The sequence below is a fragment of the Saccopteryx leptura genome, chromosome 6 (assembly GCF_036850995.1).
Source record: "Saccopteryx leptura isolate mSacLep1 chromosome 6, mSacLep1_pri_phased_curated, whole genome shotgun sequence".
Classification (NCBI taxonomy): domain Eukaryota; kingdom Metazoa; phylum Chordata; class Mammalia; order Chiroptera; family Emballonuridae; genus Saccopteryx; species Saccopteryx leptura.
In genome coordinates, this window is record NC_089508.1 from 187434022 (window position 1) to 187574596 (window position 140575).

Below are 140575 nucleotides of genomic sequence, written 5' to 3' on the forward strand. Positions count from 1 at the left end.
GATCTAGGCGTTCTGTCACTCACGCACTTCTTCGGTTATCCAGTGGTCCAAAAAAAAATGTTTACTGAGCACCTCAGATGACTTGGGCACCTCACTAGAAACCAGGGAGATGGCGATGGACAAGCTAGTATGAAGATACTGGCCCTCGTGGAGCTTATAGTTGGGGAGATCAGGGAGGTCTAGCACTCAACAAGGGAACTCCCAGTAATCTCTCTAGTTGGGCTCAGGTGCTAGGCAGGAGGAGGAAGAACAGGTGTTACTGGAGTCCCGGAAGCGGCCCGAGACTGAGGCATGCTGGGAAGCCAGGCTGGGGGAGCCACGTGGGAGCCGCGTGGGAGCCGCGTGGGAGCTGCCTGGTGGGCTGGGGAGCGGGGGGCTGAATGGAGAGAGGAGGCGAAGAGGCGCCCGGCCGGAGGCAGCGTATCTCTGAAGGTTCAAGGTAGGAGAACAGGTGGCAGAAGGGACACTGCGACAAGGAGAGAAGGGAGGAAGGTGTGGCTGGGGGAGTGATCGCCGGCGATGAAGCCAAGTCACGGCTTGGGGACTGCAGCCCGGAGCAGCGCTGCTCAAACTCGCGGGGTGGGAAGGGGAAGCGGGAGCTCTGCTTCCATTTCTGGGCTCCCTGACACACCAACGCTTTTGTAAAAAGCAATACGAATAAAAATCGAAAAGTTATACCAAGTAATAGCACCAACTTACTGCTGGGTTCAACAGTCATAAAACCACTCGGTCCAATTGCTCTTTTTATACTTATTTCGTGATGGACCAGTAACAGTTTGCCACCTGGCACCTGCCAGGGGCCACGGCTTAGCGCCTGGGGGGGGGGGGGGAAATCATCTCAGCTTCCGGAAGGAAGTCCTAAGTAACAGTCAGCCAGGGGACAATGAGAAAACAAGAGAAGAGGGCATGGAGGGCCAAGGCGGAGCCACGTCGAGCAACCTGCGATGTTTGAGGAGTGGCAGATTGTTGGGGAGACGGCTGGAGAGCAGAGAGGCGGGCTGGCAGGCAGGCGCAGGTCTTGGGGGGCTTTCCTGGCTCTCGAGAAGAACTGAGCTGCAGGAGCTGCACAGAGCGGACCCGGACTCGCGGAAGCACTGGCCGGGCTCACGGCTTTCTTCTGAGTGTTGTGAGGGAGCCAGGGCAGCTCCACGTGGACTCAGGGTCCTGCACTATTTTGCTCATCTGGCTGCCAACCTCAGCGTAGTCCCCTCCAAAAACGAAAAATAAAAAATAAAAAATTAGCCTCTGATTAGATCAATACTTCAGTTAAAGGCCACCATCTATAATTTGATTAGAAAGCCCAGAAATGCAATCACTGAAGAACTTGAATCAGCAGGAGTGCCCCATGTTGCTGTTAACTACTAGACCCCATCACGGGTATTTTAGAAACACGCATTTTATCATCCCAAGCATGTTAGAAGTTCCTCCAGGGCAAAGAGTAACATCTTAAATATCCTAGAAACTCCTTCCATATCCAAGCCCTGGGTCCAAATGTTTTTCACAGTATTTTCACAAGTAAGGAAACTGAGGCTCAGGGCAGTTCTACAGGGCACCTGAATTCACACAACTAAGGACAGAACACGTGCAGAGTTCCCACAGAGACCTGTCTGGGCCCAGAGCCTGAACTTCTGTCCGTTAATTCACACATTCCGGGGCTCCAGCCATGCTGCGCGCTGGTGACGGGGCCACCAGAGACCTGGTGGGGGAGGTGGAGTGGGTGAAGAGCCCAGGACAGGATGGGAGGGCCGGTGGGGAAATATTTCATATTACTAACGACTTGACCTCGGCTGGTCCTCCAGGGCATCTAAAAGCAATGACAAGGGAGCCTTTAACATTTCTGGTTAGAGTAAAAATAAAAATAAAAATAAAACAATCAAGTTGGGTAGTTTGAGGAGGGCTTATTAAAGAGACAGTTGACAAAGCTGTGGGCAAGACTGGATGAAGAAGAAAATTATGAGGCCGAACCCCCACGGCTAAAAGCAGAGGGCCACTGTTTCTAACCCTGGTCTGATGGGGTGGGGGGTCGTGGGGGGGGGCTGTTCCCAGGCCCTAGACCAGGGTTCCCCAAACTTTTTACACAGGGGGCCAGTTCACTGTCCCTCAGACCATTGGAGGGCTGGACTATAAAAAAACTATGAACAAATCCCTATGCACACTGCACATATCTTATTTTAAAGTAAAAAAACAAAACAGGAACAAATACAATATTTAAAATAAAGAACAAGTAAATTTAAATCAACAAACTGACCAGTATTTCAATGGGAAGTATGGGCCTGCTTTTGGCTAATGAGATGGTCAATGTCCGGTTCCATATTTGTCACTGCTAGCCGTAACAAGTGATATGACGCGCTTTCGGAGCCGTGACGCATGCGTCCCGCCTCACCAGAAGTAGTATTGTATGTAAGTGATGCCGCGCTTTGGTCTTGAGACTTGTTTGGAGGTTCTAGCAGGGGAGCACAGCTACTCGTATACCCTTGACCGAAGAATGATCCTCTCCTCTAGCGGGGAAGGTCGTCCTCTTCGACTGAGCGCGCAGCTTCGGGAGGGACGCACATGGAGCGGTGAGGGAGGAAGGGGACACCCGCCTAGCCAGCCAGATCAGCCGAATCAACCCTGGTGATCAATGGGGTGACAGATGTCACAGCCAGATTGCCCTCACATCTGCCGCGCTTTGGTCTTTCACTGACCACCAATGAAAGAGGTGCCCCTTCCAGAAGTGCGGCAGGGGCTGGATAAATGGCCTCAGGGGGCCGCATGTGGCCCGGGGGCCGTAGTTTGAGGACCCCTGCCCTAGACCAAGAGGTCAGCAGAAAGCCTGACAGCACCAAGCTCAGGAGCCCAGTGCTGCAGAGCAGGGGTAAGAAATGGACCTCGACGTCAGAAATGTCGTTCAGAGAAGCCCCATGAGGCTTCTAGGATGCGGTTCCCTGGCTGTAAGGCTTGACAAAGCCAGGTTAGGGAGAAGAGAGGCCGGGAACAGAGCAGAGGGGACCCAGGACACCATTGTAAGCCCACAATAAACACACCCCCTTCAGGTGAGGTTGCTTTGCAGACACGCTGAGACTCAGCCCAGTGAGGAGGAGCTGTTTGCGTGCCAGACCCGTGTAGAGCGGATGAGATCCCTTCCACCTTCCTGGTCGGGCTGGTGGGGGGTACTCCCTGGACCGTGAGTTAAGCCCCTTAGCGTTTCCAGGCCTCTGTCTCCTCACTTGTACAAAGAGGGCATTGTACTCAGCGGTGTTCAGGCACCAGGCGAGGCTGCGTAGAAGCCTACACAGGCCTTGAAGCCAGGCAGCCGCGAGTTCAAATCCTTCCAGATGACAATCGACTGGACTGCCGTGGGCCCACCACGTCTCTGGAGCTCAGTTTCCCTGGTAAGTGGGGATGGCGAGGTCTACCCAGGCCAATCGTGACATTTAAACAATATATGTCAAATCAGTAGCAGAGTGTGCTCCCTGCATGTCTGTTCCTGTCCTCCAGAGCATTCCACGATAAGGGTCACGAGAACAGGCTGTGAAGTAGACGCAGCCTGAGTTGGAAACCAGCTCTACCACTTTCTGGGTAGGAACCTCGGGCGCGTCACTGAATCTCCAAACTTCTGCTTCCTTATCGATAAAAAGATAAAACAGGAAAGGAAAAATAAATGCTGCCTGTCCCTATAGGAATCCTGTCAGAATGAAATGGAATGAAGCACAGTAAGCACTTCGAATGGCTTCTCACACCTCCAACCCTCATCGCTTCTGCTATAATATTCTGCAGCTGTATGTAACATGACAAAGCTTTCCAGAATGTTCTCTGTGAGATTTTTCTCAGTACTTTGAGTTCAAAAAAAGTCACATGGAGTTGGTTAAATAAGGTAGTGTTAAATTGTCACTCTATAGGATTATACCCCTTAAGCCTGAACCCTACCCTTGCTTTGCCCTGGATGATTTGCACCCGAGATGGTAAACCCCCGTGTGCCCAGCCAAGACAGCACCGGAAGACAGGAACCTGCACCTACCTCAGATCCCCAGGAAACCACCAACCGAAGCCCCCAGCCCTCAGCATCTCAGTTTATTGCCCCAACTGCTTTTTTAGCCCCCTGGTGAGTCTGGGTAGGAAGCAAAAGGAATTGAAAGTGAGCTGCTAATTTAAATGAATAGCTTTGGCGGGGATGAGCCCCCCCACGGAGCTCTGGGACAGATAATGGCCGCTCCTGCTTGGAGGTTGGAGTCAGGATGGTTGTTTATTGCACTCTGGGGCCAAGCGTTACCATAACAACAAATGACTTAGTGACAGTTTTCAACAGTCTGCTTGAGTTTACATAACAGGGATTACTTGGGTACTTTCGGGAAGGGTTCGGGTAAGAACTTTTTTTTTCCTCCCCTTTTCTCAAACATAAGGATATTTGGAGGAATAATCCTGTGTGGAAAGCTGCATTAGGGGGGTTGTAGGGGAGAGACTGGAGGGCTTTGTGCACAAATGTGAGATTCCCCGTGGGGAGGGGACAGGTGATCACTGGTTGTTTTTGTTCGGGGGCTTTTCTGAGTCTTCCATGATGGTTCTAGCTTTGGAACTAGGACAAATGTGTTAGAAATAATAAGTCAAATATGATAAGCTAGAAGGCTTGGAAATGTTAGAAAGCACAGGATGGAAATTGCAGAGGGTGCCTGGCCTCAAGGAAGGTTGGGCCTGACCCCGGGGAGGAAGGGCCAATAGGGGCTTTGCAATGCCACTGTCCCCTGGCACCTGCTGACTTTGCTGTGGGCAAGCAGCACCCACAGGTTAGTGAGTGACGCATGGCTGGGGGGAGCCTTCAAATCTGCTGTCTGTCCTTGGGGTGAAGTCAGGGGATGCCCCCCCACCCCTAAACCCCCACCCCTGCCGCTCCCGCTCGTTCCCTCTTCCCATCACCACTCCACTCTGCAGCACACGGCGGGGGGGGGGGGGGCGCATCTGCTGATGTCACAGCCATAGTTCTTTGTGCAAAATAGCCACTGGGCAACAACAAAAATGTCAGCAGGTTAATGTGTGATGTGAGGGTCCCCCCCCCCGGGGACCTCATGACTTTGGAGGGAATTAGAGTGAGAGATGGCCCTGTGCAGTGCAAACATTTGCTTTTCTATCCTGAATTTGATCATTCGTGAAGGTCTTAGGATCTATTTCTCTAAGATGCTTTTCCCAGTGATCGATGTATTTGTTTGTAGGGCGGGAGTCGGGGTTATAAGATGAGGCGGGGAATTTCAGGAGGGAAAAAAAAATAAAATCTAAGACAGCAAAATGTGCAGCATGCCATCTATTGAGCTCCTTCTGTATACTAGGCATTCGTTTTAAGGATCTCATAGTTGTGCAGTAAATATTTCAGCAATATGCCATGCTATCTATGTTCATAAACAATATAGTGGTGAAAGGTAACAGAATATGCCATCCAAAATAAGCCTTTTTGACCCAAGTATTATATTGAGCTGATTATTTCTGAGAAAGTGCAGACACGGGGGAAGCTATGAAAAGTGAGCAGAAGTGAGCCTTTTGTAAGGAGCTTTTCCGTGTCTAATGGAAGTCCCCATTTGGAAGCACCTCCCTCTGAAGGGCTCACTGCCCTAATCTGGGTACAGACCTTCTCCTTGTTTCCTGTGCTTTTCCTGGCCTCCTCTCACCTCCCCTGCTGCCCCTCGATCCCCTGGCTGCAAGGCTCATGAAGACCTTAGGAGTTCGGAGTTTGGGAGATACACGCCCCCCCCCCCCCGTAGGGGAAGAAGAGGGGAGGGGGGAAAGGAAAGGAACAGGCATGTTCCTGGAGGAGGGAGAGCGTGCTGGGTCCTCTGTCCTGCGGTCCCTTTAGAGTGGAGATCTCAGGGGAGGTCCCAGGGCAGGATCTCAATAGAATATTCAGTATCTTCTGACTGGTCGGTGCCAGGGGCTGCCCAGGCAGGGGTCATCAGTCAGTGCCGCGGGTCCTGAGTCAGCAGCGGCATCTTCGTCTGGTTTGGCTGCTTTCCTGGGCCTGGAGCCGAAACACAACCGAGGCCTAGATGTCACCCCTAGGGGTGAATGCTTGAGGGCTATTCTCTGGCCCCCTTGTTGACGCCCCTGCTAAGGGGGTCTAACCCACATGACTAGCAACATGCCAGGGGAAGAAAGCGGCCCACATGACCAGCGAGATGAAATCGGGGGCCTAAACCGCATTACCAACCATTTACTGGAGAAAGAAAGGTCACCCTGGGGGCAAGACGCCTGTCCTCCCGGTTTTGCCCTACGCACTCGGGCTTTCTGTCTTGGTGACCTTCTGGGCCCTAGCACTCGGGCTTTCTGCCTTGCTGACCTTCTGTGCCCTAGCACTCGGGCTTTCTGCCTTGCTGACCTTCTGTGCCCTAGCACTCGGGCTTTCTGCCTTGGTGACCTTCTGGGCCCTAGCACTCAGGCTTTCTGCCTTGGTGACCTTCTGGGCCTGGCCTGCAGGCCTTGCTCTGCCCATGTCTGTCTAACTGCCCACCACAGAAGGAAAGAGCTGGTGTTTTCTGGGTCCTCAGGTGCCCCTGCTCCTTCTGGGCGTCTGTCTGGCTCGGCCCTGTGTGCCCCAGAACCCAGGCTGCAGGACACTGTTCACTCAGGCTGACCTACCTGCCTCCATCTTTCATTTTGTCAGAGCCGTGAATTGAGCAGGAACCAGATTCCATTCATTCATTCCATTCCTACTCCACAGGCATGCCAGGGGCTTGGAGGCACACATCGTACATCACAAAGAATAATTAATAATAATAATAATAACAATAAGCTCTCTGTTGAAAGCTGCCCCTAGGGAACATCTGTCAACTTGTCAGGGACCTCCAGAAAGCCAACTTCCTCCTCCGTCATTCCAGAATAACCACAGGAGAAGAGGAGTCAGTGGCAGGAACGTTGAGACCACGTGGAGAGAAGTTCCCTGCCTCATCCACGTTCTCGCCTAGCCACGAACCATGGCCCCTTCTTTTCCACCCAGACAGGGAATTGATATACTAACGTGCCAGGCCCTTTGCCCAGATGATCGGATGCAGTCTCCACACCATTCCTAGGAAGTAAAAACTGAAGTTATCCTCATTTCACACCAGAGACACTGAATACTCAGGGAGGACGTGTAATGTTAAGACGCTCGGCCGAGAAACCAAGGAGCTAGGATTTCAATCCAGAGCCACAGGGTTCCAAAGCCCAGATAGATTTTAATTCTACTAGGCTGCTGGAAACTTCTAGATCCTTTTTGAAAGTTCTTTTTGAGCTTTCCAGCAAAAAAATCCCCAAAAACTGTGGTCCTGGGACAAGGGACAATTAGGCCAGTGAGGTTGTTGTTTAAAACAGACTTCACCCTGTGGCGGGCTCCCTGCTGTAGATGACTGGTGAAGATTTCTTCTTCACTCAACAAATGCTCCCTGGTTCCCACTCTGAGCCAGGCCCTGGACTAAGGATGGACAACACAAGCTCACAGTCTGGCAGGAAAGAAAGGCAAGGAAACAACACAAATGCTCAAATGCTTTGGGTGATTTCAAGAATGTAGGGGAGCCCTGGCCCCACAGATCGGTGGTTTCAGAACATCATCCCGATACACAAAGGTTGCCAGTTCAATCCCATCAGGGGGCACATACAGGAACAGATCTGTTTGCCAGTTCAATCCCATCAGGGGGCACATACAGGAACAGATCTGTGTCTGTCTGTCTCTCGCTCTCCCTTCCTCTTTCTCTAAAAGTCAACAAATAAGAATTAATTTTTAAGAGAGAGAGAATGTAGGAGATACACTGAGAGGATATAGGGAGGTCCAGGTGGCCTTAGAGACCCTATAGGAGATTAGTAGGCTTATGGCCTGGCCACTTCCGGCTGAATGATCTCAAGCCCAACACTCAGCGTCTCTGAGCCTCAACCTCCTCGTGCATAGAATGGGGATAATGCGATTACACAGGACTCACAACTGAATGAGATGGTGTCGGCCTGGCTAACATCCCATCCTTCCATCACCGAGCATCCCCCCTCACCGAGGCTCTGCTGACTCTGCCTATAAATACTTTCCAATCTCAGTGCGTCCTCTTCTGCCGCCATTTCAAACAAGGCACCTGCCACCTCTCACATGGGTTATTGCGTGAGCCCCCTGACTAGACTGCCTGTGTCGATCCATTTCCTCTTCCAGCCTGATCTCCACCAGGAGGCCGGGGCACCTTTCCAAACCACCAGTATGATCATCTCAGCCACTGCCATTCCCACCCCCTCCTGCTTAAGAGCCCTTAGTGGCTTCCCACAGGCGTCGGGAGAGACCAGAGGCCTCCACACGGTCTCCATGGCCTTGGCATGGTCCAGCCCTTCCCGTCCTCTTCAGCCTCCTCTTGCCCTAGGCTCCCCCTCACTCCCTGCGCTCGGCCTGGCCGGACCCTCCTTCTCGTCCTCCCATCTGCCAGGTGCTCCTGGTCGCAGGGCCCTTGGACGTGCTGTTCCCTCTGCCTGGGTGGGGAAGGCTCTTCTCTCCTGATCTCAGTCTGAGTGGCCCTTTCTCAAGGAAGCCCTCCCCTAAAAGTGGCCCCACCAACTCGCATGTCCCACCATGACATGTCTCCTTCCTAGCCGGTGCCTAATGAAGTTGTGACTCAATATGCATTTGTGCCATGGATGGGTTCCAAGCACTTCTTCCCCCAGACCACCGTCTCCGTGATGGCGAGAGACCCGTCAGATTGGGCCCCCTCTATATGCCTAAAAGTGGTGTTGACGGAAGAGGAAAATCAAGAAAGGTTGGTCGCATGAATAAATGCACGGACTTGGTGTGTTTTTAAGAAAGGGGGGGGGGGGTTCCATTTTTCTTGCCTAGGGCTTATACATGCAAGTGTAAAAAAAAGAAAAAAAGCTTTTGTTTTCTGGTTGTTTCAATGAAATACATGATATGTCTGGGTCCTCAGTAGTGCAGACTTTTAGAATTTTCCCCTATACAAGAAATGGTCGGCAGAGGGCCCCACAGGAGCAATTATTGAAGTCAGGTCCCCGTAAACAGTAGTTGCTGAGAGACGGCGTGCAGCAGGCCTGTCCCCACATCTGTCTGTCCTTGAGCCCCTCAAGAGGGAATACCACCAGCAGACTGCAAAATACAGTGAGGCTCCGGCCAGCCGCGTCCGAAATCCTTTCTATCTGGCCTTCAAGAAACCCGGGCATTCACAGGGCAGGAGAACAGAGCCCTGTGTAGATCATTAGAACACAAATCCACTGCTTGCCCCTTGATTTATTCGTTTCACGCTGAAGAATTTGTAATCAAACGCAGGTGCCAATGTAGGAGAATCATGCACAGTGTTTGGGGAGATCTGCTTTCTTCGGGGGCCACTTTTCACTTGCCAGCCAGTAGTTTTATTTCCATTTTCATTTCCAGAGCATCTGCCCCTCAAGCCATTCTAAGCCTGTGCTTTGGAAATCCGCAGCTCTGTGGTGTGTTTACGCACTGTGCTCCCTTGTAATTGACAAATTTAAATTCTAGTCGTATTTCATTTATTACACAGACCCGGGGAGAAAAAATCCTTGGTGAAAACCTAATTACAGCGCAAGTGCCACAAGGTAATTGCTGAGAAAGGACTCCGGCAGTGGCAGGGCGGAATATTTCATCCACCCATAAAATGATTATGCTGACAAGATTCTGAAAAATAACGAAATCTGTTTAATAAAAAAGAAGCAAAGTATCTGTGTTTTTACACGCAAAGTATTAAAACATCCTTCATCTTGGACAGATCCTAAGTCATTTGATTTTTATTCAAATGGTGATCCACAGCCAAGTTAGTTTTTGTTGTTGTTGTTGTTTTTAAATCAGGGGCCGGAGTTTCATAGTCTTGCCCACACCACACACACAGGCTGCTGTGGAGGCGTTCAGGCTTGTTGCTGCCTTCTAGAACACCTACCTGCCCACTTCTGGGACCGTGGGTCTGTGTTTCAGAGTCAGAAAGCAGAGAGCGCGAAGGGGGAAACACCCGTGTTCAGACTGGTGGTTTGGCCGCACTCCCCTTAGACAGCAGGGGGCTGTCCCTCCTTCGGAGAGCTGAGAAGCCGTGAAGGCCTGACTCCTGCTGTCAGAGCGTGGCCTGGAGCCCAGCAGAGTGGCAGGTGCTAATCGCACCGACCTCAGTGTCTCTGACTCTCCAGGAGGCCGCTATCACAGGCCAACCATTCCATGGAGGATTGTATTGAGCGCTTACTGTGTGCAAACTAGACAGCGAGGAAACAGAGGCAACAAAGACCTAAATTAGGAAGAACTTGAAGCTGGAAGGTCCAACTCCATCCTCCTACCTCCGAGAATCAAGCAGATATTGAGTCTGTGCGCTTGTTGCCGTGCCAGGGGGTGTGGGGAGGGGACCCTTTTCTCTCTTAAATGAAAATTAAGTGGCTCTGACTTATGCTTGAAAATGATATATAATATGGCATAGTATAAGGAATACATATATATGTATATAATTTTTTTTTAAAAAGAGACTAAATTCTGGTACCAGTAGCCATTAAGTTCCCACCACGGACACACAGTGGAGCCTTGTAGAAGCTAAGTCAGCACCGTATTCCTCCAAGGATGGCCCACAGTCCCTGGAGGCTGAAACGGAAGGAGGAGGAGTTTAAAATGCAGATTCAAGGAGACCCGCATTAGATGCACTAAGTCAGAGTCATTGTGCTGGGCCCCAGAGCCTGCATTCTCACACACCCCTACGATATTGTGCGTTGTCAAGTGTGAGAAGCTCTGCTTTAGAGCGATTGGTGTGTACCACCCTGGGAAAGGCCCTGGAGAGTTTAAAACACAGAGCAGAGGGATGGGACTAAAGTTACAGCCAGGCTACATGAGTAAACGCAAAGAAACGAAATCACCCATCAGCCTCACTGCACAGAGATAATCACTGGTAACATTTCGGTGACTGTGTTTCCAAACTTGCTTTTAGGCACATACACATTTTCTTTTTTCATTACAAAAGGTGAGTACACACTTATGTTCCGTTGTAATTGACTTGCAAACATACTCGTTTGTCATCGCATGGCTGGCTGAGGAGGGTGAGGAGGAGAGGGGGTCAGGAGCGATGTTCAGAGGGAGGAACATCTGATCAGGATCTATGTCTTTAATAAAGAGGGAAGTACTGTTGGGGGATGGAGGGCTGACATGTTAGAATTAGAACCGTATTTTATATGGGGACAGGAAGTTGTCTCTGATTGGTGGATCTCTGGAAAGAAACACAACTTGTATCATGAATATATGCCTGGCTGGGCGAAGGCATTTTCTAAAGAGCCAGGCACAAACGCTTTTCAGACAAGCGGGCGTAGCGAGCAGCCATCCAAGACAGCACCGTGTTGAATGTCGTCAGCTTTCGTCCATCTGTTCTCCCAAAGACTTAGCTTCTCTCTTGCGTTACAGAAATGTTGAAGGAAGAAGGGAGCCCCATGCTGGCGCAGTAAGTGGATGTATTTTATTACTTTGGACACTGAGTTGGGAAACATCAGTATTCTCTTGGCTTCTGTACCTACTGAATCTACAAGCCTTCAGATGGCTTCTCTTTTCACAGTTGAAGTGTTTTACGCACAGGGTTGCCAGCGTTAGCAAATCTGTGCAACAGGGTTCCCAGTTCAATTTGAATCTTAGATAAAAGAATAAACTCGGTATATGTATGTGCCATTCACTATTCAGGACATACTTGTAGTAAAAAAAAAAAAAATTATCTCTTGTTTACCTGAAATTCAAATTTAACTAGATGTTCTGTATTTTATCTGGCAACTCTATTTGCATAGCTTCCTATTTTAAAGGAAAGTGTAGGTCTAGAACTGTAATCCATCCACCCTTCCCCCCCAGCTTTATTGAGATATAATTTATTTATAAGCTTGGGTAAGTTTAAGGTACATAATGTGACCATGTGATATGTGTATACATTGTGACATGTGAAGCAAAATAAGTTTAATTAACACATCCCTGACGTCACACTATTACCATTCTGTTGTTATTATGGAGAGAACATCAAAGCCCTACTCTCAAAGCAACTTCCAAGCATACAACACAGTATTAAACTGTAGTCACCATGCCGTACATTAGATCTCTGGAACTTACTCATCTTACAGTTGAACGTGCGTCCGCCTTGACCAACATGGAAGTGAGCTCATTCAGTATTTGTTTCTCTCTGACTCATGGCCTCAAGGTCCATCCATGTCGTCACAAAGGGCAGGATTTTCATCTTTTACGTATTTTCTTAATTAGAAGTGAAAACATTTTGGTTAACGCAGCAAGTGACTTGGCTTTTCAGTAATAACATCTTCCTATAGTTCAGAAGGGTTTCTTCGGAGAAAAAGAAAATGACTCTGCCCAACGTGACATCAGCTACTTGAAGACAACGGGCAGTGAATCCAACTTTCAGTTTAGACCACGTGCCTTCTCGCTTCCTGTATATGATGAGCTGTGGGGAAAACATGGCTCTGACACATGGGAATTTCCTTGATCTTCCAACACTGGCCATGCTCTCTAGGCAACGATCCGAGCCTGGGCTCATTACCCTCTATATCTGAGTACACAGTGGTTGTACAGAGCAATATTCAGGGCTGTTGACAGCAAGTCCGCCCCTAGGCGCAGGGACCAGTGCTTTTCATTGATGAGGAGCAGGGAGATGACGAGAATGGGAGCTCTGAGAGCAAGGGGGAGAAGTGAGGTAATTTATTCAGTTGGTTTTCCTGGAAACTAAGACTTTATGTCAAGAATTTGTGATAAAACTAACTGAGGCACTCACACCCGGTTTCATAAAATGTTGAATCACCTCGTTGTTTTGTAACAGCTTTTCTCTTTATGGGGGAATTTATCAGCTTTTTAATTTCCTTTATTTGATTAACATTTGAATCAACAGCTACGGCCTGTGGTGGGCTTCGGCAAAATGTTGTACGGAATTTGCAAACTTATTAAGGGAGACAGATTTCTTTTTTTAAGGGCCTCATCTGTAACAGTCCCAAGTAGCAGATCATGATTTAAAGTTTTATTTTCTTAGAGGGAGAAAAAAGGAACCTAATTACTTAAGGAGGGAAAACACCACAATGAGGAATCATCATGCTCCCAAGACATTCTAAGAAGGAAAAAAAAACCAGTTACAATCTATGTTTTTCTGAATTCGTATCTCTTTCCCACCCCCTACCCCTGCCACCCCCACTTAACAGTTACTTAAAATGAACACAACGTTGATTCTTCTCTTTGAACGATTCTTCTCTTTTAAAAAGTTGAACGATCTTTCCCAAGTCACAGTGATTTGAATCTACTCATAAGAAGTAATCAGCACTCCGAGCTGGTGAAAGGTCTTTAGATTCTATCTGAAGTCCTGTGAGCAGAATCCCAGAGGCAGGCAGTTGAGCCGAAGCGTCCCTGCAAACACTCACTGGCCCCCGTGAATGCGTTAAATGCAGTGGGGACAATGAGGCTCCAGAGACACCACCTCCTACTCAGCCCAGCCCCCATCATCCCCGAGTTCCGGGATTCTCAGTCTTAATGACATCTCCGCCTACCTGTTTTTTTACCCTACTTCTCTTAAACACTTTGTTTCCCTCTGCTGTTATCTGTGGGGTTTCCAACCACACACCTAGAATCCTGCAGATCCGAGGTGAACTTTTAACTACTCTGCATCAGTATAAGGGGATAAAAAAAAAGAACATCCAGAAAGATTTCTGTTAAGCTTATTTTATTCTAAAATTATTATGATCTTCCTCCTTTTTCCTTCTCTCTTCCTTTTTGATGTTAAATTATCTCTGTTTTTATACAACAGTGAGGGCAGTGATTTTTGTTTTGTTAATATCCTTAATTTAGAAAACAAATGTTGCTCACCCTATGTAGGTCACTCCGTGTTTGTATGCTGGTGAGTGCCCTAGGACCTCTGTGTTTAAGGCTAGTGACCTGTGAAGCACCAACATTAGGAAGCCATAATGCCCTTGTTTACCATCTGAAGAGATTGTATCTGGGTCTGGGAGAAAGCTTGGCACCAAGAAAAGAAGGAAGGTTCTGGAGTCACACAGACAGGATCCGGTTCCATCTTTTGTGCCCCTGAGCAGCCACTAAGCTTTCTGAGCTTAAGCTTCATTTTCCGTATAACTTGGGTGGTAACAGCTGCTTGGGAGAGTTGTCAGAAGACGAAAGCGTCTCACGTGTATGATATACGGGGAGCGCTCAAAGAATGTGGGTTTTCTGACCTACCATGCCTCTTTTTTCTCCCTTACTTAGCATGTGAAGAATGTCATGAAAAATGCTCAGTGTACAGGTCAGAAATAAGAAGATGCAAGAGTCTGACACTAGCAAGAGCCCACAAGTAAAATGTCGAGTGAGGGAAGAGTTGGCAGAGACTGGTATGGAACTGCAGAGTTGGGGAGAGATGATTCAGGAAGACTCCCTCCACGATTGAGGTGAGTTCTGAAAGGCATCCATAGCACATGGAGAATGAAGGCATCTTAGACAGGGACAGGATATTGGGGAGCATCTGACCTTAGGTTCTGCAGAGTGTGGGACCTATCCCACTAGGGACATGAGTTTTGTTTTTATATGACACACAGACACCAAAAATCATGTAGTTACACAGTGAGAATTATTCCTCTTCCAACTCTTGTAATCTTGATCACATCAAGAAGAAATTCTTAGTTTGTGCGAGACTACCTTTAACATTTCTCTAGCATGGAATAAGAACCCTTTTGTGTGTGTGTGTGGCAGAGACAGAGTCAGAGAGAGGGACAGATAGGGACAGACAGACAGGAAGGGAGAGAGATGAGAAACATCAGTTCTTCATTGTGGCACCTTAGTTGTCCATTGATTGATTTCTCATATGTGCCTTGACGGGGGGGGGGGGGGGCTCCAGCAGACCAAGTGACCCCTTGCTCTATCCACTGTGCCACCGCCTGGTCAGGCAATAAGAACCCATTTTATCAAAGAAGATTGGGCTGCAGGATCATAGCCATCAGGAGGCAAGACTATCTAGATGATTAAAAGCAGTGTTTTATTTTCATTGTCTTTATTTTTCTTATTACCTTCTGTTTATATTTTCTTTCATTTACATTGGCAATGTAAAGCTTTTCAGGTATACAAATTTTAAAGGGAAGTAAATTTAAAATATTAAGGTAATAATGAAACAGGTGGTACACAGCAGCCCTTTAATGAGTGAAATTTAGGAAACACTGATCTAGCCCATCCCTTTCATAAAAAACAGATGAGGAAACTGAGGCTTAGAGAAGGAGAGGTCCTCTTTCCCAAGATGACAGTGCTGGCTACCCTGAGACTGAAGCTCAGCTCTCCTGAACCCCTCCTCATCTGTCTAACTGCACCAGACAACAGATTCTAGTACTACACTGACGGTAATTGGGGAAAAAAAAAAAATACAAAACAGACTGTGCGCTGTGGGTTATCAGGGAGGGGCCAGGTCACGAGGCTGGTGAGGCTTAGAGAAGACCAGGATTTGTCTAGAACCTGATACTGGAGGTCTGTGCTCATCATCACTTGGAAGGCTTGTCCTAAGGTCACCAAAACGAGTCTCTAAGTCAGCCCCTAAGGTGGTATTGGCAGCAACTCCTCTTGGAATCCAGCAAAGATGGCTGGAATCCCAAAGTCTCTACTTGGCCAGAAACCAGTGAGTATCTCTGGGCTCAGCTACACTCTTTACTCATCTGCAGAAATGTGTAGGGATGATAATAGCTCGTGTTTATTGGGCACATCATCTGCGAAGCCCCTTCGATGAATTCTCTCAACCCTCAAAGGAACACTAGAAGGCAGTTATTATCTGCATATGACAGATGAGGACATTTGGACCCTGAATGATTAGAGCACTTACCAGCCTCTCTAGAGCTAAACGAGGGCTAAAGTAGGACACAAACCCCAGCACTTTTAGTCCTGAGTCTGGCCTTAAACACACTCCTATACTGAACAAATTAAATGTAGACAAGGCCTGTGAAGCATCTAGCACAGCACCTGACATACGGGAGGCAGGAAATGCCTGCCACTTTTCTCCCGCCACCCTTACACACGACATCCTGGCATCTAGAACCTTCTCCCTGGGGGCCTTGCCTGGGACTACAACTCCCAGGATGCACCAAGCAGAGAAGCTGGCCAATCAGGAAGCCCGGTCTGCCTTGGGCCCCTTGCCTTGCCGGTCAGAGCTTTGCTGAGCGTTGGCGTGGTGGGTCTCGCAGGGTCCGGGTTGCGGACAGACCGGGTACCCGGTGTTAAGTTATCCTACTCCGGCCTGGGGGTCAGGACATGGTGAAGACTTGACATTTCCAGGCTACCTCGGGGTCTGTCTTCAGCTGCCGAACTAGTGGGCGTCGTGGAGGACGGAGCTCCTCGTGGGGGTGGAGTGGCCCCGGCCTTGGGCAGGGCCGGCGGTGCCCATTGTCCCCGTGGGCTTGGGGGCGTGAGGAGGAGGAGACGAGGAGGCTGCCCAGGGCTCCGTTTTCAGGCCCCCCATGACCTGGGGCTGCTGGCGGGTGTCGGCTAGGCAGAGAAGGAGGGGTTGGCCATTAGAGCGCAGGCTGCGGGACAATGATGGCTGCCGGGTGCTGGCCCGAGGGTGCCCCCTGCCTCCTGGCTGCGGGCTTAGTGCCTCCAGTGTCGGTCTTCGGGCCTCGGACCCCACGCTTCCCTCGGCCCGGAGCCCCCGAAGTGCGAAGCCGGGTCTGCACTTCCAGCTCCTGGGGACGAGCTCTAGCCCCGCCTCTCCTGTCTGATTGACGCCAGACCACACTGCGGGGAGGCTGATGCAGCCCTGGCCTCTCTACAGTAACGCGGGGTTTTGTCGCCTCTCTGCCAGCCGACCCCACCCACTCACCCACCCACCCAGCCGTGGGTGCCCAAGAGCCCTGGGCAACCAACCGCGGAGTGGGAAAGTCAACTTGGGCATGTCTCTATCCATTTAGTTTTCATTGCCTTCTTATGTTTTTTTTTTTTCGTAAATATATTTACATTTACCCATTTTTAAAGTTAACACCTCCATCTGCACCCAGCCCCTTTATTTTTTTATCCTTTTTTCTGTCCCCTCAGACTCGAATCTTTGAGTTCACCGTCCCTACCTCCACCATTTCCTTCTTAGCGCCCAGGGGCTTATAGGTGGATGCAGTGTATTTTCACTGTGGTCCTGAAAACGACCTTGTTTCCACTCTGAAGGGCGTGGGAGAAATAGGATAAATCCCTCTGACTCAGGAAAAGGTGGAGGCAAGGAAATAGTTGAAAGGTTAGTTTGTTTTCATTATTTTGGGCAAGTCTCATTACTGCCTCCTGACTGCCCACCTTGCACGTGTCTGGTGGAGTGTGTGCTCACTGTGGTTTACTTTTAAGTCGTTCTGAGGGATTAGAATGGCTCAGGTTAGTTGGTAGTGAACCACCTGTGTGTGTGTTTCTGACACAGTTGTTTAAGTATCTGTACTGTGTATCTAACCTAGTAACAAGTTGATTTTCAGATTTCCCTTGACCAAAATTCAAATGTGGAGTTAGGTTGCTGGATTCCCTAAGCCGAAATGGAAATGGTCATTTTGCCATCCTCTTAGTCAAAGAATTATAATTGAGTCTTATTTTGAATTTAACTGTCTTTTTAAAGAAACTGTACATGGACTCTGACCTTCAAGAATAAGTTAGAAAAAGACACTGACTTACATATAAATAAAATTAGAGCTGTTACATGCTTGCTAAGTGGTGGGGTAGTATATAAGTGCTGAGGCTTTCTTTAAAGGGGACATCTGCAGTTCCAGTGCAAGGGCCTCATCCTGTGGCTATGGTTTGATCAAAGAGGAGAAAGCTCATCCTAAGAATTCCAGTTTCAGGTGTTATTCAGTCAAGAAAGTATTAACGAAATAATGTCATCTTATGTTAGAATTCTAACCATTTATAAAGACCATTATTTTACACAATTATTTCAGTTCTGAAATAACAGATTTTAATTTTAAAAGTACTAAAATTTTAAGTATTTTAATAATACACCTAAATACTTTTGGTTTGTACATTGTTTTTGTTTCTCTTTTAAAATCAGATGTTGGAGAACGATATTTCTGACGATAAGCTGAACATGGGAGCCATAATTAGAAATATTAATACAATTTCTTTGGAGTTGAAAAAGATTAAAGGTAAATGGAATCACTAAATTCAAATGTTGGCATGTCATTGTTATAAATAGTAGAGCCACTTTTTGCTTCTGCTGGGGTGTAAGTGAATTTTGCCCACTGACTAGGATTTTTCTTTTAAGAAATGCTTACATTGTAATAGAAACTAGCTCTCTAAAGATGAATTATGTCTGACCGTTGATTGACCTAGGAGTTAGCCAACTTGAATTCCTATCTTGACCCTAACAAGTTTATGCTGTCTGACCTCTAAAGCACTGCCCTTCTTCCCTTCAACAAACTGTTACACCACAATTCACATTCTGCAAAATTCATTGTCTTTATTCATTAATCCTTACTAAGCTCCTAGGGTTCTTTACAAATTAAAACTGTAAGTTTGTTTGATTCTCTGAGTTAAGGGCTACTCATTTTAAACATTCATAGAGTTAGTTGGATTAGACCTCACAGGTAACAATGTTTAGTCACTCTTCTCACAGACATACTCTATTTTGTCCCAGGCATGTAAATTTTTCATGACTGAACATTCCTGGGAGTAATCCATCCCTTACCAAACATTGGTTATGTTGGGGAGGTCCCTGTCTCACCTGTCAACCTAGTCTATTTTAAGACAGTTGCTCCTTACTTACAGACTAGCTAAAATCTGTTCCCTGTGCCTTTTACCTACTGGTCCTACTTCTTTTTTTTTTTTTTTTTTTTTTTTTTTTTGTATTTTTCCAAAGCTGGAAACGGGGAGGCAGTCAGACAGACCCCCGCATGTGCCCAACCAGGATCCACCAGAGGGCGATGCTCTGCCCATCCGGGGCGTCACTCTGTTGTGACCAGAGCCACTCTAGCGCCTGAGGCAGAGGCCATGGAGCCATCCTCAGCACCCAGGCCATCTTTGCTCCAATGGAGCCTTGGCTGCGGGAGGGGAAGAGAGAGACAGAGAGGAAGGAGAGGGGGAGGGGTGGAGAAGCAGATGGGCACCTCTCCTGTGTGCCCTGGCCAGGAATCGAACCCAGGACTTCCACATGCCAGGCCGATGCTCTACCACTGAGCCAACCGGCCAGGGCTACTGGTCCTACTTCTAAGCATGAAAACTACATTGATTATGTAGTTCTTTTGACAACTCTTGTACATGTGAAGATAGCCTTTGTGTCAGTTGGGAGGCCTTCAGCTACATGTAAAAAGTACCAACTTACCGTGACTTATGCAATAAGGAAAATCACAAGGCCCAAGGTCGCGCAGCCCTGAAGTTATTCCGAGATGTAAAGACTCCCTCGGGTCCTGGGTTCCGTCTGTGTCTGCACTGGGTGTGCACTCGGCTCATCACCCAGCCCCGTCCTGACCTGCAGACATGGCCGCGCACAGACTCACTCTGTCCGTGTCGTGTCCCTTGTGGCAGCCACCCCAGACCCCCCCCCCCAGCACACCTCCCCTCTCCTTTCAGTGGCCAGATCTGTGTCCCAAGTGTCTGTCTGCAGCCGCCACTGCCGGGGCTCAGGTGGCTGCCAGGACCAGGTTGGACCCGTCAGAACCTACTGAGGGAGCTGAGGAGGAGAGGACAGCCGCAAATGGAGTCAAGTTGTGCCACCACAAAGAAGAGGAGGGTGGCTGTTAGTTAGGCACCAAATAGTGAGTGCCTTCTGCTGTTTCTGCGTGTCTTCCCAGGGCCGCATTTCCCAGACTTGGCTCTGTGCACCAAGAGTGGTCCGAGTTGGTGTGCAGTAAAAATGGAGTCCCCATTCTTACTGTCAGAGAAGCTTGGGAAGCACACCATGCTCTATTTCTCTCACACGTTACATATTAACAAAGGCTCTGAGGAGTCTGATGGAAAGAAATCTGGTTAGCTTGGCTCAACCAGTCTCAACTCTATTGCAAGGATTATCTTTCTAAAATGTAAATCTGCTGAAAATACTTACTGTCTCACTGTTGTCTTCAGGATAAAGTCCAAACCTCCTTGAATGAATTATAAGACCTTTTGAGATCAGGCCCCAGCCCATCCATCCAATGTCTTGTAATTGTTTTTCCTACACGTTCTGTGTTGTAACCATGCCGAACTAGGTGCTGTCTACACAGTTGCTCTTTTTGTACGTCTGTGCCTTAACACATGCGTCTCCTTCTGAAATGCCAGCTGCTGCACCCCCACCCCCACCCCACTGAGTACACTGCTGCTTATCGTATGTATTAGTCAAGGTTACTTAGGTTGGAAAACTTGTTTTAAGCCAGCTTGTTATCTCTTCTATCTGTTCATGTCACTCGTCACACTGTGCTATAATTACATGCTACTTCCTTTTCCTATGCCTGCTCTACTGTTGGCTTTTTATGGGTATTCCTAACAGTTAACACAGTGCCTTGATATAGTGGGTTCTTGGGAAATGTTGACTGGATGTTTAATGTGCTGGATGCTTGCTCTCATTTAAAAATTTCCTCCCAAACTTGATTATGTAACTCTTCTACTTTGAGGATTATTCTTTCGTGAAGTAAAATAGAAATAATAAATACGATATTATACGTGTTCCTGATAGGTCAGGCAGTTAGGATACAAGGGACTTGCAGGAAAGTAGACTTCTGGCAAATAAAGAAGATTATTTTTTGTGTGTGTGTGGCAGAGACAGAGAGTCAGAAAGAGGAACAGATAGGGACAGACAGACAGGAAGAAAGGGAGAGAGATGAGAAACATCAATTCTTCGTTGCAGCTTCTTAGTTATTCATTGATTGCTTTCTCATATGTGCCTTGACTGGGGGACTACAGCAGACTTAGTGAGCCCTTGCTCAAGCCAGCGACCTTGGGTCCAAGTGGTGAGCTTTGCTCAAACCAGATGAGCCCGCACTCAAGCTGGCGACCTTGGGGTCTCAAACCTGGGTCTTCCACATCCCAGTCCGTCGCTCTGTCCACTGCACCACCGCCTGGTCAGGCGAAGATTAAATACTCTGTTCATCCACTTTCCCCAAAAATAATAATGTCAATATTTTATACTTATAACATTTGCCATAATCCAGATCCTTTTCCAAGAGCATTACATAAACAGCACCCACTATCATTACAACCCTTTGTGCTGGGAAATATTACCATTGGCATTTACAGATACAAATACAGAAACAGACACGGAGAGGCTGACTAACTTCCCTGAGGACGAACAGCGTCACTGGCAGACCTGAGATTTAAAGTGAATGTAAACAGACAAAAAGTCATAAGACAAAAACTCTCAAACAATGTTAACTACAAAACAGAAAGCAAATGGACACACACAGAGAAGTTTGAACCCTGAGGTCCAGAAAGCTGGACGGTGAGCTGTCTGAGGAAAGCCCAGGAGGAGGCGCAGGGACTCGGCACAGGGGGCACCAGACCCTCCAGAAGCAGGAGCAGAGGGGCGCCAAGAACAGGAGGGCTGCCAAGTCAGTGCTTCTCAGACTTTCTGGAGTCGGGGTGCATTTAAAGTCCTACAGATAATTATAGGCACACTATATACAAATTTATGAGAAATATGTTATAATAATTAAGTCAAATGTTAAAGAAAAAAATATAAAGACCAAACATGCTTTTATGGTAATTAAATGAAATAAATATGACAAAATTAAATTTATTCTGACATTAAACATTTTTATGTTACATTTTTTGAGTTATGCTTTTTAGAATTCGTAAAAAGAAAGGTTAAAAAATTTAAAAAATGACAAAAAAGTTATCTTTTTATATATATAGATACATTCTTAGTAAGATTTAGTAAATTCGGCAGGTCCTGGCATGAATGTTAAGTTTTTTCATTCTTATGTTTATGAGAAACATGAGCCTGATGTGTCCTAGCGATTTCTTCAATGTTTGGGCATATATTTGAAAGGCAAACTCGTATTTCCTCGTCAATACATTGAAGAATTCCTCTCTTTTTACTCTCAATTGTGTTGAGTGCAGAAAACCCCCACCATACATAGCATCTTAACTTTACACCAAACAAAGGATAGAAGAAACTTGTTTCCAGTCTTTCCCAGGAACATGGGGGGTAGTGTAAACAATCCAGCACCACAGCTTAACAACCTTTTGCAACCTAATCAGGCAAGTGAGCTGGGGGGTTGGACAGACTGTCAGCTTACAGCCAATTCCCCACACCTCTGTCCCCCAAAAATCTAAACTCCAAAATCCCTGTTGGTATTTTGGTCCCCAACAGGTACATATTTCTCTGGAATACCATAGGGCACACCTGGAAATCTTCTAGAGTGCACCAGTGTACCCTGGCGCACACTTTGAGAACCACTGGGTTAAACGTTTAAGAACTTGGAGGCCCCTAAGGTCGCTCCCCTCTGCATACGTGGGCAGTTGCTTCTCTGTGGCGGAAGACAGAAGGTTTATTCCCTGAGAGGGTGAAACAACGGCTCTCTGGGCTGGAGCCACTAGCCATAAGCTGGGGAGACCACTGTCCTAAAAACAAGGGTAGCAAAGTTTACCTGCAGCTTTCTCTGCCCACTTGGCTATAAGATGTTGGCAGGCCTGCTTTATATCCTCAAGCAGATTTTCCTTTCAGGAATATGACCAGCCTCGGGGAAAGTACCTAAAGTTACTGCTAGGAGAGGTTTCCCCAAGAAACGACCCAGTCAGTTCACCCCGCAAATAGACCACCACGGGCACAGAGTTTCCAGTTGTCTTCCTAGTGCCACGGTCTCAAATATGAGCAAACAACTATGGCACAAGATATTTGAGCAAAGGAAATCTAATAGGAAAAATAGAGACAGAACTAATACATAGATTCAGTCAAGGAGAAAGAAACAGAAATTATGAAGTGAAATGAAAACTCCAAGAAACTATCAATATCCACAGAGGCGAGAAGACGCCATGTCCTGAAAAGGAACTTGAAACAACAAAAATACTGAGAGGGCAGAAGGGAGCTCTCGGAAATTAAAAATGCGACAGTAGAAATTAGAGAAGGGTTTAAAGATAAAACACTCCCCTAGAGTAAAAGCAAAAGAAAGAGATGCAAAGTTTTAGGGGGGAAATGACAAATCAGGCAATGAAGTCCAATATCCAATAAAGAGGATGTTAGAACGGACAATGGGTGGGGAGAGATTCAGAGAGGTTCATTAAAGAAATAACCTGAGGAACTTTTTCCAGAGGTGAAGAGTATGAGTTTTTACAAGGAAATAGCCCAACACAATGGAGGAAAGTAGACCCACACCAAAACGCAATACTGTGAGATTTCAGAACACTGCAGAACAAAAGATCTGCAAAGCTTCTAAAGAGAAATAGCAATGGAGACAGACAATTCTCAATGGCAACACTGGAAGCTGGGAAAATTGCAGCAATGCCCTTGGAAAATAGAAGAAACATGATTTCCAAACTAGATTCCTATAATCAGTCAATTAAGCATTGGTATAGAGAGAAATTCTCAAACATAACATCACTCAGAAAGTTACTAAGGGTGTTTGCCACTGGCCAAGGGAGCAGACGAAAAGGAGAAAGACATGAGATTCTGGGTGAAGGGTGCCCCACACGAGGGTGGGGTGAGCGGAGGAGCCCCTGGATACCAGTGAAGGGAGTTCTGGGGGTGCGCGCAGTACCCCGGTCCTGGAGAGCGATAGGTCGGTCTAGAGCAGGTCAGAAGTTCCGGAAGAGGAGAGACTTTCAACTATAGAACAGCTATGGTGCTTGGCTATGCAGAGAACTTGACCCAACCCAACCAGGGGCACTTTGGGATATATTCATGATAATTAAGCAATGAAAAAAGAAATTAACTATCAATGGGTGGTAGCTTAAAGAAGGGAAATGTCATATTACAAGACTCAGCTGTGAAGAATATATAATCAAAATGTTTAAACATTAAATACTGAGCTAGCAAAAATTATACTCAAGTATATTGGAGATGGGGTGAGTGAAAGAGTTATATAAACCTTCTGTAATCAGAAGCAGATAATACCTAAATTTTTTAAAATATGCATGTCATTAAGAGAAACAAAGGTAATACTAGCCCCTACCTCAAAAAAAATTCAACGGACACAAAACAACAAAAGCAATAAAAACAAAATAAGGTAAAAAAGTTAAAAGTGCTTTCTTCTGGAAGATAAAAACTGCTAGTTTTGGTGACATGCCTTATAGACCTATTTGATTCTTTATACTGTGTGCACATATAACATATAAAAGTGGTACATTTAAAGAAGTAGAAATCAAATTTGTATAAATCAGGTTGCAGTTTAGTAAGATAGTTGAAAAGTTGGGCTAAAGAACCCTTCTAGTAAATTTTTGCCATGCTTATTTTGTAGAATATAAATTTGACTCGAAGTCACAATGAGCACACTTAAATTGTGGTTTGATCAATAATCACTTAAAAGTAAATCAAGTATTAGGAAACAGCTACTGAAAGTAATAATGGTTGTCGACGACTTATATGCTACAATACCTTCTATTATTTTGTTTTACACAGAGCTCTCCCAGTTACTGCTTTGTGACCTTATTCTACATTTTAATCATCCTTTGAAGACAGATGACTTGGAAACAGAAGGACACAACCCCCCCTTAGAGGAGTTTAAAATATCAGATGTTTCCATTGCTTCTAAGAGTTTCCCCCCCTAATTTCTTGTCTGTTGTGGATTTATAACTATATGCATTGTTGAATTAACAAATATCTGGGAGAACTGAGTTTACTAATATGTTTAATACAATAAAAATATGTTGAGTTATAAATAATCATTTCATGTTCCTGAAGGCTGTTTTATTGTTGTTTTAATATTTTTTTTAAGTGGCTAATTTATTTCACTAATGGCAAGGGTGTGCCATGGGAAACTGGCCATGTGGTGCTGCTTATCTTGTACCTTAGGCTTGAATTTGGCTCAGGCTGAAAGAGAGTCACTAAATGATAAATGGATAGTATGAGTTTGTATTAATAAGATCTCTACGTATCAAGTGCCAAAAACAACTCAAGCAGGCAGAAGCATGTGTTGGATCATGTGACTTCGAAGCCCATGTTTGGACCAAGGACTCCAGTAACGGATCGGCTGTTTCTGTCCTGGTCCTGCTTCTGGGCACTGGCCTCGTGCTTTCCTGTTACGGACTGGGTTCCTCCAGAAGACAGAGTGGGGGGAAGCAGGCAGCAGACGACTCCAGGTGCCTTCCCCGGAGAAGAGAGAGCCTCGGATTCAGCCTCTGTGTTTGACATCCCAGAGAATAACGCCAGCTTTGGATAAGATGTGTGTCCCTGAGCGGGGTCCTAAGCAACTAGGATTGGTGAGGCTGGGTCTTACGCCAGGTCTGTGGCCAAAGGAGGAGAGGCCTTGCCAGAAGAGTGGATCTCCCATTGCCCGAGAAGGAGAGGAGGAATGCCAGTCATGGAAACACCGGATACCCCACACTGGTTTCGGTCGTAGCAGTGGGACGGCTTTTAGTTTTTGGATGCCTTTATCCTAAAACCTCCTCATTCCTGTCCCTTTCCACCAAAGGAGACCTAAAATAATAGGCTCTGGTTTGCCACATGAACATGATTCACTACCAAATAGTTGCTTTGAAATCTACCATGTCCTTCATTTTAGATCCTTTATTTTTATTTTTATTTTTTTCTGAAGTTAGAAGTGGGAAAGCAGAGAGACAGACTCCCACATGCACCCAACTGGGATCCACCCAGCATGCCCACTAGGGGGCGATGCTCTGCCCATCTGGGGCGTTGCTCCATTGCAACTGGAGCCATTCTGCCTGAGGCAGAGGCCATGGAGCCATCCTCAGCACCCGGGCCAACTTTGCTCCAGTGGAGCCTTGGCTGTAGGAGGAGAAGAGAGAGAGAGAGAGAGAAAGGAGAGGGGGAAGGGTGGAGAAGCAGATGGGTGCTTCTCCTGTGTGTCCTGGCAGGGAATCAAACCCAGGACTTCCACACACTGGGCCAACACTCTACCACTGAGCCAACTAGCCAGGGCCAGATCATTTTTTTTTTTTTTCCCATTTTTCTGAAGCTGGAAACGGGGAGAGACAGACAGACTCCCGCATGCGCCCGACCGGGATCCACCCGGCACGCCCACCATGGGGCGACGCTCTGCCCACCAGGGGGCGATGCTCTGCCCATCCTGGGTGTCGCCATATTGCGACCAGAGCCACTCTAGCGCCTGGGGCAGAGGCCACAGAGCCATCCCCAGCGCCTGGGCCATCTTTGCTCCAATGGAGCCTTGGCTGCGGGAGGGGAAGAGAGAGACAGAGAGGAAAGTGCGGCGGAGGGGTGGAGAAGCAAATGGGCGCTTCTCCTGTGTGCCCTGGCCGGGAATCGAACCCGGGTCCTCCGCAGCTAGGCCGACGCTCTACCGCTGAGCCAACCGGCCAGGGCCAGATCATTTTTAATATAAAGGATAGAATACTGTGAAGCAAGACACACGGTCAGCTCAGCCCATAACAGAATGTATACTGGTTGCTATCCCCACTAGCCAGCACTCAGCTCAGTATTTAACACAGAATCGGCACTAAGGAAATGCTTGTTGAATATCCTGTTGAATAATGCAGGTTTTCCAGCTGTAGAACTCCAAAGCTCTGGAGCCTAACTGAGAGCTTTGGTTTGTAAGTTTTATGTAAGTTTTACATCATTCTCCTCACTCTTGGTTAAAAGTATCCACATACTCGTCATAGCGAATTGTCAGTTAACCCGGTGACTTTCTAGATCCCTTCCATGTCCTACTAGCTTGTGACAATGAAGTTGCAAGATATCCTTTGCCAGTCTGAAAACTTGCAGATTAAGCAGAAAAGCCAACAATTTGTTAATAAAAATTGTAGAATAACAACCAAGGGCCCAAAGGGGAAAACTCGAAGAACCACAGAATGCCAGGATTTTGTTTTGCAAAATGCCTACTACCTTTTGTTAAGTGATATTTGCAAATGAAGGAAAGATCTGAATTGCTTTGCAGGATTTTATAAAGCTTTTTTTTTTTTTTTTTTGGAAGGATGAGACAAAGGCTTTATGAAAAAGATGGAAGAAAGGCTATCTAGCCAGAAACTCGAATCAATTTTATCAATTTTTTCTGTGTATATCCATTGCTTTTTTTTTTTTTATCTTTCCGGGAAGATTTTGGTGAAATCTACATCACTTGACATGCTTTCGGGGTTGGGCAGGGCGTAGAGGAGGTGGAATGTGGGTGTTGAGAGATAATGTACTTAAATACAAGTATATTTGACACCAAAACTTCATCTCTAAATCTAATGTGTTTCCTTTGGACTTTGTAGCTTGAATTTGCTATAAACAAAAATATTTAATATAAGAGTATAGACTAAACTGTAAAGTCAATCAAGTTGTTTTAGGAACCCAAATGTAAAGAAAGAGGCAAATTAATTTTAATCCCAGGAAGTAATTCCAACATGCATTTATCTTTTCATAAAAAATTATACAAAATCACCCCCACATACACAAAAAGAAACACCAAATAGGAGGAAGTATTTTTGAAGATTAAATTATTATTGCTGAGAAAGTTAATTTTAGTAATTTTCAAATTATACATATCAAACTGATGATTGCCACTGACCCACAAAGGTTTGGCTATGAAAAATATCAGTTTTATGTGATAGCAAAAACTATTATTAAGTGTTCTGAAACTTGCCCCAAATTATTTTTGTAGCTTTGTAGACTACTGTATTTTGAAATGGGTATCAAAAATACACATTATTTGTACGAATTATTACAGTGCACTATTAGACTTCAAGTGTGAACATTATAACTCATGCACTTTACAAACACTGAAGAAGAATAAATAAATTATGAGATACTTAACAGTCTTCATTTCAGATACTTTTTACGTGGAAGGACAACACCCTGGCGCTCACGGTGAGGGTCCGAGTCAGTCCTGTGCTGTCCAGTCACCAGGCTGACTAATCTCCCCGTGCTGGCATGGGGCCCAGCAGCAGGGTCACGTGCTCGGCCGGCTGGCTATGGGTAGCCTGCGGAGTGTGTTAACGTGCACTGGTATCTGGAACCTCGGTTTTTCCCATCGATGAGCAGAAGTGGCATTTTCCGGAAGTAGTCGATAATATCGGATACAGACAAAAAGTCCTGAAAGATTCAAAATAGGGAAACAAATCAACGCTGGGACAGGCAGCATAAATTTCACCCTCAGTTGTTGTTTTTATCTGCATAATATCCTACCTCTTGGAGTTATGAGGATTTTGATTTTTTTTAAAAAAAAACCTGCAAAATTTGGCAAATATTTTAATGATTTCTACTATAGAACTTTGAAAAAATAATTCCTCACCGCCATTCAATAAACTATGGATTAAATACCATATATGTGATTAAAAATATATTTTTTAACTTCATCTAGGGCAGTGGTCGGCAAATTCATTAGTCAACAGAGCCAAATATCAACAGTACAACGATTGAAATTTATTTTGAGAGCCAAATGTTTTAAACTTAAACTATATAAGTAGGTACATTCCTTATCGAGGTAGCCCCGCATGTGGTGTTTTGTGGAAGAGCCACCCTCAAGGGGCCAAAGAGCCGCATGCGGCTCGTGAGCCACAGTTTGCCAACCAGGGATCTAGGGGATCATATATGGGAGTCTAATTATGACACCTGTGCCTTAGGGTTTCTCTTGGTAGTTTTGGCTTTGGTTTCTGTATCCCACGTCTCAATCATTAATAGTGTAAGGAGGTATAAGGAATCAGGAGGTCAGAGTGGCCCTGGTGTCCGGAGGGGACATCCACAGCCTGATGACTCTGTTGCACCCCAGTCCTACCCCCACACAAGGGCTCTGTAGCCTAGTCTTTGCACCCACTGCCTGGATCATTCTATCCCTGGAGGCCAGAGTGGGGAAAACTTAGACTCTATCCTTCTAGACATGGCTCAGAAGTCACGTAGACACTGCAGGCAGAATTCTGCACTTCCTGCAAGACCACTGCTGAGCTCCCTCGGGGCAGCTGTGACGTGTCCTTGTGTTTGCACACTAGACCGACAGCAGTCCTGGAGGACAGACACCTCTGTCTGCTCCTGTGGGGCCGGCGCAGTTCTCACCGCACCAACCAGCCATTCAAAGTCATGTGGGGTGGTTTTCTACTCACTTACATAACCATAACTTAAAGATGTTTGGAGTCAAATGAAAGAGATGGGTGAGCTGTTTCTCATTCAGTAAATGTTTGATTCAGCTGGTCCTCCCTCCTGAAACTTTGAACTTAAAGAATATGTCTGGGGCATTCAATTTAACCCGTTAGTTTTCTTTGCAAAAAGCAGCCCTGGAAGGTCTCCTTCCTATCAGTCTGATGACCACCCAAGAAGTGGCTGAGTCTGGGCTGCCGCGCAGAGGCAAAGATCTGTGGCAGTCTGGCCGCCTTCGTTGGCCAAACCTCCGTTTTTAGTAAGAAATGAACCAAGTATCTAAATAATCACAGCAATTCTGTTTTCCCCGTTTCTGTGGGTTGATTTAAAACACAACCTTATAAATACGCCTGCAACCTTACATTAAAATTATGTCACAAAGGTGACCAATGAAGGGACTGGCCTTTGACACCATCTGACTGGATCTGTTTTGAAAAAGTTCAATGTTTACATCTTTTTTTCTGATTTCAAAAGTTACGCAAGTCATTTTAGAGTACTGTATTTGGAATAAAAGGTAAAAGACCCCCTATGGCAGAGGTAGCTACTGTTTCCTTTCAGCAAACTGAAGGGTTTGACTAAAGTGTTTTAACTCTAAAGCTGCCACACAGTGTGGACCCACAGAGAACGTGAGAGCAGAGTTCTGTGTGGGACGGTACGCAGGGAGACATAACGAGAATCTCGGGAGGTTCTGCAGCTGGAAGTCCTTACCTCCTTCCCTCGGAGTCCGGTTCCCAACATGTAAACTTGGCTTTCTTCCAGATAACGGATCTGGATGTTGTAAACCTTATCTTTGTATAACACCATGAGGACATACGGATTGGATACTGTTTTCTTAGAGCTGTCTCTGACCAGAAAAGTGCCATCCTAAAAGGAAGAAGAAGTCTTGCTATGATGGGAGCAGCAGAAGTCAACACCTCCGTTGCCTCTAAAAACAGCAGACGAGTCCCGCGGGAGCTGGAAAGCCGTCAGGGACGGGCCAGCGAACATTCAGTTCCCCAAGCAGCCCAGCTCCCACCTGGCATGGACTTTGTGGTTATCAAGAAGGAGGCAGCAGGGATTGTCAGAGAAATTTCCAAGTCAGTCTCTGAACTTTTACGATGAAAAGGAATCCCCTTTTCAGCAATAAAATGAATAATAGGTAGCTGAGCGGACCAAGGGCCAGGTGAAATAAAGACTTGATTGGTTAACTAAAGATACATCTTCCTACTTCTGGGAGCTCATCGTAGCCCTTCTTTTCCACAGCCGAAGTCAGAAGACCCCCGGGGCCCGTGGAACTCCTGCAGCATTTTAGACCCCCTCTCTCCAGCTCATATTTCATACCCGAACAAAACTGAAAGCGGCCATCTGTGTGCGTGCATCATTTCTTTCTGATATTTACTAAACTAGTGTTGTGATTTGTCCTCTACTTCATATTTTATTCCATAAATTATTTACGCGCTATTAATACTGTAGTGATTTCTGATATTAAAATAGAGATAATTAGTAAGTTCGCCCTTAAAGGACTCTCTCATCCTGTATTGAATCAGGATGGCTTTACAGAGCCATCAGTCTGCATAATGGCGTTCCTGTGTTCTTTTTATTCCCAATTAACAGTAAACATGGGTCAGAACATCTCTGTAGGAAAAAACACACCCTCGGACCAGCGAATCAGAGCCTTGGCTTCACTGTAGAATCATCTGGAAAACCTGAGCGCTCACACAGCGCCCCTGACTCGTTAAATCAGAATCCCTCCAGCTGAGAGCCAGGAAGGGGAATGACTTAAAAGCTCCCCAGGCAATTGAAACGGATTCAGGCCGAGAACCTCTGCTGTAGACACGGGACCTGCAAGATGAAGGTCTTCCCTTCCTCCTCTCTGATGAATGTAGATTTAAGGTTAAGGTGAAGGTTCAGCACCGGGTGACAAGAATTCTGGGGAAGTCCTGGTAATATTAAGGAATAGCTAGAAATTTCTAGGGGGAAAGGGTAAAAAGTCGCCACTGTCTCTGTGCATACGGTCTCTTCACGTGGATGTGAATGACAACGGAGTGTCACGAGGAAGATGGAACCGGTAAGACGTTGGAAATTTGGCGGGGGGGGAGTCACCTTTTGACACTGTAATTCCTATGACAAAACGGACCTTTTCAATAATGAAATCTCCTCCCATTCCGCCAGCGGAACGGCGGCTTTGATTTAGACGTTTCCCAGGGCCCTAGGAACCGTTTCTACAGCAGCTGGTCGTTGTGAGGCCGGTACTAATGGGTGCCCTTAGCATAAATGCATGAATCTAGTAGAATTCCTAGCTCATAATTGGTACTCAGTGAAAGTCAGTTCCCTTTTTCTCTGTCCATTAATATTTATAATGACTTAAAAATAATCTTGAGCACAGTACCTGGTTTATCTTTCTAAGAGCAGCTTCTGCCTCCGGTCGGGTTATATAAGAAACGTACCAATCTTCATTTAATGAATTCTGAAAATGTAAATTTTAAAAAATACTGAATAAATTTTGTAGTTACATATATAAAAGGAAAAAGAAAAGCCTTCAGGCCATCATTTCCATACATCACAACCCCAATTCCATGAGGTTTGAAGTGTTTGTTTTCTTGATTTGAATACAGAATCCCTCAGATAGGGCTAAACAGAAGGTTTGTCCCGTGAGCTGCTTTCTCTCATGACAAGGTTTCCAGGGAGCTGCAAATAAACATTCCTTATAGAACGGGAACCTCGAGTCAGGAAAGAGAGAGCTGCAATAATTTCTTCAGTTTAATATAATATACTTAATGGAAAAAAAACCTGAATTAACAAGCAGTTAAGAGACTTATTCAAGGTCATAAACTAGGAAACATGAAAAGTAGGATTATGTTACCCATTGTTATGCAAAACACACACTAGCCATGGGACAGGCCTGTAAGACCACCAAGGAAAAAGAACATTTTTTCCATCTGGACCCTTCCTTTTAATTTCTTTTACTAAAAAATAATTAAGGCCAATAAAAGATAATAGTACAGAGCACTATTCACTGGGACTTTATAATGATTCATTTGCTGGGGGGGAAAAATAAAATGAAATAAAAGCATATGTTGTTTATTTTTTTACCTCTTGTCCCCCAGGGGACGGGGGCCTCAGTTTGCTTGGGACGGGCAAGGAGAAGTTCCTGCCTTCCGTTCTGGGAGGCGGCCTGTTGCCAGCACCTTCAAAAGGAAAGCATTTTGAAGTTAATTTACTGTAAGCCCCTTTTTCATTTCTGTCCTAACACACTGCCCTCCCCGTTCCCACCAAAATTGCCTTTGCAATTATTTCCAGCAAGTTACATTTCAAGAAGCCATAGCTTCAAAAAGCGTTTTCACCGGTTCAAACCACAAGGGCTGCTCAGGTGTTACTCTGTAGCTGTGTCCCTGGAATTACAAGAGGAGAACCACAGATTTGAGTGATTTCCTAAATGTGTATGTTATAAAATGTCAAGTGACTAGATCCATTGATGAAAAGGCCACAGTCATTTTAATGTGATCACCAGAAAGAAGATCTAAAAGTCAGTGTTTTTTTCATAGACTCCAGCATCCCCCACACCCCCTGGATAGATTCCCAACCACTGACGCGGTGACAGGGCAGTAATAAAGATAATCATGTTCTCATCATCTTCACAAAAAGAAATGCCAGTAGTCCAAGACAGAGTGAAATTGCCTTGAGAACACTGTTAGCTTTTAGAACACGATCAGCCGTTCCCTCGCACTGGACACCCAGAGGCGACATGACTACGCGTTTAACATGCACATCCTCGTCCAGGCGCGCTGAATTGGAATCTTGTGGGTTGGGTTCTCGTAATATGTATTTTAAATACGCTCTTTAATTTGTAAATCAAGTGTAGAATCGTTATGGAAACCTAAAATTTACAGAGAAAGCCAAACAGCATCCTGAGCATGGTATAAAAACAGCAGTCACAGAAAGCTTCGATTTGTGAAGAATCGGGCCAAGGCCACCTCCCCGAGGAAGGAGGAAGTGTGTGTGTGGTGGCTTCTGTCGCGCTCAGTCATTCCACCAGCCCTTGGCGCTCTGGGTGAGGAAGTCGGACGCCTTTAGGAAACAACAGAGCCTTTGCTCAGAGCCTTGGGGCCGGGTTGGTAGCTCATCCTGCCGAAGGCCCCTGGGCCCCGAGTACAAACCTTGAGAGAAGTAGGGCGGCAGGGAGGCGCTCTGCGGGAAGTGGCTGTTACTGCGGAGACAAGGAACAGACAGCCTTCAGGTGGGGCTGAGGTGAAGGGGCGAGGGGGAGGCTGGGCAAGGTGACTGCCCTGCAAATGCTGCTTCCTCTGCCACTACTTCCCACCCGCCCTGCCACCGCCAGAGCTGGGCTCAGAGGAGGAACTGAGCAGACGCGCATGTCACTGCGGTCCCAAGGCGACCGGCCCAATGTCTAACAGGCTTCACAAGTCAAAGACAACAGTTGGTTAGAGCGTCATTCCCGTACACCAAGGTTGTGGGTTCAATCCCCAATCAGGGCACATACAAGAACCAACCAATGAACACATAAATAAGTGGAACAGCAAATCTTCCCGCACCTCTCCATCACTCCCCTCCTGCTCTTCCTCCTCCCCCCACCCCCGTCAAGTCAATAAATAAAATTTTAAAAGTAAGCTATTAAACAGAAAAACCACAGGAAAGCTGCATAAAGGGCATGTAAAAGTTAAACAGTCGGCTGCAGTCTGAGGCTTTGGAGTTTGGGGAATGGCGGAAGTCCTCTGGGGCGAGGACTTGCCTCCTGGTTAGGAACATACTGAAATGGGCATGGAGTTGGGGAACAGGGAATCCCCAGGCCTCGTGGTGGACGACAAGAGAGTGGGTGGGCGGGCGAGAACCAGAGACCAGGTGGCATAGGAGCAGACAGTAATGGCTTTCGGGGGCCCTAAATGCCATCTGCTCCGTGCCGAGCAGCGACACCCCCACCATCAACCCGAACCATCTGTCCAAGTGTGCTCTGCTCAGCAATCTCATGTGAGCAGCATTTTGCAAGAACAACAGGGGCTGAGCAGCGTGAACAAGGGCAGATGTGGCAGGAGAAACACAGCTGGAAGGATGAGGAGCAGCAGCAGAACATCGGAGCAAAAGGCACCAAGGAAGATGAAAAAAAACTGAGACTCCTTCCAGATGGCTGGCAGGGGCGGAGGGGTCATGCTGGGGGCTGAGTTTTCTAACAGGTATAAGGTGGGACAGGTTCTCTGTGCGTGGATATTAAAGGGGAGAGGGAGCCCGAGCGGCTGGAGGTGTGGGAGCATCCCGTGGGCTTGTTGAGGGAGAAACAACCTGAGTCTCTCTCCTGTTCACGCCTCTGCCTCTGGACAGCCTCATCACGCACCCCGAGATGCGTCATAGCTGTGGAGAGGGATGACCAGCCGGGAGGAGCCTCTGAGGCGAGCTCTTAGCGTCTGCCACGTGCGAGGTACGTTTTCCCCGTCTCCCCATTCAAGGTGCAGGGTGAGCCCCAAGTACTTAAATAATGGGGTTTCTTAGTGGCTGTTTGTTCTAACTCACAAAGTGAAAACATTCCCCATTTCCTGCGAAAGAGTCCATTCTTTGGGGCGACCATGGGGAATTCTCTTCTGTACCCCTCCGACCCCAAGCACAGATGCCAGTGGATTAACATGTGTGGTTCTTGATGGTTAACGTGGTTTGGGTGTGTTTGTTTGTTTGTTTGTTTGTTTTTTACAGAGACAGAGAGTCAGAGAGAGGGATAGATAGGGACAGACAGACAGGAACAGAGAGAGATGAGAAGCATCAATCATCAGTTTTTTGTTGCAGCTCCTTAGTTGTTCATTGATTGCTTTCTCATGTGTGCCTTGACCGGGGGGCTATAGCAGAGCGAGTGACCCCTTGCTTGAGCCAGTGACCTTGGGCTCAAGCTGGTGAGCCTTGCTCAAACCAGATGAGCCCGTGCTCAAGCTGGCAACCGCTGGCAACCTCAGGGTCTCGAACCTGGGTCCTCCGCATCCCAGTCTGACGCTCTATCCACTGCACCACCGCCTGGGCAGGCATGGTTTGGGTTCTTAAGAGTCAAAACGTTCTGACCCCACTGGCTCCTTTCTTTCTTCCTAGACCTCAGCTCAATCCCAATGGACCCGGTTGTTACGTTAAGTTAGAGCTTAAGGGCGTCGCCACAAACCTCTCTGAGAACGCCCCGGACATGAGGGGCGACGGGAGGGCGTGCTTGGGCGATGGCTTGGTGGACCTCGAAGGGAAAGTGTTGGAGCTCACGGAGACCAGTGCTGGTTGCGGCAAAGGTCTCTGGTGCACTGTGGGGAGAAGGGAAAAATAAAGCAGACTGTCAGGATCCAAGTGTCGGAGAACATTGCAGAGCCACCCCTCCATTAGCAACATCTAGTCTAAAGAGAGATACAACATCCAAACGATCCAAGGTAGTTAGTTAGGAAGTGGTGGGACGGACCCTCACGTCCCAAGGACTTTCTAGATGACGTCTCACCTTAGAATGCATTTAAAAATGATGCTGCTCTGTATCATTCTCTCTAATAATATACCTTTATTTTATTTTGTTTTCATTTTTTAAGTGCTAACTTGGCAGAAAATTGTCAATTAGGAACCATATGAATTTCAGAAATGGCTCACAAGTTTTGCTTTGCTTTATAAAAGCCAAATTTTATGCCGTCTCGTTCATCATCTGCAGTTAGTGATCCTTTACCCTATGCGTTCGAGGGCTTAAGTAAAGTTTTTCTTCCAAACCGCCCATGCAGTTTTTAATTTTGCCATACTATTAAGTAATTTGCACAGACATGCCTGAACTTAATGGTTCTCTTTGGTAGCCCAGCCAAACAATTCCATTTTATTACAGCTATGCAGCATACCAACTGATAGATGTCTATTTAATACTAACTTAACAAATATAATTGACTTTATGGGGTTTTTGAACTAAATAATTTTGTTTGAACGCCTGAACAGAAAAATGAAGGGGTGAGTTATAAGTTGTAAAAAGCTTTTCTGAACATACCATCATCTTCATCCTGGTAAAGGGAAGGGGGAAAAAAAAAAAAGATATTAGCCCATCATGAAAACACAACTCTTCAATCATCTAAATGCCTCTGTGTCACTTTAGCAGCGAGCGACTCCGTAATAAATACATTGTAGGGAACAGTAGAACTTCCTAAGTGGTTTCTGATTCCTTAATCATCAACACTCCACCTTGAGTCTCTCCCTGTATGCTTAGCAACAAAAAGGCTCTGAGGTGCCTCAGAGGGCCGGCAGGTACAATAATAACGATCCTATCTACTACACGCCCCCAATGATTCATACATGATATTTCAGCCAAGTCCCCTAGCAACCTGTCCAGAATCTAACATCCTCGTTCCCAAAGGGAAACCTGCCACCCAGGCGGGATTCCTCACTCGCCGAGGGTTACAGAACTGGATTTGGCCCCGATCGTGTGTCTGGCCCAACGCTCAGCCTGCTTTTGGGCTCTACTGTGCAGTGGCCACTCCGGTCGAGAGCAACTCCATCTTGTTTATAACGTGGCTTACAGGTGCGTCTGCATCGCTCAGCATACCTGTCTGCAGGCCCAGCTTGGGAAACAAGCAAGGAAGAGGCGCTTTAAACCTCAGCTGAGAAATGATGGGAGAGACAAAAGCCATGGTGCCACTGACTAGGAGACCAAAATGAGCAACTTGGGGACTTGTTTTGTTAGGACAGCATGCCGGTGATAAAAGTGTTGTAAGAATTAGTTATTACTTGTGCCTCACGCATGCAGAATGCTGATTACTCTACCACCGAGATGAAGCAAGAAGGATCGTAGCCAGAATCACTCATCCCAGTTGGCCAACTGGGAGCTCCCGTACAGAGTTGAGTAAACAAACACACAGGGGCTCAGAGAATCCCCACAATGAAATCTCTCTTCAACACGTTCGTAACCATGCCTATGCCCACACCGGCTGAAGACATATACATGTCCCAGACTCTCATGACATGAACGCCAACCCTTCCTTAGATTGGGGACCTCAGTAATGTGACGTTACCCTCGCTTTCAACCTCACCTCCTCTTGTCCCTATGGCTCTAGCACCAAGCTGCAGTCCTTGACCATCTCTGTAGTCTCCACGGACATCGCCACCCACCTGCCTTTGCTCAGAACGTTCCTGAGGCTGAGGTGCACTGGGCTTTCTCTCTGAGTGACTGTTTTCTGTGTCCTCGCCATCATTCAGTGGTCATCACAAACCTCACCTCTGAGAAGTCACCCCGGCTCCTCAACCCCCTGTGGATCGCTGTCTCCCCTTCGGCTCTGGAGCTCGTCCCGTGGTCGCATTCTGCTTAGCGAGCTGTCTGCTGGTTTGCCTGTCTCCAGCATGTCTTAGTCCTTCATCTGAGCAAGCACAACGTCTAGCACAGCTACGAAGCACAGGCACCTGTGGGCCGAGCCCTTGGACAGGGGCAGGTGCGTGATGGCCTTCAGAGGGCTTACAGTGCCGAGCAAATCAGCCAGACCTGGACTCTTATCCCGGCTACGTCCTCGCTGCGCGACTGGCAGTGAGTCGCGTACACCCTCTGAGCTTTGGTTTCCTCTTAGTAACGGAGAAAGGACGATTCCTCACAGGATCGTGAGACACAAAGCACATGTAACACTGGCTGACCAACTTTGCTTGTTTGCCTGAAACTGATGGAATTCCTGGGACAGGAGACTCTTAAATTGCTACAACTGGGAAAATGTCAGGCAAACAGCTGGTCGCCCAAATGTAGTAGCAAGCTTGCTAACCTGCACATAGTAGGCATTCAATAAATGCAAACCCCCCTCCTTTTCAGGTTGCAGGTGTTTTCAAACTAAAAGAGAGGACTTGGAACCTTTGCTGTGTGGCCCAGCCTCTTGGGCTTCCCTCTCTCAACCCTCTCGTCTACCCACAACCTTTCACCTTGACGTGCCACCTGGTAACGGGGCTGCTATTAACAGGCCGCCCCGGGAGGTCTCTGATGGGCAGGAGGTACACGATGCAGCCCGGGGGGTGGGGGGAGCAGGTGGGACAGATGGAGGCCCCAGCAGGCACAGTACCGAGGAGCCCACTTCGTAGGCTTGGCTCTGGTGCTGGACGCCCCAGCAGGCACAGTACCGAGGAGCCCACTTCGTAGGCTTGGCTCTGGTGCTGGACTTCAATGACGGCTGGGATAGGGGGCGCCCCAACCTCCACAGAGCCCACCCTGGCTTTTCCCCCGTGCCAGGCATTCACCAAATGACATTGTGGGACTTACATTCTCTCTTCTGTCTGGTCCCCATCCATGCCTGAAATGAATTAGCACAAAGAGAAAGAAGTGAGCATGAAGAGTTTCAAAGAGCCGGCCCCAGAGTATAGATTGTTTCACTTAATCTCATAATGAGAAATCAAACCCACTGAGCCGTGCTAAATGAGAAGGAGAAAAATAAAACCCCGAGCAGAGAGGCGAGGGAGAGGCTGGGGCGGGAGGCTGGGGGGCCTCCGTGCTCCTGACACCGAGGCGCGCCGCGCCAGGTGGACCTTCATTCTGTTCCGCTACCGCAGCAAATACTTACAAATACCAATGAAGGGTTTAGTCTGCAAGCTCACTGAATAGTAGCTATTAAGTTTCATTGACTAGATGTTTTGCTAGGCAAACGGAAACATTTAAGGCTATCTTCTCCTTTGCTGATGGTGTTAAAACGGCCACCTCAGGGCTCACCCTCTGGGTGAAGGGAAGCAGAACCGGGGTCCGCGTCCCGTTCTCCTGATGGAGAGGACGCGGGGAGGATGATTCTGTGAACAAGTGCCTCGTGTGTCATCTCACCCTGCGTTTATCTACAAGTCTGACATTTTGTTCATTATAATATATATATATAATATATATATATATATATTATATATATATTTGCATTCATTTTGATCTTTTAAAATAGTCCATGAGCCCTGGCAGGAGAGCTCAGTTGGTTAGAGCATCGTCCAGAAGCACAGAGGTTGCCGGTTCGATTCCCAGTCAGGACACATTCAGGAACAGATCGATGTTCCTGTCTCTGACTCTCTCTCTCTCTCTCCCTTCCTCTCTCTCTCTTTAAAATCAATAAAATAAAAAAAAATTAAAAAAAAAAATAAGTCCATGAAAACGTTAACTAGATTCCTGAGGTATTTGGGGGGGGGGGGGGCGCCCTAGCTAGCCTGGTCCGGATTGAACCTCACACCGGCCGAGCCAAGCCGGAGGTGTGATGCTGATTACTCAGCCCGGTGGCAGCCTTGGCCGTGTCCCTCCTAAGAGGTAGGGCTGGGCCTGGCCCCAAATGCATCCGCCCAGTTGGTAACTAGGCCCGAAAACCTGATAGTCAAGTTGGCAATGTTAGAGCAGACCTCAGTATTCTGCTATTGTCGTGTGGGGCTGGCAGGGAGGACGACACCTCCAGTGACCCACACATGTCCCTCAGTCATTTCCTCTCTGCCGTCTGTCTGGAAAACTAGAATGTCAGGTCCAGTTCCCCACGCCCTTCGGTGGAAGCGAAGCCCAGCCGCAGACTGGACTGGCCGAGGATCAAGTCTCCACCATCGGCAGTCATACCCCGGCACCCAGTTAAGCATCTCTCTCCTCCCTTCTTGGCTAGAGTGCCATTTTCCCCAAAGGGACCCTGAGACTTTGCATTCAACCTAAGTGGCCCCCACATTCCTGCAGCCGTAGCAGCGAACGACCCCCCCCTCCCACCCTGAGTGCCTGGACGTCTGGTTCCTACGTAAGGCCACCCCCGGGCAGGCGTCCACGCTGAGTGACAAGTTCAGGCAACAGAGGATAATTACTTCGGCACAGGGGGCTTCTTCGCTGGCAGGGGGCTGCTTCTGTCGTGTCTGTCTGTGGTCGGTGGTAAAGGGGGCTTGTGCATCTTGGGCAAGTGCTCCCCGAGAGGCCTGGCGAGTTGAGAGAAAGGGCGGATGAGATGCGAACCCAGGCTCCCAGGTGCACCCCGTCCCCTCCCGCGGGCACCGTGCAGTACTCACCTTCCTGCTGGGGTCGAGGGCTGCAAGACAAGAGGGAAGGAACATGAGTGGCCCCTGTGCTTTTCAGAGAATGAAGACAAGACACAAGACGTACAAAAATGAAAACAAGCACAACAAAATGGGAAAGCAGCTTACCTTGTCAGAAAACACTGGTTTCTTCCCTGTAAATGACAAAACAGCGGACAGGCTCTGAGTTCTGGACTTGATCAGCTAAGCATAACATATTAACACATAGATTGATGAAACCGTGAACCGAGTCCCATGGCGGGGGTGGGGGCTGATCGGGTTTGAGCCACGAAGAACCATAGACGTTAGACCTGGTTTTACGGGCTCAGAGAAACTAAGTTACTTGCCCAAGGTCACACAGCACTGTGCACATACAAAGAGTATTTTGGATTCTGTGCTTCTTTTGCAAATTTATGATAGGTAACGGATGATTAAAAGGATCAAACGTCTTGGTGGTTTTAGACCTCTTTCATTGGTCAAGCGGTTCTTTGCAAAGCCAAAGCTGATCTTTATATCTGAAATAAACCCATTTGCCATGAAGGGGCTAATTTTCCTCTACGTCATTGGTGCATTTGATGTTATATAAAGTATTCATTACACTTAGTTTCTGGAAATATTTTTAACTTGGGGAAGAGGGTTTCAGGAGACTGTTGGTGGGCTGCAAATCATTCTGGTTTGGTTTCTGTTGGCTGGTCTCTCTCTCTCTCTCTCTCTCTCTCTCTCTCCTTTCTTCCTTTCGCTTTTCTCATGCAACAGATAACATGCAGGCTCCCAAAGGGCTAGGTGCACCTGAGGAATCTGCAAAATTATTCAAAGCAATGTACTCTATTCTGTCTGAAGTCCCCTAGAGTAGGTATGCCCTGTGTCTTCAATGTAATACAAATACTACTTAACTGGATTCAAGCAGGTCTAGAAGCAAATCCTGTGTGACCTTGAAGAAGTTATTTTAAGGTCTTTTGAGTCTCAGTGATCTCACCTGTAAAATGGGGCTGCATAGATTTGCTATAAGAATCAAGTGATACTTCATATGCAGGGTTGGGCACATGATCCAAGTTAGACAGCTCGTCTTTCTTCCTCTTTCTCCCCCAACCCCCCCCCCCACCCCTGCCTCACACAGTTACCAGCCTAAGGTGAGTGATGTGATGACCCACCTGGAGTTGTATTTTTACAACATGATTTCTTTTCTAAAAACTGGGTACATGTCAGGCCCACGACAGAAGCTAAGAACCTTCTCCCACTGTGGAGAGCCCACTGCCTAGTAGGAGAGAGTCTGATGGTATAAAAAAAAGTCTGTTATTTATAAAACTTTGGCTTGAGGTGAAAACCCTACTTTAGAGGGATAACCGGAAAACTTAGATTTATATCTTTAGACATGAATAGGTTTTTTTTTAATCTACTGATTGATTTATATACTCTGGCATGTGAGGAGCCTCCTATTAAGAGTCTGAGCTTTGTAAGAGGTTAGTTCGCCCAAAAGATCATGGACAAGGGAGTAAATTCAAGGGTAGAGCTGCTATTGTCAAGAAATGGTCACTTCCAAAAGGGAAAAAAATCTTTTAAAAGGTCAGCTTTAGCTCAGAAGGTGACAGAAGGGTTTGATTCAGTGTCCCGCTTTTTTGAAGCTTTGGCTCACAGTAGTAAGCACGCCGGCTGGAGTCTGACGTCGAATCTGTCTTCATGTTCATGTAATTTGCACGGCCCTCTGCAGCGGACCTTTCTAAGCAGAAAGGGCCCACACAGCTTGGCATGAGCCAGCAGAGGTGGGAAGCCCGGTTGGGAACACAGCAGCAAGCAGCACCTCGAATTCAAGAAATGTCAGTCATTTTGCCAACAGAAGAGGAGTCTGAGGCCACAGAAGGTGAATGCTGCGCTCAGGGTGTGGCTAAGGGCGGGCGGGGGTGGGGATGGGCTTCTAGGCTCCTTAACCCTCCAGGCTCGGGGCTCCATCCCCAGAACTCTCTAGTCCATACGAAAAAATCCAGGGTCTTCAATGGCAAGAGGATGTGGTGGGAGAGAACATCTACTTTGAAGTCATAAAGACCTGGGTTCAAATCCTGTACCCAGTTATACAAATTTGGAGGAAATTATTCAACCTCTCTGAGCCTTAGTTTCCTCAACTGCAAAGTGGGGATAATAGTGCACCCCCTTTGTTGAGTTGGCGTGAGGATTAGAGATAATGTAGGTAGATTGTTATGGTAGGTAAAGCACCAGTCTTATAGTAGGTGCTCAATAAATGGTAGCTAAGATTTATAACTGAATTAAAAACAGCTTCAAGTGCCTGACCTGGTTGTGACGCAGTGGACAGAGTGTTGAACTGGGTCGCAGAGGACCCAAGTTCAAAACCCCAAGGTCGCCAGCTTGAGCGCGGGTTCATCTGGTTTGAGCAAAAACTCAGCAGCTTGAGCCCAAGGTCACTGGCTTGAGCAAGGGGTTACTCGGTCTGCTGTAGCCCCCTGGTCAAGGTACATATGTGAAAGCAATCAATGAACAACTAAGGTGCCGTAATGAAGAATCGATGCTTTTCATCTCTCTCCCTTCCTGTCTGTCTGTCCCTATCTATCCGTCTCTCTGACTCTCACTCTGTCTCTGTCAAAAAAAAAAAAAAAAAGAAAAGAAAAGAAAATAGCTTCAAGTGGAGGTAGCTATAATCCAAGAGTGCTCTGGGTCAGTCCTGGGGGAAGGGACTATTGTTTACCCGCGTACAACAAATTATAACCCTGCTACTCGGATGGCACATTTATAATGTTTTCTCCTTATAGACACCCACCTTGCAAATAAGGAGATAGCTCTGAAAAGCTAAGGTCTCTGCAGCCACTGAGCTGCTAACTAGCTACCAGTTGCTGATGGCAGGTCTCTCAGACCTCTTGTCTCTCACCCGGTTTCTCCCTCTTTATCACAATGCCACCTGCATGGCCTTTGGGAGGTGTGTACCCCAATGCCCCCCACCCCAGAGGAGCAGGGCTGAGGGCAGGAGCTCTGCCACGGGCTGCCCTGGGTTCGAGTCTCTACTTGGTAGCTGAGCGACCTTGGGAAGTTACCGCTTTGTACCTCCGCTTCCTCATCTGTAAAACGAGAATGTTTCTTTTTTTTTTTTTTTTTTTTTTTGTATTTTTTTCTGAAGCTGGAAACGGGGAGAGACAGACAGACTCCCGCATGCGCCCGACCGGGATCCACCCGGCATGCCTACCAGGGGCAACGCTCTGCCCACCAGAGGGCGACGCTCTGCCCACCAGGGGGCGATGCTCTGCCCCTCCGGGGCATCGCTCTGCCACGACCAGAGCCACTCTAGCGCCTGAGGCAGAGGCCAAGGAGCCATCCCCAGCGCCTGGGCCATCTTTGCTCCAATGGAGCCTTGGCTGCGGGAGGGGAAGAGAGAGACAGAGAGGAAGGGGGGGGGGAGTGGAGAAGCAAATGGGCGCTTCTCCTATGTGCCCTGGCCGGGAATCGAACCCGGGTCCCCCGCACGCCAGGCCGATGCTCTACCGCTGAGCCAACCGGCCAGGAGAATGTTTCTAATAGCCCCCACCCAGTCGTGTGGCAGTGGCGGTTCCATGAGACGGTGTGTGAGGAGCACACAGCAAGTACTCTATAAATGCTGTCCATTATTACTCTGCATCAAATACGAATGATACCGACCTAGTGTGAAGGGCTCTCTGTCGAACGGAGCTAATGAGCGATCGAGGGGAGGCTTCGTGCTTCTGTCTATAGAAGGAGCAGGGACTGGAAGGGAAGAGACCCAAGTCAATGAAAGGAAGAATGTGGTTGCCCGGGGGAGGGGCCCGGCAGGCAAGGGAGAGCGGCACTTACGCTTCGCTGTTTTGTGGGGCCGACCTCGGCTAGGCTCTTCGTGGTTGAGCTGGGGTTTGGGGAGCGGCTGCTCGGGAAAAAAAAAACACACCAAATGTTAGGAAGTATTTCCAACACATCAGCAGGTCCGGGTGGCTTTATCCTCTCAAATATGTTGGAGTCTGTTCCCTTTTCTCCATCTCCATGTTCTACTGACAAACGCAGGCCTCTGAATCCTGTCTGAACAGGAGCCTGCTATCTGAGCCCCCTGTTCTGCCCTCTCTCTCCCCCAAGGCGACTTCTGCACGCCAGCAGAGTGAGCCTGTCGCTCCGCTGCCAAGCCCGTTAGTGGCTCCTCTCCCATTGGGGACGCGGTGAAAACCGACAGTGGCCTGCAAGGCCCTGCTCGAGCTGGCTCCCCACCCCCACCCCCTCCTATCTGCCTCTCTCCAGCGCCCACTGGGCTAGGCGCCCCCTGCAAGGGTCTTCCTGCTGCAGCTCACGTTGGTATCTCTGTGCTTGTGTTTCCCTCTGCCTGGAATGTTCTTTCCTGGCTCTTGTCACGGCCGGCTCACTCTGCCCAGCTCAGTGTCACCTCCCCACCCATCATCACATTCCTGGGTCTGCTCTCTCCCTAACCACACGTTACTACTACTCAAAATGTCTTGTTTATACGTCTACTTACTATGTGTATCCTTCCGACCAAATCGAAACTTCATGAACGCAGGGACCTTGTCTGTCTTATTTACTCTGTGTTCCCAGCAGCTACAACACTGTGCTGGGCACACAGTAGGTGCTCAGTAAGTATCTGTTGATGGGATGAGTGAATTCTGCATCCCAACAGTGGAGAAATCTGACATCCCTTCAGATTTCAAAAGCAAAATGCATTTGTAGATAAACTTAGCTCCGGTGAGCCCCCTTTTGCAAAACTGCAGGAGCAGGAGGGAGCCAACCATTCTTAGATGCGGGGTCCTGACCGTGGTGTGGTCTAGACCTTGAGCTTTGGGGGCAATACATCCTCTTCCTCCTTCTAATCCTGGCACTCCAGTATTTGCCACAGCTGTGCGAGAGCTCAGGGACCTCACGAAGAGAACGCATTTCCAGCTATTGACTCCCTATCCTGAAGTTGTGGAGGTCTCTCTGAGTATTTGATTAAATCCCCCCCCCCAGGACCTGGGGCTGTAAGCCTGGAGAAAGAGGAAAGGGGGTTGCTGCCCCTCTCTCTCTTCCTGGGTTCACCGCGTCATAAACCCTGCAGTCTGGAGGCATTTGCCTGTGAATTTTCTGACCTTGGTCAGCAGGTGGCGCAAGTCTTTTTCTCGGGAGAGAGAAAGGGACTTGGGATCTTGGAATACCAGTAGGTACCATTGACTTAACCCTGTTCTCTTAAGAGTCTATTTTACAGATTTCATTTATTTCAAAAGTGGGAGATAATAGCACAATGCATATCCGAGAGAGACTTTTTATTATACAATTAGTTCGTTTTGTTTATGGTAAAAAGAAAATACTGATAAGCGTTTTGACGTGAATAAAAATCACTAGTATTTCATCTCCAAAATCTCCTACAACACGAGGAGTGCTTGGGTAGGCATTTTCCCAGCCTACATATAATCTCGTCTTACTGGTTGGAATAGGTGAAGACGACTGTCATCTTCTTTTCTCGGTGGAAGAAGAACTCTTTGGAGGGGACACAAAGCACCAGGACAGAGCGAGAGGCCTACCGTGTGGCTCCGGCCTGCCGGCGGGGGAGGGAGGCCAGCTATCGGTCTCTGGGGGGGCACGGGCGGCTGCTGTTGGGACTTCCCGGACAGGGGCCGGTCTGTGAAACACAAGCACAGACAGATGAAAGGAGAAATGCTAAACCAAGGTGAGTGTGGGCCACGCTCAGGTTCCTGCACCCAGTTCTGTGCATCTCAGGGCTCGGGAGCCCTGGATCCCACAGATTCCCACCGGCACCACTGCCAGTGCTGGTGGGGATTGGTCCGTATCAGGGTTTCCAAGCACTGGAGACACATTTACACACAGGCACGCCCAGTGACCTGGGCAGGGTTCAAGTGTCACCAATGGCTCATGGAGATCCTGTTCTGGGTCCCCTTTCTCCCACCTTCACAAATGCTCTGGGCTGTTCTGCCCCCTCCTACTTCCTCCTTTTGCTCCTCTCTTCCTTTAAGGGGAGGAGCTGGTCCCCAATTCCTGTTACCAAATCATAGATTCTTAACTGGTTAACCAGGACTTGTCCTGGACAGCAACTCACATTTTTCTGATTACTACAGAAGTATCCCTGAGCCAGGTTTACAGGCTGACAACGTCTGTACCCCTTTGACAGTAAAAGGCCAGGCCAGGACTCTAAGTGCCAGCCTCCTTATATGTTGTGCCCTGGGTGCCTTCTCTTGACTCACCCTGGTCCCAGCCCTTGAAAGGCATTGGCAAGCCAGGTCTAATCTCATGCCACTCCACCCACATTGGCCATCTCTCAGCTCCTCTGATAGGCCATGCTCCTATGAACCACAGGACCTTTGCACAGCCATTTCTACTGTTTGGAATGCTCTTCCTTTCCCACAACTACCCTTACATAGCCTCACCCCTCCTCATCCTTTAACTTTCAGCTTAAAATTCACATCCTCAGGGAATCAAGCACAGACTAGGCATACAGCCCAGCACCATCTCCCACATTTGTCTTCCTGAATATTGCCCTTATCACACAGAGTGCTTAAAAACACAAACTAAAATGTTGACACAGTGTTTATGAAAGGGCTTTAAAATCGCAAAGAGTTGTATAGCTAAAGGCTCAGTGGTATCAATTTTTTGTGATACTGATCATCAGCTTTCTGGCTTACTTCTTGATACTCTATTATATAAGTGTGGATATGCTATTTTCTGTCACCCTCTACTAGAATGTAAGCCCCATGAGACAAAGCTACATCTTTCCTGATGATTTCGACTTTCGGCATTTAGAATGATGCCTGGCTTGCAGTAGGAGATCAATGATTTCTGTTGAATGAATAAGTGAATGAGTGAACGAGGGAGAAATGGACTGACAGAAACAGAGAGATAGTGAAAAATCTTAAATACTGTTTAAAATGATTTAAAATTATGGTCAAAGCCCACTTGATACAGCATTGTTTGTTCTGACAGTCTGGGGGTAGTTGTGCCGTAGAACTGTGCGTTGGTTACAAAATGGGGAGAAACAGGAAAGTACTCCTGAGTATCCAAGCAACACACAAAATGAGTTATTACTGCCAATTACCCTCAAGTGGCCAGTCAGTGCTGAGATCAGCCATCACAGGCAATAGTTGGTCCTCAGCACCCATAATCCACACAGCAAACCTGTGTCGTCTGTACTGTTATCCTAGCCCACAGAGGAGGAAACTGCGGCCCTGGAGTTGGGGAGTCCCTTGTCCAAAGCTGGCATCTGCACGTAGAGCTTTCTGCCGCGTGGGCTCTGATCTCCCATGCATGGGGAGGAGGGGCCGGGGGCGGGGCCACTGGCGCTTACCGATGTACATGGAGCTGGAGTTAGTGAATGGCTTGGCGGGCAGGATGGAGTTCTGCAGGGCTTCCTCGTCATTGGAGGGCGGCGGCTCGTAATCAGCGTCCTCTTCCGCCGGCACCTCTTCCTCCTCGTTGGGGGACTCGTAGTCACCATCGTCCTCCCCATCCTGATCGTCATTGGGACTTTCGTAGTCGTCTTCTTCCTGCCGACCCGATGACAGGGACAGTGCCGTGTGTAGAGGATGCTTGGCACTCAGCGTGCCTGAGTCTACTCTCTGCCGAGCTTCACAGTGGTACCCGCCTGGGGACAGGCAGCATTGGGACGGCTAACTCCCATTTTATAGATGCGCACACTGAGGTTGCGGAGCACAGAACCACAAGGCCAGCAGGTCACGGACTTGGGACCTCTGTCAAGGTCTTCAGGCCACTTGGCCAGTGCGTTTTCCTTGACACCATTTTTGCATAACCAAGAAAAGCAGAAGAAATGAGGGAGACACTGGAGTAGAGGGGTGGGGGACCCGGTTCCGTTGGAGTAAACACATTTTTTACTCCAGGTATCACCAGCAGGAAGACTAAACACCGGGAGCATTTGGGATGCCCCAAGTTCATTGCTGTTCTGTTCTTAATGTGCCTGTGCTCAAAAACATGTCTCCTCGCTACAGCCCAGTGCCATGCCGAAGGCCACGCTAATGGGGGAGCGGCTAGCCAAGCCTGTTAATCAGAAGGCAGGTTGAGTTGTGTCTGAGAGGGGACAGTCACAGCTGTGCTCTTCTCTTTAGCTGAGGGTGTGGAAATAATAGCTCATTATTTGTGACCTCCCACACTGAGTTTGAAGCTGCTCTCTTAGACTCTTTCTAAACTCTAAATTTTTTTATTGTCTTTTATGTGTGCTTCTTTGTGGGCCTTAGGAAAGTCAGTCTAGGGGCTGGGTCATTGCCTTTGAAGGAGCCCATGAAAGTGGGCAGTCACAGGAATGGGTCCCAAGCAGAGAGGGCACCATCCGCTGCCCAGCAGAGCAGCTTATCACTCAGCCAAAGTCAAGGGCCGTACACCAGCCCAGGGCATTTCTCTAGCATTACAGGCAGTGTGCACAGAAGCAATGGAGGTTGCAACTCAGTAAGGAAAGATAAGCCATGGTGATTCAGAACTCCTGACGGCTTTGCTAGGAGGCGTAAGGAAGAATGAGCGGTTCAGTTGAAAGATTCCTGTGTTCATGTTTGACTCGAGGAGTATGTAAAGAAATATACTGGAAGGCAACGTGAGGGTTGAGTGCCTTCCTGAACTCTAAAAATGACCTGTCATCAATGATTCTATATCCTACAAGCGGGGGATGGGGTGGGATGGAATGGAAGGAACCCCAGACAAACAGGACTGCTGAACAATGGCGTCAGCCCCGCTCCAGCCCTGGCGGACTGTCCCCTAGACTGGTGGGGACATCCCTAGGTTCTCTTCGCCAGCCCCACTCCAGGCCTATTCATTGCTCCTGACCTCCCACCAGGCATTTACCCCAGAAGCCCCTTTCAGCAATAGACATTGCCTCTCCGTTTCTAGCACGCTCGCTTATTTCACCGGGCGATTTGGCTCCCAGATTATGTGCATATTTGGTTCTGAACCCTACTCTGCCATGTGTATGTGTTATCCGTGCTGCAAAATGCTCGTGCGTGCGGGCTGTTTATCTCTACCCGCCCCCACAGGGCCCTGTGCAGCGCCGGGCAGCACACAGAAGCCCCGAGTTTTATAGCTAGCCGCTAATGGAAAGCTGCTGTTTGTGGAGAGGACTGGGGAGGCCAGCCTCGGGCTGAGCCCCCCTGCACCGAAGGAACCAGGCAGCTAGCAGTGGCAGAGTTGCAGCTTCTCTGCAACTATGTAAACGTTTCGGGGAAAGCTCCGGTCTGTGTTCCCTCTTGTACAAAATAAATCTGTCCTATTCCTTTGTGTCCTGGCAGAAAGCACAGACTTCGCTGGCATGTTTTTCAAATGAGATGCTTCCTTTTGCCAGAATGCCAAAGGGGCAAGGATTGTGGAGTGCCTGCTTCTAAAGGCACTAGAGGTAGCCACTTACCAGAAAGACCACAGGCCGGAGGGCCAGGCCATCTGGTCGTAGCCTGTCTCTGACTGGCTGTGTGGCTCTGAGGCTCTCCGGGGGCCTCAGCTTTCTCATCTGGAAAATCAGCAGATGGGTCCCAAGCCACCACAGCGCATTAGCCTGAGTCTAGCTCGATATGCAGTGATTATGCCTGTGGTCTAACGGGATGAGGGTGTGTAGAGCTTATTAAGCATCTCAAAGGGCTCCCTGTGACCCCTCAAATACGAATCCCAACTGGATGGGACCTTCCCTGAGGTCCTCTCAGGGTAAAGGTTGATTCTGAAATCCCCTTCCTACTGTTTCACCAGTGGAGACTTTTATGCACAAGAAAAGCTAAACCTAAAGCGACTTTAAGGTAGAGGAGGGGTTGGGGGAAGGTCCTGCTCTGGGTGGTAATGGTGGGTAACAGTGGTGTGGTCTGCCAACTACAGCCTGTGGACCAACTCCGGCCCAGCGTCTGTGTTCCTAGGAGAAGGCTGACCATTCCTCCAGGTACCGACTACGGCTGCCTTTGTAGCCCAGGAGGAGAGGTGAGAAGGGGAGGCGGAGACCATGTAGACGTCTAAGCCAAGAATATTTACAATCTAGCCCTCACGCACACGTTTTCGGACCCGCGGTATCTATACCAGCATCTGGTTAGAGGCCCGGCTCCTTACTACATACAAAGCACTCTGAAAACTGCGGGGAGAACAGCCCAGCCATACTCACAAAGGATGACCAGCCGCCATTGTCTTCCTCGTGGCTTTCTGTGGGAGAAGGTATCACGACCATTAGTACCAAAGGAGCCACTGAAAGTGAAAGCAGCTCTCCCATCCGGTGCTCTGTCCCAGGCCCCCACCCTGCCCGCTACACACCTGAGTACCAGCTCTAGAATGTCTGCCTGTGGGCTCGTTCTACCTGACGACAGCGGGGGCTCTCAATCTTTCCCGTGTATTAAAGTCACCAAGAGCACTTGACAGCATGTGCAGTGGCACGGTTGAAAACCTGCTGTGAAGACTCCGAAACCTGGGGCTGGCCCCACTTGGGTGCTCGGCCCACGCCTGGGTCCTTCCCCACCACTCCCACCCCCAGAGTTCCTCGCTGTGTCTCTGTGGGGGTCCCAGCTGCACAGGGGCCATAAGCCAAGTGCCCTGCATTGTGACACCTCTCCTCCCCTCAATCTTGACCCTAAACCCTTTTCTGGGTAAGAAATGGCTGACAGGCAAGTGAATAAGGTCACCTGCATGTCACCCAAAGAGCCCTAGGAACCAGCAGAGGAGCTGAAGGTCACCTCCTCCTCATGCCATTCACTGTCACCCCTGAGACCTTTACCTGTCTCTTCAGGAAACCGCTGGACCTGGGGTCTGCAAAGGTGAAAAGCATTGCATCAGTGGCCTTGCCGACACAGGGGGGCTCCCTCTTTCCTCAATCCAGCCCCGCACGAGGGTCCTCCAGCGGAAACTCCGTCTCACCATCCAGGACTGTGGTCCTTGTTGCTTGGCAACCAGGGCCAGACTGCCCCCCAATTCGAGAAACCACCAAAGCCACACTGATGGTGCCACTGACCACTCATGACTGCCTGACCATCTGAGTCAAGTTCCCCTGATGTCCCAGACCCTGGGGTGGGGGCGGGGTAGGCAGAGGGAACGCCCTCCCCTGCTGGGCACCAGCTCCAAGACCCCGGGACTGACGGAACACTTCGGCACACGGGGACCACTCACTTGCGTGCGAAAATGCTCCTCCTCTCTTCATTCTTGTTGATTTCTTGACTCAACTTACTGAGAATCCTGCAAGATAAAAGGACAGATAAGGAGACAACGTCATCGAACCCCAGCCTTCCCAATGAGCCCGGATATTCCTCGACTCATTTGACTTCAGGCACCTGGGCCAACATCCACCAGCCTCCTCTGGCCTCCAGCCGGTTCCCTCAGTGGGTCCTCTGAGCCTCACTTCCCCCAGAACGTGTCACCTTCACCCTCTGCAAGCCCAGCTCCTGCCCAGGCAGCCCTCTGTGTCTGGCTCGGCCTCCTGTGCCTAGCCCAGAGCCCTCCGCGAGGACTTGTCGGCCTCTGGTCAGGAGATGACCACTGTATATTTTATCGTGTTAGTATTCCTGGGGCGTAGGGGCCCTGACTCGTGGTTTGGTGCCCTTGGGGTGATGTCTGGCTTTTAGAAATCTTCAAATCATCTCTGAGAATCAGCTGCTCATTGTATAACTTCGATAAGAGCTCCAGGGGCTGTTCATTAGTCTGTATCGCCTTCTCTTCTCCCCTCCCTCCTCGGCGATGTGAATTCTCATGAAAACTTGGAGAAGTATTCCCAGTCAAGGAGCAGACTGTAGAGTCCGTGACTCCCTGGGGGTGGGGACATCACCCATGCCCTGAGGCCATCCTTGTCCAGAACCCTTGGAGATACTGGACTCCTGGATCCTGGGAGCTATGAGCTAGCAAATCCCCAAAGAGCAGGACTGCACCACAGACAGACCCTAGCAATAGGTGTCCATTCCCTGGGGCCTCTTGAACCTTCCAGACAGGAGACTCCAGTCTCCCCGAGTACCCACTGCTGACACCAAGGAGTACACAGGCTTGTCCTGGGGGTTGGGGCAGCTGGGAGGAGCCTCGGAGATGCCCTGGCCTAATGTCATTCTACAGATGGCCCAGACGCAGGGGAGGGTCAGGCCCACCTGGGGGTTAGTGACAAAGGCCACCCCTCTCCCCACACCACAGAAACGAGGCCCCCCAATTTCCAGGGCGGTACACTTTCAACACCCCACTTCCTGTATGCGCACCCCTCAGCGGCGAACACTGTGGAGCCTGAGGCCCATCTGACAACGCCCCAGGATCGACATTCCTTCTCTCAAGTGACTGTCTCAGTCTAACAGGTTTGTCCTAAAACAAAACTGCTCCAGGAGAGAGGCCGTCCTTAGCGCCCCCCACGAGCTTCCCTCCTGACCATGATGCTCCCAGACCCCCAGAGCCCCGTTTCTCCGTGCGCCCAGGGAACTGCTGCTCCGCGCCCTCCTGCCTCGTTACAAACAGCGACCAAACTGTGATCAACGCACTGGGGACTCATGAGGACTGAAGGAGAAAGGGCCATGCGTCATCCTCTGTCATATGTCATGGTTGGAATTTCACACTTCACTGAACTGGCCGGAGGGGAGGTGCTTTAAAGCACCCTGGGGCCTCCCAGTGGCCTTGGCCTCTGATACTATCACCTGTGACAGCATCACTTGTGACATGGTCCTTCTGTTTCCTTTAAGTGATTGTTTTGAGGAGCTGAGGGGAGTCCCTCTCCGCCCTTCTCTGACGTGGGGGGGGGGGGGTGGGAGGGTTCCTACAGAGCCGGGGGGCAAAGGAGCCCGGTGGTGTCCCGCACCTGGCCAGGTGGGAGGTGGTGGCTTCTGCAGCCACCCCCTCCCAGTCCCCGCTTCATTCAACAATGTGCAGTCCCTTCTAAGTGCCCGGGACTCTGCTGGTACTCAGGGCGCCTCAGAGCCCAGAACAAAGGCCCCTGCTCGCAGGGAGCTTACCTGCTAGTCAGGAGAGACAATGAACAATGAGCATTTAAGGAAGTGAAATTCTAGATAGGAACTGTGTATACAAACAGGCCGTGGGGCGGCGTGGGGGTGGGTGCAGGAGAGGGGCGCCATTGCAGCTGAAAATGAGCAGGCCTGGCGCTGAGGTGACATTTCAGCGGTGGCCTGACCAGCAGGGGCCGGGTGGGGTGCGGACTGGCTCACGGGGCTGCTTTGATCCTGGAAGGACGCCCTGCGCGAGGCGTCGCCTCGCCCCAGTATCTTCGGCAGCCAGGCTGGGGGCTGAGGAAGGAAACGCCAAACCACAGGCCCGGGAGGAGGAGAAGCGGCTGAGAGCACGGTGGGCCTGCCCTGCTGCTTTGCACCCAAACAAAGGAGGCTCCTAGGGTCGCCCTCCTTCCCTGGGGCTCGGAGAAAACCTCCCTCCCCGGCGGGGACTGTGCTGGGAGCAGGTGGCCGGGGCGGCCGGCCTTGTGGACGGGGCAGGAAGGCGGTGGCCACCTCTGTGTGCAAACCTGACGATCTGTCCCCCACTCCCACACCCCCAGGGGACCAAGTGACAGTGAGTGGCCGGAGGTGACTCATTACCCCTCCTCCCCACAAACCTCAGGCCTCACTCAGAACCAGGGAGAGGGGTGGAGGGGGCTGGGCAGCTCACAGTCCTCTCTGCTCTGCCTTATTTTAGGGATAAACTGGTTCAGGAGGAGGGGGCTGACCCCCCAGCAGGAAGGTAAACCGTCGCCACAAGGTGCAATCTTGCCGTGACCTGGCTCCAGCCCAGTCACAGCCACACCTTGCGGCGTGGTGGGGGCGAGTCCGACTTGTCAGTCAGGGGCCCCTCCTGGTGATGTTAGAAACACAGAGGGCAGGTCCTCGTGGAGTCTGACTGCAACATCCTGCCCAAGGGCAGAGCCCACTCTGCGGCCTCAGACAAGGCACGGGCCCTCCCTGTGTGTTTAAATATACAACTTATAAAGTGTTTTGTTTTGTTTTTTCTTAAGTGAGAAGCGGGGTGGCAGAGAGACAGACTTCTGCATGTGCCCCGACCGGGATCTACCCAGCAAGCCCTCTATGGGAGATGCTCTGCCCATCTGGGGACTGTTGCTCTGATGCTCAGCAACTGAGCTATTTTAGTGCCTGAGGCAAGGCCATGGAGTCATCCTCAGAGCTCAGGGCCAACTTGCTCCAACTGAGCCATGGGTGCGGGAGGGGAAGAGAGAGAGAGAGAGAAGAAAGGGGGAGGGGTAGCGGTGGAGAAGCAGATGGTCACTTCTCCTGTGAGCCCTGACCGGGAATTGAACCCAGAACATCCACATGACAGGCCAACACTCTACCACTAAGCCAACCAGCCAAGGCCAAGTGGTTTTTGAAAAACAACCTCCCAATGGGCATCAGAAGACTTTATCAGGTACTCTACCAATTTACCCAGCTCCTGCTCAGCTGTGCCTTGGTTTTGAGCAAGGCCCTCTCCTAAGAGGCTCCATCTTTCCATTGAAAAACCACCTCCCCATTAGAGAATTCGGGTGTCTCTGGGAGAAACGATGTCTTGAGAGACTGACTACATCTGCACACAGAGAAAGCTCTCCTCGCCAGAACCTGCATTCTGACAAAAACCTTTTTAATACTGATTTTTTTTTTTTCCCAATCACGGGGGAAGGAAATAAGACTCAAAGGAGTGTAATGTTTTGGTCGGCTGCATATCAACACAATTTCAACCTCACAGCCCTTTAAGGTAATGCTCACAGCAGAGGAAGCTACATACAAGGGAACGGAATGAGTCAGTGCTGACATCGCTATGTGTCAAGGACAGACGGCACCAGGCAACTCATGTGGGCCGCCTCTTTGAGAACCCACCGCTCCCCGCGAGCTCGCTCTTGACCCCTCAGGATGTCAGCGTGACTGCCTCAGTGTCCCTCGGCTGGTGGGAGGCGGAGCTGGTGTTGGAACCTGGATGGCCCTTGCCCCAAAGCCCATGCCTTTCTGTTCTTCCAGCCCTCTCCCCCTGACGAGGATAGAATAATGAGTAAAAATGAGATCCTGTGCTCATTGGGATTTTGTGTCAAATAATAACAGCTAACTCTCCTTCTGTATGTTTTATTGTTTCCCCATCATTTCTTCTCACTTTCCTGCCGACCCTTTGAGGTTGGTTCTCCCCACGCTCTTCCCTCTTCCTTAGGCTACTTCGCAGTTTCCAACAGTTCCTGAGGCTCTTGTCACTGTTTTAGTTTAATTCCTTGTGCGTTTCATTCTGGATAGTTTCTATTACTGGGTCTTCCTGTTTACCGAATTTAGCTTGTGCAGTATCTAATCCGCTGTTAAACCCTAGCAGGGAATTTCTCACCCACCCCAAATGTTATCATTTTTATCTCTAGAAGTTCTATTTGGGTCCTTTTGCATTTCTTATGCCTCAGTTTATCTTTCTGAACATACGGACTGATTCCACTGCCCATGTCCGCTAATTGTGCTCTCTGTGTCAGTGATGGGTCAGTTTTGACGCCTTGGTTTCTTTACTCATTCTAGGGCATACTTTTCTGTTTGTCTGTATATCTGTTCATCTCTGACCAGGCGCCTGACACTGTGCATTGCGCTCTGTTGGGTGATGGATGTTTTTGCATTCCTATGAATATTTCTGAGCTTTGTTTTGGAATGCAGTTACGTTGTAAGGAGGTCGTTTATTTATTTATTTATTTATTTTTTGTCTTTATCCAGTCTTGCTGGATAAAGATTTGCTAGGTAGGGACAGACATCTTTTAGACTAGGGTTAAGTATTCCTCACTGTGAAGGCAAGGTCATTCTGTGTCTTCGACCCAATGACCGTGAATCTGAAGTATTCCCAGTCTGGATGGAGAAGCAGGCACCATTTCCAGCCCTGGCGCTGGGTGCTATCACCTCTAATGTTGAGTGGTGCTTTTCAGGTGGGCTCCCTACCTGCCTGCGTCAGTCCAAATACTGCTGAGGAGGGACCGCCTGCAGTTGTCCAGGGCACCTTCTCAATGCAGCTCCCTTCTCGGATACCAGTTCAGTGAACTCTAGACTTCCTGACCCTCAGCCCTGTCTCCTCAACACAAGGAGTTCCCCAGCCGGACTCCCCCTGTGCACCTGCTTCCTGTGCCATGGCCAGGAGACGCTCTCAAAGCGGTGGGCATTCGTGGAGATCACCACATTTGTTTCCCATCTCTCATTATCTGGTGTCCAATGTCTTCAAAACTGCTGGATTTTATAGAGAGAATGCTCACAAAAATTAGGGGATATTTCAAAATGAATATGAAGTGATAAAATATACTCTAATTTTTTGAGCAACTGTGTTTGTGTGTGTGGATAGATATAGATATTTTTTTCTGGTTATTTGGTTATTTCAGATGGGAGGGTATATATCTTGTCTCCTTTCTTCTTGTTGGTCAGAAGGCCAAAGTCTCCGTTCAGATGAGAGAAATGACTAGAGCACCTTAGGGAGTGGTGGGGACCATGGTGAACTGGGCAGCACAGACCCCATCTGAGGAGAGCAGCAGACACTTGGGTTCAGCTGGCCACTCCCCCAATGTATTCTGGGCCCTGGATTACCAAATCTTCCCTGTGTATCTAGAGAAGCTGCACTCTGTGAAACATTCTTTGATTTCAAAACACCGTGTGGATCACACCTAACATATCAGCAGGCTGGCTCTCGCCCGCCAGCCACCCAATCTGACCCCTGTGTGTGAAGTTCTCTTCTGTATGTAGGACCATGGTTGATGGCGAACCTTTTTATAAAAACCGCCCACTTTTGCAGTGCTGGTCAACCTGGTCCCTCCCGCCCACTAGTGGGCGTCCCAGCTTTCATGGTGGGCCAATCACGGTGCCGTTTGGTTGCTCTGCTACCGCCCACCATGAAAGCTAGAAAGCCCACTAGTGGGCGGGAGGGACCAGGTTGATCAGCACTGCAAAAGTAGGCGGTTTTAATAAAAAGGTTCGCCATCACGGCTCTAGAGCATCACATTTCTGCAAGCAGAGAAATAGTCTGTGTCTGTGCCCTCCTATAGGCAGTCACCTGTTCTCTGTGGCTATCAGCCCTTAAAATGTGACTAGTATCTGAAGAACTAAATTTTTCATTTGATTTAAATTTATATAGCCTGAGGTAGTTAGAGAAAACCCAGCCCCTGGAGAGAGGCAGCAGCCAAAGCAAATCCTTACCCTTATCTTCTTTCCTTCACCCTTTCAGATGAGGGAACTCTGAGAGCCCGATCTTCCTGAATTGGCCTTCTCTAACAGTCCCACTTAATTAGAGACTTCCCGACCTCCTACTCCATCGTCCCGCCTACTTCCCCTTTATTTTTTGCGCTCTGAGACCCTTGGAGAAAAAGAAAAGACCTCAGAGAAAGTTCAGAGTGCAGGTCTCAAATTCGTGTCCCCCTAGACTAAATCTACCTCGTAGATCTGTTTATTTAGACTTTTGTAATATTTAAAAATGTCTGAGCCAATTTTTAAAAAATGAGAGACATCACATCAAACCAATACATCTAGCTATCTTTGGTAATTTCCAAGACTGAGCCTCCTTGGATCCTCACGGACTGAATCTGAATAGCTGCTGCTTTCTATGGGTAGAGAACATGTTCTGTTTTGTTTGCCACAGTCTCCACCCCTCCCTATTGTTCACCAACCATGTGTATTGATGGCCTCTTTTATTATCATAATTGTGCTATTATTTTTCTCAGAGTGGAGAAACATTTCTCTATATCCATGCTTTATTCAAAGGTGGAAAAATGAAAGGAAACTCGCTAGGGCTTTGTACTTGTCAACCTGGCCCATTCCACACGTTTATATCACCTGCCCGGCTCCTGGGAGCACGAGAGGATGTGGGACCTTTGCAAGAGGGATGGAAAACACAAGGCATGATATGTACGCTGAACTTCCCATCTCAGCACCCATGTCAGACTCCAATGATGGCTCACGCCTCCCCTTCCCTCAGGATTCTTCTCAACACAAAGCCCCGGACAGCCGTTCCCACGCAGTCAGTATTGACAGACAAAATGGTGTCCCTCACCACTCTTCCTACAGCCCAGCTGTCTCATTTTACTGAGCTCGAAACCGAGGTCCAGAAACTTAAAGCAATCACCGAGTCGGTGATGACGCCACAGCCACGATGAAACCTCGGTTTGCGTGACTCTGGAGGTATCTTCACGGGCCCCTGCCGCCCCATTGGGAGAGAGGAAACGAAAACGTGGTTCGGAGTCAGGCTTGTCTCTGACAAGAGCAGACAACATGCCAGCCAGGCCAGATCTGTTACTTCCTTTTCCCAACTCTCGCCACACGGTGTCTGTCCCCAGACCCTGCCCTGGCCTTCACTCTTCTTGCTCGCTTTCCTGTTTCAAACCAACAGTGATCAGTCACTGACCCAACCTTCGTTCCCCAAACCTCCCAAGGAATCGGGGAGAGTACTCACGGCACCCGCAGCTTAGGGAACTTCTGGATGTCATTTTCTGTCAGGTTCTGAAATGAAGACACCAGCTGGTTACAACCCACAGGCAGGGCTCTGGGCCAGGTGAGCAGAGTCAGGTATGAGACAATAGGGAGTGGTGGGGACTGTGGCACACTGAGGAGTATACCCCGCCCACCCACTCAGAGTGAGCCTGGTGCGGCCAAGATGTATTTTTTTCAAGGGGAATACCAACCTCTGGCTTTTAGGTGAAATTTCCCGAGTTGTATATATTAACTAAAAAAAATTTTTTTTTTTTTTGTATTTTTCTGAAGCTGGAACGGGGAGAGACAGTCAGACAGACTCCCGTATGCGCCCGACTGGGATCCACCAGGCACGCCCACCAGGGGGCGATGCTCTGCCCACCAGGGGGCAATGCTCTGCCCCTCCGGGGCGTCGCTCTGTTGCGACCAGAGCCACTCTAGCGCCTGGGGCAGAGGCCAAGGAGCCATCCCCAGTGCCCGGGCCATCTTTGCTCCAATGGAGCCTTGGCTGCGGGAGGGGAAGAGAGAGACAGAGGAAGGAGGGGGGGGGGGTGGAGAAGCAGATGGGTGCTTCTCCTGTGTGCCCTGGCCAGGAATCGAACCCGGGACTTCTGCATGCCAGGCCGACGCTCTACCACTGAGCCAACCAGCCAGGGCTTAACTAAAATTTTTAAATTAAGCAAACACCACAAGAGCTAAATTGTGGGGCCACACGGAGTTTGTATAGTGAGCCAAGTCTGGTGTGTTATGTGACCTCCTCCCGTCTAAGCTCTTACCCCTGAGTTCAGGGCTCCTCGGCCTCTGTGCGAGCTGAGCGGCCATGTGAGGCCAGTCTGCAGAAGGACCTTGTGACCTGTCACTACCCTCACGCCCCAAAGCCTCTTTCACCAGGCTCATTGCTAGAATTCTCTAGATTTGGGGATGCAATAAAGAGGCTTTCCTGGGGGAACCAGGAAGGGGAAGAAGAAGGAAAAATAAAAATGTGAAGAACTGACTCTGGCCCTCTGCCTTACAGCACCTCGATCAAGCTTCACATCAACCCCGTGATATAGAAACTACCTGTACTCCCATTCTATAGGTGAGAAAACCGAGGCTTGGGGTGTTAAGGGAATTTCAGCTTGTAGGTGACGGAGCTGGGGTTGGAGCCCTGCTCTACAGCATCTGTGGTCAGTTGTCTTCCTATGAGTTTCCCTCGTCCCAGGCCTAAGCCCTCTGAGGGTCCAGCCGGCCTGTGTTGGAGGGGAGGAGAGTGAGGAAGAAGATGGCTGGGAGGGCGGAGGAGAGGCCGGGTGCCAGTATTGGGAACAGAAAGGAAGAAGGTGGGCACACTTTCTGTAGAACCAAAGAAGCGGCCTGCTGACGTCCTCACGGAGGACAGCGGCTGGGTGGGAGCTCCCGCATCAGGCGGGCTGGGTTTGAATCTTGGTCATTCACTTTAGCAGGTGTCTGGTTTGGGGGCACACGCTTAGCATCCCTGAACCTTTGTTTCATTATCTGTAAAATGGGAATCATTTTAATAACAACAGCCCCTGTCAGGGTTCTTGAGGATTGAATGAGATGATGTATGCCAGGTGTTTGACACGGTGTTAAACACACCATAGATGAGCGAGGTGAGTAATTCTACCCCCCGGGTGGGAGCAGCGGGGGTCTGGCTGGCTCTTGGAGATGAGTGTCTTTGCTTTTTCTCCCCCCTGGTCTTGGAGACACCTAGAGGGCTGTTTACTACCCACTGGGAAGAGCTGGCATGCTTCCCTCTGGGCCCAGCAGGCACAGGCTGGGGCAACGTAGCAATGTGCTTGTTGGATTCACCCGCTCTAGCTCCCAGGAGCGGTGACCGACCCAGACCCCTCATCAGACCCTGCAGCAGGGTTGGGGCCGGCATCAGCCAAGAGTCCAGTGAAAATCAGGCTTTTGCTCATGCTGCTCCTTTTTTCTTTAATATCACCGAGCAGTGGCACCTCCTCCCTCCAAAACCACCCCGTCCTAGGGACGCACTAGGACTCATGGTCAGAGTGTGGCCTGACAGGTACAGGGCTTCCCGGGAGCTGCCCAAGGGGCGGGAGCTGAATGCGGGGCGGGCCATCCCCCTGGGGGACATACACTGAGGGAATTCTGGGAAGAGCGGAACAGAAGGTGGATGTGGATGTGGGCGTGGCCGGAGACGCAGGGCCGCAGCGCGGCAGGGAAGCGCTAGCCCTTTAGAAGGGGGACAGGAGCTGGGAGGACCGATGAGAGATGCTTACTGGGGAGTGCTGCTTTGTGATATGACCCCCTCCTCCACCTGCTCCAAAACCCTTCAGGAAACTCTGGGCTGCTCCCACGATGACTTAGAGTTAGACTTGTGGCTTTGGGGGACTGATTCTATGCCCAGTGTATCCTCAAGAGGGGCACAGAAGGAGGAGAGCTGCAAATGCGGCCCACGTGGAGGGGTGATGTGGCCGAAGTGACTTTGCTGCCTGTCCACCCCATATCCACTCTCTCTTCCTTGCTGACAGCGCCTGGATTTCGTTCAGGGCAGCAAACGTATAAAATAGACTCTCTCGCCCATGGCTGGGGTCGCAGGACTCAGTACGGCCAGTGAGCTGTAAGTGAGGTCTACCAGATGGAGCTCTTGGAAGTTATTGCCTTCCTGAAAACAAGGGAGGGGGTGCCTTCCCCACACACTTTTGTACCTTTTGCTCTTTGCCCACCACCCCTTCCTCCTGCCTGGAATGCAGATGCGACGCCTGGCGATGGAGCAGCCATCTTGTGACCACTGGGACAGAAGCCACAGGCTGTTTCCATGAGCTGGAAGGGGCCTGGGTCCTCGGCTGCCTTGAGCAGCTCGCCAGCCACGAGCACCCACCGCTAGATTCCTCATCACCTGGGAAAGATGACCCCTGCTTTGGCTGAGCAGCTGTGGTTAGGTTTCTGTACGTTCAGCCACACGCCTTCCTAAGCACATTTCCTCCTTTTCTTTGACCTTCTGGAAGCACAGCACCCCCACTTCCCATCAGGCAAGGTCTCACCCTTCTCACTAGGAAACAAAATGGTAGCAAGACAGATTCAAGGGGACCGTTAGCTCCTATGCTGGGAGGGAGGGAGGAAAGGTGGGAGGGAAGGAGGGAGGGAGGGGAGTGAAGGGAAGGGAAGGAGGGAGGGGGGGAGGGAGGGAGGAAGGAAGGAAGGAAGGAAGGAAGGAAGGAAGGAAGGAAGGAAGGAAGGAAGGAAGGAAGGGAAGGAAGGGAAGGAAGGGAAGGAAGGGAAGGAAGGGAAGGAAAGGAAGGAAAGGAAGGAAGGAAAGGAAGGAAGGATAAAAGACAAGAGTCTTCCACTTCTGCCTTCAGTAGCAGGATGGTCTTGGATATCACCAAGGTAGGAGGGATGACAGACGAGATTAGAGCTCAGATTGTACCTGGGGCAGAGGGCAGGTTGCAACAGAAGCTGCTGTCCAACGCCCCTGCTTGCGGGGCCAGGCACCGGCTCCTGCTCCCTGCTCTCCTGGCCCCAAGCACCCCTCCTTCCCCTTCCCCTTCCCCGTCCACACGGAGATCAGTGTGTGCAGCATGTCCGCCAGGCCCAGACACTGGAGCAGAGCAGACAGAGCAGCTCAGGCACCATTTCTCAACCCGGGAAACAACCCTGACCTGACAGGCCTGAGACTCACATGTGGAGTGTTGGGGGCGCTCCCAGGTGGAAGGGAGCGTGAGCTCCGTAAACAGAGCAGGGGGCTGGGGAGGCTCCTAGGGGGCAGTGCTTATTCAGGGTGGGCCAGAGCAGCGGGCTGCACCCAGGACCGTCCTCAAAGACATGTCACCCCACTGCCACTCGGCCCCTGCACGCCTCTGTTCTCAGTGCTAAAGGCCCCAAAAGGAAACATTCATGTTTAGCAGTGATTTGCAAGGACAGCAACAGTGAAACTCCAGGAACTCTATTGGCACAAAGCTCAGTATGAGAAAACTGCGCTGTTAAAAACTCAGGCAGAGTTAGCTTACATTAAACGTGTGCCTGAGTCCAATTACGAGGCGTGTGACTTAGAACAAATCACCTCACCCCTCTCTCTGTACACTGCTCCTCAATGGCAAACGAGGTGGTGGGAGCTGCCTGAAGACCCCACCCCGCTCTAAACCAAGTGTCTGGAAGGCAGAAATCACATCTCAGTCGTCTCTATATTCCCGGTCCGTGGAATGGTCTGGTGTGTGTAAGGAACTCAGGAAAATGCTTATCGGGTGAATGGATGGGTCAAGGAATGAATGATGTATGTGGAACAGTGAATAAGCATGTCCTACATGGCACATGAAAGCAAACCTCAGGGCCCATAGGGACACAAGTTTGGTCTCAGTATGAGACTTGAGAGCTGCCCAGAAAGGGGTAAATGACCACAGGTGGTAGTGAGCTCGCCATCACTGAAGGCATTCAAGTGGATGTTGGTGGCAGAGATGCAATACAGAAAATGGGTTGGTGCGCCAGGTAGAAAGCTCGAGCATGTGACTTCTCTGGCCTCTTCCAACCCTGAAGTCTCATAGCCAAGTTCCCTCACTGCGGCTGACAAGGCCTTGCAGGGACCCACTGCTTAGCTTGGCCTCCTCATTCCATAGGTCTCTGTGAGACCTATGAAGTCTTGTTCCCACCCCTTTATTAGCGGGTGAAGAAAGGTGCCCAGAAGAGATGCATTTGTGCAGTCAGGGTCTCCCTTGCCCACTGGCCAAGCTGTCATTTTGGGGGAAATGCTCGGACAACCCCCGCCCCCCAGCCAGCACCCAGTGCCGCCCGCCCCACCATCAGAGCCGCATCCCTTCCATTCAGTGGCTCAGTCCTTAATCCACGGCTGTGCTTCAGTCTAGTTTGCAACGTGATGGAGTGGAGAGAGCCACATCCCATGTGTTTAATTGGCACAAAACTAACTACGGGGATTTAGTAGCGAGAGAGAGAGAAATGTAATTGCAACAGTACGGGTGATCCCACTCTTCCCTCCACTCCTTGAGCCTGCGCCCCAGAGGGAGAGACGGGAAAAGAGAATCTTCTGTTCTCCCAGATGGCCTTTCATCCCCGTGGACTTCTCAAAGCACGGGTGGTGTTTGAATACACTTCCAAGGTGGGTGCGTGTGTGCATGGTTTTAACTCTACTTGGGTTTCTCCTTTATACTTCAGCTTTGGATTGTACCTTGGTATCATTGGAAGGTCTGGGAGGTATCCTATACAGAAGGATCCTGAGAGGTGATGAGAGAGGGGTTCATACAAAACCTCTGAAGGAGGCAAAGGTTTGTGTGTGCCAACGGGCATGGACCCTGGGCAGCCTCAGGGGCAGGGTAGACCAGCTGACCCTGCAGCCATTGGTTCAAGGCCAGAACAGCTTTGGTCTCCAGGTGTCCGTGTCCGACGGGCAGCACTTACCAAAAACCGCGGTCCATCGATGTGATGCTTCTTCACAGCCTTTTCACAGTCCTTGTAGTTCAGCTGCAAAGAGGAGGGGAAGAAGGCGCTGTGGGTGCGGGCGGGCTCCTGCCCTCGGTTCTCCGCCCTCGCCTGCCCCAGGAGCTGAGCACAGTTTGTGGTCCTTGTGGCGAGCCAGACTTCCCCCGCCCTCCCCGCTCTCACAGAGGGGCCCGTCCCGCCCCGCCTCAGCCCAGCTTTCTAATCCCTTGGGACTCTCTGAAATGAAGAACCTGCCACGCTCAATTCAAGGTGCAGGATCAACCCCTAGGCTACGAGAGTGCCTTCAAGGTTCGGGGGCGCTCCCAAGACAAGCAGAGAGGAGCAGGAAGGAGACAGCGAACGGCACTTATCTCGCCACCCAAAGCCGAGCTCGTGAACATGGCAACGTGTTTGCTTCAATGCTCTGACTCTCAGCGTATGTTTAATTGTGGTTCTAAGTTCTATCCAGTCTCGTAAGCCTGACGTTTTCTCCTAAAATTACCTTCAAGTGATAACCTAAGCACGGCCTCACGTCACCACGAACTCATTTCAAACATTCCTTTGATTGTTCCCTCCCTGCTAACCATGTTTAGGTGTTCAGCAAACTGCTGCTGCGATCCTGATCATAGCAGCCGCTGAAAATGATCAGACGCTTGCTCTCTGGGAGGCCCTGTGCTAAGCGTTTAAACCAATCTAAGTCGTTTCATGCTGACATTTTTCAGATGGGAAGTCCAAGATGAGAGTCACATACATGACTTGCATGAGTTTCCATGGGTAGCAAGTGACAGAGGTGACTACTGGGCATCAGAAAAAGACTTTAATGTCTCTGGCAGGAATGGTCCCTTATTTGTTAAAGCACCGTAACATATACAGTGAGTAGAGAACTTTAAATGCATCTTAATACACTACCCAGATCAAACTGTAGGACATCGTGGACATTCTTTTGCATACAATTTGTTTTCTTCTACTTAACTGTTTAAGTTAGATCCTCAGAGTTATAGGATTAACAGAAATGATCATTTTGGGGGTCTCGATTACTTTCCTAAAGAGTCACATCCATCGACAACCCTGTCAGGTGTCCGTTACCCCGTCTTCGACAGCAAACGAATTTGTGTTGGAAATATCTCTAATTTGATGTTTCGGGATGTAGTATTTGAGGGTAAATGTTTGTCCTTGAGAATCCTAGGGTCCCTTCACACATGTGGTTCTCACAGTTTGCGGCAGCCTTCTTTGGGTACAAATTTAAAATCATGGCCTTCTCTTCCGGCCAGCAAGACCAAAGAGTAAACACAGTTGTTGTAACCTCTTGGCTTGAAAGGACAGGAGGGGGGGGGGGATATAGAAAAACTCAGAAAAAGCTGATTTAGAGCATCATCTGAGGAGCCCCGAGCTTCCCTCTTATCTACATGTGCTGAGTTCTTGGGACAGTCAACTGCCCTCAATTCAGCATCTTCATTCACTGCCCTCCTTGTCAGATGAATCTCTGATTTTGCAAAGCACTAACCTCAGCTCTAGAAAGACAGACAACCTCGCAGACTGGGGCCTGCCAAGAAGTTTGATTCTGATCAAGGCACATCTGGACCTGGGAGCTCGAATCTATATTTTTAGTAAACACTTGGATGATTTTTTATGAGCACCCAGCTTCAGCGGGCACTGGTCTAGAGCAGGTACCTGGTGTTCTAGACGGGACAACTGAGGCCCAGCGAGGCCTAGCATCTGAGACCCAAAGTCACCCAATGAGCTGAGAACACAGCTAGGATTAGAACTCATGGCTCTGAGCCTCCACGGCAGGGCCCAGAGCTGTTCTCCTGCCAAGTCAGAGGAATTGGAGGGGCTAAGGACATACAAACCATGACCTAAGACCCCCTCGGGGTGCGGGGGCCTTACGTTCTAGAGAGAGGAGAAGCTACACGTAGCTGGGATCCCAGCTGGGGTCCAGTGATCAGAGCAAGAGAAATGGAAGCTCGAACATGAGCTTCCCCACCCCCTCCGCTAAATGCCTCCCATACGGTGTTTTCATTCACCCTCCCAACAGCCCCATGAGCTTAGTTACTGTTCTGTTCGTATCTCTCCTCGGCCGATGAGGCCGCTGAGGCACAGGGAGGTCAGTAACGAAGGCAAGGCGCCCGGGCTAGCCAGGATTCAAACCAAGGCATGTCTGGCTCCAGAGCCGGCCGGGGAGGTATCTCCAAGGGGGACCTGATAGCATGGCTTCATTGCTAATTACACCTGCCCGTCCCTCTTTAACTAGACTTGATGCCTAAGAGCCATCCCCAAATAACTCCGTGGTAGTTCACGTGTCATTTTTTTTTCCTCTGGGGGACTGAAGTGCTCAGGGGGTGAAGGGTGTTTATCTGAGTCTCTCGGAGGACTTCCGGATCACCGGTGCTCTTAGCCTGTTTGTTCCCACCTTCGGTCCTTCTCTGCTGGGAAGGTACACCTGTTCGGGTGCTGTGGACTTGTCCCAAGGTTTGGGACTTCCAAGAAGAAAAGTCTCCCTTTCCCCAACTCGGGCTGAGACCCTTCTCCCTGAATCACCCCTGACCTGTAGAGCCCTCCCCACCATGTGCTCAGGGGAGCTTTCCCCATGGGGCCCTCTGCTGCTGGCCGGGGTTGTGCATTCTCCTTCTCCCATTGGACATGGAGCCCTCTGCTGCTGGCCGGGGTTGTGCATTCTCCTTCTCCCATTGGACATGGGGCCCTCTGCTGCTGGCCGGGGCTGTGCATTCTCCTTCTCCCATTGGACATGGGGCCCTCTGCTGCTGGCCAGGGTTGTGCATTCTCCTTCTCCCATTGGACATGGGGCCCTCTGCTGCTGGCCGGGGTTGTGCATTCTCCTTCTCCCATTGGACATGGGGCCCTCTGCTGCTGGCCGGGGCTGTGCATTCTCCTTCTCCCATTGGACATGGGGCCCTCTGCTGCTGGCCGGGGCTGTGCATTCTCCTTCTCCCATTGGACATGGGGCCCTCTGCTGCTGGCCGGGGCTGTGCATTCTCCTTCTCCCATTGGACATGGGGCCCTCTGCTGCTGGCCGGGGCTGTGCATTCTCCTTCTCCCATTGGACATGGGGCCCTCTGCTGCTGGCCGGGGCTGTGCATTCTCCTTCTCCCATTGGACATGGGGCCCTCTGCTGCTGGCCGGGGTTGTGCATTCTCCTTCTCCCATTGGACATGGAGCCTATCTGTGCCTCCCAGCCTGGGCCCTGGCTCCCCTCCCTAGTTCTCAATTCTTCTCTCCTTTCTCTATTGAGCTAACATGCCACTTTATAGCATCTTGGTCAATTTCACCAGTTTCCCTAGTTCGTTTGGTCTACATTTAAGAAAGGTATTTAGAAATATCCTTCAAATGTCAGGTGTCCCAACCGTCTCTGCACCCACACTGCTGAAAACCTGTTTGCTATGACCTTTTAGAGGAAAAAAGAACAGAAATGCGATGCATAAAAAGCAGCAAGTGACAAGGTCTGTGGGCTGAGCCTTTTTCTTGTCACACCTAAGTCAACCGTTTCATATTTTTCTTCTTTTAGGTTGGGGAAGAACAGGGGTGACAGTAAATACCTTGCTACCACACCGACCCCAGGTTTGGCTATGTGTCCTAGGGAGCCTATTCCACCCCCAGGGAAAACAGAAAATTGACTTAGATGATCTCTAAGGACTTGACTTTAAAATCTCACCCGTAGGATGGCCTGGAGTGCCAACTGAATTCAATGCCAGCCTCCTCAGGTGGGGATATAAGAAGGTCAGATGTCCCTCACAAGACACCATATTCCTTGGACAGGGACAGAGAGTCCCTAACTGAGTCACGTGGTTTGGGATCTGCCTGTGCAGATATGTGACCTGTGCTCCCACCAGCAGATGACCAAGCATGGGGATCTTCAAGTATCTCTAAGACCGGAAGGCCGGGCAACAACCTTCTGGTCTCAGCTCTGCCACAGCTTGGTCTCTGACCCTGCCTGGCTAAGCCTCTTCTGCAGGAGCCTCAGTTTCCCTAGCTAGACCCTGGGCTCCTGTCAGTTTTCTGACCTGCCTCACAAGACTCTCCTAAAGCTCCGAGGAGACTGTCCCACAGGAGGGCTCACGAAGCCCTCTTTCAGGGTCATGCGCAATGACTGCCCAGCACTACCTCCCGGGAGCACAGCTCACCACAGCTCTGGCCACCCCTCCTACCCTGCCTCTCCTTTCGCCCACCCTGGGACTCCGTTTCTTCCTCTCTAACGAGAAGCCCTGAATCTCACTAGCGGTTATAGAAGTTCTACCTCTCAGAGCACGGACTTTGAAGCCAGACAGGTGACTGGAATCCTGCCTCTGTCCCACGTAGTCCCCTGGGGCTTTGGGCCATTTTAACCTCCCTGAGGTTATTCGGCTGCTGAGCCAAAGGGACAGTGTTGAACGACACCGGAGAGTGTTAAATGCACCAGCGCCCGCCGGAGTGCACAGACTCGCGGCGACGTGCATAGCCGGCGCTGCAGACTGGAGGGTTACTCTCTCTACGACACACGCTCAGCCGCTGAGTTGGCCGCCAGCTTGGAAGTGTGCTGCAATAAGATTATACCTCTCGTGTTCTGCCCAGACTCCAACTCCAAGGCTCGGCCCAGCCCTCCAGGGGCACTGCCAGCCCCACCAACAACAAAGGCTCACCTTCCTGAAGTAGTCCGCGAGGCTGTTGGGGTCCCAGCCCAGGACCTCGGAGCGGAAGGGCACGTTTCTCAATGCCATGGCCGCTCTCCCGGGAGGAGGGGGAACTTCACAAGCTGAGCATGGGTGCGGCGCCCAGGGACAGGGAACCCCAAATCCGGAGCGTGCAAGGCGTCCTTGGCTCTTCCAACCCCCGGTGACCCTTGGGAACAGTCTTGATGGGGCTGATGTCTTTTCTGCTGTAGCCAAATCCCAGAAAGCAACGCTTCCTCCGCGAACAAATATGGTCTCTTCTCAGAAAACGACTCAGCAAGTTTCCTTTACCACTTCCTCTGCTGGGCCCTAAATAAGTAAACAAGGAAGCCCAGCTCCGCCGCGGGAGAGGCGGAGAGGGCGACAGGGCTGGTAATTCCCCCTGGCCCTGGCCACCCCAGCCCAGTGGGAGTGGTGCTGAACAGAACTTGGATTCCAGTGTGAGTCCCATGCATCCACACCACACTGCTGCTTGGCTGGCTCTCTGGGGATGAAAACCTACTATTTTGACAGTTGACCTATAGACAATCTCCCACATCAGTGAGTTGCCGGGGGAAAGAGCGTGCCCTTTGCATGTTTTCCAACCACCCCTTCCTTAGTCTATTGCTAAGGGATAAAGTTGAGATTGTTTTCTGCTGCCCCTTAGAGTTAATGACTAGAGGATTCTCCGTGGGAGAGTGAGTGAGTCAGGCAGGCACCCAGGGCTGAGAGGGGCTGTCCTGGGAGGGCCAGACTTCACTTCTCCGAGGATGGTTTCCACGACATGCAACCCCGGCAAGGGCTCAAGATCTAGGCATCTCCGTTTCCATATTTGTAAAACAGGAAAACAAAGGGATTGCTTCACAAGCACAGAAAATTTAGATGCATTTAGGCCCTGGCCGGTTGGCTCAGCTGTAGAGCATTGGCCTGGCGTGCAGGGGACCTGGGTTCGACTCCCGGCCAGGGCACATAAGGAGAAGCGCCCATTTGCTTCTCCACCCCCATCCCCCTCCTTCCTCTCTGTCTCTCTCTTCCCCTCCCGCAGCCAAGGCTCCATTGGAGCAAAGATGGCCCGGACACTGGGGATGGCTCCTTGGCCTCTGCCCCAGACGCTAGAGTGGCTCTGGTCGCGGCAGAGCGACCCCCCGGAGGGGCAGAGCATCGCCCCCTGGTGGGCAGAGCATCGCCCCTGGTGGGCGTGCCGGGTGGATCCCAGTCAGGCGCATGCGGGAGTCTGTCTGACTGTCTCTCCCCGTTTCCAGCTTCAGAAAAATACAAAAAAAAAACCAAAAACAAAACAACAACAAAAAATTTAGATGCATTTAACTAGACGCCGTTAAAGGAAAAAAGAAAGGAAAGGAACTGGTATCGACGCTGCCATATAGTCAGTCTATTCACTATCTCTCTACGTAGTCTTTCCACAAGGGTACACTCCCTGGGGTGGCCCTGAGACGGGGGTGGAATCTGCTGTTTTCTTAGGCGATCTCGGACTCTGTGCACTCCTCGCAGTCTGAGCGCTTTGTTGGTAAATGTATTTACGCTAACTTGCAGCCTCTAAATGCAAGGTCGTGGCTTCATCGAGTGGTCTATGTACACACTCCCACAGATGGCCATTGGTTTCCAGGGTCATGGAGAGAACGCCGGGCTGTTGCGTTTCCTGAGTGATCCTACGTTGTCCCTGAGGTAGTGCCTCCCCAAAGCTTCTCCGAGGGTAGCTCTGGCCACGCACGGTCTCCATCTTACGCGGAATCTAAGGGGCCCCTCCCGCTCTGTAATGCACTAGCCTTGCCGGGTGGTGCTAAGCTTCGGTGAGATCTACATATCGTCCCAGGCCAGGCACCATTATGGAAGTGGTCCAGACCCCCGAGCTGGAGCCATCCTCATCTCACAGGGTGCTGGGGCATCAATCCCAGCAGCCCAGGCTGAGCTCCTCTCACAGGCCCTGGACCTACGTGCTCTCAGCAACTGGCTGTGTTCTTCAAAAACCCCGCCACTGGTGGGAGAGGTCGCTTCAGTTTTCAAATTACCCGAAGAGCAGTTAATGATTTTTTTTAAAGCCATTTGTAAAAAGCGAGAGAGAGAGAGAGAGAGAGAGAGAGAGAGAGAGAGAGAGAGAGAGGAATCACTTCCAAGTAGAGTGATCAACGATGTCATACAATTCACTGGGATTTGAGCAGAGCCTTGGAAAATATAGCGGAGGGCACACGTGCATGCGTGTGTGTGTGTGTGTGTGTGTGTGTGTGTGTGTATTGGGGTGTACTTCATGACTAAATAAAATACGCCATGCCTGGAGAAAGGAACATTCAAAATCATCCCTAAAAGTGGAAGCCATTTTTAAAAAGATGTTCACGCCCACTTGGGCGAAAGTTGGAATTAAAGTGTAGTTAAATATTAAACGTTGGGGAAAGAATTAGCCAATTAACGTGGCCATGGTTAGACAATGCATGGAGCCCATGTAGAGGAAGGTCACAGCAATCAAGAAACCTGGTGACAGCGATGATGATGATGATGATGATGATAATGATAGAATCCTTCACAGATACAGCACATGGAGTCCTTCCTATGTGCCAGGGAGAGAATGAGGACTTTGCACGAATTATCTTACTTAATTGTTGGCCCCATTATGACCCCTGCTTTGAGGATCAGGGAGGTAAGGCTGTTTGCCGTCGACTCTCTCAGAGCCACTGTCCTTTACCTCTGTGCCGCCTGGGCTCTGAGATGTTACATGAGTCGTCCAAACTGGGGGAGGTGTTCAAACCCAACTCTGTCTCTCTGGAGCCTGCATGGCTTCCACTCTGTCCATCTACCTTCCGTGGAGAGCAAGTGAGGTCACCTGACCTGTGGGGGCGCAGTGGAATGCTGAGGTCGCCGGTTTGAAACCCTGGGTTTGCCGGGTCAAGGCACATAGGGAGTTGATGGTTCCTGCTGTTGGAATCCATGGGGGTCCGAAAGACCAGAGTAACAGGCTTTATTGAAAGGAAGAAAGGAACCCTGCCGGGCACTTCTCCTGGGGGAGAAGAGCACCAGTTACAGACTAGGGGCAAGTTATATAGTGTTTGGGAGAGCCTGAGGGGATACTGAGGCAAAAGTCCTGGTATGTCCGGAGCCCCTCCTTGGGGCGGGTTGTCAGCGTTTTGGAATTCCTTTGTCTCAGGGGCGATAGTCCAATAAGGGTGAGGTCTGACAGATAAGCGGAACAGCAAGAGGGCAGTTTGGAATTCAGCTATCTATCACCTGCTCCTCCCCCTCCTTCTCTCTCTCTCTCTCTCTCTTTCTCTCTCTCCCCTCTCTAAAATGAATAAAGTCTTTAAAAAATATTTTTAAAAAGCAAATGAGGTTGTCAATACAGATAAGTTAAGAAGAGGATAGAGCCCCGCCCCGAGGCAGGCCTCTGGTGGCCTTCCCCACAGGACGGGGCAGCTGGGCAGGCCTGAGCGGGTGACAGCAGGGGAAGCTGGTGGCAGCCCGCCCGGAGTCTTTCCTCTTTTCCCGCCCTCGGGGGTTTCCCAGGGCTCACAAGTTTCCCATCTCCTGTCTCTGGCCAGAGGGTTCCAGAAGCTTCAGGAGCAGGGCCGGTTAGCCCTGGGGGAGGGAGGGTCAGGGCGCCAGGAGGACCCGGGCGCCCCTGTGCAGGCCAGCTCATTGGCCCGGCCACAGGCTTCACACCTGTACAATGGGCAGTGGCAGTGGCAGCCTCCGGGCAGAGCCCCCAGCCGTCGGGATGCTGCAGCGTGCAGGCCAGCTCATTGGCCCGGCCACAGGCTTCACGCCTGTACAATGGGCAGTGGCAGTGGCAGCCTCCGGGCAGAGCCCCCAGCCGTCGGGATGCTGCAGCGTGCAGGCCAGCCCAGCTCACCCGGACCCTGTGCAGAGCGTCCATCGTGGCCTCACATGTGAAGCGGAGTGGGCAGGGAGCAGCTAAGTGCAGTGATGTCAGCCGTGGCCTGGGTGGGAGGGTCCCGCCTCTCTCTCCCCCAGCCAGATGAAGAAACCCAAAACTCATCAAGGAGCAAATGGAGAGGTCAGCAGAGGCCTTCTCTGGCTTCTACAGTCTGTGTCTCAGGGTCAGGACGGGGTCAAACAGTCCCTGAGCACAGTAAGCACCGCATTGGGCGAGTCCACAGGCACAGAGCTCACGGGACAGGAATCTCAGACGTATATCAGAGCCTGTGGACAAAAAAGCAATACTTGCAGGGAGTGATAAGTTGGATTTTTTTTTTTTTTTTTTTTTTTTTTTGTATTTTTCTGAAGCCAGAAACGGGGAGAGACAGTCAGACAGACTCCCGCATGCGCCCGACCGGGATCCACCCGGCACGCCCACCAAGGGCGATGCTCTGCCCACCAGGGGGTGATGCTCTGCCCCTCCGGGGGGTCGCTCTGTTGCCACCAGAGCCACTCTAGCTCCTGGGGCAGAGGCCGAGGAGCCATCCCCAGCGCCCGGGCCATCTTTGCTCCAGTGGAGCCTCGGCTGCGGGAGGGGAAGAGAGAGACAGAGAGGAAGGAGGGGGGGGTGGAGAAGCAGATGGGCGCTTCTCCTGTGTGCCTGGCCGGGAATTGAACCCGGGACTTCTGCACGCTAGGCCGACGCTCTACCACTGAGCCAACCGGCCAGGGTGATAAGTTGGATTTTTCAATAATAGGAACAAAAATAGATGTAGGAGAGGCAGGCTGCAATCCAGAGCGGATCACCCCTCTACCCTCCCTACCCCACCCCAACTTTCCCAGGAACCCACAACAGAATCAGTGGGTGGGCGACAACTGTCCCCATCACAGCTAATTTTAGAGGTGAGAAAACAAAACAGGTCATTGAAAGAGACATGGGAGTCCCAGCCTCTGTGTGTGTGTGTGGGGGGGGGGGCTGGAGTGGGGAGGGGAGGAAGTGTCACTCAGGGACCAGGAGAGAAGGGAAAGTACAGACTTTGGAGGGAGCACATGGCAGCCTTCTCAGGAGAGGCCCCTGAAGTTAGGAGGCGGATGGGAGGATGTGCTACTTTGTATTTAATTTGAAAGAAGGTCGCGGGAAGACAGAGAACAAGGTGGTATCATGCGGCCCACGGAGGGTGCCAACTTGGGGCGCTGCCGAGAATGCCCCCCCCCCCAGGGGCTCCCTTTACCAACATTTTATGCAAAGGTGAATTGCTGTTGCAACTTTCTCTGGGCCTGTGTGGGCTTGCCTATAGAGGGAACAAGAAATGTCACCTTCACAGGGAGGGGACAGTTTTCCCCTCCATTCCCAGAGGCTGGCAGTGGAAGCACCACCTGGGTGGAGTCCTTCTCTTTGTCAAAGGGCCCCACCCACACGGGAGGGGGGCCAGGTAGGGGTCTTGGCTGCTCTCCTGGGCGGGGCCGCTCCACACAGCAGACAGCCGTGCAGGAAGGCCCAGAACCTGGTGACTGTCTCAGCACGGGTGTGTGGGAAGGGACAGGCCCAGCCTGCAGCGTGCCAGTTCTCACCTGCGCTCTTGGAGGCTGTGGGCTAGGGGAGGGCACATTGTCACTCTGCACTGTCTCCTGACAGTCACCGAGACCCCCTACCCCAGCCTGGACTGTCCTCACCTCCCCCATCCCGGGATACGTATGTATGATAAAAACTTGAGGCTACGAGAAGCAATATTTTCCACTTCCTCAGAGCTGACAATTTCATTCTTTTCAAAAAAGTTGTGTGTTTCGTCGTCCCTGTCTCTCTTTCTGTGCCGTGCTAGCAGGGTACCTTTGAAGTTCAACAGTGGGCGGGAGGAAGTGCTTGTTTGGACTTCCTGTCAAGCCTCCCTTCCTTGTCTGCCCTATTTTTGACTTGGGCAGCCTATCCCCAGATAGCTCTGCTTGGAGGGAAACCCCCCGAGTGCTCACAAGGGTGGGTGGGGTGTGGGCAGGGGGCAGGAGCGGCAGGCTCCTCAGCTTGATAGTAGGGACCCTTGTCCCCCCCTCCTCCGGGCAAGCTGGAGAAGCAGGGGAGGTGGCAGGGTGGGTATCTGTTTGCAGCCCAGCAGCGGGGACTGTGGCCTCCCCCAGCTGCATCTCCGAGGAAGAGCTGCGGGCCCGGGAAGCTTGTGCGTGCCCCTAAGACGAGGGGAGGTTTGACCACCACGCCCAGCAGCCCAGCCTGGGTCCCTTCTATCTCTCAGCACGACTGACCCTCACAAAACCCTGCCTGCGAATAGATGCACAGCAATGCTCTGATCTTACAGATGCCGTGACCCCCCAGGTCACTTGCCCGGGTTCCTGTAGTTGGAGACGCGGAGGGACAGACACGCCAGCTCAGGACCCTGGTGGCTTTCCATCTGTTCTGCTTTTGTGACTTGCCCCTTCAGGCTTGGCATGTCACTTAGCTGATGCCTGTTGGTCTGGTCTGGCCTTTCCTGTCCGCCCTGCGGCCTGGATGCAGGTGGCCTCCCACTCTTATGGAGCTCCTGAGGTTGGCTGCCTCACCTGCCCTGGAAATATCAGTGCCCTGCCCGCCAGTGTTATTTGACCTCGTGGGCTTTTGAGGCAGACGGGGGGCATATCCCAATACCCTGTCCCAGCAGGGGCCCCGGACTAGGTCTTACCAGTTCTTTAGACCTTTCCCGCAAGCATGTTGCTGGCAGTGTGGACAAAGACAATGAGTCCCCCAGGAAGAGCGGAGCAGGAGTTTGAGGAGAAGAGGGTGCGTCTAGAAAACACGTGATTTGTCAACCCAGCCCTTCTAGGGGGTCTCAAGGGTCAAGGGTTCGGGAAAATACATGCTAGTGTCTGGAACACTACTGTATCCTGTGACCCCTCTGCCTGCGCTTTGTGAAAGGGAGGTAGAGGCATAAATACCCATTTTACAGATTACAGAGAAAAGTTTTGGAGAGAAAAAGAAAAAGTGCCCGTCCCGGGCCTCACAGCTAAGGCAGAGGTAGAATGTGCGATTCGAAACCAGACCTGTCTGACGCTAAGGCTCTTTCCACTGAAAGGCGCGGTTTCGAAGGACGGAAACCAGTATCTAGGTGAGTAACCAGTATTTACCTAGAACAGGTCGTGCCGTGTTTATTACGTGATAAAAGAACGGGGAGTTTTGCCTTCGAGTTTTCCTGAAATAATGGATTCTTGGTTTGCATATATATTTCTCTCTGATGTTAAAACCATGGGTTTAGCGATTCTAATGCCGGGTCGTGGTGCAGGCTTGGCGCGTTGACTCTCTCGAACGGGCACGGCAAGTGCCGGGAAGGGTGAAGTGAGGGAGGAAAAGAGTCGGCCCTCGTTCCTCCAGCCCGGGACCCCGAGGCAGCCGATGCTGCTCTGCTGTGGGGACCCCTAGCATTGTCTGGCTCGTGTTCAAGTCTAGTTCTTAAAACCATCCTTTGGGATATGGGAACGCCCCTGCTAATGAGTCACCTCCTGACTCAGGGTGCAGAGTTGGGTTCTGTGGCTTGCGACCTGTCTGTATCTGTCCGGGTTGCTATAACAAAACACCACACACAGACTGGGGAGCCGATACACAACGGAAATGTATTTCTCGCAGTTCTGGAAGCTGGAAGTCCAAGAATAAGTCACCAGCATGGTCGTGTTCTGGTTGATCATCTATGTCATCAGCCCAATTGGGAGACTTTTTGAAAGTGGAGGGGGCCCTGTTGGTGATATAACAGGATGGCAGTCATCGTCCAGGGACATCCCCGGCCAATGGGAACATACAGGCACCCTAATCACGGAGTCCTCATGTAGTTATGCTGGTGCCCTGCGAGGGACACAGTTCTCCTGCAAGGTCTCATCTGCCTCAGTTAAGCGGAATTCCCCAGTCCTTACTAGGCACATGGGGACTCTATCTGCATTTAGCAAGAAGTGAGAATCCAAACCCCACTTGCCACAGGCAGGGGCCCCAGAGGTCACCCAAGGAGGGGGAGCATGTTTGAGCACACGCCCGTGACCCCGGCGGCTGCTAATCCCCAGCCGTGTGATGGGCTCACTCAGAGCTGCGCCTCACCTGGCCCTTGCTGAACCGGAGGGTCTGCTGTATCTGCAACCAGGGAGGTCAGGCCGGTTCACAGCTCCGAAGATAACGTGTGAAAAGCCAACAGAAGCGCCAGGTTCCCGCAACCAGCTTCGCTCCCTCCTCCTGACCCTTCCTTGTGTCTGTTGTAGAGTTTCAGGGCCTCTTTCAAGCGTGTCTGCTCCCAGACTGCCAGGGTTGTGATTTAGGAAGTCTCGGCCAGGCTGCTCCGAGGCCAGAATTCCCCTGAGCTGTGCAGCACCCTCTGAGAGAGGGCCTTTGTTCCCGTTTCGGCAGCCCCTTTGTGACCCTGGGCAGCCAGAGGGGCTGCGGTCCACCCTGCAGACCTGCTAGCACGATCCTCCGGGTCCGGCTCTCCTCCCCCAGTCCAATCCCCCCAAAGTCTGAAACCAGAGGCGATTCTTCTCTCTTTTTTTTTTTCTGAAGCTGGAAACGGGGAGAGACAGTCAGACAGACTCCCGCAGGCGCCCGACCGGGATCCACCCGGCACGCCCACCAGGGGCGACGCTCTGCCCACCAGGGGCGACGCTCTGCCCCTCCGGGGCGTCGCTCTGCCGCGACCAGAGCCACTCTAGCGCCTGGGGCAGAGGCCAAGGAGCCATCCCCAGCGCCCGGGCCATCTTTGCTCCAATGGAGCCTTGGCTGCGGGAGGGGAAGAGAGAGACAGAGAGGAAGGAGGGGAGGGGGGTGGAGAAGCAAATGGGCGCTTCTCCTGTGTGCCCTGGCCAGGAATCGAACCCGGGTCCCCCGCACGCCAGGCCGACGCTCTACCGCTGAGCCAACCAGCCAGGGCCATCTTTTCTCTTTCTAAAGACAGAAGCTAGAGGAGCTGGGACTCAGGCTCTGAAGTCAGAATCACACGTGTGAATCCCGACTCTTGTTACATTCCAGTTGTGTGACCTGCCGCAACTTGGTGACCTTCTCTGTGCCAGTTTGCAGAAGGGGACGAGGAAGGTGAACTACAGCGTCAGCCTCACTGAGTGGCTGCGAGGGCTCGGTGAAATGAAATCTCAGGCAGGAAGGCATCCCATAGGTGTGTTCGTTGCTGACATTTTTTTCCTCTGTTGTGAACATACCTGACTCATTCATTCTTCCTCAGGGACCAGCCCAGAGGAGCAGTGGGTTCTCCATTGCTTTGGGCTCCCTGGGTTGCCTATAACCCCGAGCTCCCCTTTTCCGTATCACATGTGGGTGGGAATCAATTGCATACACAACTCTGTAACATTTCTGAGGTAAACAGACAGCAAATATATATATTGATAGTAGAGTTGAGCTTCCCTAAAAATTAAGAGGTACTGGGAGCTCTAGGCTGATAAGGCCAGGGAGAAGTACAAGTGAGTCGAGCAAGCCTGGCAGGAAAAACAATAATGTGATGACAAATGGCAACGTACCCTGAGCATTAGCCAGGAAGATAATAAGGAGGGGTGGGGACTGCGGCAAACGGGGAGCCGCTCGGTTTATGCTTATGAATAATGTTATGATGTTACAATGAAGGCTACTAGTGCAAAAATGGGGCCTGGTGGTGCCAGATCCTTGCCTGCAAGTAGCTCGAAATACAGATTTTATGCTTTACAAAGAAAAAGGACATGCCATCCCTGTTGCAGTCTAGAATCTGTGAATATGTTCAGTGACATGGCAAAGGGAAATTATGGTTCCCGGTATGCTAGCCTCAAAATAGGGAGATTAGCCTGGAATATCTGAGTGGGCCCAATATAACCGCAAGGATCCTTAAAAATGGAAGAGGGAGGCGGGAGAGTAGAGGAGGAGAACTGCGAATATGGAGGGAAGGCTCAGAGAGATGCAGCGTTGCTGCTTTGAGGAAGGAAACCACAAGCCAAGGCATGTGAGTGGCCCCTGGCAGCTGGGAAAGGCAGGAACAGGCTCTGTCCCACACCCTTCAGGAAGGACCACAGCCATCTGTTTTAGCCTGGGGAGAACTGTGTGGGATCTTGGACTTCCAGGAATGTAAGATAATGAATCTGCGCTGTTCCGAGTCAGTAGTTTGTATAAATTGTTACAGCAGCAATAGAAAATTGATGTATCAACTAACTTGAAAAAAAAAAAAAAAGAGCCAGGTGAGCCAAACAAACCACATCTTGGCCGTGGAGTACCTGTGAGCCACTTCCGATGTAGAATCACTGAATGACACCATTTTTTAGATTGGAAGGACCCCTGTGACCTAATCAGTGGCGGGGAGGTGACCACAATCACATAGCTGTGACTCACACTTGGGACTCTGATTCTCAGAACAGGACTCAGGCCACTGTCTGGCCACTGGCAGAAAGCAAGTTCAGGTGAACTGAGGTTGGGTAAGTTCCTGCCAATCTGCCAGTCCCATCACAAGCACTTACACAAACGCAACCTTCCATGTCGGGGGGCGGGGGGAGAAAGAGAGAGCAGTTTAAGTAGTGGGGGCCACTTAGACTTTTTGCCTACTGTTCCATTTTCAAGAACAAAATAAATGCACGCCCCCGGGTGAGCTCAGGAAAGCCAGCTACAGGTGCTGCCTTCAGAACTGAAACCCCGCCCAAGAAGAAACTTCCTTCCAGACACAGGGCGCTGTGGGAGGCCCTTTCTCGGTCACAACTGCTCACCCGCTGGCCACTTCCCAGACCGATGTTCCTGTTTTTGGAGCGAACCACATTGTATTTCTTTCTTTTCTTTTTATTGATTTATTTTCTGCGTGCGTGTCCTATCTGAGGCACCGTTTCCCCTCCCCAGAGAGACCTGCCCGGTGTGAGAATGCAGACAGTCACGTCTCCATTCGGCGTCAGCCGTGGCCCTGGTCTCCTGGGCCCTGGCCCCCACTTGCTCTGAGCAGAGAGGACGCCTATGAAGACTGGGGCATATCGAGAGGGGGACATCTGGGAAGTGGAACCAGTGACTTGTAATTATGGAGTGATGAAGTCCCCCAAAGTGGCTGCTCATGGGAGTCCTTGAGCTGTGGCTGTTCTATTTGGACCAAAACTCTCCACCGCCCCCACCCCCAGAAAATGGCTTTGAAGGCCTTTACTCTTCAGGTTGCCATAGTAACCCCTCCGCCCTGTTATCTCATACCCTCCCCATTATAGTCATATTCCCTGCCAAGCCCCCAACTGGGCCTGAGTTTATGACAATTGATCCTTATCCAAGTTTCACATTCAATTCAATTCTCTTATTCATTCATTCAACAGTTATTGAACACCTACTATGTGCCAAGAATGTTCTAGGTAATGGGGATTCACCAGTGAACAACGGACAGTCTTTCGTCTTATGTAGCCAAATAATGATAATAGTACCAGCAATGATGGTGACAATGAACAAGCACTGAGTATTTACTTTGTGCCAGGCTATGGTCTAAGCCAGGGGTCCCCAAACTACGGCCCGCGGGCCACATGCGGCCCCCTGAGGCCATTTATCCGGCCCCCCGCTGCACTTCCGGAAGGGGCACCTCTTTCATTGGTGGTCAATGAAAGGAGCACATTGACCATCTCATTAGCCAAAAGCAGGCCCATCGTTCCCATTGAACTACTGGTCAGTTTCTTGATTTAAATTTACTTGTTTTTTATTTTAAATATTGTATTTGTTCCCGTTTTGTTTTTTTACTTTAAAATAAGATATGTGCAGTGTGCATAGGGATTTGTTCATAGTTTTTTTTATAGTCCGGCCCTCCAAACAGTCTGAGGGACAGTGAACTGGCCCCCTGTGTAAAAAGTTTGGGGACCCCTGGTCTAAGCCCTTTACACACACACACACACACACACACACACACACACACACAACTCACACTCCTTACATCCCCACAACAGCCCAATAAGGTACCCCCCTCATTATAGGATAAGGACTATGTGGCACAGAGCTTCCTTATGTGGGAAACAGACATTAACAAACAAATAAACAAGAGGTTCTAGGAGTCCACTGTCCAATAGGGTAGCCACTAGCCACCGGTGGTTATTTTAATAAAAAATGATGCAAGTAATTAAAAATAAATAAAATTAAAATTTCAATTTCTTGGTCAGACACAGTTCAAGAGCTCAACAGTCACATGCGGCCAGCAGCTACCACTTTGGACACAGAACATTTCCACCACAGCAGCGACCTTCCGGGCAGCGCTGGTCCACGGTGCCGTGCTTCATAATGGAAAGTCCAGGGTTTGAAGCTTCTCTGACACGCCTCCGCGGGGAGACCACAAGCAAAAGTCAACCTCTCTGAATCTCAGGTTAATGCTCTACTAAGTGGAGTTAATAATGTCCTCCTCAAGGGTTTGGGGGAACATGAATTCATTCTTGGATGTTTAGTTCAGCACCAAGTAAACATCTGATCGATTGTAGCTATTATTATAAACATTAAAGTGATGGGAGGTAGTGATACATATCATGAAGATGAATAGGCGGAGGCCAGGGGTAAAGCCCACGAGGCTGCAGTTGTTCGGGTGAGTAGTGGGGAGGGAGGGAGGGAGGGCGCCAGGGAGGGAGGAGAGAGGGCAGGTAGGCTCAGGGACACGGGAGGACCAGTGTGAGGACTTAGGAATTGGTGCTGATGTGTGGGAGAGGCTCCTGGTGGGTTTTGGGCAGGGAAGCAATGGGGGCCGACTTAGAGTTGAAAGAGCCACCCTCGCCTGGGTAGAGAGAGCGCTGTAGGGGCAGGAACAGAGGCAGGGAGGCCCCTCAGGGGGCCACAGCCAGCAGGCTGCTGGAGGCACCGAAAGGGGTGGAGGTGAGAAGGTTCTACGTTCAGGGCCACCCTTTGCAAAGCTGTCCCTCTGCCTGGAGCCCTGTTTGTCTGGCCGTCCTGGCTGTCTCCTTAGGTCTTGCCTCCAAAGCCACCCTTTCAGAAAAGGCTTCCTGTCCCCTTCCCACTTTCTTATTGTTCTTTCTCTTGGTACTTGTCGTGAGCTACGATAGTGCAGGTAGTAAACACGAGGGCGGGGGGTTTTGTCAGCCTTGCTCGTGAATGTTTCCTGAGCGCCCACGGCAGTGCCCGGCACAAACTAAGGGCTTGAGAAATGTTTTTGAATCAAGGATTGCTTGATATAGAGAAGGAAGAAGAACAGGGGATACTTGAGACAACTGAAGCCCAGAGAGGGGAAGTCACTGGCCTAAAGCCACACAGCAGCCGACGGCAGAGCCTGTGCAGGAGCCTAGGCCTCCCGACCACGTCCTGTCCTCGCCTCAGCTCCCCAACACCTCGTATGAGCTGTCCCCTCTATTCTTGGAGCACCTCGTGTCCGGTCCCCGCTTTTCCCTCCAGCCAGCTGCGTCTCTGCTCTCTTCCCCATTTTCTCCAGAAAGTGCCCTTCGGTTCGGCTGGACTTTCCCTTTTTCTGCAGGCCCAGCCCAACTGCAATATCCGGAGAGCCGTCCGCATCATGTGAAAGGAGCGGAACAGGAAGCCGTGATGCCCAACCTGGTTTCTGTCGGAGGGCAGTCTGCACAGAGAGAGGCAAAGGTACTGCCCGGGGCGGGGGCGGGGGCTGCGAGGGAGAACCGGGTGGGGGAGCTGCGCTGAGCGAAGCGTCCTCCCCCAAACACGCGTGTGACGGAGCAACGGTGGGGGTCACGCAGTGTGCTCTGGAACCTGCCCTGAGGAACCTCACGTGACCTGCTCTGGAGAGAGGAGACCCCTTCCTGCCTCCCTCCCCCCCTTCCCTCCTCCTCCCCTCCCTGACCCATGCCGTGGCGGGGGAGGGGGTTGTGGGGTGCTTCTTCAGCTCCCCTGCTGTGGCCATTCTGATCTTACCCCATCCCATCTCTGGTATGACGGCAAAATCTCCTCTATAGCTTTATCATCATAATAAAATGTAAGAGCTACCTTTTAGAACAGTTATTCTACTATAATAGGCACTTTGCAAATCCACAATTCCTGCAGAGCCCATTTTACAAATCAGGGCTCTGGGCTCAAAGGTTACCCTGTGGGTAAGTGGTGGATCAGGCTCAATCCTAGGGTCTGAGTCTGATTCTGGAGCTTGTTTGTGTTTTATTTTCTCCAGACGTAATCACCATTCATTCATTTATTCATCATTCATTCATCATTCATTTGATCATTCATGAGTTCAGCAATTTTTTATCAAAGCCATACTACGCGCCAGGCACTGTTCTAAGTACAGGTGACCAACATGCACAAGACAGACCAGATCGTGTCCATGAAGCACAGCAGGAGAGATCACAACGAATGAGAAATGAATGCACGAGGCCATTTTCCGGAAGGGTAACTGCTGTGGGCATGCTGGAACGAGCCAGCATGAGTGAGCCTGGGGGAGAGAGTCTTCTCTGATGGGCGGTGGCAGAAGGCTACTTCATGCTTGAGGAAGCCGAATATCGCTGGAAGGAGACACTTCCCTGGGAGGTGGGGGTCCGCGGACTGAGGCCGGCCATCAGGAGGGTGCAGAGGTGCATGGCTGACATTGGTGAAGACCCAGGGTGCCGCAAGTATCTCTAACCGAACCACGTAGGGGCATCGTAGGTCCTCGTGGCCAGCCCTTGTTTATTAAGTAATAGTGTGCCATTTCCCCTGTTTGGTTTAATGTCAAATAGCTCCTTATCCTATTCTTGTCCCTATTCTTGTCCCTTTATTCTCATTGTGCCTGGTTGGGCTCCTATGACACCAAAGGCTGAGGAACAATAAAGACACAATCACAGGGGAGGTAGCAGCAGCGGGAACAGGTACCTCGAGCTCCACCCGGGGGCCTCTCTCCAAGCTGCACCGTCTCCCCCTCCACTGGTCCCTGAGCGCCTGGTTCCCCTGGTTAGACCTGCAGCCTGGCTTTGAGTTTGGCTGCCTCATCCTCCCCTTGGGCTTAGGGACCAACCCCTCCTGGCTCTTCTCAGCTCTTGCCTGGTCACCTGACCAAGGGCTCTAGGGCCCTGGTCGGCAAAGTGTGGCTCGCGAGCCACAGGCGGCTCTTTGGCCCCTTGAGTGTGGCTCTTCCACAAAACACCACGTGTGGGCGTTACCTCAATAAGGAATGTACCTACCTATATAGTTTAAGTTTAAACAATTTGGCTCTCAAAAGAAATTTCAATCGTCGGCCCTGGCCGGTTGGCTCAGCGGTAGAGCGTCGGCCTAGCGTGCGGAGGACCCGGGTTCGATTCCCGGCCAGGGCACACAGGAGAAGCGCCCATTTGCTTCTCCACCCCTCCGCCGCACTTTCCTCTCTGTCTCTCTCTTCCCCTCCCGCAGCCAAGGCTCCATTGGAGCAAAGATGGCCCGGGCGCTGGGGATGGCTCTGTGGCCTCTGCCCCAGGTGCTAGAGTGGCTCTGGTCGCAACATGGCGACGCCCATCAATTCTTCGAGCCCCTAAAGCGGTTTGGTGCCTGCCATTTGCTTTTGAAGGTAGAGTCCGTTTCTACTGCTTATAACCAAGAAGCTAGTCTCACCTCCAGGGATTACGAATCTCAGTTTACAGATAACAAGGATGAGCTCTGGATTAAGCAGAAAGCTCCTCTCCTGGAGAATTCAGGTATTAAGAAACGCCTCTTGGCCCTGGCCGGTTGGCTCAGCGGTAGAGCGTCGGCCTGGCGTGCAGGGGACCCGGGTTCGATTCCCGGCCAGGGCACACAGGAGAGGCGCCCATTTGCTTCTCCACCCCCCCCTCCTTCCTCTCTGTCTCTCTCTTCCCCTCCCGCAGCCGAGGCTCCATTGGAGCAGAGATGGCCCGGGCGCTGGGGATGGCTCCTTGGCCTCTGCCCCAGGTGCTAGAGTGGCTCTGGTCGCGGCATCGCCCCCTGGTGGGCAGAGCGTCGCCCCTGGTGGGCGTGCCGGGTGGATCCCAGTCTGGCACATGCGGGAGTCTGTCTGACTGTCTCTCCCCATTTCCAGCTTCAGAAAAATTAAAAAAGAAAAAAAAAAGAAAAAAACGCCTCTCCAAGCTGGGCCGAGCGGAGTCGGGAGCTCTGGTACCCAAAAAGAGCATATGGTCTTTGGTTTGGTTTCCTCGCTGACGCCCGCACACCACTACTGCCCGAGTCGTGCGTGTAATGCGGCCACACCCAGGCCCGCACAGAGTGGCAGCTCGGTATTGCGCAGATTGTCACCAGGTGTGGCGAAGCTCTGAGTAGGAACACAGAGGAATGCACACTCTTTAAAAATGGAAGCATCGTGCATGGGTACACACACCCACTGCTCTCTGTTAGAAAAATATCTACAATCAGCTCATCTAAGGCGTGACTTTAGGTAATACTGCTCAGAAAGAGGAAAAGACTTTCTGAAGTGAAAAAAAAATAAAATAGTAAATAAATAGAAGTAGCTGTGGTTAATCCCAAGAAGAAAAAAACAAACAAACAGACCACAACATGATGGTCTGACCTTCGAGACTCCAGGATGGACCTCGAATGTGGGAAGGACCTCCGGGCAGAGTCTCAGGCTGCTGTCTGGCTCCAGGTGTGTCAGCCCAAGGGCGCGAATCTTCTTGGTACCAACTCTTCCAGTTGAGATGGACGATCTTTGAGCATCTGCTTGCTATTGGCCAGCTAGCTTTTCATCTCCCAGGATCAGCAAAACCACGCCTGGGTGAGAGAGATAGGCTTCCCTGGTAAAGCGGCCAAGGAGCAAGTGATAGAGGCAAACTGAGGTTTTTCTGATGATATTAAGGGAAATTCTGGGAAGCCCATAAGATTAAAAAAAAAAAAAAAATCAAGAGTTCTGGCTGATGGTAACCCAAAGGCACAGGCGAAGTGTGTTTTCAGATGAAGCGTGCCCACAAGGAGATAAAGCTACACTCCCCACTCTTTACACGCAGGTTGAGCAGAGTGGCCACCTTTCGATGAGTCCGTGTGGCAAAGGGGGAAAGAGAGGAAGTTCCCACTGGGGAGCCCTGACCAGCGCCACCTCAGCCAGCGGATGAGGACTAACGTCCTTGGTCAACGTTGATCGTGTACCTCGATGTGATGTGATGTGAATGGCGTCTGGCCTCTGTGGTCTTCCTCCCAAACACCTGTAGACCCCCCTCCCATCACAAGAACATCATCATGCTCCTGACAGACAAGATATGGACACAAGCCTAGCCGTCTGCGGCTGAATGGGTAAAGAAGACGTGGCCTATATATGCACACACACACACACATATATATACATACATATATATATATGTATATATACACATACACACACACAAACACACACAACGGGCTGTTATTCAGACATGAAAGAAAAGGAAATCCTGTCATTTGTGACAACATGGAGGGACCTCGAGGGCATTCTTCTAAATGGAGCAAGTCAGACAGAGGAAGACCAAGACGGGCATGGTGATTATAGTTAACACTACTGTCTTTTGTATTAGGAAGTTGCTATAAAAGTAGATCTTAAATGTTCTTACCCTTCAGAAAATGATAATTAGTTGAGGTGATGTATGTATATATTAACTAACACTCCTACGGTGATCATTTCATAACATGTAAGTGTATCAAATCAGCACATTGCACACCTTAAACTTGTACAATGTTGGATGTCAATTATGTCTCATTAAAGCTGGAAAAATTAACTACTTTAAAAAAAAAAACAAAAAAGAATCATCAGGCAAATCTCAATCGAAGGACATCCTACAACATCCCTGACCATTACTCCTCTGTTAAGGCCATCGAAGACAAGAAAAGTCTAAAAAAAATTATCACAGCCAAAGGAAACTTAGTGTGCACTGTAAAATTCCTCCAACTTTGTTGTGTTTGAAATAACTCACCATTAAAAAAAATAATAAATGTGTAAGCATTTCGTTTAAACTGCAGGTAGGAAGATCCTAAAATGCTTTAGGCAGCCAGCAAGTCAAGGATTGTATATTGAAATGAACTTGCATAGTCTGAGTAAGGCCGTGCATATGGCCTCCAAGGTTGTCCTCACCTGGTAAGCTGTGTCCTTTGCTTTGTATTCCTCAATAGAAAATAAGTTATGGCCCTGGCCAGTTGGTTCAGCGGTAGAGCATCGGCCTGGCGTGCGGGGGACCCGGGTTCGATTCCCGGCCAGGGCACATTGGAGAAGCACCCATTTGCTTCTCCACCCCCCCTTCCTTCCTCTCTGTCTCTCTCTTCCCCTCCCGCAGCCAAGGCTCCATTGGAGCATAGTTGGCCCAGGCGCTGGGGATGGCTCCTTGGCCTCTGCCCCAGGCACTGGAGTGGCTCTGGTCGTGGCAGAGCGACGCCCCGGAGGGGCAGAGCATCGCCCCCTGGTGGGCAGAGCGTCGCCCCTGGTGGGCGTGCCGGGTGGATCCCGGTCGGGCGCATGTGGGAGTCTGTCTGACTGTCTCTCCCCGTTTCCAGCTTCAGAAAAATACAAAAAAAAAATAAATTATAAGGATATTAGCAATTTCACCATCGACTTTGGTTCCTGCAATGCTGGTTTCCCCCTTGAGATGCCAGGTTTCTTAATCACAGTTTCTCCTAAATGCCCCATGGTGAGAGAAATGCCAGAGATTTACATGTTTTTGCAGATGACCTATTATCCTACTTCACAGGGAAAGAAAACGTGAGGTCACCAGGCATAACTCCCCGCACTTCCTCTCCTCCACCTACAGGCTTATTTATAACCTTCGCACCCTCACCCCTTCCTCCCAGACTCAGGCTGCACTTGGGGTTGACTCCTCTACCCCTGCCCTTCACGCTCCCCACACTGATTCTTCTAGAACATTCATATTTTTCCATCAATTACTTCCTTGCTTCCCTAAATCTTCAAACCTTCTCCACCAACTCTTCTTCACAGCCCTCAAAGCCTGTGAATTTTCATCTTTAAACAACGAACCATGTCCTCCAAAAAGCAAACCAAACCAACCACCATCAGGTTCTCTCTCTCTCTCTCTCTCTCTCTCTCTCTGTTTCTGTTCTCCTCTTGTTCCCGTGGCCAGGGTCCCCAGGAGGACAATCTACACTCAAGTGCCCTCTGAGCACGCGCATTCATTCCTCAGTGCCCAGCTCTGCACGGAGCCCTCTGATGAGCTCACTCTGATGACTTTCCCACGGTCCACCCCAGCAGCCTTGACTTTCAGCAGCAGGTGACCCTCATGACCAAGTGCCTGTTGGACATGCTCCTCTCCTGTGGCGTCCACAACCTACTCTCCTCCCCCACTGAGCTGATCCTTGTCAGCCTCTCTTGCTGGTTCCTCTTTCTCTGGTCGCCCTAATAAATATCGGAGCTCTATCCTTGATGGCCTTCTTATCACGCCCTGCCACACACTTCCTGTGTGATCCAGCTCCTGCCGAGGCCTCTGTCACGCTGAACACTCCCAGATCTGCAGTTCTCCACCAAGAACTGACATGTAAGTTGTGGTGAGGACCTACTATGCTTTAGTCACTGCTTCAGCACTTTATATATGATACATCGTCTCATCTGATATTTATAGCAACCCCAAGAAAGGGGCACTATTATCATCCTCCCATTTAACTGAGCACAGAGAGATCAAACAACGTGCCCCAGTGCACACAGCTTGAAGCTGGGGTTCAAACCCAGACCCTGCTCTAGTCACCAAACTATGCTCCTTACAGAACATCTCCACCTGGAAGTTTTTCATCCACCGTGAACTCAATATGCCCCAAGTGAAATTTATAATCTTCCCCCCCCCCCAATTTTCCCCTATATTACCAAAAGAAGATACAGGCTTGGTGGAACTTGAAGCTTCCATAATTAGGCAGAAGGGGGCTCTTTAATAAAAAATAAAAGAGTGAATACAAAATCAAGTTCAGGGTCTTAAAAGTGAGGCATCCTGAGACATAAACTTCACCAGCGTCATCCTATTCCCCCCTAAACCCCCAGCCCCATCCTGAATATTCCTGAATATTGTATATTTCAGTGACGAGCATCTAGTTACTCTAGCTGGAAACCTGGAAGCCTTCCTCTCCTCCAATCCCTCCTTCTCTTTCTCGTCCTTAGCAAAGCAAGGATGTCTTCTGTCATCTCTCCCTCCAGCCTCTGGGTTCTCTCTTATAAACCATCTTCACACGGCTCAGGCCCTCAACATCTCTCATCTGAACCACTGCCGCCGTCTCCCCCTTCCTGCTTCAGCCTGGACTTTCTCCAACACATTTTCTGCACCATAGCGGGGTGACTGTCCGACACACAACCCATCAACCCTTCGGTGATGTCCCGTTGTCCTCGGGCTAAGGTCTAAATTCCTTAGCCTAGCATTACCCAACTCTGTCAACCATGGAGGCTTACTTCTCACCATGCTCTCCCTTTGTGCCTTTCCTCAACAAGTAATTCTTGAGTACTATTTTTGAATGCCAAAAATAGAGTAAGTAGATGCAAACCACTGGTGCTACAGCAGCAAACACCACCAGAAAATTCATAGCCCCAATCCCACCGCACCAAACAGCTTGCAGTTTCTTGACTATGTAAGATTGTGTTCAGCCTCCTTGCCTTTCCCGAGGCCACAGGGAAGGCTCTTAAATTCATTGTTCACCTAACTAATTGCCATTTATCTTTCATGGCTCAAAGGGTCACCTCCTTGCAAAACATTTCCAGATGATATCCACCAGCAAAAATGGATCCCTTCCGGCCCTGGCCAGTTGGCTCAGTGGTAGAGCATCAGCCTGGCATGCAGGAGTCCCAGGTCCGATTCCTGGCCAGGGCACACAGGAGAAGCGCCCATCTGCTTCTCCACCCCTCCCCCCTCTCCTTCCTCTCTGTCTCTCTCTTCTCCTCCCGCAGCCAAGGCTCCATTGGAGCAAAGTTGGCCCAAGCGCTGAGGATGGCTCCATGGCCTCTGCCTCAGGTGCTAGAATGGCTCTGGTTGCAACAGAGTGACGCCCCAGCTGGGCAGAGCATTGCCCCCTGGTGGGCATGCCAGGTGGATCCTGGTCGGGCACATGTGGGAGTCTGTCTGACTGCCTCCCCGTTTCCAACTTCAGAAAAATACAAAAAAAAAAAAAAAATGGATCCCTTCCTCCTTCTTACCCAGATGTGCTTCTTTCTTCTCCCGGAACATACGCTACTTAGTCACACCTACCTGACTATGAGAAGATCCCCCTCACTGCACAGTGAACTCTGAGCAAAGAGACAGCTTTTTATTCTTCTCTACATCTCCACTTGGACCTGCTACATAGTAGACACCATCCATCCATCCAGCCATCCATCCTCCAGCCATCCACTCCTCCAGCCAATGAACATTTCTGAATGTCCTCAGCATGTCAGCCATTTTTTGTAGGCTCTGTGGAGATAGAGAAGAACAAGACAGGTGGGGGTCCTGTTCTCATTAATGCCATATTCTAGTGGGGTGGGGCACAGAAAATGGAAATAAAAGAAGCCAATAAGCAAGGTAGGTGAGTGAGACATACTATTACTATAAAGCAAATCAACCCGAGTGATGCCACAGAGGGTGCCACTTGAGAAGGAATGGGCAGGTCACCTTACGAGAAGGGGGCACCTGTGATGAGATCCAAATGGTATGAAAGGAAGAGCCAAGCAAGGAGGAACAGAAACTCCTGTGTTTAAGAAACAGAAAGGGTCAGAGTAAGCTGAGGGAGGGGTGGGAGGTGAGGGTGAAGAGGCCCCCAGGGACGGGGTCATGTAGCCTCTTGTAGGCCAGGGCAAGGCATCTGGATATCATTCCAAGTGAACTACAGGCATCAGGAATTGTCTAGTGAGGGGCGGGGTGAGTGAATGCATAAACACAATGTGCGTGCACTGTTTTGAATTTCGTTTGTCTACAGCAGTGGTCGGCAAACTCATTAGTCAACAGAGCCAAATATCAACAGGACAACGATTGAAATTTATTTTGACAGCCCAATTTTTTAAACTTAAACTATATAGGCAGGTACATTCTTTTTTTTTTCCCTGTATTTTTCTGAAGCCGGAAACGGGGAGAGACAGTCAGACAGACTCCCACATGTGCCCGACCGGGATTCACCCGGCACGCCCACCAGGGGGCGAAGCTCTGCCCACCAGGGGGCGATGCTCTGCCCCTCCGGGGCGTCGCTCTGTTGCGACCAGAGCCACTCTAGCGCCTGGGGCAGAGGCGGAGGAGCCATCCCCAGCGCCCGGGCCATTTTTGCTCCAGTGGATCCTCAGCTGCAGGAGGGGAAGAGAGAGAGAGGAAGGAGAGGGGGAGGGGTGGAGAAGCAGATGGGCGCCTCTACTGTGTGCCCTGGCCGGGAATCGAACCCGGGACTTCTGCACGCCAGGCCGATGCTCTACCACTGAGCCAACCGGCCAGGGCGGCAGGTACATTCTTTATCGAGGTAGCTCCCGCACATGGTATCTTGTGGAAGAGCCACACTCAAGGGGCCAAAGAACCTCATATGGCTTGTGAGCTGCAGTTTGCTGACCAGGCATGTCTTTGCATTGAGCCCTCAGCACCACCTTTACCGGGGTCTCTCCTCTGATCCCTGGTGCCAGGTAAGGCAATCTTTGTTCTGAGCTTCCGGCGCATCACTATTGGACAAGCCCTGAGTCCGTCTCAGGTTCAGGGCAAAGGAATGACAGCTGCCTCCCCTGGAAACGGTCCAGGGCCAGCCCTCACCTCCTGGTTTAGGACCGACTCCCTTGCGTCCCTCAGGGATCCTGGGTGAAGCATGAGGTCACAGACAAGGGATGAGAGTCAGAGCGAGAGAGCGGTGACAGTGTGAGATCTCGGGAAACACAGAGACCTGGCCACAGGTCAGACTCTGAACCCTTTCTCTAGCACTCGCCTCTGCATGTCTGGCCTTAGACAAGTCGCTGCACCTCCCAGCCTCAGTTTCCCCACCAGGACATGTGGTGGGGAAGTACCCATGTCATCAAGTTTTGGGGAGAGACTAAATAAGACAGTTTGGTGACATAAGAGGTTTCTACAAACCTCATTCGCGCTCCATTTCTTGCATGAAACGAACAATAGCCTTGCTGCCGAAGAGTTAGGCTGTACCATGAGAAAGCAACCCTCCTCCCCGCTCCCGTTCCACCAGAGCGAGAAAAGGGCAAAAATCACGAGTCTCAGTTCCCCATTTTGTTTATATTCAAGTTGATGTTTCTTGTTTGTGATAATAACAAAAAAAATGCAAAACAAAAATCGAAACTGACTCACTTCTCATTTCCTCAAGATCCAGCGACAGTCCCAATGACCCCCTCCCCCTCCCCCCTCCCCCCATTCCCCCTCCCCCCTCTCCCCTTCCCCCACTCTCCCATTCTCAGAACTGCATCTGAAAACAAGCAGTGCCGTGTGCAGGTGCTGCGTCCTCCGAGCTGCCAGCTGGGACGCGGGGCCTAGACTCAGCCTCCTGGCGGAGGGATCCTTGACCGTGCCTTCCTTTGCAGACTTCCGGTAGAAGCAGACAATTCGGTTTCACGTGACTATATTATTTTTTAATTGCCATTTAGTTATTTTTTTTCTCTTCTTCTTTAAAGAATGTCTTGACAGACTTGGGGCCACAGAGGACCAGCAGGAAGGGGGGACTGATAGTTTGGGAGTGGATTTTATGAAAGCTCCGATCCTGGGAAAACCCAGCTCAGAAAGTTGCTATGTTTCACTGGGAAGCCAACTGTGGAACACACACGTGGAACACATACACACACACACATGCAGACGTGCGCGCACACATCCCCTGGCCCCAGTTCTGAACCCCACCCCCCAACTCCAGGAAGTAGATTTTTCAACCAGCAGGGCTGGGTATGAGTCACAGGCAATTCTCTCTTGTTTTGGGGCATAAGGACCTCCTTCTCGCTCCTGGAACCCAGAGGGGCTGCTGAGAAGATGTGGGCCTGGCCTGGCCTGCAGGGAAATTCCCATGTCTGCCCCGCGCTGGAGAAGAGCCCAGTCAGCAATCCGGAGGGGGAGGGTGCCCTTGTTCCTGTAAAGTCCCATGTTCCCGGGCGGAAGGCCGATGTCTGTGGGGCTTGGTGGCGCGTGGCGTGGTGGGGAAGGAGTGCGGGAGAGGGGGACTACTGTGAATTGTGTGGGCTCCTCAGAGCGGCCTATCCAGGGTCGCCCAGTGAGTAGAGATGAGCGGAGGGATGGGAAGGGAAACCGAGGCCATTAATATTTTACATCACAGCTGGTTGCTGGCACTTTCAAACTTTCCTTCGGGAGCTGCTGCCTTTGGGGAGAAATCAAAGAACCCGGTGTCACGTTCCCAGCCCTGCCTGCCATCCATCCTCTGCCTCGCCCTCTGGGTCCACGGTGCTGAGGCCTGTTGCTCCCACAATGTTGTCCTTTTCCCTCAAATCAGCTCAGACTAAGCGAAAACATGGGGAGGAAGCCCTCCCTCCCTAGGGTGACATGGTAGCAGGGGAAAGGGCCCCGCTGGGCAGAGGTCTCCCCAGAATGCGTGAGGGGTGTTCGCAAGGCTTCTTGGAGGAGGGGGACGAGGGGTCCCCAGGAAGGCTGGGTCAGGCGACTTCTGTTCCCTTTCCCTTCTCAGGTGGAAATGACGCTTTTTCTGTCCTTGTGATCCACCTGCAGGCTGCCCGCCCTCCCTGAAAGGAGAAGGAGGAGAAAGGCAAGCCCAGCAAAGGCTCTGAGAACAGCCACACCCCCACGAGGACTGCCAGGGGGCCAGCTCCGTCTGCGGCCCTCCCATCCCCAGGGCATGTGGAGGCCACTGTAAGGCCTTTCTGGTGACCAGAGGGGCCTGTCTCACACCCCGAGGGGCCCAGCACCGATCTCGGGACACAGCGGGCTTCTGTTGACCACTGATGCCCAGGGTGGGCAGGTGGGCGAGTATCAATCCCAGCCAACAGGCCAGCACAAAGTGACACTGGCCAGTCAAGCTGGGAGAAATTCAGATGATCACTCAGAGAACAGAAGACACCTCGCTGGCCGCAGGGATGAGGCAGATGCCTGCCTACACCTGACTTTCAGGAGAAGAGGGAATATGACAGGTACTCTCTGTGGGAGTCCGTCAGAAAAGGAAACATTGACCGCATGCCCCCTGGGGGTGGGCACAGATCAAGGCCATTCTGATGCCAGAGTCCTGGTCACCGGCTTCTCCAAGCCTGGCGCCAGGAGCCCAGGATGGCCTCAGCTCTATCTGCTAGGCTTCTGCATCTCAGAAAGTTTCCTCCACTCCCAAGGCTTGGCGCCAACCAGGGTTTCTACTCAGGTAACCTGAAGCCCTAGAAATGCGAGACCCTGCTCCTGGGCCTCTGGCTTAACAGATTTTATTGTTTCCTCCAGTAGAGGGCACAGCATCATCGCTCTTCCCTCCCCTTCCTGCCTCTGGGACCGCAGCCTTGAGAACGCTTGCTCCTGTGCCATACGTGGCTTTTCTCCCCGGGGAGGCAGAGCTGAAAGCCTGATTAGCTTCTTCTGAGCCCTGGGTGGCCTAGGAGTTACGAAGATCCTGATGTTACTGCTTCGAGCATCAGGGCCGCAGGTTGTGCCAGGAGATGCAGGCAATATACCCGGGGCCGGAACCTCCTTCTTCCGTGGTTCCCTGATCTCTTACACGGTGAGGCCGGGGCGAGGGTCCCAGTGTCTCCTAAGCCCATAGAAACGCCGTCGTTCCCTGCTAAGACTACTGCCTTTCCTCTTGTAACAAGGTGCAGTTCGGGTGTTGTTCACGGGGCGGACCCCAAAACTGAAAAGAGCAGGGATCAAGTGATGATGTTTGCACTCTAGGAGATGCACAGATGCCCCAGTGCACTGGCCACGCGGAGCTAGATCAGCAGAAGAGCAGGTGTGCACCAGGAGGTGGGCCAGGTCAGTTCTGGCGCAGGAAAAGAGGTGATGCGGGATGTGCTTTTCCAGTTCCTGGGGCCTAGGGAGCTCCGACACCTCTCCCCTGCCCTTGCTGCACTCTTGTCAATAACTCGTGGCAAAAAACCCCCAAAAACACAAACAACCAAAAAAACCCCCAAAAACCGGCCTTGTCCTAGTATTGCCACTGAATTTCCTGTAGCCTCAGTTTATATGTCGGTAGAATGGTAAGCCTATTTTAAACTCATTACAGTATGAAAGAGAGGGCTGGTTCTCTCTCCAACCTCTCCTCCCTGCCCATCAGCCTCTCTCTCTCCCTCTCTCTCTCTCTCTCTCTCTCTCTCCACCCCCTCTTCCCCATGCCTTCTGCTTTCTTTTTCCCCCCTTTTCTTTTCTTCCTACTGTCCTGTTCTCTGTCCCCTTGCATTCTCCTCACTCCGGCAGGGAAGATGAAGAGTGAGCCTCTTTCTGGGTAGAAAGTTTTGCTTTGCAGAAACACAGCCAATTTATGACCCTGCCCTTCCCAGCTGGGGACAGCTTTTACTTACATTTAGGAACACACAGGAGGGGGCTGAGCTGTGAGCATCTGAGGCCGGGCAAGCACAGTGATAGATAGAATGCTGCCCCCCCTCCCAGGTGCTGAGCCGGTGCCGGGCCCACCCGCAGGCGGATGCAGCTGTGAATGGAGGGGCCCTGGAAGCCAGTGTATGTGTAGGGAAGGGGGAGCTCTTAACATTCCTCCTGACTTCTGGGATGAACCTACTCAGATGTGCCCAAGCCAAGAAACGGAGTCAGAAGCACAGAGGGAAAGAGGGAGGCAGAACCAGATGCACAGAGAGACAGAGAGACGAAGAGAGACTACAGAGGAGGAGAAGGACCAAAAATCTTAACGATAAAGGGCAAAGAAGAAGTGAGACAGTTCTTAAATATTTTGCAAAATCACAAATAAGATTTGTAGGGAGGGGGAAAGGCTTTAGAGTTTTTCATTGCACATTGCAAGTTTTGAGGAATGTTTCCTCATTTACCACTATACAAAAGGGCCCCTGCACGCAGCAGGAACGGGCCACCAGGGAAGCTTCCACAAGAACCAGGGCCAGCTAAGCAGCAGGGTCCCCGGCCTTGGTTTCTGACATCTTGTATAGGACATCTTGTGCCTTCTGCATTTTTTCTGCAGTGCAGGATCATTGAGAAGTACGGAGGCCACACAATGAAGCTTGACCTGGAGTCCTAGGGCATGGATTGATCTGTCTGGTATGCTTCCTGTCCCCTTGTCCCCTGGGTATCTCTGTCCTACTGCTGCCCCAAAGCCGGAGATGGCACGTTAGAGGGGGGAGCGTGGGCCCAGGATCATATAGCCTGGAGCCCTGGATCTCCTGCTTATGAGATGTGTGTGTGTGTGAACCAAGTTCCCCAATCTCTCAGAGCCTCCGTTTTCATCAATGGAGGGTGAAAAATCTCACAGGATCATTGTAAGAATTGTTCATGATGTTAGTATGCTATTAAGTGGGGAAACAAAGCTTGGCTTCTGCTCATAACTGGTATGAATTGAGCCCTACCCTGGCCCTTGTGTTACATTCATGATCTCCGTTGGTCCTTATATCATCTCCACCAGTTGAGGGCCACAAACACCCACACTTTTTTCTAGATGACGCTTAGAGAGGCAAAACTGAAAGTCAGGGCTAAGGGGGGCCCAAAGCCCCTTCCTGTTAGCAGCCAGCATATCACAGGGGCCAAGGAACGTGAGTTTCCTCTCCCTTCCCCGCCTGCGATGTGTTGATTTTCTGTTTGGACAGGCCCGTCCCCTGCAGGTGGGACCCAGCCCTACACAGGGACAGAGCCCTGGAGAAGCAGCCTGGCCCTGGCAGGGAGCCGGAAGGCACCAGAGCTCTAACTCCATCGGCCAAGAGCTGGCAGAAGCATCTTGGGCAAAGTCATCTTATCTCTCTGAGGCTTCTGAGTCCTTGTCTCTAACACGGAGACGGAGGTAATTCTATGGGCCCTCCTGCCCAGATGGGCTGGTGCGAAGACCCAGGGAAGGGAGGCGGTAGTGTTAGTCCACAGAGAAGCCACAGCTCACAGGCCGAGCAGAATTCTCTTCCTCTCTCTCCGCCCCACCAGGAGCCGCTCTTTGACCTGTGGAGAGAAGACAGGCCCAGGCTGGGCTGTGGTTGCACATCCAGACTTCAGTGAGAGAAGAAGAGGGACCACACACACCTGGAATTTTCTCAGATCTTGGACACAGGTGCCCACTCCACTGGGAAAGCAGTCAAGTTTCAGGAGAAAATGCATAGGTTGAAGGCTCATAAAAAAAATGGGGATTTAAGTCCCTTTCCTGTCATTTCCTGTGTGACCTTGAGCAAGTCAGTGTTTCTTTGAGTGTTCGTTTCCCTATCTGTATAATGGGAATAAAACCAGGGTGTACGTAATAAGGTAAGGCTTAGAAAGCCCCTGGCCCAGCCTCCAGCACACAGTGGAAGCCTAGCCATGCTGTTCCTGCTGCTGCTCCGGCCCCTTTGCAGAACAGCCCAGGGGCTGTGCTCTCTGGGCGCCCCAGACTTGGAACCTTCCCTGCCACCTCTGCTCACAACCGAATGTGAGTGCCACTGGGAGGGTGCACGAAAGAAACAGTGTTTGAAAAATGATGGCTCTGTGCTGCTCATGGATTTTCTATTTAAATTTACTGATTCCCTAATTATACTCTCAGCAAGAAAGAAATGACTGAGGACCAGCAGGGGTTGTCAAGGAGCAATTAGTTGGCAATTTTCTTTTTTCCAATGGAAGCAGAGGGAGGGAGGTGGACACAGGAAGGAGCTCAGGTTCCGGACTCCTTGGCTTTATGTGGGTTTAACCTTCTCTGCCCTGCAGTTGGGTGGCTGCCTCGTGGCGACTCAGCACTTCCCTTGGAGGGTATGCCACCAGGTGGTACTGGTGGGGTGGGGGTGGGGGGGTGGAAACTAGCAGTGGGTGGGTGGGGGACTTACCCATAGACTAACATCTCTTTGGTATTTCCCTCTTTCTTGAAAAGCCAAAACAGCCTGCTCTCTCCTTCCTTCCCGGTTAACAGATAACCCTAGGGAACGTAACTATTTGGAAGATCTTTTTTTTTCTTTGGTTTCCACACATTTCCAAAAGTAGAAAGGACACTTGCACAGAATTACCCAGGGTGCCTGTCAAAGGTTCAGGTGCCAAAACCTCACTCCACACCTACAGAATCAGCATCTGCTGCTGGGGATGGGCGCTGGCACCAGCAGTCTAGGGGCCTGGAAGTCTCCGAGGGCCGGAAGGCTGGGAGCCCCTGGGCTGGACTGTGAACTCCGGGAGCCCTTCCTGTTTCCTCATGGCAGCGCTATGCAGGGCTGGCCCCGGTCCCACGCTCTGGGATTGATCATTGCATCCTTGGGCAACTCGGTTCGTCACCTCGCTGGTGCCAGTGGGCACAGGCTTTGGAAGTGAGTGTCAGATGCAGAAAAGGATTCCTGGACGCTTGCCTCGTCCTCTGCATATACGACCTAAGACAGTACATTGTTGTTTGCAGAGGGAATCTGAGCAAGCAGTTTCTGAGCTTTCAGAGCAAAGCAGTAGAGTTAGGCTGTCTGGCCGTAAAAATCTGGTTCTGCTTCTGCTTACCAGCAACACAGCTTTGGACGCAGTTCAGCACCTCTGGTGCCTCAAGTGTCCTCAACTGTAAAAATAAGATCATAATGGTGCTGTCCTCCTGGGAAGATAACCTAAGACAATGTGTAAGCACACGCATATACACACGTGCACACACACACACACACACAAATGCATGTGCGAGCACCTACCTGCGGGCACAGGTACACACACCGTGCGCACTGCGAGCATGCGCACTCACTTGTGTGCGCATGCGTACAGAGTACCTCACAGAGTGCCCGGCTCCTATGAACTGCTGATTAGCTGCTGCTGTTAAAGGCTTCCTATCTACTGGTCACAGGGCTGAGCGCCGTAGCTGCTTTCTCGTTTACTCCTCACCACCACCCTGTCTGGTAAGTAAGTATGCTTTTGTCTTCTTTTCCAGAGGAGGGAACTGAGGACTCAGGAGATGAAGTGCCCGGTGCAAGGTTAAAGAAGCAGGAAGGTTGGAGCCACTGGACTCTTGATGAAATATTGACTGATCTCCGTGTGCCAGGCTCTATTCTAGGCATTGGGGATGTTGTGGTCCACAAGACAGACACGGTTCCTGATCTCCTGGCCATCCTGTCTAGTTGGGGGAGATCTGGAAACAACATCTTCTGCCCTCCTGAGTGCACGGCTCTGACCACCACTGGTATTGCCTCCTTGATAGGTGATGGGGCTCATCGTCAGTGTCAAGGACGCAGCCGGGCCTCTCCCATCTCCCGTTCCTCTGTCTTGGTTCCTGGGACTCTATGCTTGGTGGAACTTGCTGAGGAGCGGCTCTGATGGGGGAGCAGGTTGGGGGAGGGAGTCGCAGGGTCTCCCAAACTATGAGTAGAAACAGAGCAAATTTTACAGTCAGATGTAGCCTTTGCTGCCTTTGATTTCTGAAAACATTGTCTGAAGTCTGTAGAGCCATTCCCCATCACTAGGAGGGAGGGCTCCCTGGGCCAGACCCCCTGACCTATATTCTCTCTGGGGTAGAGGGGAGGCTGCACCTGGCCGGGCGGGATGCAGGTGGGGAGTGGGAACTCGGGCTTCCTCAGTGAGGCGGTGGAGGCGTGCAGAAAGCGCCTGCATCCTAGGCACAGAGCAGCCTCTGCGGGACTTCCTCCTCTTCGAGGAGGAGGTCACGGGGTTGGGTGGGTCTGGGCCCCTAGCTCACAGACTACCGAAGTGAATGTGAGCCATGCATCCTCCTGAGTCCTTAGGCTCTTTCCGACACCTTGAGGCCAGCCTCCGTCTCCTTCCTGAGACCTCCGCAGCAGTCTCTGATGCCACATTCTTGCTCATTCCTACAACAGAAAAGTTTAGATGTTTCTTTCCGTGTCTTCTGTCGACCACTGCTATCAAGGTGACATTCAGGGCTCACGCGTCAACTACGACAATCCCTTCCCTAAGAGGGATTTAGGTGTCCACTGTTGGGATAAGAACCTCCTTCTCCCCACTAGGTTTGTATTTCCCTCTGGACTCCCCATTCCTATGGGAAGAGAGAGGAGAGAATGAGGGCTGAAGGGGCCCTGCTGTGGCGGGCCGTGTGGAAGGCAGCGGAAAGGCGGTCCAGGACCTCTGCCGCTTCTCCACGGCGTGATTTCCGAGGCGCCTTAGCCCTCAGCTGGAAGTCAGGGAATCAGACGCAAGCGTTTTCCCATGTCCTTGGCAGGGTCTTTTTATTTATTTATTTATTTATTTGGTATTTTTCTGAAGCTGGAAACGGGGAGAGACAGTCAGACAGACTCCTGCATGCGCCCCACCGGGATCCACCCGGCACACCCACCAGGGGCGACGCTCTGCCCACCAGGGGGCGATGCTCTGCCCCTCTGGGGCGTCGCTCTGCCGCGACCAGAGCCACTCTAGCGCCTGGGGCAGAGGCCAAGGAGCCATCCCCAGCGCCCGGGCCATCTTTTGCTCCAATGGAGCCTTGGCTGCGGGTGGGGAAGAGAGAGACAGAGAGGAAGGTGGGGGGTAGAGAAGCAAATGGGCGCTTCTCCTATGTGCCCTGGCCGGGAATCGAACCCAGGTCCCCCGCACGCCAGGCCGACGCTCTACCGCTGAGCCAACCGGCCAGGGCCACTTGGCAGGGTCTTAATGAACACTGTCCTGTGATGACATTGTTCACTGACACTTGTGGTGGTGGTGGTGGGGGGTGTAGGTCACATATCCTTTCCAATCTAAGCTGAAGCCACAGGAGCAAGAGGACCAAAGAAACTTCTCTGGGCCCATCGTGTCCAGTTTGTCCCACTGTTCTGGAATCTCCAAAGCCTAAGAACACCCAGCTCTCATTCTCTCGCCCAGAGATGAGAGATGCATGGAGCTTGTGGGTAAGGAGGTTAGACTCAGTAATTCCAAACTCTAGATAATTTCATCTGGGATCAGAACGCCCTGGAGGGGCCAGGCATCCTCTGTATAGTGGGCTGTGTGGTCAACATTACAACAGTAACAACAACAGCCACTGCTAATAATAATAGCTGCCATTGTCTGAACACTTAGTATGGGCCAGGTCTGCACATGCGTTTTTCACTGAATATAATCATCATATGCTGCAGCCGCTATCATTACCCTCATTTTATTGATAGGGAAACTGAGGCTTAGGAGGGTTACTTTGTCCAAAGTCACATCGCCGGGAGGTGTAGGAAATGGCCCTTTAGCCGTCACATGGCACTGCCTCTTAACCAGTAGACCGCCTCATGTTTGTGTGCCATTTGCAATTTAGAAATCAAGTGCTCATGTATATTTATGTCTCACATGGAAGGCCTTTTGCACCCATATCACAGACAAGGAAACTGAGGCATAGGCAGGCGATGGGACTGTCTGCCACTGCTTCACTCATAGGAACGTTAGGGTGATGAACAAGTAAAAGGTATCATCATCAGAAGCAGAGAGATCACCTAGGGAGTGGGCACGGGGAGGGGGCGTGTGTGCCTTCGCTGGCATAAGCAAGTTTATCGGCCAGATGGAGAAAAATGACACAACCTACCCCAAAAGCCACAAGGTCCCCTCTGACATGCCTGTTGCCTCTCGCTCTTCCTAGAACAAGCAGAGTGAGCACTGGGCTTGGATTTCCTCTAAGAGTTGAGGTGGTTTCACCATCTGAGGCGCTGGGCACAGTGACAAGGGGCAGTTTTCTTAGCTGTGCAGTGAGGGTTACTGCAGAGGATGGGAAACAGCCCCTACACCACCCCACGACGGGCCCAACGCACACACCCCTCTGTCTCCTGCCTGACCATCGGCAGCCAGACTCCACCGGCCCCTCCGGGCACTGATGTAATTACCAGTATGAGGATAAATATTTAAAGGGACTCTTACTTAACCGGTAAATGCTTCCTCTCCGAGTTCCCTCCATCACTGTCTCCGGATGGATTTCTAGAACGATTGGTCTGACTTAGACCCAGAGCTGCTTGTGGTTTGGCCTTGGTCATGTGACCATTCTCCCTTCTTTCTTGGTGGGTGGTCTTAAAGGTAGAGGGGACAGGTCAGGCTGGCCTGGCTGCGAACATCAGGGTCAGCCCCCCTCTGACCACATCTTGTGGGACAGGAACCTGACTGGTGGGAAAGGGAGAAGGAGCCCCAGAAGCAAAAGGGACTGGGCACCCCTGGCTAATTACTCCTTTTCTATTTCTGACACCCGCCTGGTGCCACAAAGGATTTGGGGTCATTTGTGAGAGTATATGTTGTAAAATATAAAGCGCAGGTGACCCAGAAAGAGGCAGTATGGAATGTAGGTTAAACACGCAGGCTCTCCACCCTCGGTGTCGTCGCCGTCGGACAGGCGGCTGCACGGTGCAGGGCTCGGTGCTGTCCCCACAGGGTGACCCAGCACTGCTCGGATATTACCACTGACAGTGCTCCCGGAATCCCCTCTGTCCTGGGAAGCCGGGACAGTCAGTCACCTGCGTGCTTAGTGCCAGTGTTGACTGTGATAGTTAGGAGGCCTAATTCTCATCTTAAAGATAAGGAAATCGAGCCCTGGGGACTTGGAATGACTGGTTGACGGGCACACACCTAAGGAGTGGTTCAAGTCTCTGGGCTCCACAACCTGGGTCTCCCTCCTTCTGTGCCCAGTGAACGGGTCTCCTTCCCCTCTGTGCCCAGTGAACGGGGAGACACAAACCGGGGTGGGATCACAAAGGGCCTCCAAAGCGCCCCCTAGAAACTTGGCCGTTATTTTGAGGTCAGTGGGAGGTCCTTGGAGGCATGTAAATGAGGCTGACAAGGCAGATTTACTGTGAGAAAGGGGCCAGTCTGGGCGATTCAAGGAAGTAGAAGTGACGGGAGCTGGTGATCACTCGGGAAGAGGGGAAACTTGGATGAATAGAGTCCCCTCCCAAATTCACGTCCACCAAGAACCTCAGCCCATGAGACCTTATTGGGAAATAGGTTCTTTGCAGAAGTCATTAGATAAAATTAAGCTGAGGCCATTCCGGATCAGGGTACACCCTATTCCAGTGACTGCCGTCCTTCTAAGAAGAGAAAACAGAGACACAGGCTCAGCAAGAAGACCACGTGATGATTAAAGCAGAGACCGGAATGCTGTGTCTACCAGCCGGGGAGTGCAGGCCACCACGGGCAGCTGGGAGAGAGAGAGGCACGGTGAGGGTTCTCCCCAGAGCCTCCAGGGGAAACCAACCCTGTCAACACCTTGACAGACTTCTGGCCTCCAGAACTGTGAGGGACTGGATTTTTGTCCCTTCAAGCCACCTCATTGGAGGTCATTTGTTACGGCAGCCACAGGACACTGATACAGAGGGGAAGAGGTTGAGGAAGGAGTCATGAATGACTCCCAGTGTTGTGACCGGGGTGTCCGGGGAGGCAGATGATGTGGTTTGTGGAGCTAGAGAAAATGGGAGAAGCCAAAGAGAGGCCTTTGCTTTACAAAGAGCAGGGCCCCAAGGACGCAGGACACAGGACTGATGTATTCTGACGGGCAAGGGAGAGGGGAAGGGGGGTGGGGGAGAAGCATCCAGGGTCAATTGAATCTAGGAACTGCGACTTCAGCCCTCACCTCTGCCCTCTGTGGGGCGGTGTCCTGCTCTCAGTGACTCTGGGAGGAAGAAGGGGAAACAGCCATGAGACGTAAGTTAGTCTTATAGGACTTCCTGTTGTGCAGTCAGCACCTTTGGTGTCCAGTGTAAACCGGTTTGTCTTGTCCCCTGATCACAGCACAAAGGGGCCCCCACAGTGCTCCAGGACTTGGTCCAGTACTGAGCACAGTGTACAGCGTGGACAGGAGAAGGTAGCATTGGGCGGGACATGTCTGTGGGTAGTGATGTGGAAGCATTTGGGGGCACCAGGGCAGAAGAGGTGGCTTCAGGACCCACTTGGTCTCTTGACATTATTTCCCCCTGGAAGCACCTGCAGCCGCACACTGCCCTCCCCCACCCACCAGTTCCAGTTCTGTAGCAAAACAACTGGTTCTTCCAGCCCCAGCCAAGACTGTGGACCCGCTGACACAGTTGAGTGCAGAGGACATCCACACCCGACATCAAGTGCCCTGCCCTGGACACCGATGAGCCTGAAGACCTCCCGCCAACAGTGCTGGGGGATTTCTCTTGGCTTTTAAAAGGCATCATTTGCCAGTAATAGTGGGGAGCAGGCAGGGAGCCCCCCTACGAAAGAATTTGGAGCCGGCATGCTACCAGAGCATGGCGAATCCTCCCTGAGGACCACACGGGAGCAGAACGAATTTTTCCGAGACTTAGAGGAAAGATAAAAATCTGATTTAATTCCTAGGAAATTGCCTTTTTACCCACCTGTGTAAGCCTGTATTTAAATGCTAATATTTTTGGCCTGCTGGGACGCCACATTTATTTTCTTCCCGGGCAGCTACAAAAATCATTTATTTATGAGAATCGTAGCTCCTCCCCTCTCTCCTGAGTTTCTGACTTTCATTTCCATCCACCGACCGACCGGCTGGATGTTTCTTTCCCCCAGGATGTAGGAAATCTGTAACCATCTCCCTCCCCAGAACTGGACCCTCTTTACACCTCTCCTGTTCTGTTTCTAGAACTGCTGGTGGCTTTTGACTCCCTTCCATTCCCCAGACTTTGCTCAGATAGGTCACCAATCCCTTTGGTTCGACTTCCTCCTTTGGGGTAAATCTGAGCCTCTACTTCTGCATCTGTAAAATGGGTACAATAAATAATAATACCAACCCCATGAGTTGGTTACAAGACTGGGGCAATCCACCTGCAGCACCCAGCACTGCGTCTGGTAACAGAGCAACAAATCCTGGTGGTTCCTTTTATAAGCCCTCCTCGACTGCACCTCTACAATGCCACTTCCACACGGAGAGGGGTTTTGTCTTACTTACTGGCCTATCCCCAGTGCCTGGCCCATAGTGGGATTCTAGAATTTCAGAAGGGAAGACACCTAGACGGGGTTGGTGATTAGGCTCCCGGCCCTGAGCTTAGAAGGTGCCCTTCTCTGCCCTGCTGGGCGACACTGGGCTGGGACCCTGTGAGCCACATTTCTGCTTTGCCAGCAGCCCCAAGGCAGGCTCTGCCCATAGGAGAGAGGGAGGCTGCTGGCTGGGGGCGGGGGCCCTGTTCCAGGCAGCTTCCTGCTCCTGCCAGGGCCCCACCACCGCCACAGCTCCTTACCCCACCCCTGGCCCTTTCAGTTTCTGACGTGTGTTTTCCGAAATCTCAGAATCAGCATCGCTGCCAGTGGTTTCAGTTCCGACCCCGGTGAGATACGAAAATAAGTCCCCGTGCTTTCAGAGTCCAACGTCAAATGGTCTTGGACTCATATTCAGCCTTAGCTGTGTGGCCATTGACAAGTTACCTTCCCTTTCTGGGCTTGTTTCCCCGTCTGTGGAGTGGGTAGCCTAACAGTACCTGCCTCTGTAGGGTTACAGCAAGGATTTGAAATGTGGGAAGTGCTTAGACCATAGAAGGCAGTCGGTGGGTTCTGCTGTCTCCGTTATCGCTGTAAAGATGCCTCTTAACCTTCTCAAGGACAGCGTGCTTGTCCTGCCTCAGCCTTGTCCTCAGAGAGCTCGGTGCACTCTCCCCGGGCCCAGGCACCATCTGGAGCCCCCATCTGCCTCTCCTTCCCCCTGGAGCTGGCATGCGAAGGTTCCTATAGATGGTTCCAGGTGGGGAGATAACTCCGCCTTCCCAAGTCTCTTTGGCTGCTGCACATCTGTGACAGGGAGGCTAATTACAAACCTGCTAATGGTCTAATTTCCCTGGTGCCACCTGAATACTCCGTGAGCACGTGGCCTCTCTTGTTCTTTATTTGCCGTCACATGTTCCTTGGGCAGAGAGCAATTCTCTCCTGCATCTTCCTGTTCTGAATTTAACTCTGGCACGACTCGCCTGCCTTTGCTGAGAATGTTCTTGCCGCACGAAACCTTTGCCCACATGTCTGGGGGTTTTTACTGTGTGACACTTTGGATGCTGCTGACCCTCTCTGGGCCTGAGTTGTGATACCTAAGACTGAGCTCAAATGCTTGAGGCCTTGCTGAGATCAGAGAAGAATCTGAAATGCTTAATGTTTGAGTTGCTGCTGAGGAAGATTAAAAACTGGAGCTCGGTGCTGGGATTTCCAGTGATCATGGAGCTTTATATACACGGCCCCTACAGCTTCGTAGCACCATTTTAGGGGACAGCGGCAAGAGTGGCAGCAGCGGGGGCAGTGGTCATGACCTTTGCTGCTGACAAAGTGACTCACTCCATCAGACCCTATATTAAGCACATTGGTTTCATTTATACTTCCCCAAGTCCTCTTCGGCAAGGATTATTATCCCCATTTTCCAGAAGAAAAAACTAAGGCTCACCTGCTTGCTCAACAGCTGCTAAACTGTAGACCTGAGAATCCCCGGTCTGTCTTTGTTTGGCCTTTGCACTTGCTGTTCCGTCGGCCCTATCGGTTATCACGCCAGAGAGCTGTGTGGCTGGTGTGGGGTCCCTGCTTAAATGGCATTTTTATAGAGAGAAGTCTTCCCCGATGACCTTGTGAAATAGGAGCTCCTGTCACCCTCCGTCCACTTGGCTTTCTTTTTCTTCAAAGCACAATCCTGCGTACAGACACAGTCGTCGACTTACCTGTCCTTCCACCACGTGAATGTGAACGCCATAAGCCCAGGGACGTGGCTTTCTCCACCACTCTCTACCCAGCGCCCAGGGCAGAGGCCGAGGTGATGGTGTGCATGTGTTATATGTTTTCTAGGGGCAGCCTGAACACGTGAGTGATTAGACACCTCTTAACCGGAGGGTTGGCCGAATCCTTCAGACAACAGGCGCCGCCGTTTCTTTCCCCCAGGAGGTCAGATTCCTGAGCTGGAGTCCAAGGGCAGAACCCCCTCCTAGACATCTTCCGTCACCCCCCAGACAGGTGCTGCTGATGCATTCTGGGAGCCGCTCCTCCGGCAGGATTCCCGACCAGATTTCCAGGCGGAAGACCAAGTTCAGGGTCAGCTAATGTCACTAAAGTCACCGCCATGGTTTCTCCTGGCTTCTCGGATTTCAGTCTCTCTCTCTCTCTCTCACATGAGATGAAAGAGAGATATGGCTGAGCCTTGCTGACAGTTCCATGTCCTACAAAATGACTTCTCCTGTTCAGAGGACAGTTCCCTGTTCGGTGAACCAGCCGGTGGGTACCACATCCTTCTCCTGCAAATCTCTCCCTCATCGACCTCTGTCTGTCAGGACAGTGCTGTCCTGTGCCTGGTCCTGGCCTGCCAGCTAGTCTTCCACAATCTAGTTCTTTCCTTCTGTGCCCGAATGCCTACCTGCTCACCAGCTAAGATGCTGTGAAGTGAACAAAGTTCATTGGGTAAACGGATTCTCAACAAGGGCTTAGTGTCGGATGATAAATCCACTCCACGGTAAGGTCCAAGAGGGCATCGTCCATGTCTGTCTAGCTGGCCTGACTCGGCGTTTTCTACATCCTGGGCCCTCAGTGCTTCCTGCAGCCTGGCCGCTCAGCTCTTTCCGACATGCTGGGAGCTTGGTAGATATCGGGCATGTGAATAGCTGAGCAAGACTGTCAACCCTGAGAAAGAAAATACCTTCCAAGAAGGGCTCCTGGCGGCCACCTGGGGGTTCCTGTTAGCATTGAGTTGGCACGAACCACCACCAGGGTACAAGACGGAGTGCCATCCACATTCCCAGAGACCATGTGCATTTTAACGGGGACCTTCCGGACTCTCGGGCAATGAGTGAATAACGTGGCCGTTTCCAGACCTCAGGCATAAAGCGCAACGGGTATTCTGTACCCTGGCTCCTTTCCATCTGTGACTCAGACGATGACAAGTTGGGAGCGCGGGCCACCTTGAGGCCTGGAGAAAGGCTCCGTGCCAGTGGGCCGTCTCCGGCGACTGTTCCCGAAGCCGAAACCTGTTGGTGACCACCGACAAGTGAGGTTTATTTCGAGACTCACTTCCTCCTAAGTCACCGAAGCTGAGGATGAAACCAGGCGGGAGTGTGAGTTCCAGCTTCTCTGGCACTTTATCCATTGGCGGTCTCTGTTCCCTTAAGCCCGAGGTAGTCAACCTTTTTATACCTACCGCCCACTTCTGTATCTCTGTTAGTAGTAACATTTTCTAACCGCCCACCAGTTCCACAGTAATGGTGATTTATAAAGTAGGGAAGTCACTTTACTTTATAAAATTTATAAAGCAGAGTTACAGCAAGTTAAAGCATATAAATATAATTACTTACCAAGTACTTTATGTCGGATTTTCGCTAAGTTTGGCAGAATAAATCTTTATAAAACAACTTACTATAGTTAAATCTATCTTTTTATTTATACTTTGGTTGCTCCGCTGCCGCCCACCATGAAAGCTGGAACGCCCACTAGTGGGCGGTAGGGACCAGGTTGACTACCACTGCCTTAAGCAATCTATTCCTCTCAAACATTCCAGAGAAGCAGAAAACAGGGAGACAAGCAGATGGGGAGGAAGAGGAAGACCTTTGCAGTGGATGGCTTAGTTCAGCTGAAGGTGGGTTTCATATCTGCTGTTCCCATGGTGTTTCGTATCTGCACTGGCCCATGGTGCCGATGGTGGTGGCCCATGAGGACCTTCTGAAACACCAAGGAAAGTAATGCCCTGTGTAGAGGGTGGGGTGAGATGTCCCTGGAGGTCCCTCGCAATGCTCACAGCCCATGGTACTGATTGGCAGCCAGACTTTCTATTGGGCCAGAGTGGGGCTCCTCATCAGCATAGGGCCTTGCCGTTTTACTTCGAAGAGGATGGTGCTGTGCTCAAATTGTGTGAATCGTGGACACTCCTTCATGGCATTTCTGAGGACTACTTTCTTCATGGAGACAGGGCCGGTTCACACTCCCCTCCCATCCCGCCGAGAGGGCGCAGGCTCTGGCCTGCTCGGCGGTGGCGGAGGCTGACGCGGAGCAGCTGACTCTAAGTGGCGGCACCTGGTGTGGGCGGCGTCACAGGTGGGAGAAGCCCCCGCCGCCGTGCTGCCCGCCCAGTCTGACTTCTCCTTCTCCGTGGTACGACCCAGGCCGCTCAGGCCGCCTGCGAACTTTCCACTGGGTTTGGAGCAGCAGCTTCCTGCTCTGTGGGGAGTTCCCCCAGATCCTGATCAAGGCACGGAAAATTGATCTATTAGGCTCACCAGGAAGGAAGGGGCCGCCGGGAAGCTGCGGAGCGGAACAGAGTGTTTTGCGTTGCCGTCCCCTCCCTTCTGACTGGAGTATTAATTGCTACATTTACCACTGCCACGTAAGAAAGACAGTCAGCACAGCCCGGGAGAGCTCCAGCTCCTCCCTCCCAGCTCCGCTCGGCTTCACTCTCCTCTCCAGTTCCCTCGGAGCGCCCAGGGCCCTGGCAGCGCCGGCCCGGCCCTGGCATCCCGAGGTCCTCCTGTGGGCAGGACTTGATTGGAGGGGAGGGCAGAGGAAGGCAGCAGACATCGTGCCCTGCAGGCTCTCTGGATGCAGAAGTCGGACTCACTGCAGAAGCAGCTGTGCTCTTCCCGGAGCTCCTGGGGTGCATCCATCTTGCAGGGTCCCCTGAGGCAGGCTCCGGGTGCCAGGGGCACACACAGTGGGGGCCTCCCCTCCTGGGCATTGACAGCGCAGCCAGCCTTCCTTCTGCCACCATGAGCGGCTGCTCCAAAAGGTGCAAGCTTGGGTTCGTGAAATTTGCCCAGACCATCTTCAAACTCATCACCGGGACCCTCAGCAAAGGTAGGAAGCCTGGTATTGAACCTTGTGTTGTGTCTTGATGTGATCTGGCTGGTCAGGGTACTTTGGTGCGGCAAGCATGGTTATTCTGGTGTGCTCGGGTCTCAGAGGAGGCTGGGAGAAATCAGTGGCTGGGATTCGGGGTTGCTGACAGCCTGGGTCCTGGCTCTGAGCAGGCGGGCACGGCGCCAGGGAGCTCAGCCGGCTCTAATTGCCCGGGACTTTGGAAATGGATTTGGTGGTGTGTGCCTGATTGGTTCCAGGCGGGCTAAGGGGGAGAGAACCCTTCCCAGAGCACAGTGGAAGCCGCTTAGCGTGACTGGAGTTTCAAGAAGTTATCCACGGAGTGTTGTGTCTTGTTGATAAAAGAGAGATTCGATGCGGTGGGCTGTGAGTAACTCTGCAGAACAGAGACGCTGGAGGGGCCAGCAGGAGGCGGCCACGGGGCCCTCATCGCCTCTGGGCACTGGTGGGTGTGGATCCGTCAGCTCTGGGGCTGCGGTTCAGAGAGCTTTCTCTCGCCGGGTTCCGGGGTTCCGGGTTTCCGGGGCCGTGGTCACCAGTCTGCTTCCCTGTCCCTCTGCGTCTCCTGCCTGTGTTGATGCCTGTCTCCTCCACTTCTCTGAGAACTGGGGTGGCAGGCACTTTGTAGGTTTAACTCCCCGGCAGCCCAGAAAGGGTGGTTATGGACGAAAGCTGAGACTAGGTGTCTGCAACTCAGCCTCCAGTGCAGAGGGGAGGCTGACTTCTCAGGCCTGCGGGGCCCCATCTTACCCTCGGACCAGCGAGGGGGAGGCACCCGGAGAGACTCTGGCAAACTTTCTGGATATGATATTTAAAGGGGCCGCAGCAGCAGCGTGATAAAGCTTTGCTGGCTGGAAAGAAGAAATGTCTTTTAAGTATTCACACCCTGGTTCAGGAGGCCAGGCTTTGGGGGAGACGCATTGGAAGCAGCAGGCAGGGGGAGGCAGGGAAGGAGGGAGGCCCACAAACCTTGACCGGGATTTTAAACCATGAAGATGTGCAGAGAGAAAGGCTGTATGCGGCCAGCTCTAATGACATGGCTCGGGCACCCAGCTGCCCAGCACGTCTGGCGTGTTGCAAATTGAAAGGCGGATGTGGGAGGGGACGATGGCAAGATTTTGCTCATCTCCTTTCTCAGGCCCTTTTGCCGCTCCTGTTCTGTCCCCACTACGCTTCTGAAATCAAGCACTCCTCCTCCAGGAAGCCCAGGGGGACTGAATGCCGCAGGCTGAGGGTCAGCTGCCTGGTAGAATTACTGGGGACCCCAAGCGGGATGGACTGAGCCTCATGTGTGCAGTGTGCCCATGACCTTCTGCCTGTCTGCCTCCCAGCACGGTTGCGAGGATTCAGACGGCTGAGACGGGGGGTCCCTTTACGGAGTGTGCTGCAGTGACCAGATGTGAGGGAGTGGGCAGGAACTGAAATGGGCCTCGGTCTGGAGAGGGTGTCCCAGGCCACCTCCTCTGCAGGGCCAGGGGCAGAAGCTCCTTGATTTAGCTGACCGTGGGTGGGCTCGTATACCCCAGGCAGCTCCAGAGGGGGAGAGGGTTCACAGAAGGACATTCTGCAGCAGGAGGGGTGAGTATGAGCAAGTGAGTCAGAGACAGTGTATGCACAGGAGTGTGCGTGTGCGTGCGTTGCGTTTGCACGTGTATGAGAGAGAAAGGAAGAGAGACTGAGCGGACAGTCTCTGAATCTGTGAGCATGACGATGCTGCTGTCTTCTGCATGTTTGCCTACGGTCGTGCACCCACTATTTATTTATTGCCCCCTCTGATGTACACTCATCACTAGACACTGGACATGTGGGCGAATAAGACACAGCCCTCCGTCAAGAAATGTGCATATATCTGGGTGAGGACACAAATACCACCCAGATATAACCCTGAAGGGAGGAGGTACAGGGGCCAGAGGGCCCAGGGGAGAGAAACCTGGTGGGGGGGGGCAGACATCAGGCTCCTCTGACAGGGACATCTCTGCCCAGATGAGCTGGCGAGTGGGCAGGGCTGGGCAGGTGGAAGGAGCGGTGGCCTCTGCGGAGAAACCCGGTCAGCAGGTCAGAGCGCCCCCCCCCCCCACCGAATCCCAGAGACTAAGATCCACATGGCCCCGAAAGTGCTGCTCAGGACCCTGCACCGGGGACCTGGCCTTTCTCTGACCTGTTCAGTCCTGAGTGTGCTGTACAGCCAAGGCTCGGGGAGGTGGCCCACAGCAGGCGCCGGGACCGGACCGTGCCTCCCCACCCCGCAGAGAGCACCAGTGTGCGCACAGCCCTGGCTCTGCGCCCGGCATGTGCTGGGAAGCTGGTGTTCTGCCCAATCCAGGTGTTCGCTAAATATTTGTTAAATAAATGACTGTGGGAGCAGGGCCAGTCCTGGAGAGGAGGAGCAGAAAAGAATCTTTCTGACGTAGAGACCAGCCCTGGGTGGATGTAGATTAGACTCTGCGTGGACGCACTACATTTGCCTAATGACTTCTGGTTTTAATTGTGTTTTCACTTATTCATTATTTACTGCACTGGGTCCCACATTTGCAATAATCCAACCCTTAGAAGGATTTTCTTTGTCCCTCGCAGGATTGCAGAATGTAAAGATTCTATAGGACCAGGTACCTCTTGCGGGTCCTGGGGATGACTTATTGTTCCTTACCTGCATTGGGACTACCTGGGGAGGGGGAGAGCCCACGACCACCCCTCCCCGTCCCTGCCTGTCTCTGGGCCTTGGCTGCCTCCCCTTGGTTCCGGCAATCCCCTTTCCTGTTGGTCTAAGCTGCTCGGTGGCCCAGAATTCTCCTCGGTGCCCTTGATGGAGGCACACGGATCAGGTTCTTCTGCTCACACCTCCCCTTGACCTTGAGCTTTCCCTTCCTAGCCCTGATGACAACGCGGGGTCCGTGTTCCCTTCAGCACGTGTTTGCCAGAGGCTGTCTTCCCCCACGGGACTGAAGCTCTCTGAGGGCGGGGGCCCGTGTGCGCTTTCCACGCCACTGCGGCCAGAGCTCCTGTCTGGTGCCCAGCCCAGAGTGGGTACATCTCCGGTCGTGTTAAATGAAAGGAGCAGCACTGCCTGGCACAGTCGCCAGCCGGGGCCCTGAGCTGAGGCTGAAATCGGAGCTCTCCGGGACGCACGGTGCAGGCCGCCGTCCCAGGCTGCTCAGTAAACTCGCTCTGAACTCTGTCCACGTGCGGCCAGAGGGCGAGCCTCCAGCCAGACGGTTCACTCGGTGTTCTTCCGGCCTCAGGAAGGGCATTGAAATGGTCCCAAACTGGGGGTGGAGCTCTGGCACCCCCACTCTGACCCTTTCAGCTCTACTTTGATTTGCTTTACATACTGGATTTCTTCACATTTAAAGAAAGTTTCTCTTGCATAAAGAAAAAAAAAAAAAACGTGTTTGTGAACCAGTAATGCAGTGGAAAGGGAAGTCGGTGCCAGACTGGGGCGCCCTGGGTCCTCGGCACACTGGCCGGAGGCCTCGGGCTGGGTCCCTCTCCTCTCTGGCCTGAGTTACCTAAACTATCAGATGGAATCATGATGCCCTCCTTGTAGCGTTAGCGTGAGAGTGTGCGGATGGCTCTCGGCATAGCTGGTGCCCAGGGGACGTTGTTTGGTGCTGTTGCAATTAATAGCTGATCCTCACAGAGCTGTGAGCACCTCAGGCCTGGATTCCTCGCTCACCCCTGGTTTCTTCGGTGCTGGGCACAGACTCAGGCTCCTCTAGTTTCTAGAACATTCCCTGCTTCCCTTCTCCTGCACTGGCTTTCCCAAGGCCCCACGCAGTGCTGAGATGACAGCTGAGCCATTCTCCACACCTGATGACCTTATTCGGAGTTAGGAGCACGACTCCCAGAGCCAGGCCCTCCCCGGCTCTCTAGCTGAGCCGAAGCCCAGCTCCTGACTTAGATGTCCCGTTAAACTGCGGGCCCGGGGAACCCGCCTCTGCCTGTGCCACCAGCTCTCTGTCCCCTCACGGAGACCTCAGGGCTGCTGGCGTGCCGCCTCCGCTCTGGGCAGGGAGGGGAGGTTTAAGCCCATTTCCTCCTGTACTTTGGGAAACGGTTGGTCACCCCAGGCAGAGCCGGCCAAGCCAATGCAAGCAGGAGGGAGGAGAGCACCAGCCGTGTCCGGGCCACCCATGTGGCGGCAGGGTGGGGCTGACCTGATACAGTTTGTCTCCGGGACAATGTCCTGGTGCCCGACAGCCCCCTCCCGCCCACGTTGTTTCTCTCCTTGTGAGGCGGGACCTCAGCTTCAGACCCATCAGAGACACGCTGTTCCTCCTGCCTCCTTCCCAACTGCTCTTCAGATCCTCGGGGAGCGGACTTTGAACGTGGGGGTGGGCCCTGCCTTTGGCCTGCTGGGCTTGAGGCCCAGCTCTGTCCGGCGTCTTTTACTTTAGTGAGGATAATACAAGGAACGGGCTGGCAGCTATCAGGGTGACCTGGCCCTTGAAGGGAGCTGAGGGGGAGGACATTGGGCCCTCTCTCATCTCGTCCCAGTTCGGACCCTGGTAGGTATTGCCATCATCACCACACTGACAGATAAGGAAACTGACCGTTAGTTAAGCCAGGTGGCCCAGCTGGCGGAGCTGGAGTTAGAACCCGACGTCCTGCTGCGGCCGAGATCAGCTGCATGCCTCTTTGCTCCGTGAGGCTGGGGAAGACGGCCCTGCGGTCACTGCTCCCCGGCTGTCCCCAGCAGAGGCTGCCCTGGCTTCCCATTCATGTTGTAGGCAGGTTTGTCAAGAGCCGTTGCACCAGCTGAGTCACTTCGGGGCAGCCACCGGTCTTGAAAGGAGCTGGGACAAATTCCACAATGTGGCGTGGCCTGGGTTACAGGAACAAGCTTTATGGGGGAAGGGGACACGCCACTGGCCTAGGTCAGCAAGACAGCCCCAGGCACGCTCTTCCAGCTCAGACAGGTGCGCCAGGGCCGGGCCACCTGCCGGATGGATGCTGAGTGCGTTCTGCGTCCCTGTGGGACCTGCTCCCGCCGCTCACCCGTCTCATGGGGCAGGTGTGAGAAGTAGTCTCGTCAGTGGGGAAATACACAAGGTTTGGGGGGCAGTAAGTCTGGAATTAACACACTGTTCTGGGAAATCTCTGACCCTGATGCTGGGGACCTTGGGGACCTGTGAGGTGTCATGGTACCCTCTGTCCAAGGAGGATGCCCCCTGTCCCATGAGAAGTTTGTGCTACTCTTTGTAGGAGGGAGTGAGAGTCTCCAGCACGCCTGCCAGCTCACTGTCCTGGCGGTGCAGGGGGGCACTGGCGTGGTGTTAGGACCGCCCCACTGCCTGGTTGCCAAGGCACACCTCCACGAGCTCCTGCCCTGTTATAGGCAGAAACCCGGATCACTGAGGGCTGGGTCCGGGCCTGCCTCTCCATTCAAAGCCAGAGCCGCCAGGTGGGGAGTGTGCTTGGCTTGGCTCTCCCAGTGCTGAGAGGCCTGCTTCCAGGCCATGGGTCTCTCATCCTCGCCCCTCTGTGGCGCGCCCATCACTCCCTCGTCTATTTCGCTGGCCCAGTGCTCTCTAGGGTTCCCGTAGCCCCATGGCAGAGGGGACAGAAGAATATGAGGCCCGCCCCACCTGTCAAGGCTGTCTTCTCTGGGGGCCCCGGGCCTCTCTTCCAGATAACCCCGATACCAGGCAGGAATAATTTGTTCGGGGCTGCTTACCTGGCAGTGCTGCACAGACCACCTATTAACTCCGTGACCAGGGGGAGCAGCTAGTTTGTTCCAAATTGAAAGTAGCTGGAAATGGGCCCTCTGGCAGGTGGGAGGGCACCGTGGGCTGCAATACTCAAGACGCAAGGCGGGGTGGGTCCAGTCAGGTCTTTATCAGCCTTCAGAGGCCCGGAGGTCCCCGGCCATGCCAAGGTGACCCTCGGAACTCTGAGGGTCCCAGCATCTTCCAGGCCCCAGAGTCTTCCCTGGGTCACCTCACTCACCAGGTCCCACGTCCCTGCGAGCTGTTGGTTCCTGGGCGTGGAGGTGGTGGTGTGAAGTAGCCGTGGAAGGCAGCGAGACGCAGGGAAAGAAAGCACGCCAGCCCTGGGTTCAAATCCTGCCACTTGCTGGCAGGATAGCCTTGGACAAGCTTTTTGCCGCCTGTGTCTGTGTCCTCTGCTGGAGGATGAAACCGGTAATTCCCATTGCCCGGGGCCACCAGGAGACTGAGAGAGACGGTGCCTGTGATACAGCACCCAGCACATAACATCTGCACCCCCATCCCCCCACCTCCGTAAAATCAAGTATAATAAATGCCCACCCTTGCCATCTTCTCACATGGCTAACCCTCGGACTCGTCACCAGGAGGAAGGAAGGAAACAGCGCTCAGAGAGATGGGCTCTGGGTCAAGTCTCCCCCCAGCCCTTCTCTAGAAGTCCTGTTCTTCCAAAGTCACCTCCCCCAGCCACTCTCAGCGACAAGTTCTGAGAGCGAGACTTTGTCGACAGCTGGAATTACCCTTTCTATATAGTGGATCATTTATTTCTTGGCCATCTCCCTAACCCCGTGGGAGCGTGAGCTCTGCAGAAGCATCCGTTGCGCGGGGCTTGTGTTTGGTGCTCAGGCACCTGACAGGTGCCGAAGACGTGATGGCGCAAGCTTTCCTCGCCCAGTGACATCCGGTCATGTGACCGGAGTCCCTCTCTGAGGCCTGATCAGAGTTCCCTTTCCGCTTTGGAAGTATAAAGTTCAATAACGGGAATTGAGACAGGACCCACGGCGCCTGCTCATTGCTGCAAGCACTCTCCCCGTGGGAGACAGGGAGCTTTAGGTGACCCCACGGACAGAGGGGAAGACCTGAGCTTCAGAGAGGGCAGGGCCTGGCTCCGAGTCACACAGCCGGCCCGGGACAGAACCAGAACTGGACGCCAGGTTCTCGGGCTCCAGGTTCTGGCGTTCCCCTCCTCTTCTCAAACTCAGATTTGTGGATAGCGAGCGGCGAAGACAACGTGGATTGCTTACTATGTTGGCTAAGAGGCGACAGGCTACTTTCAGAAATCCAGGTTTTTAAAGCCTTCCTTCTGACCGAAGCAGCACAATTCTGGAGAATTCCTCTGAGATCTGAGCCCCCCCCCTCCCCCAGTCTGCACCCCAAGTCATCATCCACAGGTGACCCTTTCCAGGGAAATAAAGAAACATCCAGGAGACCTGGCCCGACACCCAGACCGCAAGGAGCGGAGGCATGGGCACACCGCCCAGCCAGCGAGCGTCCCCGCTGAAATTCCCGTTTGGCCAATTTTCCCTTCTTGCGAGAACTGGGCGGTAGTCGGGGAGGGAGACGTGTCTGCGAGGCTGTGTCTGAGAGGCTGGGGTGAGCCTGCCTCAATTTTCTGTCTCTAATCTTTTGATTAACCCTGGGCCAGTTGGGATGGCATTTCTCAAACGATTGGCGCTTGGCAGGCAGAGCCCAGCCCGGGCTTGCGGCTTGCTATCTGCAGACGTCAGCTGGGAACCTGCTGTCACTCGGAGCCTGGGACGTTCCTAAGCTACGAGGCATATTGGACTGCAGAATGCTCCCGTCCTCCTCAGGCTGATTAACCCTGCCCGTGCCTCTGCGTTCCAGAAACAATAGCCTGCTGTTCCGAAATGAATGGGCACCGTGTGAGAAATAATAATGGCCACCACTCACGGGTAGTGACTGATTAGCTGGGGGCTTTGCCAGGTACCCTGCATGCAACCCGGCCCTAGCCCTGTGAGTTACCCACCTGTTAGTCCTGTCCTGAGCCTGGGAGAGGTTGAGTAACTAGCCCAAAGTCAGAAAGCCAAGAAATGAACGCTCTTTCAGTCACATCCCTCAGTACCATCACCCCCTGCTACGGACTGAACCGTGTTACCTACGCCCCCAAACTCATATGATGGATCCCTACTCCCTGATGTGGCTGCATTGGGAGATTAAACTCTTAAAAGTAAGAAATTAAGGTAAAGTGAGGTCATAAGGATGAAGCGCTGATCCCGTGGGGCTGGTGTCCTTATGAGAAGAGGAAGGGACACCAGGAGAGCACACACACACAGAGAAAAGGCCACGTGAGGATACAGCAAGAAAAGAGAGGCCATCTCCAAGCAGAGAGAGGCCGGACCAGAAACCAGCTCTGCCAGCATCTTGGTCCTGGACTTCCAGCCCCTAGAATCAAACAAGGAAATAAATATCTGTCGCTGAAGCTGCCCACTCCGTGGGATTTGTTATGGTAGTCCTCAGAAAGCAGTACACTCCCGTGGAAATCTACTCGGCACAGATCACCAGAATGTACACAAAGACTTTTATTCAGGGCACGTTCATCATGAATTAACATTACAGCAGTGAGAAACAGGAGACGATCTTTAGACGTCGGTCGAAACGCAGTGGGTGAAATAGCCTTGGGTTCCTCTCTCTGATGGAATAGCATCAGACCCTGGAGAAATGATTCCGAAGACCGCTTCATAACACGCAGAGCCGCCGCTGACGGAATAATACTATGCGGAAGGAAACAAAAGTGTTTGTACAGCGAGGTTCCAACCTGGGCGTAAGTATGTGCCCAGGAGAAAGCCAACCAGAGAAGAAATTAAACCGAAATATATTAGCAAGGGTTTTAGTTGAGGCTCAGGGTTAGTTTTTAAAATTCTTCTTGATGCTCACCTGTCTTGTCTACATGGACTACAGTGAGTGTGTTTATTTAATCGGACCATAAAGATAGTCGCTGAATACACAGCTCCAGTATTTTTAGAAATGACCTTAGTTCAAATACTACTAGTTTTACGACTTATTATTTGGGCAGTTACTGATCTTGTAGGTCTCATTTTTTTTTTTTCCCACAATAAAATGAGGATAATGAAAATTGTGGTGTATTTGTTCCCTGCCGCTGTCTGGGGGGTGGCGTGAATGTGCGTGAAAGGTTTGGCAAAGGCGTCTGGCACACCTATGACCACTGTGATCTGTCGATACAGCGTTAAACAGAAAAATCCAATTCTTAGCCCTGATGTTATTTATAATCCTCTCTACCCCGCCCCCCTCCGTAGCTACTCAGCCCTACACCACTAAGTAAAGCGCCGTTGACTCGGGGATCCTTTACTTATGTATTCTCTTCCTGCCATGGGCCCAGCAGCGGCTCAAGCACAGGGCTGGGTCCCACCGGTCCCTGTGCCCCCAGCTCCTGGCACAGAGAAGGCAACCGATTAGCGCACAAAACCCCAATGAGAAACTTGAAGGGTTCACGTTGCGCTTTAAGCAAAGTTCTCATCAGATGCAAGCTCATGATTTTTGCTGACGCTGCCGCTCTATTCCCACCGGCTTCCTGGAGACGAGGCATCGTCTTGATAAATTGCTGTGGATACGGGCATCCTGCAGTCAGTGTTGAAACGCAATTTAATTTCCAATTAAGCCCGGTTTCTGGGCCGAGGGACCTGCCTGCCTCACACTGGGAGGATTAGTCCGACCAGACCTGTTGTTATCCGTGATGGTGGGCCCCTAGGAAGGGCATGCTCAAGGAGACTGGGCCTTTGACCCTTGGGTGACCCTTCAACCGGTGGCAGGTACTGCTTTTCCTCAGGAGCTAAGTTTACGCAAGAAGAGTCGAGAAAGTTCAAGGCACAGCCTTGCAGTCTTGTCTGTGGCAGGAACTTTTAAGAGGGAGTCCAGCTAGGAACGGGCTGGGAGGGGGTGTGGCACGATTGTCCACGATGCTCACAGGAAGGAGACGTGGGGAGCTGCTAAGGAAGGGGGTGGGGGGCGGTAGGTCGTCCTCTGAGTGCAAACAGAGAAGAATCTGTGTGGCCAGAGGAAGGAAGGAGACCCGTTTGCTCGGAAAGAACGGGCATTTGTGGAGCACCTTCTACGTAGCAGATGCTGTGCTGCGTGTTTCCCGCTTCCCGTTGTAGCAAATCGTCTCCCGTGGAGCCTGCCTATATAAAGCAAAGGGTGTCCCGCTCTCTTTCTGACTGAGGAAACCGAGACGCCGAGAGATGCAAGAAGCTGCCAAGGTCACTGACAGGCGAGAGCTCAGCTCCAACCTTGCCCTGCTCGGCGTTTCCCCTGTTTGATACGGGGCAGAGCCCAGGGGCAGGAAGCACAGTGGTTAGAGGCTGAAACTCCGCTCTTGACTCACTTCTTTTTTATTTTTTATTATTATTTTTTTTTCATTTTTCTGAAGCTGGAAACAGGGAGAGACAGTCAGACAGACTCCCGCATGCGCCCGACCGGGATCCACCCGGCACGCCCACCAGGGGGCGACGCTCTGCCCACCAGGGGGTGATGCTCTGCCCATCCTGGGCGTCGCCATGTTGCGACCAGAGCCACTCTAGCGCCTGGGGCAGAGGCCACAGAGCCATCCCCAGCGCCCGGGCCATCTTTGCTCCAATGGAGCCTTGGCTGCGGGAGGGGAAGGGAGAGACAGAGAGGAAAGCGCGGCGGAGGGGTGGAGAAGCAAATGGGCGCTTCTCCTGTGTGCCCTGGCCGGGAATCAAACCCGGGTCCTCTGCACGCCAGGCCAATGCTCTACCGCTGAGCCAACCGGCCAGGGCCTTGACTCACTTCTGACCCGCGGCAGGTGTAATCCCTCCCCCCCGGGGGGCCTCTTGCCTCCTCTCTACAGTGGAGCTGGTCGTAGTCACCGGAAGGGATGTTGTGCTGCCTGTGCAGAAGCTGAGCCCAGACTCCAGCCCACAGGTGCTGAACGAACCTGAGCTCTGGGTACTGTTAGAGATGACAGGGGCGCGTCCCGGGAGCGATTCGCTAAACATACCCCAACATGGAAGTATCGACCTCCCGGGACGGTGAGTCATTCCTCTAAAGAGATGTTGTTGATAGATTGTCACCACAGGGGAATGTGGAAGAGAAGGTTCACGCGGCCAGATCAGAAAGTGGGGAAGGTGATCTTTAAAGAACTACTGACCCAGGAGAGCATGTGTGTGTATTCAAATGTGAGGAGTTGAAGGGGAGTCGAACAGCAGAGGCTCCAGAATCTACGGGGGGGGGGAGGGGGGGAAGGGGGCTCAGCATATCCGTGCCATTGGATGTGCACGGGGAGAGAAGGCATGCCCTGAGGCTGCCTGTGCTTAGCAAGCCCAGTTGTTTTTCTTTATTTTATGTCTATCAAGAATGAGGGAGCAGCCTAACCAGGCGGTGGCGCAGTGGATAGAGCGTCGGACTGGGATGCAGAAGGACCCAAGTTCGAGACCCCGAGGTCTCCAGCTTGAGCGCGGGCTCAACTGGTTTGAGCAAAAAGCTCACCAGCTTGGACCCAAGGTCGCTGGCTCGAGCAAGGGGTTACTCAGTCTGCTGAAGGCCTGCGGTCAAGGCACATATGAGTCAATGAACAACTAAGGTGTCGCAATGAAAAACTGATGATTGATAATTCTCATCTCTCTCTGTTCCTGTCTGTCTGTCCCTATCTATCCCACTCTCTGACTCTTGAACTGTGTCTGTAAAAAAAAAAAAAAAAAAAGAATGAGGGAGCCTGGTGTGAGATGGTGGAGACTTATGGGGGGATTTCAGACCAGTGTTTTTAACTATGGGTCTGCCAGAAATTTCGTGCCGGTCTGCAAGAGTGAACTACCCTGGTGTTGTTTGAAGATTATAGACCAATGATCTTAGTTGAATTTGTTTATGCTTGGAGTGATTTCTGCCTTAGCGGCCCCGAAGTAATTCTCCTATTATCACCAGTCCCCAAGTGTAAAAAGATTGAGAACCACTGCAAGTCACCCTTGATTCTGCAAGCCTTGCGATGAATCATCCACTTTGTCCTACGTTCAGTTGGGAGTTGTTGGCTTTGCACCTGTACACATCACCACCCCATCCCCATCCCCTGTCCCCTGTCCCCTGAAGCTTCTCAGGGAGCTGGCTGGTGACGTTTACTTTATACAAGTGGGAGGGAGGGTTGTGGCAATCCAGGAGGACGAGTTCTGCTTTTGAGTTGACATGAGGAAGATTCAGGAAAGCTCCTGTGGGCAGGGCAGGAAGATAATGCATGCATCATTCTAGGGGTCGGCAAACCGCAGCTCGTGAGCCACATGCAGCTCTTTGGCCCCTTGAGTGCAGCTCTTTAGCCAGCTTAGGGGTACCCTAATTAAGTTAATAACAATGTACCTACCTATATAGTTTAAGTTTAAAAAATTTGGCTCTCAAAAGAAATTTTAATCGATATACTGTTGATAGTTGGCTCTGTTGACTAATGAGTTTGCCGACCACTGCCCTAATCCATCTGTGGAAGGAAGAACCAGGACCCAGGGGGCACTGGGAAACTAAAGCCCTCCTGGCACCCCGTGGGAATCTGACGAAACCCAGGGTAAGTCTTTGGGTGCCCAAGGGCATGTGCGGGAGAGGCAGAGAGACCCCGTCTCTGGATACATTGGGCCAGCAGTTCTGAAACTTTCTCTTCTCAGAATCCTTTTACGATCTTAAAATAGTATATTAAGAACTCCAACAAGATTTGGTTTATGTGGGTTACAGCCATTAGTATCTGTTCTTTTAGAGACGAAAAGTAAGGGTGCTTAATGTGCATGCATTTGTTCTAAAATAACGACCTCCCTATGTGTTAACACAATAACATATTTTTGTGAGAAATGATTATATATATTTTTTAAAAATGTATTGAGAAAAGTGGCATTGTTTTTCCATGTTTACGCATCTCTTGAAGGCCCGGATTCTCACCTCTGCCTCTGCAGTCAGTCTGTCGGGATGCCCCGTGTCACACAGGGTCTACGACCTGCTGCGGGTGCTAGGAAGGGCAGGTGAGGTGGAAAGGCACGTGGCATCGTAGTCTTGTTACAAAGCGGGTTATGACTTAGCAAAGCCCTGCTTTGAGAACTGCTAGGCTGGACTGGGGTGACTGTTTCCACGTCCTTGCGACCTGGTTGTGTGCTTTCTCTTGTCCCTCTGCGTGAAAGGACAGTGGCTGGGGCGGCACAGGCCAGCTGCACCTCGTTCAGACAGTACCTTTGCAAACATTTCACGCACTTCAAGCTCCCCAGACGCAAGACTAACCCACGGGACACTGGATAGACTTGTGCAGCGGCCTGACCTGCCGGTGAGCTGCAGAATGAAGGTGCGGGTGTTTTGAGATTAGGAGGCGTTGGGATGAACTGTTTGATTTGGAGAGAGGAGGGCTTCATGTCAGTAAGCCACAAGGATTACGGCTTTATGAATATTTTATGCCGCCTGTGTTGAATTTGCATTGAGGAGGTTCTCCGCTGTGAGGAAGGAACACCTAATAATGATGGTGGTGGGGGGTGTGGTCAGGGAGGGAGAGTGGCCAGAAAATGGAAAGCTCTGGGAAGGCAGGAAGTGACCCAGTCATCCCTGCCCCACCCCCATTCCCTTGGCCTCTGACCTCCACCAGGTGGTCGGGGTTCCAGGGGCGAGACGTGGGAGCCCACTCCAGGTGCACCTCTCCAGGTGTGAGTCTCTGGCCCACGAGACGAAAAGCCAAAAACCACATAAGCAGGAGACACTCATTCGCAGGGTGATTTACTAAGAACTAATGAGCGCTGTCGGCTCCCAGGCAGCTGTTACTCCCCCAAACATTTCTCCTCGGTGTCTAACTCCATCACGCTTAAATGCCCGTTATCTCACGCGCACGCCCTGCTCACGAAGTTCCGTGAGCGACAGGCAGGTGCGGGCTTTGATACAAGCGGGCCAGTCTCCATTGACAGGAGGAGGGCATTGATCTCGAGTGAATGAAGGTCATGGTTAACAACGCAAGGGGCGGTGGGGTCTGAGCGTCCCCAGGCACTAGCGTCCTAGCGGGATGTGGCCTTTCTCTCCTGCAGAGGCTACTTGGAGAGTCTGAGTTTCCATGAGTTTGAGCCCCAAACGCAGCTGCATGGAATCCATGTGCAGAGGAGCCCCTGTAAGTGGGACTCATGCTACGGACTTTCTTCTTCTTTTCTATTTGTTAAAATTGAACTTAAGTTTTTGAGACAATTGCAGATTCACATGTGGCTGTAAGAAATAACACAAAGAGATTCTACGGACCCTTTAACTAATTTCCCCAATGGCGACATCTTGCAGAAAGATTCTACAGTGTCACGACTGGGACTTTCTTCAAAGACTGGGAGGACCCTGGAGACTGCCAACCCCGGAAGGAGGGGACTCTGGGGAATGGCGTGCTGGAAGGAAAGTCCTCAGATACGAGCCTGCAGGGCACGGAGATGCGTCAGGGCCCCCGGATAGCGAGTGACAGGTGCTGGTGCCCGGTCTAGATGCCCGCCTCTCAGATTTCTGACCTGTACAAGAGTAGCGCCCGGTTCCAAGCTTGCAACACTGTGCCTTACCTGGCCCCTTGACCCCTGGGTGCTGCGTCCCTGAGCCGTTCAGCTGGGTCTGCCCAAGTCCTGTGTTTGAGAGGCCAGGCGCTGGAATCAGAGAGCTGAGGACTTGGTCACCAGCTTCTCATTTGCTATATGGATGCCTACACTTGCTGCGTGGCCAATGACCCCTTAGAGCCTTAGGTGTTCGTGATCTATAGCACTATCCAAGTGCTGGTCACTATTCTAGGAACATTCTATAATAACTCAGTTAAGGCCAACAGCCCTGAAAAGGAGAGCTCATTATTTGATCCTCTTTTGCAAATGAGGAAATTGAGGTGCAGGGAGGCTCTGTCCTTTGCCCCAAAGTCACCCAGCTAGCAGACGGCGGAGTCCACATACATAACCACCGCCCCGTATTTCTCCTCTGCGATGGACTCGGTGGTACCTCGCTGGCTCCTTACAAAGCAAACTGCTCAGCACAGAGCCTGGTGTGTCATAAAGAAGCCTCTATAATGCCAGCTGACATTACTGTTGGCATCATTTCTTCTGCCAGTTTCTGAGCATTCCTTACTCATTGTTATTCCCAATAGCCTCCTTCTTGGCCAGCAACTCTGTGTGCCAGAACCCTTGGTCCGCCCTCTCACTTACCCAGAGGGAGGGAGGGTTCTCTCTGTCATGGACAAAGCGCCTGAGACTCAGAGAGATGAACTCTGGCAGAGACAGGGACAGGAGTCACAGCCAGGGGCGGCGTCTGGAATCACAGCTCCCGGGGGGGATGGCGAGGACACCAGCCTGGCTCTGCACTCAGCTCGGGACGTGCCCCGCCCAGGCGTCATTTATCTGTTCTGAGCAGCACGGTGACGGGCCAGTGGCTCTCTCAACTCCAGTGGTTCCCACGCTTGAGCACACAACAGAACCCCCTGCGCCCCCTGCCCTGACCCCACCCACTGCCGCCACACCACACCCCCTTGGGGTTTCTGACTAGACAGGGCTGGGGGGCCTGTCGTGTGCATTTCTCACAATCCCCACAGAATGCGGACGCCATGGGCGGGTCCAGGGACCACACTCCGAGGACCACGGCTCTAGGAGAGCCTCTGGTGGCGTAGTAATGGTAGGGATGGCGGGTTCCTCTGATGTTGCCCTTTCAACTGAGGAGGGCTCTACAGCGGAGCCAGTGCCTTTGTGTTTGCCTGCAGTGTGACCCCACCTCTGGTTAGCTCCCTGCCATAGAGGCTTCTTAAGAGGGTCTGTTCTTTTTCTTTTTCTTTTTTTTTTTCTTAAATGAGAAGCAGGGAGGCAGAGAGACAGACTCCCATATGCGCCCCAACTGGGATTCACCCAGCAAGCCCCCTACCGGGCGATGCTCTGCCCATCTGGAGCTGTTGCTCCATTGCTTGGCAACCAAACTATTTTAGCGCCTGAGGCAGAGACCATGGAGCCATCCTCAGCACCCAGGGCTAACTTGCTCCAACTGAGCCATGGCTATAGGAGGGGAAGAGAGAGAGAGAGAAGGGAGAAGAGGAGGAGTGGAGAAGCAGATGGTCACTTCTCCTGAGTGCCCTGGCTGGGAATCAAACCCAGGATGTCCATACACTGGGCCGATTCTCTACCGCTGAGCCAACTGGTCAAGGCCAAGATTACCTGTTCTTGAAAGCCTTCTCTGATTGGAGCTCAGCCCCTGCCTCAGCCCACTTCCATCTGCTTGGGAATGGGAGCTCACCCTTTCAAACCGTCCCCAAGACAACATCTACTGTTACTTTTCTGATTCAAAATAAACACAACACAACCAAACCGACCTGTTGTTGAATGTTTAGAAAAGAACCAAAAACAAAAAGAAGGTTAAAGAAGAGAATTAAAATTACCCACCATCCCACTGCCACTATTTTGACGTATTTTAGTGTGTTTCCTTATCGTCTCATTATTTTTTATGTATGTTATCAATATTGGAATTTAAAAATATGTATATGGCCCTTAGAGTCCTAAAAACAAGGACTACTTTAAATGCAGTCTGTACACGGGAGCCTCTGTTCCCATGATGGAATTTGGAGAAGGCACTGATGTGTGCCAAGGACGGCTTCTTGGACAGGGCAGGCAGGTCTCAGCGCCGACCGCGAGGACACCGGCCTGGGGGTTGGACTCATCTTCACCTGTGGGGTGACGGGTGGCACAGCAGGAAGTGGGTTGGAGTCAGGGGGGTCGGGACGGGTCACGGAGAGCTGTAACTGGCTGGCCTTGTGCTGTCCGAGGTACTAGGGAGCCATTGCACATTCTTGAGCAGGAAATGACTTAGCAAAGGCCACACAGGCAAAGCAAGCAGGGTGGATTGAGGGTGGAGAGAGTGGGACAGCAGAGGGAAGAGGCATAGACACACAAGTGGGGTATAGCCCAGGGTCCCCCCAAACCCCCTGCGACCTGAGCAGTGTTGTGACGTGGGTGGGTCTACTTCTGAGCCGCCAGAATGGAGAGAGACTGGTTGATCTTCACCATGGCGATAATGAGGAGGCCACCGGTCAGCAGGAAGGTGGGCCAGAAGAGAGAGAAGAGGAGAGTCTTGGGCCCGTAGAGGCGCCGGTACAGGACGCTGGTCTCGTTCTTCCGCGTGGTCGAGAAGCAGTAGAAAACCCGGTGCTCGTGGAAGTTGTCTCTGACCTTCTCCACGTCGGCCCGGGCCGTCTGGTAGTTGTCCAGGCTGCCTGGGATGTAGGAGCACTGTGGGGAGAAGCGAGAGCTCCCAGGGTGTTGAATATCCCCGTCTCGTAAGATCTAGCGGTAGCGGCTGCCCAGGAGTCAAGATCGACGCCGGCTTTGGGGTCAGAGCTGTCTAATATTGGGAGGTTGTACACTGCATGGTCCTAGTGTCACCCGTGAGCCTGGTGGCCCTGGAACTGCACAGGGGACACGCTGCACACCTGGAGGCAGAGACACAGCTGGAGTGCTGGCCTGGCTCCCACTGCTGTAGAGCTTTAGACAAATCACTCACCCTTTCTGAGCCTCGATGGCTCCATCTCTTAAATGGTTCAAAGCAATATCTTTTTCAAAGAATGTTATAAACGAAGGACTTCAAGCTTAACTGTCTGAGGAGACTAGTGAGTGACAGTGAGTGACACAGGCCCAGTGGGCTCTCTGTTTGGATTCAGGACAGAGGTCACATGCTCAGTTACCTGCAGGACTCATGCAGGGACTGCCCACGAGGGATGTGGGTGAGGCAATAAGGCGGCAGGTGCCAACTTGCCTTCCTGCCAGACAGAACTGTCCGAGGGCGATGGGCCTGGTGAATGGAGACAGCCAGACCCGTGCAGACTGGCAGTCACCCCTCCCTCTGGACAAGGGACACCACAGGATCCAGAAGACCTGTTGTAGCCAGGCCTCTGACACTTCACGAGAAGCCAGAAAACCGGATTCTGATGTGAACTCTCACATTTTAAAAATATTAGCAAACATTTGCCTGACCTGTGGTGGCGCAGTGGATAAAGCGTTGACCTGGAACGCTGAGGTCTCTGGTTCAAAACCCTGCACTTGTCTGGTCAAGGCACATATGGGAGTTGATGCTTCCTGCTCCTCCCCCCCCCCTCTTTCTCTCTCTTTCTCTCTCTCTCTCTCTCCCCTCTCTAAATTGAATTAAAAAAATTTTTTTTTAAATATTGGCAAACATTCAAATGGAGAGAACCCTTTGTGATCTAACCCGTGTGAGCCAAACAAAAGATGCTGGCAAGCCAGTATGAGACTCTGGGATTCAGAGGAAAGAGATCGTGCATTTAGAAGATAGAGCACAATTAATTCTGACACTAATGTGCACAGGAACCTTCAGCCCAGTCAGATGAGCTCTGTAGGGGAGGCACTAAGCAGAGACCCTGGCTTTCTCCCTGTTCGGGGCTGGCAGGTCTGAACGCTCTTTATCTGAGCCAGGGGGAGATGCTCTGCAGGCACGGTCCTCCCCAGCCCCTCGTCCAGCAGACCACCTGGTGGGCTGGCCCTCTGAATCACTGAGGGTGGGCCCAGCAATCAGGTAATTCCTCCATATTCAAATGTTGGAGACCACTGGACTAGAGCAATTATGTTCAAGATCAAAATGTGTAAACTGCTGAACCAGCTTCTCCCCAGACCTCAGCTACTCCCTGGATTTAAATGAGGCCCCTCCCCCAAAGCTGCCTGCCCTGACAGTTCTCAGTCCAGCAGAACAAAGGATGGTGTTATCCTTTGGGGGAAGGGGGGACATGGGGGGAGCTGTATCCAGAAGTAGGTCACCAGCCGGCCAGCCAGTCAGCCAGGGGGCAGCTGAGGCTGGGGAGAAGCTGGCTCCTGAGGAATCTGGCATTCAGGGTTGTGCGATACTGCTGGGTCCCAGTAGCAGGTGGATTCTGAGTCCTGAACTGAGAGGGCCTAGCCTAAGTCTCCCCAGTGCCTCTGACTGTGACCTTGGGTAACCTGGCCCACTGAGCAACGGAGTGGCTATGGGGCCAGGCATTCAGCTACCTGGGTTCAACTACCCATTCCAAATTGTGTGACCTTGGCAAGTACTGTGACATCTCTGAGCCTTGTAAACGGGTTGGAGGGGGTTCCTGCCTAGCTGAGTCGCCGTGGGGACGCGTAAACATTTCACAGAGCCCAGCACATGGTTAGTGCTCAATAAATGGGAGATGCTGCTATCGTTAGTAATAATACTATGACAACTATGATATTGCAGTAATAGCTCCTTCTATCCCCGGTTAAAGAGAGGCCTTCCACATGGCACCCAGCTGGCCTGCAGCCCCGGCCGCCTGCACCCCAGGGCTCAATGGAAGTAGAGGGGCAGCCGGTCCGTTGTCCCAGCTGAGTGGCAGAAACGCGAAGGTACTTCCCACCCGCACAGCGGCCCGCCGTCAGCACCACTCCTGGGTGTGACGGGAGGGAAGACGGAGCAGCCAGTGGCTGCCAGCCGGCGCTGTCCTTCCAAGGGCCGGACATGCCGCTGACAGCTCCTCTCAGGGGACGATCTGGCCTCTGGTTCCTCTGAGCTGGCAGCCGTAGCGTCGGGGAGACGGCCTGCTGCCAATCCCCGTCACACCAGTGACCGTGCCTGCCTGTCTTTGAGAGTGAGCTTCTTGCTCCTGGGGATAAATTCAGGGGCCACTGGCTGCCAAGAAGAGGCAGGAGCCCTGGTGGCAGCCGACTCGGGGGGTCTGGAGGCTCTTCCTCCATCTGGTGGGGCTGAGTCACTGTCGTGAGGACAGAATAGGTCAGGCGACTTGCACTGTCCAGGCAGGCCCACTTCTCCGTGACCTTCAACCTCCAGCACTGTCCGTGGTCCCACTGTCCCCCCAGGCGCCCTGCCCATTCCCGTCCTATCCCATCAGCCACCAAAGGCTGACTGTCAGCATCCGTCCTGCCTCAGGACCACAGTCTTCATCCTGGGTGTTTGCTCTGGCCCCGCCTCTGCCTCATCCCTGAATAGCACACTCCTGGGACGCCAAGCCCTGTAGAGGCTCCAAGTTGCTCGCAGCAGTGGTTCTCAACCTTAGAATGACCTGGGGAGCCCAGAGACATAGCATCTGTTGGTGTAGTTCTGTCGAGTCCCCTGGGGGTCCCTCATGCACTGCCGCAGTTGAGGAGCCCCAGCTCGACCCATCGCATTCTAATGCCATCGTTCGGGGACGCTCGGCGGAGGTGACAGACGCAGGGCTTGTGCCGCGCCGGAGTGGCACCAGTATTTCCCTCTATGGCTTTCTCGAATTTAAATCCCCCAGTAATCTGCAGGACCTTCTTCTCAGAAATGGTGGGCTGGGTTAGGGGTCACTTACGACTCCCTCTCCCTGTGAAAACCAGCACCACCGGGAGCATGATGTGGAGGGAATTGTTCCTTCCGATGCAAATGCCAGGGACCGTCAGCATCCGCTGGGAGCCCAGGGTGACGGGAGGCCAGCCCTGGTGCCACCAGAGTCCCTTTAAACACTGGTCAGCCAGTGGTGGCACCAAGCCCGAGACCTGGTTTGCTCTCCCGGCAGGATTCACCTGCACTTTCCCCTTGGTGGTGGAGCCCGGGGGTGTTTTGGTAAAGTGGAGGTTGTAGATGCACTTTGCCCTTCCTCCAGTGCCCTTCCTTGTACTGGATGGACTTTGAAAGCAGAGGAAAGAGCCCTGATTGAGTGTCAATGTCTACCACTGTGCTTGGGGCAGTGGTTGCCTCCCCCGCGCCCCCGACAGTGCTGCGTCTTCATCCAGAATCTCACGCCCCCTTCTCTTTTCCTGCCCTGCTGTCCTTGCTGCCTCTCTCGGACGTCCTTAAAGACGGTTTTCTTAGCAAAACAGTTTCAGTAAAGTGTTTTTTCTGTAATCTTTTAAAAAATACGAGAACTAATATGTATAACATGTAGCTTGCTTCATTAAAAGCTTTGCCTCTCAAAACACACAAAAAAAACCACATGTGCGCACACACACACACACACACATACACACACAACATTGTCATTCGACACTCCGGTAGTATGGGGTCTCCTGGGCTCATCCCTGCATTCCCCTCTGTAGCCTTCCCCTGCTGCACCGCACGGCGTCATATAGCAGCATCGCTACGGGTCTTGGAACCCCTATGTCTCTGGCCAGCCCTGCCCGGCCTCCTTCTGAGGATGGGGCACCTGCTGGTATTTGAAAGCCTGTCCCGAGTGCCTTCCTGATAGCCGCCCTCGCCTGCTGCACTGCTGGCTGGAAAGCATCCCCTCCTGTAACCCCACATGTTTCTCCGTTCCTCTCTGTGGCCCCCCCCCACCGGTATTATTTCCCACATGAGCCTTCTCCTCTTGAGTCCAAAGCCCCTCACACAGGACGTGCTCAGTGACTGTTGAATGAATGAGTGAGGAGGGGCTGCAGTAGTGGGTCGGGGGGCGGGAGGGGTGGTGGGCGGCAGCGATGAGAAAATATCCCAAGTGTTGGCTTTGCCCCCGCCCTGGGCCCCTGGTTTCCTGGGGTGCAGGGTTCCCAGGGGTTTCCCTCGGTGGGGTCAGCTCTGGAGCTGGCTTCTCATTTGACTCACTTCACAGAATGAGGATAATAACACCAGCGGCCACTTCTGTTTGAGTGCGGGCTCCCCTCACCCCACTGGGAGCATGGCACAGTATATGTGGTCTCCAACCCCATAAGAGCACTTCAGCAAAGGTGGAAACTGAGGCACAGAGAGGCTAAGTCAGCCTCCTCAAGTCACACAGCCAGTTAGCGGCCCAGCAGGGATTCAACCCAGGTCCGTCTGACTCCAGCACAGAAAAGCACGGTCAGGCTGGCCCCCACTCCAGCTGTGGCCCCTGGTTCATCCTTCTCAGCCCCCCGCCCTCCGGAGAGGAGCTAGGCAGCCAGGTGGGGACAGGCCCGCACACCGGCCAGGGGTAAGGGGACAGGTACCCAACCCCCCCCAGCTAGTACCTGCTGGTTCTGGTCCCAAGTGTCCTCCGTGTGGTACAGCACGGCCCAGCGACCCAAGGCAGACACGTTGACCCACAGGCACGGGTACTGGGGCACCTTCTTGCCCTCCAGCTCCTCCTGGTCCCTGATGTGGGTCTCAATCAGGTGGCACGTGGATTCCTGGGTCCACACGCTGGAGGGATCACACATACACACACATTTCAGAGCCTGAGTGGCACAGAGCACCCTGCCTGAACCCCTTTAGAGAGAGCCGGGGTTGGCTCATCATACTACAAGCACCCAGCACTAAAGGAGCGTAATCCCAGAGTCCCAGGGCCTGGGGGGGGACAGGACATAAACTCAGAATGACAATGCTTAGACATCATTACAGCAGGGGCAGTCAACCTTTTTATACCTACCGCCCACTTCTGTATCTCTGTTAGTAGTAAAATTTTCTAACCTCCCACCAGTTCCACAGTAATGGTGATTTATAAAGTAGGGGAGTCACTTTGCTTTATAAAATTTATAAAGCGGAGTTACAGCAAGTTAAAGCATATAATAATAATTACTTACCAAGTACTTTATGTTGGATTTTTGCTAAGTTTGGCAGAATAAATCTTTATAAAGCAACTTACTATAGTTAAATCTATCTTTTTATTTATACTTTGGTTGCTCCGCTACCGCCCACCATGAAAGCTGGAACGCCCACTAGTGGGCGGTAGGGACCAGGTTGACTACCACTGATTTACATAATGGTTTTCAACAGCGGATGAGCTACGTAATTCTGGCCCTCTGATTCCTCCCGGGATCAAGCTCACCCTGGAGCATTTGTTCTCATCCTTGGTGTCTCTTGTGGAAGGGGCCTCCTGTGTCTGTTACCTACAAGTCCCAGAATTCCAGATAAATGGGGCCCAGTCGGGCCTACCCTCCCGGCACTTGAATCCTTGACCCTAAGAATGAGGATTAGCCAGAGCCTCCTGCCTCCTCTGAGGGTCAAGGACAAGGGGTACAGGAAGAAGTCTGGGGTCCTCAGAGAGCAGACCCTTAGGACAGAGGCTGGAGGATGGGGACAGGCCAGCCGAGTGGGGTACCTTTTCAGGTAGAGGGGCAGCACAGCCGTGCCCAGGATATAGTAGGTGATGACCGCGCACAGCACCATGGCCACCCCCAGGCACAGGGCTCGAGTCTCTCCCCGCTTCTGGGCCATCACCAGCTTCTTCCCCATGTCCACCGGGGACAGCAGTCATTTCTAGGGCCACAGAGACACAGAGATGTGGGATGAGCACAGGTGACTATTAATCCCCGGAAGAAAGAACAGGTGGGGGGGGGGAGCATGCACAAATATTAATATCACCCCTATTTCTATATGGAGCTTTTTGGACCCCAAGGAAGCCTCCCCGTGCCCCGCCCCGCCCCCCAGCTCTGAGAGGCGAGGGTTGTCCCTGTTTAACAGATGGAGGACCTGTGGCCCAGAGAGGTCAAGTGACTTCTGCCCAAGGCCACGGTGTGTGACAAGCTCAATAATGGCCCCCAAGACGCCCACGGTCTCCGCCCTGGGACTGTGGCTGTGACTTCACATGGCAAGAACCTCAAATTGAGGATCTGGAGATGGGGAGGGGGGTTCATCCTGGGTTATCCGTGTAGCCCCTGAACGCCCTTACAAGTAGGAGGCAAACAGGAAGCCTAGACTCCAAAGAGGAGAAGGGACTGTGACCAGGGAGGCAGAGATGGGAGTGGAGCCACCACACGCCCGGGACTGCGGGCAGCGCCCAGAAGCCGGAGGAGGCGAAGAACATGGATTGTGCCCCGCAGCACACGTCCATGGAGGGAGCACGGCCGTGCCGACACGGACTTCAGCCCTGCCAGCATTTCGCCGAGTTGGGGCTTCCGGCCTCCCAAACTCAGTGCAAAATAGATCTGTGTTCTTTGGGGCGCCGGGTTGATGGCGGTTGGTTCAGGCAGCCCTGGAAACTGGGACAGGAGATGAACTAATTCAGCAGGCAGCCGAGGCGGAAGTCCGGGAGCTTGCTCCTAGGATACTCGTCTCAGGAAAACCTGGAGCTTTTCACAGTTCTGCCCGACAGTCCCACGGCGGGGCCGGAGGGGCCGGGGGACAGCAGGCAGAGAACTCCCGACGGCAGCCGCAGGCACCGGCGGTGACTTGAATTTTCTGCAGTCAGGATCCTGTGAGGGCCACCTTCCACTTCAAGCGAGGGCTTAGGTGGCCTCCCAGCTGCACTCTTACTGGGGGGACTTGAGCCACGGGCCAAAGCGGCGTGGGGGAGCAGCTGGTTCTTTCCTCCACTGTCCGGAGCACCCCCCCTCATTTTCCTCCGGGGAAGCTACATCACCCAGAGGTGTGGCCCATCCCCTGTGGGCGACCGGGAGCCACTTAGCTGCCAGGCTTCTGTCCCTGGTGTGCGTTTCCCATCTGTTCTGTGCCCCGTAGCCCTCAGGTTCATGTCTGTTGTTCGTGTTTGTTTAAGATAACCATAGTCCCTCTCTATCAGAGGGCTCTTTCTCTGGAGTCCACTGGGTTATGGAAAATTTTAGCTGGCTATCGGGAAGAACTTTATTTTCCCTGCCAGAAGTAATAAACATGTATTTTTTTTTTTTTATAAATTAGTGGATGTCCAAGAGAGAGACATTGGTCCAAAGGGATTTTCAGCAAAATGCTCTATTTTCTCCTTAGGCTTCTCTGCTAAGTACTGGCTGTTTCAAGTATCCCATCCCAGATCCTTCAGCCCCTCTCACCCCCACGCCGGCTGTCTCCCCTCCCCACCGTCTTAAAGAGGAGAGCCAGGGTTGGGCCCCTAGGACGTAACCCTGTCACTGCCTCCAAGATGACTGACAGGGATGACGCCCAATGACAAGTTTCCTTCCCTCATTGGGGGTACCAGGAAGTGGGGTTCCCCTGCATCATTCAAACAGAGACAGTACAGTGTCACGAGGGAGTAAACTTTCCTGGGCTGACCTCTGGGCCTCAGCCTCTGGCTGCTCAGGAAGCCGGGACCAGAGGGCCAGGGCACTGAGTGAATAGGGTGACCGGGCCACAGAACCCCCCACCTCCCAGCTGAGCACCAGATGCCAGCCCCTCTGCTCCCCAGGGACACCAGCCACCGCCCCCTGGAGCCCAGAATCCTGATGCCCAGCCCCTGGGGTAGTAGCTCCGGCTGCCGCCCCCCCACCCCCCAGCTCTGCTCTGTCCCCTCCCGCTCTCCTCTCGCCCCTCTAGCCCTAGGCTTTGGAGAAATCACGTCCCAAGTGCTCTGGGCGCGGTACTCACAGTCTCCCCAGCGCCCCGGAGTCTGCAGCAGACACTTCCTAGCTGCCTGGCCCCCAGCCCCCACCCCAAACCAGGCCGCCAGAGCTCTGGCAGGGAGCTTGGGCTCCCAGCCTGTCTCCGTCTCCAGGGAAGCGGCCTTTGGTCCCCATTGGGGGTGAACCTCCATGCCCAAACATGGTCAAGTCTGAGCACACAGCCCCAGGACACACACTCAAGAGCAGGTACCCAGCCCGGAGGAGGAGGACAGAGGGCGGTGACTGCTACCCAGGGCCCTTGCCCCTGCATTTCCCAGGGTCTCCTGGGAAACAGGGTTCAAAGAACAACCGAGAGCAGCCCGGGAAGCCGGGAAAGACTATCCTGGTGTTTTCAGAAACACTTCTCCGCTCGCTCGGTCTCTCTGTGCTGGCAGAGAAGCGGGAATGGGAAGTGGTTTTTCTTTTGTTGCCGTGGGGGAGGGCGGAGGAGTTGAAGCTGGGGGCAGGGGTGAGGGTGGGGGGGTGGGAGGCTTGTCAGCCCCCCACCCTGGGGAGGGCATTTCCCCGCTGGAGCAGCCAAACCCTCCTGCTGCCTTTGGCTCTCGCACACTGTGCAGCCCCGAGCAAGTCTTGGCACCTCTCTGAGCCTCAGTTGTCTCCTCTGTGCTGTTGGGATTTTAAAAATTTACTTTGTTCAGGGTAGCGATGAGAATTAGAGATGGTGGCGACTTGGGGCAGAAGAGAAGAAACGCACATTTGAAAGACCGACCAGGCAGAAGACGCAGGGAACAGTCATAGCTCGACAGCAGCTTCTGGCTGGCCAGGCGCAGGGACGGCCCGCCCTGTCCAGCAGCTTCCCAGACAGTCAAAGCGTGGTGTGCAGTCATGGCAGAGATTCGTTCCTCTCAAGAAGACAAGTAAGCATCAGCATGTGCGGGCTAAAACGTGCTCCAAGATCTCTCCCTGTTCCATCATCTGTAAAGTGGTTGTTAAACGGATTAGAAATCAGTGAGAAAACAAACCTGATACCGTGGGCCTCTCCTCGCTCTCAGGCACAGTGGCCCTGCCCCCGCCCCCCCCCCCCCCTTTAGCTGAGAGTGACATCAGGAAGCTGACTCTGAGCCATGGAGGCCTTTGTCACCGCTCCACGGTTACGTGGCTCTGAGGGCGGCTGGTGCCAGGTTCAAAGCCGGCCCCTCCAGATTGCAAAGCCCAGACTTGTCTCTGCTGGGCCCGGGCCCTCTCTGAGACGTAAAAGCCACCTCCACCATCCAGTCACCTGCCACCTGAGGCTCTGGGGGTGTCCCTGAGTGAGCCCCGAGGTGGGTGAGAGTCCCACCCCCGCCCTCACTCCTGCCTGGGCCCCCGTGAGGCAGCCTGCCAGCCCGCCCAGCGGGCCGTGAAACGACATCCCTCTCCAGACATCAGTTCCCTTCCCCCGACCCTTTGCTAATTGAATCATATTAAGAGGAGAGGAAATTGTCTGTTTAATGAACATCATAGCCAAGGAGGTCTCTTGAGACTTTAGACCTTATGGACAGCTTGACAATGAGGGACAGAGGGCCTGGAATAAATCCCAGAGGAGAGTGGTGTTCCGAGGGTGGTTTTGGACCATTCCGGGAGCCCAAAGGGTCCTCGGGGGCCCGTGAACTAACGCAAAGCTGCCGATCCTTCCTCCCGGTCCCTGGGAGAGAGGCACAGAGCCGCAGAGAGCCACTTTTAAGTTTCGCCAAAGGGCCGCTTGCTCATAATCAACCGAATGAGTTATTAAGGGTTACACGTTTAGAATTTATAAACAAACATTAGCATTCTTCCCAAGGTGCTTTTCCTCTTGGAAGATGGGAACAGGCAGGGGAGAGGAAGATGGGAACAGGGAGGGGAAGCGAGCTCGTCTGCGGCACTGTGAGCCCGAGCCAGACGCGTCGACAAGCCTTGCTTTGGAGGGTCTGTGGGTGACAGCTGGGTCCCCAGCTGGGTGCGGAGTTGTGTGTGGCAGGTGGTTGTCGGTCGAGGGCAAGGGAACAATGATGTTACAACTATAAAGATCGTTGCTTCACATTCACACAGGGTGTTACCTTCCCCGACTTCAGTCTTCCAGCGACCCTATCAGGTCAGAAGTACGATAGGCTCCCCTGGCTGGTCGGCCTGGCATGTGGAAGTCTCAGGTTTGATTCCCGACCAGGGCACATAGGAGAAGTGCCCATCTGCTTCTCCACCCTTCACCCTCTCCTTCCTCTCTGTCTCTCTCTTCCTCTCCTGTAGCCAAGGCTCCACTGGAGCAAAGTTGGCCTGGGCGCTGAGGATGGCTCTATGGCCTCCGCCTCAGGCCCTAGAATGGCTCCAACAGCAAGGAAGCAAAGCCCCAGATGGGCAGAGCATCGCCCCCTGGGGGGCATGCCGGGTGGATCCCGGTCGGGCACAAGTGAGAGTCTGTCTGACTTCCTCCCTGCTTCTAACTTCGGAAAAATACAAATTAATAAATAATTGTTAAAAAGAAGTACTATAGGCCCTGGCCGGTTTGCTCAGTGGTAGAGCGTCGGCCTGGAGTGCAGAGGTCCCGGGTTCGATTCCCGGCCAGGGCACACAGGAGAAGCGCCCATCTGCTTCTCCACCCCTCCCCCTCTCCTTCCTCTCTGTCTCTCTCTTCCCCTCCCGCAGCCAAGGCTCCATTGGAGCAAAGATGGCCCGGGCGCTGGGGATGGCTCCTTGGCCTCTGCCCCAGGCGCTAGAGTGGCTCTGGTCGCAACAGAGTGACACCCCGGAGGGGCAGAGCATTGCCCCCTGGTGGGCAGAGCGTCGCCCCCTGGTGGGCATGCCGGGTGGATCCCGGTCGGGCGCATGCGGGAGTCTGTCTGACTGTCTCTCCCCGTTTCCAGCTTCAGAAAATTACAAAAAAAAAAAAAAAAAGAAGAAGTACTGTAGGCTCATGTTAATCTGTTCAGGGAGAGGTTTTTCTACCCATTTTCCAGAGTGGATAACTAACTGAGGTTCAGCGAGGTTAACTAAGTGGCCCACGGCGAGGTACTGTGCCTCTCTGTCCGTCTCTGGCATGGAGATGGTATTACCCAGCCCCTCGGTGTTTGTCGAGGAACAAGAGCTCGCTTAGCGCGGCCGATTGTGTTTTCCTGAGATGGCCACACACACACACCTGCCGTCCCAGGTGCTCTCCTTTCAACGTGGCAGCGCCGCTCTTCTGTCAAGAGTGGGCCTCTGTGTCCTCTCCCCTCCGGCCGGATGGAGGAGCTTCATAGCCTCCTGGCCTGTGGAGTGTGGGGGAAGAGACGCCGCCGTGATTTCCCGGGCTAAGTCATGAACACGGACGGATACGGCTTGCCCTGGGCACGGTGGCCCGGACCCTTCCCGCAGAGCCAGCCTCTAAATGGTGAAGAAGCCAAGAGGTCACGTGTGGGCGTCCCCGCTCATGGCCCCCTGCGCAGTGGTCAGCCGACAGCCAGCAGCTCCCGCCGGACACGTGGGTGAGAGAACCTGCCGATTCCCAGCCTCCAGCCTTCAGGTCCCCCCAACATCACGGAGCAGAGACCAGCCTTCCCCTCTGTGCCCTCTCCCAGTGTCCATGCACGTGCATGCACACACACACACACACACACACACACACACACACACACGCGCACGCGCGCACACGCACGCACACGCACGCACGCGCACGCACACACACGCACACGCACGCACACACGCACACACACGCACGCACACACGCACACACGCACGCACACGCACGCACACACACGCACGCACACACCCACACACACGCACACACACGCACGCACACACACGCACACACACAGACACGCACACACACACGCGCACGCGCACGCACACACGCACGCACACGCACACACACGCACACACACACGCGCGCACACACACACACACGCGCGCACACACGCACACACGCACACGCACACGCATGCTCCTCTCAGCAGTCCTCGTACAGGGTCCTCTTGTTTCTGTTATCTGCCCGAGGTCACTGTGCCGGCCTGTGATGTGACGGAGCCTGCATGGGGACCACAGCCCGTCCGCATCCCCCCTGACCCCCTCCCCAGCCGCAGTTCCCCGGGCGGACCCGTGTTCCTTGACATCTGCTCCAGCTGCTTGGCAAACCCCCTCTCCTCGCTCTACAGCACTTTCTGAATTATGCATCCACTTATTTATTTAAACCCCTTTGAATCAATATCTATTCTCCGCCGCCACTTGGGATAATAAGTTCCATAAATCAAATTGGCAACCGTGTCATGAGCCCCGCTGAGGGAGTTTTGCTGGCCTGGCCGAGCGCCTCGGGGAGTGGGTGTGGGTGACACTCAGTCGACTCACGAGCATGTGAGGCCCGACTGCGCAGGGGTCTGGATGAGACACAGTGCTGAGGTGGACCTGGTGTGGCCCCTTCCATTTGGGGTCAGAAGAATGGATTTTTTTTAAAGGGCAAAAAAAAGACCCTGGAAAAAAATAAAAAAGATATATTTAAGGGAGAGAGAGTCATAGAGGGCAGATGAAATGACACTGAAAGATTATTCAACAGGCCTGGCCGGGTAGCTCCGTCAGTTAGAGCATCGTCCCTATACACCAAGATTGGGGGTTTGATCCCCAGTCAGGGCACATGCAGGAATCAACCGGTGAATGTGTAGATAAGCAGAACAACGAATCGATGTCTCTTTCTCTCGCTCTTTCCCTTCCTCTCTAAAATCAATAAATTTTTTAAAAGTTTAATTAAAAAAAATAAGATTGTTGAATAGCGTTGAGAAGAGAAAGTATAAAAACAGGACAATTAAATGTCAATATTTGGATCCAGTGACAAGACAGGGCTTAATGAGGAACACACGGTCGCTCCCCGTGAGGGAAGGGGTGCCTTGCTCCCTGAGCCGTTTACCCCCTTCGCCTCATTTTTCTCACTTAGTGACAAGGTTATGTGAGCCCACTCCGTTGCTGACATCATTGTAAGCGGCTTGAAGCTCTCCTTGAAACAAGGAGGAACATAAATAAATAAAGAGCGCCGCCGTGCACCTGCGCGGTCAAGTCCCTTCTCCGTGGCTTCGCCTCCTGCAGAAGGCTCCCAGCGCGCCCTGGGAAGCTAGGCCACCACGAGGGGCAGGGACAGAATGAGGCACAGAGGTACCCCCCCCCATACACACACACACACACACACACACACTCAGGGGAAATCACTGGCAAGGGGAGGGGCGGGTGTCCTGCCCACACTCACAGAGGGCCGCAGCCTCCCTCCCGCCAGCGGGCACACCTGTCTGTCCCCGTCTGTCCGAGGGACTCGGTCCTGGCATCCTCGCCTCACCTCCCGTCCCCCTAGCCGCTCTCCGTGCCTCCTCGGCGAGGTCAGTGCCCTGGTGGGACAGGCTCAGAGCGCCGCCGTGTGCCCTCGTCCGAGCAAGCCCTCTCCCCGTGGGTCTGCCTTCATCCCTGCGCCTTCTCTGTTCACTGGGCTCCCCACGGGAGGGTGAGCCCCCCCGAGACCTGGGGCAGGAACTGTTCAAGGTCGCGGCGTCGCTCGCGCCTGAAGGAGTAACCAAAGAATCTTGGGTTTTACCCGTTGGTGGTGGATTGGTTTGGGGGGCAGAAAAAAAGTCTCTTGCTTCTAAACAGTTCCTGTACCACCTTAACCCTGTGTAAGTGTTAACTACACAGGGTTCAGTCGAGTTAACTAGGTTCACGCGGTGGGTCAGCAGCGCTCTGGGACTTTTCATAGGGCTACACTGGAGCTCTTACCTCCTGCACAACTCCCCGTTCCGCCCGCCTCCCAGCCCCTGGCAGCCAGCACCCCACCTCCTGTGTCTGTGAGTCTGACTGTTGTAGACACCTCACAGGAATGGACCGGAACGGTTATGTGTTCCTTTCGTGTCCGGTTTATTTCATAATGTCTTCCTTGAGGTGCGTGGTTGCTGCAGCGTACGACCAGAAAGACATCTCTGCCTTTTTAATGTAATGGAATATTGTAATCATTCTCCCATACTGTAAAACATTTTTTAAAGAGCTGTACAGTATTCCATTATATGGGTAAGCCGTAATATATTTAATCGAACCTATGTTTGTTTGTTGGCTGTTTAGCAGTGGCACTTGTTTGCTTGTTTAGTGGAACTCAGAGTCGCCCTCTGCTGGTCGGCGGGACTGTTGCACCCCACCCCCCTCGCAACCCCCTCACCTCCCTCACACCCCCACACCCCTCCCCTGCACCCAGTATCATTTCTCATGAACTGACAGGTCTGAAGGAGATTGGATCTATAAGGATGCAGTGTGGGGACCAGATCTGTGGACAGAGATGAGAGAGCCACAGAAGTGGAAGAAGGTAGCAGTTTTCCGTTTTGTAGCCCTGGCCAAGCCTGATTGGAGCCTTGGAATGAGAGACAGAGGGAGTGGTTGAAGGAGAATGAGCAAACTCCTTTACGAGATCGCCTGTGGGATGCAGAACAGAAACGGCCATTTTGGGGCCCAGGTGACAAAGTGGCTCTCCCCACTTTTTTTTTTTTTTTTTTTTTTTTTTACAGAGACAGAGAGTCAGAGAGAGGAACAGACAGGGACAGACAGGAATGGAGAGAGATGAGAAGCATCAATCATTAGTTTTGCATTGCGACACCTTAGTTGTTCATTGATTGCTTTCTCATACGTGCCTTGACCGCGGGCCTTCAGCAGACCGAGTAACCCCTTGCTCGAGCCAGCGAACTTGGGTCCAAGCTGGTGAGCTTTTGCTCAAACCAGATGAGCCCGCGCTCAAGCTGGCGACCTCGGGGTCTCGAACCTGGGTCCTTCCGCATCCCAGTCCGACGCTCTATCCACTGCGCCACCGCCTGGTCAGGCTCTCCCCACTTCTGTTTAACCTGGCTCTGGGGTGAGGAGAACGGAGGGCTCCCAGTGACACTGTGGCCCTGGGCCGTGGCCCCTGAAGAGTCTGCCTCAACACCCCAGGGGGCTGCAGCGGAGGCAGCCGCCCCCACCGCCCTGCGCCAGCCCAGCCGTGGTCCCGCAGGGGAGGCGGGGCCGGCCGTGCTGCAG

At 51.9% G+C, this 140575-nt stretch overlaps 4 protein-coding genes across 8 annotated transcripts in view; 2 read left to right on the forward strand and 2 right to left on the reverse strand.

Moving 5' to 3' along the window:
- The first annotated feature begins 375 nt into the window (after positions 1–375).
- C6H5orf58 (chromosome 6 C5orf58 homolog) lies at positions 376–25085 on the forward strand. Of its 2 annotated transcripts, XM_066341621.1 has the most exons (4): positions 376–439; positions 14180–14358; positions 17958–18051; positions 24432–25085. In XM_066341621.1, exons 3-4 carry the CDS (start codon positions 17958–17960, stop codon positions 24578–24580), a joined length of 243 nt encoding a protein of 80 aa, XP_066197718.1. In that variant the 5' UTR covers positions 376–439; positions 14180–14358; the 3' UTR covers positions 24581–25085. The 2 variants fall into 2 exon arrangements, with proteins under 2 accessions (XP_066197718.1, XP_066197719.1); XM_066341622.1 differs by lacking the exons at positions 376–439; positions 14180–14358 and adding an exon at positions 17091–17165.
- A 1216-nt stretch (positions 25086–26301) lies between these two features.
- On the reverse strand, positions 26302–68654 carry LCP2 (lymphocyte cytosolic protein 2). The gene is made up of 21 exons (XM_066343187.1): positions 68347–68654; positions 63692–63754; positions 58302–58348; positions 51072–51137; positions 50683–50714; positions 50080–50117; positions 47290–47488; positions 45515–45612; positions 43815–43881; positions 43644–43727; positions 40137–40162; positions 40002–40021; positions 39804–39911; positions 38266–38296; positions 36028–36040; positions 35188–35317; positions 33194–33243; positions 32130–32224; positions 31426–31503; positions 29766–29921; positions 26302–28019 (listed from the first exon to the last, which is right to left on the reverse strand). The coding sequence occupies exons 1-21, from the start codon at positions 68422–68424 to the stop codon at positions 27897–27899; spliced, it is 1602 nt and encodes a 533-aa protein (XP_066199284.1). The 5' UTR covers positions 68425–68654; the 3' UTR covers positions 26302–27896.
- A 39654-nt stretch (positions 68655–108308) lies between these two features.
- Positions 108309–140575, forward strand: part of KCNIP1 (potassium voltage-gated channel interacting protein 1) — a 292783-nt gene continuing 260516 nt past the window's right edge. For both annotated transcript variants that reach the window (XM_066343212.1, XM_066343215.1), the window contains exon 1: positions 108309–108687. In XM_066343212.1, the coding sequence (XP_066199309.1) occupies positions 108600–108687 (88 nt within the window). In that variant the 5' untranslated portion in view covers positions 108309–108599. The remainder of the gene's footprint in view (positions 108688–140575) is intronic.
- KCNMB1 (potassium calcium-activated channel subfamily M regulatory beta subunit 1) lies at positions 124009–134631 on the reverse strand. Of its 3 annotated transcripts, none has more exons than XM_066341673.1 (4): positions 134581–134631; positions 131389–131546; positions 130319–130490; positions 124009–125641 (listed from the first exon to the last, which is right to left on the reverse strand). In XM_066341673.1, the coding sequence occupies exons 2-4, from the start codon at positions 131520–131522 to the stop codon at positions 125372–125374; spliced, it is 576 nt and encodes a 191-aa protein (XP_066197770.1). In that variant the 5' UTR covers positions 131523–131546; positions 134581–134631; the 3' UTR covers positions 124009–125371. The 3 variants fall into 3 exon arrangements, with proteins under 3 accessions (XP_066197770.1, XP_066197769.1, XP_066197768.1); XM_066341672.1 differs by lacking the exon at positions 134581–134631 and adding an exon at positions 134313–134541; XM_066341671.1 differs by lacking the exon at positions 134581–134631 and adding an exon at positions 133584–133699.

Bases quoted from the DNA above. Each gene is read 5' to 3' on its own strand.
- LCP2 (XM_066343187.1), bottom strand. From the start codon at position 68,424: ATGGCATTGAGAAACGTGCCCTTCCGCTCCGAGGTCCTGGGCTGGGAC. The intron at 43,882-45,514 runs GTAGGCCTCTCG...TTTCCCGAGCAG, and splicing joins CGGCAGGCCGGAGCCACACG to CCGCTCCCCAAACCCCAGCT. The intron at 40,163-43,643 runs GTCGGTATCATT...TGTCATTTACAG, and splicing joins CAGAGAGCCCTTCACACTAG to GGAAGAAACCAGTGTTTTCT.
- KCNMB1 (XM_066341673.1), bottom strand. From the start codon at position 131,522: ATGGGGAAGAAGCTGGTGATGGCCCAGAAGCGGGGAGAGACTCGAGCC. The intron at 130,491-131,388 runs GTACCCCACTCG...TGATCCCTCCAG, and splicing joins CTGCCCCTCTACCTGAAAAG to CGTGTGGACCCAGGAATCCA. The intron at 125,642-130,318 runs GTACTAGCTGGG...TTCTCCCCACAG, and splicing joins CTTGGGACCAGAACCAGCAG to TGCTCCTACATCCCAGGCAG.
- C6H5orf58 (XM_066341621.1), top strand. From the start codon at position 17,958: ATGTTGGAGAACGATATTTCTGACGATAAGCTGAACATGGGAGCCATA. The intron at 18,052-24,431 runs GTAAATGGAATC...TGTTTTACACAG, and splicing joins GGAGTTGAAAAAGATTAAAG to AGCTCTCCCAGTTACTGCTT.